The sequence below is a fragment of the Coffea eugenioides genome, unplaced genomic scaffold (genome assembly GCF_003713205.1).
Source record: "Coffea eugenioides isolate CCC68of unplaced genomic scaffold, Ceug_1.0 ScVebR1_3592;HRSCAF=4877, whole genome shotgun sequence".
Taxonomy (NCBI): domain Eukaryota; kingdom Viridiplantae; phylum Streptophyta; class Magnoliopsida; order Gentianales; family Rubiaceae; genus Coffea; species Coffea eugenioides.
The window spans coordinates 361291-505469 of record NW_020864184.1 but is presented as its reverse complement, the minus strand read 5'-3'; the positions used below and the strand labels follow the sequence as shown (position 1 = coordinate 505469).

At 37.2% G+C, this 144179-nt stretch overlaps 3 protein-coding genes across 3 annotated transcripts; 2 read left to right on the top strand and 1 right to left on the bottom strand.

Moving 5' to 3' along the window:
* Window positions 1-5266: 5266 nt before the first annotated feature.
* LOC113758052 (uncharacterized mitochondrial protein AtMg00860-like) lies at window positions 5267-7158 on the top strand. The gene is made up of 2 exons (XM_027301081.1): window positions 5267-5369; window positions 6818-7158. The coding sequence occupies exons 1-2, from the start codon at window positions 5267-5269 to the stop codon at window positions 7156-7158; spliced, it is 444 nt and encodes a 147-aa protein (XP_027156882.1).
* A 69307-nt stretch (window positions 7159-76465) lies between these two features.
* LOC113758051 lies at window positions 76466-124989 on the bottom strand. Its single transcript, XM_027301079.1, has 6 exons — window positions 123978-124989; window positions 122753-123869; window positions 122356-122664; window positions 122186-122285; window positions 121937-122107; window positions 76466-76945 (listed from the first exon to the last, which is right to left on the bottom strand). The coding sequence occupies exons 1-6, from the start codon at window positions 124987-124989 to the stop codon at window positions 76466-76468; spliced, it is 3189 nt and encodes a 1062-aa protein (XP_027156880.1).
* Window positions 124990-132581: 7592 nt separating this feature from the next.
* Window positions 132582-136563, top strand: LOC113758050 (zinc transporter 5-like). Its single transcript, XM_027301078.1, has 3 exons — window positions 132582-133202; window positions 134896-135045; window positions 136248-136563. Exons 1-3 carry the CDS (start codon window positions 132582-132584, stop codon window positions 136551-136553), a joined length of 1077 nt encoding a protein of 358 aa, XP_027156879.1. The 3' UTR covers window positions 136554-136563.
* The last annotated feature ends 7616 nt before the right edge of the window (window positions 136564-144179 follow it).

The following is a 144179-nucleotide window of genomic DNA, read 5'->3' as shown; positions in this document are numbered from 1 at the left end:
AAGCAAATGCACTACCCTAATTCTAATTCTTAAATGAAATGCAAATCTAAATGTTATATATACATAGGGGTAAGGGATATTTTATTAGAGGAAATATTATGTGAAAATGATAAAGATCCTAAAAATGAAAAAATATGCATAAAGTGTAATGTAATCATACAAACATGATCTAGCGAGGGAGGTCCCTAAGGGTCTAGCGTTGGACTAGCCCTTAACTAACGTTCTCTCACAAGCATTGGACTTGTAAGAGCTCGAAGGGAAGACCATGACTAGCATTGGACTAGCCACGGTAACGTACATTCCATCCACATAATCAGATATAATATTAAAGCAAATAGGCATACAAAAGCACATAGTTTCACATAGCACGTATCACATAAGCATGCTTATCTAGATGCAAAAACCTAAGGAAAGCAATTAAACACATAGGCATATAGGCACACGCAAACATATAGCACACAAGCCCTATCTATTACACTTGGGGAGGTCCTACTACAATCTAAGGGGAAAAAGAAATAAATAAATAAAATAATAACCTAACTATTACAACCTTGGCATTAAATTGCCTTTCAAATAATCAAATTGAACTAAAATAAATATGCAAAGCCAATAAATAAATAAATGAAATAAATAAATAAAAAACATTCAAGAGGCATACAATCAAACATGTAAAGTCACATAGGGCACGTAGAGTCAAATAAAGTAAGAATAAGGGATAGAGTGTACCTCCCTTGAGTTGATGCCCTAATGGGGTGAGATTACTTATTTACCCTCCAAAATAAAAGAAAAAGGTCAAGGCATCACTTTAATTAACAAACCACAGAAGATAAAAGTGAACATGAAATTGAATCAATTAAATCATGTAAACAACCCACATTTAGGAAGTTAGAAGAAGAAGGGACTTAATTGCAACAAATTAACAAAATTTAGGGGCTGAAATTAAAGAAAAAATAAGGCTTAGGGGCCTATTTACAATTAAATTAAGGACTCAATTGAAAAAACATTGAAAGTTTGTAGGGCCGTGGTGAAATTAAAGAGAAGTACAGGGACTGATCTGCAAAATTTGTTTCTCTGGCTTCTTAATGGATCAAACCACTGGGCTATTTTATTTATTTGTTTGGGCCAAAAATCACTTGGCCCAATCGGAAGTCCAAGGAAACCAAGCGGGCTAGCCCATCATTTTCACTAATCTAACTCATACACAGTTAAGGGCCTCAAGCTTTCAAGCCCAAATCATAAACCCAGGAGAAGCAAACCAAAATCCATTAGTCCAACCCAACTAAGTATTATTACCCAAAACCTAAACCATACTACTAAACCCAACAAGATGGACAAATAACTAAAATTATCAAGCCACAATTATGATTTAAATCCCAGAATTAATTTATCCAAAAAAAATCACATAAAATAGGCAAACATAGGATTAAGCTCAAGAAAGGCAAAAATGAATTCGATTTTTCCAAATTTTGGGGCCACGGTGAACAAGGAGAAGACTTGAGGGGTTCATATGCAACAAAAACAGGGACCTAATTGAAGGAATTACAACAGTTTTGGGGGGCAAATTATGAAGTTCTAAACTTTTGGGGTTATATCACAACGGAAAACAAAAATGGATGGACTGAGATTGCATTTTTAGACCAACGGTCTTCTTCTCCGATAGAACAGACATCAATCCACCATTTCTGTCTTACTTACAACCAGAGCAATACCCAAAAAACCAGTTTTAATTCTAGCCCTTCCCAATCAACACGACAATCACACAAACTTCTTCTCAAACCATTTCAATTCGAATTTATTCAACCGAAAACATGAGAAACAGAAAAATGGAGGCCAGCAATGCATCAAAATTTCTCAAACGTGAGGAAACAGATTGGCCGACTTAGCCGGTTTCTTCACACACGAAAATGCAACAGAACATCTTTCAACAAGAATTTTCGGCTAGACATTTCATCGAACAGATTGAGGGCATTAGAAGTTTCACCAATTCTTTGATATATTGGAACTATAATCGGCCCAAAATTGGTCAGTAATAAAAATTTCAGTCCACTTAATCCCATAAGAGCACGTACAATCAAAAAAAAATGACAGACAATCAATCAAGAAAGTCGCAACAACCGATTCACAGAAACATGCTCGGGGTTGGGATTTTCAGCATTTGTGCCTGAAAGGCAAACCGAAATTCGAAGGGAGAATTGGCTTACAGTGCTTTCTTGGCGACAATTTGCAGGCGATGGTGATGGATTGACGGTGAGGTGGTAGTGGATTTCGGTGGGCAGCAGCTGCTTCAATTTCTTCTATATCCGTCGAATTTCCTTTTGCTACTGGTTTTTCTTTCCCTTAGTTTTTCTCTGCCCAAACTCCTCCTCCTCCGTAACTTCCTTTTCTTCCTCCTTGTTTTCTTTTTTTTTTCTAGATTTTTCTCTTGTTCGCTCAATCGCTCTTGCTCTCTCGCGTTTAACTCCGAAGTCCGCCCCTTTGTTTTTTCTTGCTCTGTTTTTTACGTTCTTTTCGTTTTGCTCTGTTTCATTCTTTCAAATTTTTCCTTCACTTTGCCGAAGCCTTTTCCCTCTGGCTTTTCTTCTCTGTTTTTGTTCGCCAAAGCCTCCTTTCCAATTTTCAGATTTTCTCCTTTATTCCGCTATTCTTTTTTCAATTCTTCCTGTTCGCCGCCCCTCTTTCTCCCCTCTGTTTTTCCTTTTGCTCTTAAGCTTTTCGCGGCCTTGCTCCTCTGCTATTCTCCGCCGCCCTCTGTTTCTTTTTTTTCTCTTCTCTTTTCTTTAGGCCGAAGCCTTCCCCTCTAATCTTTCTTTGCTTCTCTTTTCCTAGCCTCCGATGAAGCACCCCTTTTTTTCCTGAAGCCCCCTCTATTTTCCTTCAAGCTCTCTCAGCTCTCTGTTTTTCGTTAGCCTCTTTCGTAGCCCCCCCCAAAACCTAGCCGCCTTCTTTTTTGTTTTCCTGCCCTTTTTAGCTCCCCTTCCTTTCCTTTTTCATCCGCTTGGCCTTTTTTTTTTTACTTTCAGCCGGCCATCCCCTCTTTTTCTTTTTTGATTTTCCTTTCCCCAAAAATTTCCAAACCTACCAAGTGTCTAGACACCTAATCTTTTGGGTGTTGTGTTGTGTGTTGTCCAAAGCACAAAAGGGACACTTGTCCTAATGCATGCCCCCCCACTTGCCATTTTATTCTTTTTTTTTCTTTTTTCTTTTTTTTTTCCTTTTTCCTTTTTCCTTTTCTAAAATTTAGTGTAAAATGCTCTTAAATCGATTAAAATAAAATGAGAGACACGAAACATAAACAAAATAAAATAAAACAAAATAAAATAAAATAAAAACCTAAAATTGAATCAAATAAGTTTAAAATTAAATTAATTAAATGAATAAACTTTAAAATCAAAAATTTGGTGTCTACACAAATCAGTAGTAGTTCCAGTCAAACTAACCAATTACAGAAGCTGATTATCAGTTTCGGACAGAAACAGGGCAGCAGGGGTATTTCGGTCTTTTCACAGGTTACATTGCTCCAATTGGACTGAAATTTTGTAGACAACTATAAAACATCATTCTCTACAACTTTCATGTTTTACACTAAGGCCAATTCGGCCTCTAACTAGGAGAAACAGTACCGGGCAGAATGAGAAAAAATGGAAACCCTAATCTGGAATTTTCCGCACAAAGTGGAAATTTTCCGCAATTCGCTACAATTTATGCACTATGGCTTCATTCTAGACTATTTCCAACCATCATCCATGGCTAACCAATAATAAACATATAAAAACAGAAAAATCCTCAATAAATAGGAAAATTAGACAACTCAACCTTAACTTAAGAAATAACCCACAAAATGACATGCTTCACCACTAAAACCCGTAATTGATCACTATTACCATGAGAAGGAAGATATCTAGACAACTCACCTTTGCAACTCCAAGAAGCAAGATAACTAGAGCTTGTTCTTCACAAATGGCTCCACTAAAAGCCTTAAACTAGCTTATCAACTCACTTTTGTGGAGGAATTTGGAATTTAAACGGTAGGTTTGCAAGATTCAAGCAAGAAAGGAAGGAAAATTGAAGAAGCTTTCTCTCTTCTTTTCTCCTCAAGAATTCGGCCAAGATGCTAGAGAAATAAGATGATTTTTGGGTCAAAATTGATTTATTAGTAAAGGTGAGAAATAGTAGTCAAAGTCTAAGCTCAACTAGGAAAGTGACACCTAGCACCTTTAGGGTTTTAAACTTATCCTTTTGTCTCTCCAAGATTAACCAGCTAAGCAACCTCGAATTATCTCTTACCACCTAGTAAATTAATTCCGGTATACAACACGTAACCTAATTGGTCGAATTCGTCACACTTAACGCCACTAGTGGGTCCCACGTCCAATATACACTTTATTTCTCATGAAATAACTTATATTAGAAAAATGATTTAAAAACTATATTTACTTATAAAAATCTCAAAAATCAACATAATAGGGTTTAATAAAAAAAATGCATGCAAGAAAAATAAAATAAAATATTTTGAAATAAAGAAAAATTACGGGTCCTCACACCGACCTTCTGGAACGTTTGGCTAACCAACCAAGTCATGGAACTGTAAACCAACTCGTAAACCCTGAGGGTGGGGAGGATAGATCTCTAGAGTGCTTCCAGAGGTTTTTCCCACCTAAATTCTCGGGAGGGTCCGATCTAGAAATGGTTGAGGAATGGTTAGAAAGAATTACTGATATTTTTGCTGCTCTAAATTACAGGGCGGAGAGGCAAGTGGCCTTTGCCGTGTTTCAGTTCGAGGGAGCTGTCCGATCCTGGTGGAACATGATAAGGGCCAAGTGGGATAGAGAACAGACTCCTAGGACTTGGCTAAACTTTACTGGCGAGTTTAATGCTAAATTCCTCCCTCCGCTAATCCAAGAGAAAAGGGAAGATTTCTTCAAGTGCAAACAAGGATTGTTAAGTGTCACGGAGTACGGGACACTATTCACCAAGTTGTCAAAGTTCGCTCCTGAATCGGTGGCGACCGAACAAAGGAGGATAAGGAGGTTTATTCAAGGTTTAAATGTGAAAATACAAGAAGGTCTAGCACGGTCCAAATCTCCAGTTTCAGTGATGCAATTGAAAGGGCTTAGAGAATTGAAAGTGCTAAGGCTCGAGGGCTTTTAATGTAAGAAAAAGGAATGCTCCTAGTCGTAGCCGTGGTCCAGTGAGCGCGAATGCTTCACCTCCCAAGTTTGGGAGAGGAATGAGTGGAGTGAATACCTTAGGAGTACCAAGAGGAACGATGACGAGAGGAGCTACGTCAAGAGGGGCATTTTCTAGAGGGACATCAAGTGGAAGGGGACAGTCAAGGAATGTCCCACAAGGAAGCCAAGTATCAACTCCTGGTATGCATTATAACTATTGTGGAAAGACTAATCATACGGAGGATTGTTGTTGGAAAAAAGAAGGGAAATGCTTGAAGTGTGGGAGTAGTGATCATCAGCTGGCTACGTGTCCTAAGGCTCAAGAGAGAAGTGGAGTTCGTTAGATGGACAAGCCAACCCCCAGTCAGGCTAGTACAATGGGGAATCGACAGAGAGTTCCAGTTAGGATTTATGCCCTGAATCATCAGCAAGTTCCCAATCCAACGAAGGTTGTCGAAGGTACTATCCCTATTTTTCATCGTTTAGTTAAAGTCTTGGTTGACCTTGGTGCTTCGCATTCATTTGTGAGTTCTATTTTTATGTGTGGGGTAGATATAAAATCGGCTAAATTACCTTATGACCTAGAGGTTAGAACACCTATGGGAAACCAAAATCTAATTACAAATCAGGTGTATAGAAACTATGAAATCTGGATTGGAGAAAGGAAGTTATTGGTAGATCTAATGAGTTTGGACATCAAAGGGTACGATGTTATTATAGGGATGGATTGTTTAACCCGATATCATGCTAACTTGAACTGTAAGACGAAAATTGAGGAATTTTGGTTTCCGAGGGAAGCAATGTTAAGATTGGATATAAAGGGAAGATTAGCTTCGTCTGCCCTCATTTCGGGACTTCAGGTTAGAAAGTTAATAAGTAAGGGAGTTTAAGGTTATTTGGCTTTTCTAATAAACCCTCCAAATGATAAAATGAAGTTGGAAGATGTGCCAATAGTGAGAGATTATCCCGATGTTTTTCTGAGGAGTTAGAATCCTTACCTCCCGAGCGAGAGGTGGAGTTTAAAATTGATTTAGTGCCAAGGACAGCTCCCATTTCTAAAATCCCGTATCGGATGGCCCCTGCGGAAGTTAAGGAGTTAAAGATTCAACTATAAGATTTGTTGGAGCGGGGATTCGTAAGGGAAAGCGATTCACCTTGGGGAGCGCCCGTGTTATTTGTCAAGAAAAAGAATGAGAGTTTGAGATTGTGCATAGACTACCGAGTGCTGAATAATGTGACAATAAAAAACAAGTATCTTTTATTGCTTATTAATGAACTGTTTGATCAGTTGCAAGGGTTGATAGTATTTTCTAAGTTAGACCTTAGGCAAGGGTATTATTAGTTAAGAATTATGAAGGAAAATGCACCGAGAACTGCTTTTAACTCTAGATATGAGCACTTTGAGTTTGTGGTGATGCCCTTCGGATTGAGTAATGCTCCTGCCGCATTCATGGAGTTAATGCAGCGAGTCTTTAAGCCATATTTGAATCAGTTTGTAGTGGTATTTATAGATGACATTTTGGTGTATTGTAAGACCCAAGAAGATTATGCCCGACACTTGAAGATAGTGCTACAAACCCTTAGAGAGCACCAATTGTATGCTAAGTTTACTTAGTGTGAATTCTGGTTGGCGGAAGTGTTCTTTTTAGGGCATAAGATTTCTAAGAATGAGATTTCTGTAGACCTAACTAAGGTTGATGCCGTTACTCAATGGAAACAACCAGAGACCCCTATGGAGATTAGAAGTTTCTTGGGTTTAACGGGATATTACTGTCGGTTTATTAAGGACTTTTCAAGAATTGTTGGGCTACTGACTAATCTGACCAAAAAGCATGGCAAATTTATGTGGAATCCTAAGTGTGAAGTTAGTTTTCAAGAGTTGAAGAAGCGTTTGACAATGGCCCCGATATTGACATTACCTAATGAGAAGGAAAGATTTATGGTTTATTTAGATGCCTCTAAGGAAGGATTGAGTTACGTTTTGATGTAAAGTGGGAAAGTTATTGCTTATGCCTCTCGAAAATAAAATCGCATGAACAGAATTACCCAACTCATGATTTGGAGTTAGCCGCAGTCATTTTCACGTTGAAGGAGAAATTATTTATATGGGATGACATTTGAGATTTTTACGGACCATAAGAATTTTAAATATCTACTTTCTCAAAAGGAGTTGAATTTGAGACAGAGGCGATGGGTAGAATTTCTTGAGAATTACGACTGCACTATTAATTATCACCCTGGGAAGGTTAATGTAGTAGCGGATGAGTTAAGTCGAAAAGCTCTAGTGGCAAGGTTAATGGTTAGAGAGTGAAGTATGTTGGAGAAGGTGAACAAGTGGAATCCCAGCCTAGAGGGACAAAAGGTTGTATTTGAAAAATTGACATTAAAGTCTCCATTGTTAGAACGCATTAAAGAGGCACAAAAGAAGGATGATATGGTGCAGAAATGGTTAGAAAAATCACAAAAAGAGGGAACCCAAGATTTTAAAGTAGGGACTGAAGGAGTACTGAGGTTTCGAGATCGAATTTTGGTGCCTGGTGATGAAGGAATAAGAAGGGAAATATTAGAGAAAATGCACCGATCTAAGTATACAATACACCCTGAGAGTAATAAGATGTACCAAGATTTAAAAAAGTTGTATTGGTGGGATGGCTTGAAAAAGGAAGTGGCTAGATTTGTTCAAACATGTCTTGTCTGCCATTAAGTTAAAGCTGAACATCAGAAACCTTCGGGACTTTTACCACCTCTAGAAATACCCGAGTGGAAGTGGCAACATATTACCATGGATTTCGTGACAGGGTTGCCAAGGAGTCAAAAGGGGCATGATACGGTTTGGGTGGTAGTAGATTGGCTTACTAAGACTGCACATTTTCTGCTAATGAATATGAAATACCCTTTGGAGAAACTAGCAAAACTTTATATGGATGAAATTGTAAGATTACATGGAATTACTGTAAGTATCGTTTCCGATAGGGATCCAAGATTTGTTTCCCGATTTTTGGCAAAAATTTCAAGAGACTTTGGGGACCAAATTAAACTTGAGTACAGCATATCATCCCCAAATGGATGGACAGTCGGAGAGGATACTCTAGACTTTGGAGAATATGTTAAGATCATGTATAATGAAATTCGGAAGAAATTGGAGTCACCATATGACATTGGTTGAGTTTGCGCATAATAAGAGTTATCATGCTTCAATTCAAATGGCACCTTACGAAGCACTTTATGGAAGAAATGTCGATCGCCGACCCATTGGGATGAAGCAGGAGAGAGAAAGATTTTGGATCCGACCTCTATACCCTGGGTTGAGAAAGCATATGAGAAAGTAAAAATAGTCTGAGAACAACTTCAAACCGCCCAGAGTAGACAAAAGAATTATGCGGATAATAGGAGAAAAGATTTGGAATTCGAAGTGGGGAATAAAGTCTTCTTGAGAGTTAAACCCATGAAAGGATGAGTGATATCAAAGAAAGGGAAGAAATTAAAACCAAGGTATATTGGACCTTTTGAAATTCTCTGACGAATTGGGAAAATGGCATATCAGTTGGATTTGCCTGCTAGTATGTCTAAGATCCATAACGTTTTCCGCGTCTCTATACTCAAGAAGTATCATCCGGATCCAACTCATGTGATACAGTTGGAAGATATTGAAGTAGATGAGTCGCTTTTGTATGAAGAACATCCTGTGAAGGTTCTGGATCGAGAGGTAAAGGACTTGAGAAATAAGAAAATTTCTTTGGTTAATTTCCTTTGGAGAAATCATGATGTCGAGGAAGCGACTTGGGAGACAGAAGAGGAGATGCAGAAAAAGTATCTTGAGTTGTTCATTTAGAAAGGTGAGAATTTTGAAGACAAAATTCTTTTAAGAGAGGAAGGATGTGAGGGCTCAAAAATTTTTACTATTTTTGAAAGGTAAATAATAATGATGAAACATTTATATTATGTGATTTTTCCAAATTTTTTGTAATCTCATCTATTAAAATGTCATTTTACAACTTAGTTGAATTTTTATTATTAATTGTCCCGATATCGTTAGGCTAGTATTAAGTGTGAAACTTTGGTGTGGTGACATGGAATTTAGTCTTAAGATGAAATTTAGAGCATGTAGAGACTTTAAAGAAATAGAAAAACGATAGGATAATGTTGGTTGGGGAAATTTTAGTTAAGGATAAGATGTCGCACGAGAATGCGACACATAAGCAAGTAGGTGAGGTGGTCCTCCTACCACGCTTTAAAGAAAGAAACTAGATTTGAGAGTTCATTTTTCTTTCTTCCTTCTTGAGCCACCCGAAATTTAGGGAGAGAGAAAGAGACTTGAGAGCTCTCCATTTCCTTCTCCATCTTGCTCTTAAAGATCACTTGGAAAACTATTAACCACCATATTTTTCTTCTCCTTCTTCTTCTTTTCTTGATTGAGCCAAGAGAGAGAGAGAGTTCGAGAAAGAGAGAGAGAATTCGGGGGAGAGAGAGACCAAGGAGGGACACCATCCATCTTACTTCTTGAAGAGTTATGGAAGAAATCACCAAGCAACCTAGAAGATCTTTGACCTTTCTTGAGAAAACTTGAAGGGGTGAAACTTGGAAGGAAGTTTTGAGATTGAATCACACTAGATTTAGTTAGATCTTGAGGTAAGAACCGAAAATCACCCTTAATCTTTAATTTCTAGCCATGACAATGTTAGATTTACTTGATTTAAGTAAGATCTATGGTAGATCTATTAAATTTCTTGAATTTATACCACTAGATGTTCTAGTAGTTAAAATACTAGCATAGCTCTTGAATTATTGGTTGTATTTACTTGAAAATTTTTCATTGATAACCAAGGGCAAATGATTGATGAAACCCTTAGGGATTTGAGTGAGCTTTTGTTGGTTAAATGGTTGTTTTGTTGGTGAAATTTTTGAGAAATTTTTGGATGAGCTAGCCGAATGAAGAGGGTTAATTTTCAACCTTCATTTTTGACATTTTTGTGTTCTTTTCACTAAATTTTCGGTCAAATGACTTGGTATTATGTTAATCTATGTTATATGTTGAATTGGAGTTGAAAGTTAGGAACTTTAACAGTTAAAAGTCATTTTTATTTCACTATTTTGGGTTAAAAACTATCCGGGCAGCAATGGTGAATTAGAGACTGTTTTGCCCTTGATTTTGTGTTTTCACGCGTCGAATTTTGGGAAAAACTATTCTAAATACATATTATTTTCATAACTCGAGCTTACGTGTCGAGTTCAAGCAAATTTGGTTTAGTTTCGCGAATTGTTGGGGCGAAACTTATTGTCTCTTTTTACGTGTTTATAGGTGTGATTGACGAACTGTGATACCGATCCTAACTTGGATTCTGAGCTTTGATTTATTGGTGAGTTTCTATGCATGTTATCTGTTTTGAATTTGTAAATGTGACATAGATGTGAACTTGATGTTGTGACTGAGATGACTAGTATTTTGAATTGTTGAAGTGTTGTGATGTCGCTTGGGTTGTTATCCCATCGACAATAAGTGATTGAGTGTGCATGTTAATTCTTGAGAATTCTTGAATCCTATAAGTAAGTCTGTCGATTCGAACCAGCCATAGGACTTGGTCGAGGAGATTTGACGAGCCATAGGAGAGTGTTTTATATTCCCTGGACTTGGCGTTTAGACTTATCCTTTTTGAAGTGAAAACTATGGTATGCTCTAACAATACCCATTTTAAGTGTTTTGGATTTTAGGCCTGGTGGGGAGAGTCGTTGGAAGGAGAATGAAGTAAGTGGAGTTCTACATTGTGATAAAACTTGAAAGTCGACAGAGTGTCGACTACGTGAAATAAGATCAAGATTCGTGGAAATTGGTTCCTAAGAGCTACCCGTATCCTACCTTTGAGAACCCAAAAATTTTCGCATTTTCTCAGCATTATTTTATTCCTTTGCCTACATTTTATACTTTCCTTGGAAATATTAAACTTTCTATGCATTTTTACAAGCAAGTACAGTTTTAAATTCATTTTCCTAGTATGAGTTAGTATACGTTAAATTTGAAACGCATTATCAATGTGAGGACCTGTAAAATTCCTTATATTTTGCTTAAAAATACCCTTTTATTTGGAAATTATTACTTTATAATGGCCCTACTACCCAATCACCCCACAATAAGTGCAAATGAATATAGAATTAAGGGTTTTTCCTTTTCGTTTTCAAGTTAGTGTGAATTAGGATTTTTACGCCTATCCGTGGTGTGACTATCCGGTACGGAGTGTGGATCAAATTTGGTGATTAAGAGTGAGTTTTAGATGATATTAAGTGTGTGATTAGAAGTGGTAATAATAAGGTAGTGAATTATAAGTTAAAACCCTAGTATACGCGATTTAAGGAAAAACGGGTTGAACCGACGGGTACCGTTCACTACCGATTGAACACCCCACTTGACTACCACTTTCTTATCATAAAATATCCTTGATATTAGTGCAAAATATCAGCCCTTATACCAGCTCAAGTCAGCCGAAATTGTAGACCAAAATAAGGGAGAAAAGAAAAAAAAATTGACTACCAATCAACTTGTGACACTTGTCAATTTTGACCCAAATCAATTCCTATCCTTTTAACCTTCTTGAAGCTTCAATTGCACTTTATTTCAGCCTCCATTTCTGCCATATGAACCATGAGAAAGAGAGGGAAAAGCCAAGAGAAAGAAACCATAATCCATTGTGACAGCCCCACCTCACCCTAAGGCGAACCAAAGGGTTCGGCGGACTGTCTGCCCAGCTCTCGCCAGGACTACGGAGTCGATTCACACAAACCCAACATAGTACGCGCGATAGGACCCAAAGAAAATGAACAATTGGAAACTACTAAGGTGAGAACATGCCTACCAAACCATAGAATCATAGTCTCAACAGATTACATTTAATAGACAAGGTTAAACACTTATACATATTTTTACATTGAAGTCTTGAACAAATTAACATACAGTGCGATCCGAGGTACTCATATTACACAAAATACAATTAGGGTTTCGTTTTCAAAAGAGTTTAACAACATGACATATATACTAGCTTACCCTTTTCTTCCAAAATCGTGATTTCCAAGTTTGTCCCCTGTATGGAAAACAAAGGCAACAGAAAGGGGTGAGTTTACGCTCAATGAGGTACCAAACATATAGGGGTAAAATCATGGCCTTTCACGTTTAATCAATCAGATACATATACCAGATATAAAGGAAAGCATTTAGACACAGTGATTCAAAGGGAAAAGTATACAAGTGGCTCTCAGGAGCCAGATTTTCATTTGCAGTACTTGATCCGAACCCGTTGACTCTCCGTCAATGTAAATAGAACCAACATATCCGTAGACCCCATTTTACACCAATTTCCGTCCACCAAACATACCCCTACCGGGCCCGAACTCCATTCAGGAACAGTAATGGTAATACTCGAGTATACCGGAATCAAGAGTCTCAATACCCAATTCCCAAAACAGACTACCGTGGTTCGTTATCTAATCGACCAGACCCTTGCCGGCCCGACTTGAGCAACTAGCCACAGGTGTTGAGTTCAGAGGTCACAGAAAGGTCGTTGGATACCAGCATCCAAACGACATCCGAATAGACTCAGATACAGTTAACAGATTATACAAAGTAAATAGGCATATGGACAGACAAGAGAACGAGTGTGATAAAGTACACTCTCGTCTCAAACAGAATAAATAGATAGTGCAGTCATTTAAATCGCAGATTGCAGGGGCAGAAACCAAGTTAAGCAGCAAATGAGGGGAGTGGTACACTCACCGGTTCAAGTACAGATACTTCAAAAGTTTTCACTTCAAACTGGTTTTAATCGCCAAGAAACCCTAAAATCATCAAAGTAAACCAATTGAAGGTTTAACATCCAAAATCGAGTAAACGGAATGCACAAATGAGGCTCGACTACATGTCGTACGTCTTTTCAGGTTAAGTACTAGTACAAAAGAATAAAATATGACTTTTGAGCAAAAGATAACAGTTGGTCCTAGGGTTACAAACAACCCCCAAAACTCTTCATTTGTACTAAGATCAACTCAATTGAAGGAATCGCGTAGCCCTAAAATTTTGGGCAACATGCCCTCTGTATTTACCTATTTTCCCAGCCACTTATGGCTTCATTATTTTTCTCAATCAATCCCAAAGTCATACGCAATATAATTTCATCACAACAGCCGTTCAATAGGCTCAAAGTCATTCAAGTACAAGATTTAGTTAGGAAAATGACCGGAAATGAGCTTTAAGCTAGGAAACCAAAAAGGCAGATTCACCGCTACTTAGCGTATCGGACATAACCGAAACTATGCTTATTGGATTGAAGTACAAGTTATACCATTTCGAAACTAAGACAGAGGGATATATCTTTGATGAAGACTACTTAGTCCAGTTCTCATCCTAACTAGGTCAAATTTACCAAAACAACCCCAGATTTTCCAGTTCGGAGCTCACTGTGAAATTCAACTAGCTATCCCGATTCATTCAAGCATATCTCAGCACACACAACTCCGATTCAGGTAATTCCAAAGCCATTTGAAAGCTAAGATACAAGGCTACAATTCCTAAGAAGACATCCACAACCAAATCAGTAGTATTCCCGGTCAAACTAACCAATTACAGAAGCTGATTATCAGTTTCGGATAGAAACAGGGCAGCAGGAGTATTTCTGTATTTTCACAGGCTACGTTGCTCCGATTTGGCTGAAATTTTGTAGAAAACTATAAAACATCATTCTATACAATTTTCATGTTTTACACTAAGGCCAATTTGGCCTCTAACTAGGAGAAAAAGTACCAGCAAGAATGGAGAAAAATGGAAACCCTAATCTGGAATTTTCCGCACAAAGTGGAAATTTTCCGCAATTCGCTACAATTTACGTACTATAGCTTCATTCTAGACCATTCCCAACCATAATCCATGGCCAACCAATATTAAACATATAAAAACAGAAAAATCATGAATAAATAGAAAAATTTACCAATCTCAACCAAAAGTCATGGAATTGCCCACAAAATCACCTCTTAGACTACTACAAGCCACTAATTACACATCATTAAGAAGAAAAGAGAGGTTCCTTAGCTACTCACCTTATCAACTCAAGAAAGGAGACAACTTAGCACCTTGGTTTTCCAAACCACTTCACTAACAACCTCACAATCACTAAACTAAGGGTTTTTATGGAGGAAATCCAAGTTTAATCGGTTGAACTAAGAGATTGAACAAGATTGGAGGCAAGAAAAATTGAGAGTTTTCTCTTCTTTTCTCTTGAAGATGGCCGGCCAAAGAAGCTTGCAAATGAAGATGATTTTGGTCAATTTTTGTATTAATTGTTAAAGTGGTGAATAGTAGTCAAATGCAAGATTGAATCTCCAAGTGACATTTGTCACTCTCATTAATGCATGGCTATCCTTTTGTTTCTCCAACTCTCATCCATTGGGTAACCTCTAATTATCTCTTAACACCTGCTAAAATAAACCCGGTATCCAAAACTTAACCTAATTGGCCGAATTTTACCGAACTTACAGCACTAGTGAGTCCCACATCCGGTATACGCTCTTAATTTCTCAAAAACTAACTGATACTAGAAAAATCATTTAAAAACTATATTTACTCATAAAAATTATCTAGAAAATTTTCCTAATAAAGAAAATACAGAAAAGCACGCAATTAAAAAGAATAAAACCTAGAAAATAAGAAAATTACGGGTTCTCACACTCTCTCCCCCTTAAAGAAATTTCGTCCTCGAAATTTTCTTATCGACGGAATCTTTCAAAATCTAAAGTACCCAACGGATCGTACCTTCTACGTCCTCAGACGAGTCAGGGACCTGATGGTGCTCTAAAGAATATACCTGAGCCGGTACCTTCAATCCAGTCCCTTCCTTTTCCGACTGTCCAGGGTTAGTCTTAGTTGGTTGCGGGGTCCCTTTTCCTTTTCGCAATCGAATTGGGCAGTCAGCAATCCGATGATCGGCACTTCCGCAGCACAGACATTTTCCCTCTTTTTTCCAACAATTTACCTCCGTATGATTTGGCCCTCCGCAATATCCACAAGGACCACAAGTAGCAGAGACCGGTCCCCCCTGAGAGACATCGCGCGACACCCCCGGTTTTCGTACTCCCCGTTTCCCTTTCCAATCTTAGGGGGCGTACTTGTACCTTCTGGCTCAGAGCTACTCCCAGGAAAGCCCCTTTCTTGGCTTGGAAGTTTTTCACCTGCAGCCTAGCATTCTCTACTCGTTGCACCTTCTCTACGGCATCGCTGAAGGCGTTAATTTGGGCTACGGCTAGATCTTTCTGGATCTCCACGTTCAGACCCTGGACGAATCGCCGTATTCCTCGTTGCTCAGTCACGATGAGTTCGGGTGCGAATTTGGATAGCCGAGTGAATTGGCTCTCATACTCGGCCACTGTCTGGGTCCCTTGACAAAGCCGGACAAATTCATCCTCCTGAGTTGCGTATAACCGTCTTATTCTTCTTTTGGGGATTCGTTTGTGCGCTATATTGGGTTTGTAAGATTCGACTCCGTAGTTCTGGCGAGAGCTGGGCAGGCGGTCCGCCGAACCCTTTGGTTCGCCTTAGGGTGAGGTGGGGCTGTCACAGTCGGTCATTCGGTTAATGGCAATAGCCACTTGTTCCCCAACCTCGCCTCTAGATCCATAATTTGGTCGGCGCCCGACTCTCGGTCGCCTTCCACGTTATGAGATTGTCTAGCTCCTCGCCCTCGACCTCTTCTACCTTCCATCGGTCTTATAGAGGGCAAACGTTTTAAAATAAATATAAAGATAAAGTATTAGCAAGTCTGTGACAGCCCCACCTCCCCCTAAGGCGAACCAAAGGGTTCGGCGGACCGCCTGCCCAGCTCTCGCCGGGACTACGGATCCGGAATGAGCGTAAACCCTACCAACCACTCAAAAGAACTTCGAGAAGATAACATTCACTGTCTGAAACCCAAACAAGCACAACAACTTTAGATAACCCTAGAAAAGAACATTTCCAAACCAAATCAACTTAGGAACATGGTTAAACACTTTTAGATACACATGGTTGCAAATTTACAATTCAAAAGGGAATTGTTTGGTTAAAATACATTTAAAGTTTTCCAACCATCGAGGAGCTATACAAAAGAATACTAAAACTAGCTCAACTCATGCTTCAAACATCATAGTCTTCAAAAGGTGATTTCCTGTAAGGAAAACAAGGATAACGAAACGGGGTGAGCTAGAAGCTCAATGAGGTACCAAAAATATAACAGTAGAAATCATGAGAAAACATTTATAGGACACATATCCGCATCAAGTAAAAGAAATGAATGAATATCACAATTTCAAGGATACAGGTGGCTCTCAAGAGCCAAATCCCCGTTGCAATACTTGATCCAGCCTTGTTGACCCTCCGTCAATGTTCAAATAAAGGAACCAGTCCAGTAGATCACCACTTTAACGCCAAAATTCCGTTCACCAAACATACCCCTTACCGGGCCCGAACGCCAAACAGGAACAGGAATGGTAATACTCGAGTATACCGGAATCAAGAGTCTCAATACCTAAAGATTCCCCCAGGAACAGGCACCCATGGATTGTCAATTATCTCGATCAAGCCCTCGCTGGCTCGATTTAATTAACTCCCCATGAGGTTGAGCTCAGGTTTAACAGGAAGGTCGTTGGATACTCTTCCAAACGACATCATAACAAGTGCAAGTAACAAGTTCAAGTACATGACAAGTACAAGTAATAGATTCCAGTTTGTTCAATACAGGCAAGAGAACAAGTGTGATAAAGTACACCCTCATCTCAAACAAGATAAACAGTCAGGAAAGACATTCAACCAGCAATTTGCAAGTACAGGAAACCAGTTTAGCAATAATTCAGGGGAGTGGTACACTCACCTGATCAAACAAGGATAATTTCAAAAGTTTCCTTCCCAAGTGTGGCTTTACTCGCCGGCACCTCCTAGAACAATCAAGGCAAACACTTAAGACTGGACTCCAAAACCTAATAAGTGGAATTCGCAAGTAAAACTCGATTACAAGTCAGGTGCCTATCCAAATGAACCATTAATGTAAAGCGAAGAGGTGACTTTGGAGTGAAAAGATAACGATTAGTCCTAAAGGCATGAACAACCTCAAAACCCTACCTACAATGACTGACCAACTTCAAATTTGAAGTAGAAAATGAAAGTAAGATCGATACTAGGAAAACAGGATTTTCCAGTTTCGTGCAACCCTATATGAAAAATCATATCTCAAGTTTTGTAAGTCCAAAATTAGTAAAAGTTATACCGTTGGAAAATACATTCAAAGGGCTATAACTTTCCAGAAAACACCCTCATAAGATTCAGAACGCAAGTCAGTCAAATTCAAGCCTCAAGTTGCTGCTTTATCCAGTGAAAGACAGAACAGGTACAATATTTCAGTCAAATTTGAAAAATCACCATAAATGGTACAGACATAAACAGGGTCTGAAATTTATACAGTTTGTAACCCTATGAATCTAGTTTAAAACGCAGCAAACGGAACTCAATTCTGACATTCCTACATCAAGATATAGCAAATTTCCCGAGACTGTGCAGAAGCTCCGCGAAAATTTTGACAGCATTTCCCTTGTCTTTCTTTACTTTCCAACCAAACCTCAACACCCACAAATCACAAGCTATCAAACACCTTTAATTAGAGCCACAATAAGGCTCGAATACGAGTCATAAATCAAATCCACATATCACTAGAGTAAATCATATGGAACGTATAAGGGCAAAATCAAACTAGGACATATGCGGAAAGGAAGTTTGGGTTGGGAAACAAAAGGCAGATTTGCTGTTGCTTAGCAGAATTAACACAACCGAAGCTATCCTTGTCGGATTGAGGTGTAATTTACACCATTTTGAAACTAAGAGAAAGGGCTACAATGTTGAAGAAGGCCACTCAGTCCAGTTTGCAATGTATTTAGGTCAAATTTACCAAAACAACCCCAGATTTTCCAGTTCGCAGTTCAACTAGCAGTCCTGATTCATTCAATCATATCTCAGCACATACAACTCCAATTCAAGTGATTCCAAAGCCATATGAACGGTACGATACCAAGCTATAAATGTTAAGAAGACATAAACAACTAAATCAGTAGTATTCCCAGTCAAATTAACCAATTACCAAAGCTGAATTTCAGTTTCGGACAGAAACAGGACAGCAGGGATATTTCAGTCTTTTCAAAGGCTACGTTGCTCCGATTGGGCTGAGATTTTGTAGCCAACTATAAAACATCATCCTCTACAACTTTTATGTTTTGTGCTAAGGCCAATTCGGCCTCTAACTAGGTGTAATAGTACCGGTCAGAATTGGAAAAAAAAGAAACCCTAATCTGGAATTCATGCATTCAAGTGTTAATCTTCCACAAAACAACATCTAAAACAACTAAAAACCACTAATAAGCAATTAATTGAAGTAAAGAGGATGTTCTTGGCAAAATACCTTAAAACCACAAGAAAGGTAGGAGCTTAATCTTTCCTCCTCCAAAACAACTCCACCAACACCTTTAACCTTCCCTAATGATCACTTGTATGGTGTAGTTTGTGATTTGGTTGATTGAAACTCAAGATTTGGACAAGAAATTGAAGTGAAAGATGAAGAACTCTCTTGGTTTCTCTCTCACTAATTTCAGCCAAAGGAGACAAGAAAATGAATGAATTTTGGTCAAAAATCTGATTTTAGTAAAGTTACCAATCTTGGTCAAAAGTCCAACTTCTAATAGCATAGTGACACTTGGCCCCTCTTAGGGTTTTAAGCTTATCCTTTTTTCTAACAAGGGTAATTTATCTAGCTAACTTCCAATTGTCTCCTAGCACCTTGTAAAATAATAATACTTAGCACAAAAATCACTTAATCAACAAAATTTTATCGCACTAGCGGGTCCCACGTCCATAACGCACTTCAAATTTAACCCGAACTAACTTATACTAGAAAAATGGTTGGAAAAACTATATTCACTTATAAAGTGTCCAGAAAATTAATGTAGTAAAATAAAATAAGTAAAATGCATGAAAAGGAATAGAATTAAATGGTATAAATTAAGAAAAAATTTTACGGGCTCTCACACTCTCTCCCCCTTAAAGAAATTTCGTCCTCGAAATTTTCCTTTTTAATGGGATCCATCAAATCTAAAGTAACCAATGACCTGTACCTTCTACGTCCTCAGAAGAAACGAGGGCCTCAGCTAAGATAACCCCGTCCGGTCTCTCACGTCACTTACTATCCAAACTAGATGTCCATTGACCTCTTGTACTCATTCTAACCAGACAAAGCCTGTTCATGTTCCCAAAATGCAAATCTCAAATACTTAACCCCGCCTCAACTCTGGAGTACTCGGACACAAGAATCCGAAATAAGACAATTCACGTCTCGAGCTGGCAAGTCCCAAGAGTAAACTATCTACAATCGAAATTCCTCCCTGACGTACCTATCAATGTTCCTCAAATATCACACGAAACATTTAAGGCCTATAACGTTCACAATTCATAGCTTATGCTCGAACGAGCACTTAATCCTTCATAACTATTCACCACTCAGTCCAGGCTCACTCCGCGCAGAGACCACGCAAAACAGGCTCTGATACCACCTGTGACAGCCCCACCTCCCCCTAAGGCGAACCAAAGGGTTCGGCGGACCGCCTGCCCAGCTCTCGCCGGGACTCAGTCGATCAACTCCACCAACGTGCTTGGCACGGGCTGGTTGTATAGTGATTTGAGAACCTCTGTATATTTGACGGTTGTACTTCTTCTTGAGATATTATTGTATATACGTTTTGTTTTAAGTTGGATCGTGGTTAGATGTTCTTATGGTTGCTTGAAGTGATCGACTGAGTCCCGGCGAGAGCTGGGCAGGCAGTCCGCCGAACCCTTTGGTTCGCCTTAGGGGAAAGTGGGGCTGTTACAGTTGGTATCAGAGCCTGCTTCGCGTGGTCTCTGCGCGGAGTGAGCCTGGACTGAGTGGTGAATAGGTATGAAGGATTAAGTGCTCGTTCGAGCATAAGCTATGAGTTGTGAACGTTATAGGCCTTAAATTTTCCTGTGGAATCTGAGGACCATAGATAGGTACGTCTGGGAGGAATTCCGATTGTAGATGGTTTACTCTTGGGACTGGCCAGCTCGAGAGGTGAATTATCTTATTTCGGATTCTCGTACCCGAGTACTCCAGAGTTGGGGTAGTGCTAAGTATTTGAGACTTGTATTGTGGGAACATGAACAGGCTTTGTTCGACTGGAATGAGTACAAGAGGTTAAGGGATATCTGGTGTGAATAGTAAGTGACGTGAGGGACCGGACGGGGTTACCTTAGCTAAGACTGGGACGACACATCACCTCCTCGTTTGATTCGCCTATATATTCTTATTACATGACGTTAATTGGTGTATTTGAGCATATGAATGTTTGCCTGACTTGATATGTACTTGTGTATTTGGTCATCTATTTTGTGATATGTGGAGTGTTAAGTGCCTATATGTTTACTTGTGTACTTGGTGCCTCAATTTTGGTTACTTTTGAGTCACCTTATTGCATTTATTCATTAAACTACTTTTGGAAAAAAAAAAAAAAAGAGGGAAGGAAAAATATGGACGGGAGACGTAGTCAGGGACGTGGGAGGCCGTGGAACTAAACGGACCCCAGAACCTAGAGCAGAAAGGGAAACGTCCGCTGAACAAGAACAAGGACCGAGAGTTGCAACCGGAGACCAAATGGCGACGGCAATGCAACAAATGACGGATATCTTGGCAAGATTAGTAGATCAACAAAATCAAATACCCGTAAATCAACCCAGGAACCCTGAGACGGGTGAGGATAAGGCTCTGGAGCGGTTTCAGAAGTTTGCACCTCCAAAATTCGCTGGAGGGCCTAATCCGGATATCGCTGAACAGTGGCTAGAGGCCATGGTGAATATATTCACAGCTTTGAATTACACTGAACAGAGGCAGGTGAACTTCGCAGTGTTTCAATTTGAGGGACCGGCCCGGGCATGGTGGAACGTAATTAGAACAAAGTGGGAAAGAGAACAGACTGTTTGGACATGGGCGAATTTTGTAAGAGAATTTAACGAGAAATACCTCCCACCCTTAGTTCAAGAAAGGAGGGAGGACGAATTTATTGGACTACGCCAGGGGACCTTAAGTGTGGCTGAATACGAAACGAAATTCACCAAACTATCCAAGTTTGCTTCAGAATTAGTAGCCACAGAACCGAGAAGAGTGAGACGGTTTATACAGGGACTAAATTTGGACATCCAAGAGGCGTTGGCAGCAGCGCAAGTGAATACATTTACGGAGGCCCTTGAGAAGGCTCAACGAGTCGAGAATGCAAAGGCACAAGTAAAAGCCTCCCAAACACGGAAAAGAAGTGTAGCTGGTAGTATGAGTGAGGAACCAAGTGAATCTATAGTCCCTTCCAAAATGCAGAAAACAAATTTTTTGTCCTACCCACCATGGACAATAGGGGCGGTAGATAAAAGGTCTTCTAAAGGGAGCCAAATCGAACCTGAGGAAATTTCTCAAGAAAGCCAAAAGATGGCTTCTCACCTGACTTGTGGCTATTGCGGAAAAGCCAATCATACCGAGAACGATTGTTGGCGGAAAGGGCGGAAGTGCTTGATTTGTGGGAGTGGTGAGCACCAAGTTAGCAACTGTCCGAGGAGACAGTCACACAGAGGTAGTATTCCGCAACTGGAGGGAGCTAAAACAAAACAAGCAAATGAAAGAGGGAACCGAACTAGTGGGCCAGTAAAAGCTTATGCGTTAGGCACCCAAACAGTTCCGGACTCGTCTGAGGCAAATGAAAGTAAAAATTTTGAGGACGAAATTTCTTTAAGGGGGAGAGAGTGTGAGGACCCGTACTTTTCTTAATTGCACGTTTTCTGCATTTTCTTTAATAGAAAATTTTTCTAGATCAATTTTATGAGTAAATATAGTTTTTAAATGATTTTTCTAGTATCGGTTAGTTTTTGAGAAATTAAGAGCGTATATCGGACGTGGGACCCGCTAGTGTGGAAAATTCGGAAAAATTCGGCCAGTTCGGTTAAGTTTTGGATATTGGGTTTAGTTTACCGGGTGTTATGAGATATTTAGAGGTTGCCAAGTGGATTGGTGTAAGAGAGACAAAAAGTTAGGCAAGCAATTAATGAAGAGGACATGTGTCACTTGAGGATTTATTCTTACCTTTTTGACCTTTTGACCACTATTCATGCCTTTACCACTTAAACCAAAATTGACCCAAAATTCTTCTTATTTTGAAGCTCTTGGCCGAATTTCTTGCTAGGAACAAAGGAAAGAAAACTCTCTCAATTTTCAAGCTCCAATCTTGCCCAATCTTTCAATTCAACCGTTTAATCTTCAACTTTTTCCATAGAACTTCTTAGTTTGGTGATATTGAGGTTGGCTGTGGAGTTGTTTGGAAGAAATTGGTGCTAAGTTGCTTACTGTTGACCTTGGTCGATCAATCCTTGGTTTTGATGATTAACAAACCAAAATGTAGATTTGGGCTAATGTTTTTATGTGAGCAATTTGTTAGAACAGATTCTTGTGGCACAAAAGAAGAAGCAAAAACAGGGCACTCATGTGGGACGTCCGAAAGGATGAAGAACATCAGGAAGGATATTCTGTCGGACGCTCGTGAGGAAGCATCAGACGTCCGGATGGATCGGACACACTCTTCGGACGCACATCGATCGTGTCGGACGTCCTAAAAATTCCACGAAGATTTGATAACTCTCTGGACGACGTTCGGACGCAGGGTTCGGACGTCCGACAGGTGGTTTGGACGCAGGGTTCGGACGTCCGACAGGTGGTTCGAACGTCCGACAGGCCAACGGCTAGTTTTGACAGCATTTAATATTTGACCGTTGGAGAGCCTTTTGGAGCCATTTCTCACCTTCTATAAACACCCCAAAGCACAAGAAGACACAAGACTTTTGCCAACACAAAATACAAGCTTACAAGTGAGATTTTTGAGTAGAAAGATTCTCTGTTGGTTGTATAAGGGGTTGGGAAAGTTGGGTTGTGAGGTTGCTCAAGTGAAGGTTACTCTCTAGGAGGAGTAAAATCTTGGTGAAGGTGAACCTATCACTCGGAGTGGTAAAACCTTGGTGAAGGTTGCCTCATTTGTATAAAATAGTTCTTAATTGGGTGAGTGATCTTTCAAGTGTAAGTTGTTGAGGGTTAACTAGAATAGTTGTAAAACTCCTTGGCTCAACCAAAGAGTGTTTGGGGTGAGAAAGGAGTGAGCCTTCACTTGTACATCTTGGTTAGCATCGCCATCAATTGAAGAGACTATTGGTTTGATATTTGGTTTGCATTTCTTATCCTTTCTCTTTAATTAAGTTTTCTTTATTGTGCTTAAATTTGATATATCTTTGTGCATCATTGTGAATTTGTTTGTACTCATTGGGTTGCACCGGGCACTTACAATTGGTATCAGAGCTTGGTTTCTTTTGATCAAGCTTAACCGCTTAGAGTAAAGATCATGGCAACCATAAAAGTTTCTTTTTTAGAAGGGCAATCTATTGATAGACCACCTATGTTTAATGGTTCTCATTTTAGCATGTGGAAACAAAGAATGATGATTTTCTTACAATCCGTTTATATTGAATTATGGTATGTGGTAGAAGATGGTCCTTATGAAGCCAGAATAATTGACTCTACCACTAATTTGAGTAGATTAAAAGACTAGACAAGAATTGAATGAAAAAGACAAGAGATACCTTTCTTTGAATGCCAAGGCCATGTGTATATTGTACAATGCATTAGATGTAAATGAATCTAGTAGGATTAAAGGTTGTAAATCAGCTAAAGATATTTGGGATAAATTGTGTGTATTTCATGAAGGTAACCAAGATATTAAAGAACAAAAGAAATCTTTGCTTGTTTCTCAATATGAATTTTTCAAAATGCATCCTCTTGAAAATGTTGATAAGATGTGTAGTAGATTTTGTGACATTATTCAAGATCTTAAATTGCTTGGAAAAGAATATTCTTTGGGAGAGAAAAATAGAAAGATTTTGAATGCCTTGCCAAAAGAATGGGAAAACAAAATAAATGCTATAGAAGAGGCAAAGGATTTAAATTCTATGTCCATTGAATCTCTTGTGAATTCCCTAACTTCTTATGAATTAAAGTTGAAATTCAAAGTGCAAGAGGAAGAAAATGCAAGAATGTATAAGAGAGGCATAGCTTTTAAAGCATCTCAAGTGGGGGATAACCCATCCTTCATGGGTAATGAAAATATGGAAGTGGACAATGATATAACTCCTCACATCAAAAGTTTCAAGAAGATCTTCAACAAGAGAAGTTCAAGAGGAGATTGCAAAATTACATGGGATGAATGCAATTCAAAAAGAGAAAAAGAAAAGAGTTGGCACAAATGGCACTAATGGCCTTTGGAGAAGATGAGGTAAATTCTTATCACTCTTCTTGTGATGAAGATAATGAAGATGATGATGTGAAAATTCTTATGATTAAAATGCATAAAAGTTTGAGAAAATCTTATGCTAAAAATAAAGATTTGAAAACAAAAATAAATGATTTGTTGGAAGAAAACTCCAAACTTTTTCAGGAAAACAAATGTTTGAGAATGGAAAATGATGATTTAAAAAATAAAAAAGTGCTTTTGATTGCAAAAATAATTTGAAAAGGAAGTTGGAAGAGAAAACAAAGTTTTATGAAAAAATGTTGGAGGAACAAAATTTGTTAAAGAAAAGAATTAATGACTTGAACGAGTTTCTCCAAAATGAAAAACAAAAGTTTTCTCAAACAAAAGAAAGCAAATCTTTTCAAGGCACAAATAAGTTTGATATGATAAGAAGTAAGAAAATTAGTTGCATTAAATCCACTTATGTGCAAAATACTTCTATCATGTGTCACTTTTGTTGTCAATTTGGACATATGCAAAATGATTGCTATGTAAAGAAAAATATGAGAAAAGGTATGAAATCCATGTGGATTGTTAGATCATGTTGTACTAACTCCCAAGAACCCTATAAAAAATTACAATTGGTATCATGACTGTTTTGTCATTCTATATGGTCTTGATTTGGAAAATAAAGGGGGAGTTTGCTTTTTGATTGATGTCAAAAGGGGGAGTAGGATTTATTGAAATTTCTTTGTATGTTGGCATTTTCTAAGGGGGAGTTTTATTTGAACTTATTTGATCAAAGAAATCTTCATTTTGTTTGTCATCATCAAAAAGGGGGAGATTGTTGACCTTGGTCGATCAATCCTTGATTTTGATGATTAACAAACCAAAATGTAGATTTGGGCTAATGTTTTTATGTGAGCAATTTGTTAGAACAGATTCTTGTGGCACAAAAGAAGAAGCAAAAACAGGGCACTCATGTGGGACGTCCGAAAGGAAGCTATCGGACGTCCGAAAGGATGAAGAACATCAGGAAGGATATTCTGTCGGACGCTCGTGAGGAAGCATCGGACGTCCGGATGGATCGGACACACTCTTCGGACGCACATCGATCGTGTCGGACGTCCTAAAAATTCCACGAAGATTTGATAACTCTCTGGACGACGTTCGGACGCAGGGTTCGGACGTCCGACAGGTGGTTCGAACGTCCGACAGGCCAACGGCTAGTTTTGACAGCATTTAATATTTGACCGTTGGAGAGCCTTTTGGAGCCATTTCTCACCTTCTATAAACACCCCAAAGCACAAGAAGACACAAGACTTTTGCCAACACAAAATACAAGCTTACAAGTGAGATTTTTGAGTAGAAAGATTCTCTGTTGGTTGTATAAGGGGTTGGGAAAGTTGGGTTGTGAGGTTGCTCAAGTGAAGGTTACTCTCTAGGAGGAGTAAAATCTTGGTGAAGGTGAACCTATCACTCGGAGTGGTAAAACCTTGGTGAAGGTTGCCTCATTTGTATAAAATAGTTCTTAATTGGGTGAGTGATCTTTCAAGTGTAAGTTGTTGAGGGTTAACTAGAATAGTTGTAAAACTCCTTGGCTCAACCAAAGAGTGTTTGGGGTGAGAAAGGAGTGAGCCTTCACTTGTACATCTTGGTTAGCATCGCCATCAATTGAAGAGACTATTGGTTTGATATTTGGTTTGCATTTCTTATCCTTTCTCTTTAATTAAGTTTTCTTTATTGTGCTTAAATTTGATATATCTTTGTGCATCATTGTGAATTTGTTTGTACTCATTGGGTTGCACCGGGCACTTACACTTACTTTCTTGAGCTTGCAAGGTGAGTAACTAGGGAATTCTTTCTTTGATCTTGCTAATGTCAAATTAATGGTTTATGTTGGTTATAGATGTGATTTTATGGAAGAATTGGCACATGAATGCATGAATTTCCAGATTAGGGTTCCATTTTTCCCCTTTCTGCCCGTTTCTGTTTGACCAGGTTAGAAGCCGAATTGGCCTTAGCACAAAACATGAAAGTTGTATAAAATGATGTTTTCTAGTTGTCTGTAAATTTTCAGCCCAATCCAAGCTCGGGAACCTGAGATAAGATGGAAATACCCAGACTGGTCTAGTAGGAGTTCAGCGAACAGGGTTGTCTTTTCACCCAATCTGACCGGGACTTTTCACCATGATCCTTACCGAATTAGATTTTGGCCAAAACATTAAAGTTGTAGCCAATAGTATAAAATAGTTTCCTACAAAATTTCATCTTGATCCGACCACTGTATCATGTGAAATGACCGAAATACCCTTGACTGTTCATGAAACCTGTTTCGCGCCCAGAATTCTGGTTTTGGTGTAGTTTTCCATTTTTGATCATGAAAATGCATGATTTGGCCTTGGAGGTCTGCATAAGAAATGTAGGGTTGTATTTTAGCTTCGAAACACCATAAGATATACTTCAATCGGACTTCGGTAGCCTGAGTTGTTGCTGTTTAACAATTGTGCGGTTAGCCAACCTGTTTGTGAGTTTCTGGTTTCATATATGTCAATTTTGACCTAGTTGCACTACAAACTGGACTGAGTGGCCTTCTTCAACATTGTAACCCTATCTGTTAGCTTCGAAATGGTGTATCTTTCACCTTCATCCGATAATCGTAGCGCCAATGGTACCAAAATCGCAAAATGGTGTCAAAAACTGTTTTTATCCGGAAATGTTTTTTAGCTTGATTTTTGTATTTATTTTTGTATTTATATGACTTTAAGCCTAGTGAACGGCTTTTGGACATGAGATTATTCTATATGAGATGTTGGGACTGTTTTGAGGAAAATAATGAAGCCATTAATGGCTGGAGAATAGGTAAACACAAGGGACATGCCGTCCGTTTATCTTCTTGTAATGTGAACAAGTTAAAGTGATTTTGTGAATGTATTTTGTGACGAATTGGACGTATTTACTGAAAATTTTACCGGCTCGTTCAAAAGGTGGCCGAGGGATAAATTTCTATTTGAACCTGTATATTTCCGCTTGGCAAATAAAATGATCATTTTACCATTCTAAAACCTAATACCTCTTTAGGTTGGTTTATGAACCCTAGTAATTCCCGTCCACGGATCCATATGCTCTATTGACACTTTAAAAGTCATTTTATACGTTTACTCGCGAGTAGTCGGGTAATCCTTGATTTCATCCAAATCATGCTAGATGGATTGTAATGTGTTCTTTGTTTACTTTTAGGTTTCATTGGTGATTGAGAAATGGACGTTATTTTGCGTGTATAGATGAGTGTTCCTTGTTTGTTATGTTCCATGATTGTATGGCTGGTATGAATGATTGATAACATGTTAAATGCTTTCAATGATTGTTAAAACGAGTTTTCTAGGCAAGTGTGTACTTTATCGCACTCGGCCTAAATGATTGTAAAGTTTTCAATGATTGAATGATTGAAATGTTATTTGTGCATGAATGTAAGCCTTTTGGCTGAACTGGCCACTGCCCCTTGTTACCGGTCGTCTCGAGCCAGAAGCGGACTCGGTCGGGCGATTAGGGACCTGGGTGAACGTTTTGGTATACTCGAGTATTACCTTGTGGGTTGGTGGAGGTTGGTGGAGCCTGGTGAATGAATGAATGAACGAATGAATGAATGAGGGTTTTACTTATATACAAATGCATTTTCAAATGATTGAAGGTATAAGGGAACGAAAGGAGAATGAATGAACGAATGAATGAACGAATGGCTCCTTGTGAGCACGTATCCTTTTAATGAAGGTGTTTATCGCTTTCTTTTGTATTTGAATTATTGGTAACATGTAATGAATGCATTGAACTTCTTGTTGCCTATGTGTTCGGAACCTCACTGAGCTTATAGCTCACCCCTTTAGTTTGTTTTCCTTAACAGGGGAAGGCGAGCAAGGACGAGAGCCGGTATAGACTAGCTGGGTCTAGCCCTTGGTTTTCTTTTGTCATGGTTCTCGCCCTAGTGCTTGGCACGGGCTGGTTGTATAGTGATTTGAGAACCTCTGTATATTTGACGGTTGTACTTGTTCTTGAGATATTATTGTATATACGTTTTGTTTTAAGTTGGATCGTGGTTAGATGTTCTTATGGTTGCTTGAAGTGATCGACTGAGTCCCGGCGAGAGCTGGGCAGGCAGTCCGCCGAATCCTTTGGTTCGCCTTAGGGAAAAGTGGGGCTGTCACACTTTATATTTATATTATAAAAGTGTACGAGTACATCAGATGAGCATGCTTATACAAAAGTCACAACCAAAAGTAAACATGGAAGTAGCAATCAAAACAGTTACGATAGCATGCATTTACAGGAATGAGAACCACTCAACGGTTTATCTCACAAAAGAAAGGTACACAAAAGCACTACTTCTAACCCTACTAGCCTAATCTGCCTCAGACGCAGAAGTCTCTGAAGACTCGGAACTGACAGTCTCCTCATCCTGGGGTAGATCCGCCTCAGCCACAGCTGCAGCCCCAGGAAACTCGGTCATAGGATCTCCTCCCATATTCTCATCACTAGGAGGTCCAACGTAGGGTCCACCTCCACTCGACTAGCCTCAAGTACTCCTCCAATCAACTCCTCGTACTTAGCTACGATGCCACCCGCTCGATCGTGAGGAACCCTCACCACTCTAGTCAATCGCTCAATGGTTGCGCAAACCTTAACCTTGAGCTCGGGAATCCTAACTGTCTGAGTCTCCTCCACAACCAAACGCCTATCAACCTCCTCTGGTAACTCCCTATTAATCCTAGTCAGACGTCTCCTCTCATTGTAGAGTGATAGGACCATATGGTCAAGGTAGGCATGAGTCCTCCAACACTCACACTAGCGCCTAGCTTGAGTCATGGGGTTATAGGCCACATGAGAACCCCCTGGTTTCGTGTGATAGCCGATCACTGGACCATGAATCCTAGGATGCTCACTATCACCCTGTAGATCCATACCTTATAAGAATAAACTGGATTAGATACCTAAACATTCTAAAGCTCAAACACTGATACCACCTGTGACGGCCCAACCTTCTCATAGGGCAAACCCTAGAAGTTAGTAGACCGCCCGCCTGGCTCTTGCCAGGACTCATTCACTAACATTAACTTCAGAGATAACAGTACTATTGAACAACTGAATATTCACTATTAAGTACAACTCCAATCAGCTTAAAACTTAAATTTGTCCAATAAAAGAAACAAAATACTTGTTCTAAACATCCATTCTTAATATCACACCAACTCAAAACAAAAGATTCAACCGTCTCAAAATACAAAAGAAACCATGACTACAAATATACACACACTAACAGATCTTCCCAAAATAACTTTCTAATTCAATCCAATCACTCTTCAATCTCCAACTCCTGTAAGGAAAACAAAGCCAAAAGGTTGAACTAAAACTCAGTGAGGTTCCACACAAGCAACAATCAATTAAACACTTAAACCAGTAGCAAAATTAAACAATTAAGGAAACACTTCACTGAATAAATTAGAGAACACTTCACTGAACAATCACTTTTAAAAGGATACGGTGCTCGCATTAGAGCCACTTCAATGCACTACACACTCCACCGAACTCCTCCTCATAACTTCCAAAACAATAAACACTTCCCTCACTTGGATGGCCATATCAATATCAATAACCTGCTACTCCGTGGTAATACTCGAGCAGACCAATACACTTACCCAAAGCAACCGTTCTATCCAACCAAGCCCTTTTGCTGGCTCGAATAGTCCGTTGAACAAAGGGTTTTGGAGCCCGGTTCAACCGGTGTGGTAAAGTGCACACACGACTTACAGTCATGCACACTTACAATAACACTTGATCAATTATTAACCTTCAAGTTCAAACTAAGTCGAATGCGATAAAGTACACTCCCGACTTAGAAGGCGAGGGACAATTGAAAACAATTTACAATAAAGCACTAGCATATTCACTCAAACATCACTTAACTAACACATAGGCAATTTAAGCACTCAAATGTGGAAACACTCACTTAGTCAAACAAGTTGCACTTCGGTCTCGAGATTCCTTTCACGCCCACTAATAGTTTTTGAGACAAATTTCAAGTACTATGATCATGGTATAATTCTAGGAATAGTCACTAAGTGCAGTTACTTTCATCCCCAATCCCGATTCTAAGTTGGTTATACGAAGTTTAATGGTTAGAAGATACCCAAGTACATATATCATTCACTTTAGTATAATTTGGCTAAGTTCAAGCACAATAATATTGTATAAAATCTACCGAGCAACTCAAGTTAAAACCAAAATTAATTAAGGTTAAGATTTAGTCTTAAAGGTAGAATAATTGTCCAGGTTCACTTCTTCCATTTCCTCCTAAATTAGTCTTTTCTAAATTAAAACTCAACGCGTACCTGATGCATGTCTAGTTTTAGATGTTAAGAGATATATGAAACAAGGATATACTTATTAGTAACCAACGTTAGGGAGTTAAAGCTGAAATTTCCCTTGCTCTCCCTCTCCTCGGCCCTCATTAAAAAAATTCCAGCAATGTTCCTTAAGTTTTCACTCTTAAACAAACCAACTTTCACTAGAACCAAAAACAGAACATATGTTACGAAATACATACACCAAAGAATGAGCACATAATAGGATTTCTGTAGGTCGAATTACTAAAAATTCTGATATAAGTTGGAAAACCAAACTCCTTTTCTCTTGGCCAAAGCTGGAGCAATTCCAGTAAGTAAACCAGCTAGAAAACAAACACAAACCAGCTCTAAATCTTACATGTATCACTCTAGAAACATTAGACAAGGCATAAAGCATGGATTTTAGTTATGATCTAGCAAAATTTCCAAGAAAATAACCAAAGTTGCAGCATTCTTCTTTCCTCCTAGTTTGCTGTCTTAATGTTCCAGATTTGTTCCTGCTCTAAAGTTCATATTTTCTTACTTTTAAACTTTCAAGTGTTACATGCATGTCAATATTAAATTATTATAAGGTGTGGACAATAACAATATGTGATTTACAGCCCCAAAATCCATGGAGAAAACTAGAAAATTTCACCATTTCTCTCTTTCGGCCATCCCAACAGGTTCCAGCAGGTTTCTTTGACATTTCCAGCCAAGTTTATCAATGTTTTTAATAGTTTTGGAGATAAATATCCTATAAGATCAGAGATAAACATATTTCATACATTCCTAGCATAATTCTCCAAAGAAATTCAGATTACATGCTGCAAGTCCAGTTCCGTACTCCCTTGGCTGTCACAGAATTTCTCCAACAACTAATCAGTCATTGAACAGAATTTTCCTAGGCCAGAACTCATTTTTTTCTTGCTTTTAGCACTTCAAACATTACATGCATGATCAGATTAAGGTCACCAATGGTGCACCAAACAAGTCCTAACCAGTTTCAACAAAACTTTTGGCCAGAAACCGAAATTCTTTCCAACTTTTCCCCATCGGCAATCATCCTTCATTGTATCAAGAATTCCAACCAGCAATTCATCATAATTTCATCTTAACAGGTTTTATTTGAAGATATAATCTGTATGTATGTCAAGATATATGACTAAAGAGTGTATATAAGATATGCAACATAAGAAACAACCAAAAAATTACAGCTTAGCTCATCAAATATTGGTTAACAAGTTCAAACGAACATTTCCAGCTTTGTTGATCTTTGCTTTTTAGAAAGTTTCCTTCTTTACTTGGTTCTAACTCAGCCTAAGAGACTACTACCTAAACGCAAAAGAAATGGATAGAAAGGCTATAGTTTGCCTCTGGTTCTTATGGCTCTAAGTTAGGAAAACAAGATTCTGATCTCTCTCCCCGATTCTTAGCTAAGTGGACTACGTTCCTTCTTGCCTTCTGGATGGTGCTTTCTTCCTTCCTATTCGGTGGCTAGTTCTCATGGTTGAAGAAGGCCAAAAATAGTTTCCCAGTTATTTTTGGTATTTCCGTCCTTTTCCTTTTAATATCTCTCAGGTAGCTAGACTAAAGAATGAACTACAACCAGCTTCTACTTATTGCCTCTTAACCGACCAAAATTGTGAGGACCCGAATTTTCAATTTTTCTTACTTTTATTTCATTTTACTGGCTTATTTAATTATTTATTCACCCGTTTACTCCGAATAATTTATTTCATTCATTTTAATCCATTTGCATGGAATAATGTCTCATTTATATTTTTAAACTGTTTCGTTAGCGAATTTAATTTTTCTGCTGCTCGTTTAGCGAGAAATAGTGAATGCACGTTTTTCACGGTAAATTCGATCCGAGAGTACAATAATCTTGGAGAACTAAGGATGATTAATAATAGACTAAGAAAAGTTAATTGAACGATTAGAAGTGAGTGAGTAAGTTAAGCTCAATCAGGAGCACTAATTGCACATTAATCGGTTGTTGACTTTTGAGCACTAAAACCACCTTTATGTCCATCCTTCTTACACACTATCATATCAGTCACCTACCAACCAAAACCTCTCTTCCTCTCCTCCCTCTTGGCCGATACTCCCCTCCCTTATTTCCCCTCAAAATTTCAGCTTTTGTCTTCCATTTTTGCTCCACAAAAGCTCTCCAAATTTGCTTCTTGTCTTGGGTCTTCACACAGGCTTGGAAGAGGACGTGATCAAGGAAGAAACTTGATGATTTAAGAGCTCCAACCCTAGTGTTTAGTCTTCATTTTGGCAGCAAGGTAATCCTCCAAGAAACCCTTAACTTTTCCTCTCAAAACTTAGTAGTAAGTTAGTTTAGTTAGTTTAGTTGTTGGGTTGTTGATGGGTTAACAAGAACCTTGACTTTAGATAGTGGACTTGAGGTGTCTTGTTAGGTAGAGGTCTTGAGGATTTTGTGTGTTTATTTTCTTGTTTGTTACTTGCTTTGATGAGATATGGTGTAGTTTGAGTTGGAAAAATTGGAAAGAAAGCTAGAGGAATGAAATTGCATGCTGTCCGATTTTTGTCCTGTTGAAACCTTCATGTTAATTTCGAATTTTGATGTTAATTTGGTGCAATAATACTTGATACATGTTGGTGGTTATGTGTATGAAATATCTCCCAAAAAGCTTTCCTTTTGGTTGTCTTAAAGTGGAATGAAAGTAAGGAAGAAATTTGGAATTTTTCTGATCAGGTGACACCAACCAGGATTCACATTTTTTGTCATAACTTTCTGTCTGGGAGTTGAAATCGAGTGCCATTTGTGGCATCTGGAACTAAACTCTGAGAGCTTTCTTTTGGTATAAAATACATCTCCTAACTCATTTCCTATGAGCCGTATTGAACCGGCAAAGATGACTGAAATTCTTCACTGCTTGCATCCGAGAAACAGTCCTAACTACAGATTGTAGCTCAATTTTGCCTATCGTGCAAACTGAATTTTAAGACAGTTCCTTCTAGTGAATTGTAGCATTTTGAATCTAGTTTTCAACTCCAAAAATCACAATAAATTTTGAGTTCTGTATCTCTAGTTATGATAGAATTTTGAAACTCTATCAAGCCTTCAAAACTTGAAATTTCGAAAACAGGTTCCAAATTTCAGTTTTCTTAAAACCATTGTATCTTGATGTAGGAAGGTCCGAATTGGGTTTTAGTTGTTGATTTTGAAACTAAATTTAGAACTCTATTAGTGGTATAAATTTCAAGGACTGTTTGCACTTCTATGAATTTTACCGAATTTCCAAACTTCACTGAATTTGCAAGCCTGTTTTGCTCTGTCCTGTCTAGAACAGTGACTTTGAACTAAAATTTGAATGATTTTTAATTGGAGTCTAAGAAAAGTGTCTTCTAGAAAGTTTTAGTGCTTTGAATCTAGTTTCCAATGGTACAAAGTTTTCAATTTCTGGACTTACGGAACTCAAGATACGATTTTTCCAAGTAGTGCCGCTTTAACCTGAAAATTTTCTGTTTTAAACAAATACTCCTTTTAAGAACTTTCCACTTTCCTTTGCAATTGTTGGACTGTTTTAGGTGTAATTTCATGGTTAAATATGCGGTTCCTTTGAAACTTTAAATTTTCATTTCAAATCTTGGTTTTCGAAGGTTAAACCTCTCTTGATGCATTTTCTTGGTCATATAACTCCCATGATTTATAGCACCTCTCTTCATACTTGAATTAGGGACTTCAACCCCTATTCTTATGGCCTCGACTTCCATGAGTTTGAACTCTAAAAAGGGAGCGTTTTGACTAGAATAGTTCTTGGTGAATTGTACTAGTTTTATACTTGAACCTTGGAATCTTACCCTTGACTTTTACTATGAAAATAAGTGAAGTTTTGGATCTGTTTGACTCCATTAGTTTGAAAACTATGAACACTCTTTATATTTTAAAGTTGGATGTGGGATTTGAAGTTTTGGGGAAATGAAAACCATTTACCCTTTTTTCTCGATTTTCGTGTCGAAAGTGAAAATGGTACCTTCTTTTGGAATTGAGATTTATTTACCACGACTTGAATAAAAAATGACCTTCGAGCTCTCTTTGAGCATTATTCCAATGTTTTAGCTAGAAAAGTTTCTTTAACTTGACTCGAACTTGTGATTTTGAGAGTGGGTAGCGAGAAAATGTCTTTCTTATTAACCTTGGTCGAGCACCTAGGTAATTGTGATTATACATGTCTCAGGTGGTCACGAAGATGCCGAAGAGCTCGTCTGACTACTCGCTTCACTCTTGTTTTGCCCTTGACTTGTGGTGAGTGTCAAGTGCATGTTAAATGCTGATGTGATTTAAATGTTATTTGTACAAGTGCTATACATGATACGCAAATTTGCCGAAGCGGGGGTGTACTTTATCGCTCTTGTCCTCTCTCTTTCTGATTTCATGATACTTGTTAAATGAATATACATGACTTACACTTATACATGAACATGTGTTAAGTCGTGAGCATTGAGCGGTTCGATGTATCACGCCCTAATTGGGTGGGAGGTACCGCTCATTCCGACTCAGTGTTATGATCGACTCAAAGTCGATTGGAGCGTTGTCTCGTCGACCAAATATACGTGTGGGGACGCCCCAACCCATCGGCTAACCTTGTAACTCGAGCCGGCAAGGGATTGGTTGAGCCTTGGGAAATAATAGCTTGATCTATAGGAGAGATCTCGCTTGGCATACTCGAATAGTATCGTCACCCCTTGCATGTTTGGTTCTGGATCCAAGTGGGTGTTATGTTGGATGGAGGAAGTAAGTGGAACACTATGGTCGTGTTACTACTTGGGTTGACGGAGGGTCAACCCTCGAATTGATCGAGATGTGGAAATAGCTCCTAAGAGATCCTGTATCCTTCTTGTGTGTTAAATTCCTTTTTGTGCACTTAAATGAAATGTCATGTTTAAAGTTGCTTTTAAACATATTATTTGATTGATCGGCATTACTTGCTTGCCTGTTTATTTTCTTGGCCTCACTGAGCGTTCGCTCATCCTATTAAGTTTGTTTTCCTTAACAGGCTTTGGAGGTGGATTGGTGGTTCTAGACTAGCAACTTGGTGGATGCTAGTATACTTTTTGTATGAATATTTAATGGCTCTTTAAGTGTAATTTTTGTTATTGGTGAGTAGATTGTAATCGTAACTTTTAGCTTTGAAGTTATGGTTTGTATATTCGAAGTACTTTTTATTTAAGTCGATAGTTGTTTTGGTGGTTCTATATTAAGCCTGAACGAGTGCGTGAGTCCTGACGAGAGTTGGGCAGGCGTTCTGCTGATACCCTAGAATTCGCCCTTGAGAGAGGTGGGGCGTCACAGTTGGTATCAGAGCTTAGATTTCAGATCTTTGCAATGTATCCTTGGCTTAAAAGTTTAGGATGCCGGACTGTGGGATTTGATTGTGTATTAATTGCAATGTGACCTTGGTGCTTGATGTTTTAACGAGTAATATTGAAGTGTTTGTGTTTAATTAGAGTGATGTTGAATGCTAATGTTTTTTTTTGGAGTTAAATCCTTATACGTCTATGATTTAATGTCTTGTGGACTCTACTCTAAAGGTGATTCCATCTCTTTAAGTTGTTCTTGAGTTGAGGACTTAAAACAGCCTTGATTTCGAAAGTTTCTTGATGCTGTAGTACTATTTTTGCTCACAAAACACTATAAGACTTTAATCTTCAAGTTATGTTGGAGGTGACTCAAGATTATGAATTTTAAATGGCCATTTGATGAGTTTAAGGGTTGGAAACCTTGCTTCCTCCACTATTTTGCTTGCCGAAATTCCGGCAGAAAAGTTAAACCATTTGAACAATTTTGGACTCCACTTTGAGCTTGAAAATGAGACATCTTTTGCTTTCCTTTGGTTTGACTTATTACCCTAGCCTATATAGGAACTTTCACCTTGAATTTAGTGAGGAAAACTTGTATTCATTGGAAGTTTTAGGTTAAGAACTTAGAAAGTAGCTTAGGTTTTTGAATGGAATTTAAAATTTATAATTATTCGAATGATATGGTTTGGTATCGTGGATTCTTCTAGTTCTGTCCCTAACTAGGTTTATGATTTTCCTTCTTTTGAACCTGCTTAGGATAGTAGGGGTGATGCACGCCATGAGGCCTTTTGTATTTTGCCTGCATGTACTCGTATATTTTGTGGCACTTAGTTGCCTATGTCCTGTATTTAACATATTTGGCTTGTTTTGTGATCTCCTGACTCGTACTATGACTTTTGGTATATGTAAATAATCATGCTTTAATTCTAAATATTTTTGCAACTTGTATATGCATTAAATTCTTTTATGCCTAATGATTCCTTTTCTTACGCCTATAGACTTATATTAAGTATGGCTCGGCGAGAACGAGGAAAGGGTCGTGGGCGTGGATTTAGGCAACCCCGCACTCCTGAGAAAGATGAGGGATCACGGAAGGAAAGATTGATGGATGGTCTTATGTAATTCAATGCGATCCTAGTGCTGGATATGAGTCGGAAATGAACGAGAAGATTAAACCTACCAGTGTTATAATGGATTGACCTAGTTGGGTACCTAGTGAGGTTCTCCCCAGTGAAATTTTAATAAGGGTTAACAACATAAAAGCCCCCTGTGGTATAGCTATCATACAGAAAAATTCCCTGTGGTTTCATATCATACGTGTCGGTACCCCATGGTTTGAATTATTCTGAAAAGTCGATGGAAATCATCAAATGTAACGGGGTTAAGTGAAACGACGAAAATACCCTTTTAATATAAGCGAAAATTGCAGAAGTATCTTGTACTGGTATCGATACTAATGCTTCTCTCTCTAATGCTCAAGATTCTAATCAATTTGAAGACGCAGGTGTTTCTAAATGTGTCCATGGCGAGGTTGATATTGGCAGTCATGAAACTTTTCAACCAAATGGGGATCAAACCAATAAAACAGCAGAATCTGGGGTAGTGTCTCAGTTGGTTGAAAGCAAAAGTGAATGCCGCCAGACCAATGGTAATGATGTGATGCAGATTGATATTCCTAATGATCTGATGCCGGTTGATATTCCAGATACTAAGTCTTTAGAGGACTAGAAAGATATAGGAGTTGGAGAACAGTACCAGCATGATGGACAGGTTAACCATAAAGAGTAAGATTTATCAAGTCCAGAAAATGCTTCTGAGACGGACCCAACAGAAAGAATGGACGAGAAAACAGAAAAGCTTCCAAGGTTGCTGAGTATACATCAAGCTGGATATGTTTCGCCACCACAGAATGAAAATGAATTCTCCATAACAGATTTAGTTTGGGGAAAAGTCAGAAGCCATCCTTGGTGGCCTGGACAAATATCTGATCCTGCTGATGCTTCAGAGAAGGCAGTCAAATATTACAAAAAGGACTGTTTTCTCGTAGCATATTTTGGAGACCGGACTTTTGCTTGGAATGATGCATCTCTACTAAAGCCCTTCCGGCCACATTTCTCTCAGATAGAGAAGCAAAGTAACTCAGAAGCATTTCAAAATGCTGTTAGCTGTGCTTTGGATGAGGTTAAAAGACGTGTTGAGCTAGGTCTAGCCTGCTCTTGTATACCAAAGAGATGCATATAAAAGATTGAATATCAGATTGTTGAAAACATTGGGATCCAAGAGGAATCAAGCAGAAGAAAAGGTGTCGAAGGGTAAAGTCCTCTTGTTATTAAAGTGTGAAGGGTAAAATAGGCATATTAGGAACAAGTTTGTGGTAGAAATCTATTTTCCACAAGAAACACGGGCATTTCCAGTGCGTTTAAGACAAACGCCGTACATTTGACGATTTCCGTCCACTTTTCAAAATAATTCAAACTATGAGGTACCGACGCGTATGATATCAAACCACAGGGGGCTTTTCTGTATGATGGCTATACCACAGGGGGCTTTTTTGTTTTTAACCCTTTTAATAATTGTTCTACACGTATCTTGTGATTGGTCCTGTGGACATGTTTCAACCTTTTATGAACGTTTGAACTTCCAAAGTATTGCGTTGGTTATTCGTGAGGTGACTTGAACTCATTATCCATTTGTTTTCATTGAATAAAAACACTTTCAATTTTTGCTTGACCATTACTATATATATCCATTTACCTGTTGTCCCTTTTTCACAAATATCTATATATATGTATATACATTTTGAACCCGTATGAGAATCGAAAATCAGGCATAGCTTAGGTTCGGATCTTTTCTTAGAACTAAGAATGAATATTTGTTGTGAATTGGAGAGTAAAAATGACCGAGCTTTATGTACCATTAGAGTTAGCTCTTGGATTAGATATGAAGGGTGGTAAGGGTGTTGGATCGAAGTTTATGCATATACGAACTTGCATGTTTACTTATCTTTCTTAAAAGCATTTTCTAAAATATACGTTTTACTCAAACGCAGCTTTTAACTTTAAATTTTGAGGGAATTTTTGAAATATCCTCCATGTATATGTTATTTTATTATATATGTGTTTTAATATCCACGCATTGAGTTGCATGATTAATCTTCTTAAACGTATTTGAGGAATTTGAAATATGTGTTGATGATTTTGGTAAAAACATGATTTGAAGTTTCTTACTAAGAAAATTTAGTTTCGGGCCATGAAGAAAAGTTTGTATCTTTAACTCTAATTTTGAAATTTTGAATTGCATTCTGCCACATACATATCCAATATACATTAATGCCCTCGATTATATCTCACATGTTATGATTGACTTGATTTGGACAAAAATTTGGTTGGTCATTTGGGACAAAAGAAACCAAATCATTATTAAAATTGTTAATTTTGAAAATCAAATGCCAGTAAATGGTTTTCGACAAATTGAGTTCGAAAATTTTGGTCAGCTTAGTCATCTATTGAAAATATATCCTTTTACTCGAGTTTTGAACTACAAGATTGAATCATTTAACTAGAGTTTTAATTGACCTTGAAGCCAACTATTATTGTGTAAACCCTAGTTTCATGAATGGTATAAATAAAGTGTGATCGCTTGCCCTATGACTTGGAGGTTAGGACTCCTATGGGGGATCAGTGTTTAATTGTTAGTGCAAATTATAGAAAGTGTGAATTTTGGCAGATCTAGTGGACCTAGCAAATAAGGTGTATGATGTGATATTAGGGATGGATTGGCTAGCTAGATGTGAGAAGTAAGCTGGCATCGTCTGCTCTTGTATCAGGAATCCGAACTAGAAAATCTATGCATACGGAAGCATGAGGATATTTAGCTTTTCTTATAAATACACTCGGGGATAAGATGAAATTGAAAAACGTACCAGTGGTGAAAGATCCATTAGGAGAGCAACGTACGCTTTATTTGAAAGAGGATTCATTAGAGAGACTGAATCCCGTGGAGGGCGCCTATACTTTTTGTTAAGAAAAGATGGAAGTTTAAAACTATGCGTGGACTTTCGAGACTTGAATGAGGTGACCATTAAGAATAAATATCTTTTTGCTTCACATAGATGAATTGTTTGATCAATTATAAGGAGACAGGGTGTTTTCTAAGTTGGATCTGAGGCAAGACTATTAGTTAAGAATCTTAGAAGGAGTTATACCTAAGATTGCTTTTACTTCAAGACGTGGCCATTTTGAGTTTGTAGTCATGTCTTTTGGGTTGACTAATGCACCGGCAGTTTTATGAACTTGATGCACTGAGTTTTAACCTTTATTTGGATTAGATTGTGGCTGTGACGACCCCACCTCCCCCTAAGGCGAACCAAAGGGTTCGGCAGACCGCCTGCCCAACTCTCGCCGAGACTCACTACAATATTTAAATGAGAAATAGACCAATTTTCAATGATTACATCTAAATGTGCCAAAATAATAATACGATTAAAATTTTTTTCATTTGCACAAGTATATCCAAGGATACAAATCTCAAGTCAACTACATCGAGTTCCAAATCTTACAATTTCCCCAAAGGTCAGTTACAAAATACTAAACTATACAAAAGACTAGCCTTCACTAGTACCTTCCAATCACTTCCTTCACGTCACTCCCCTGTTAATGAATAATAAATGGAATAGGATGAGCTAACGTTCAGTGAGGCCAAGAAAAGCAGGCAAACAAATAAGTACAACTAGCATTAATGTTTATACAAGAAGACAGCCATGATATTCATATAACTCACAAGGAAAAACAAAACACAATCAATAAGGATACGGGAGCTCTCGCCGGCTCGAGTTACACGGTTGGCCAATGGGTTGGGGTGCCCCCCAGAAGTATAAGTGGCCGGTGAGATATCACTCCAATCGACTTAGAATTGTTTATAGTTTTGAGTCGACATGAGAGGTACCTCCCACCCAAATTGGTGTGGTACATGCTATCGCTCCGAGAACCAATTATAGCACTGAAATGGTATGAGAGGTACCTCCCACCCAAATTGGTGTGGTACATACATCCGTTCAGAATTGTTTATGTTTCTAAGTTGACATGAGAGGTACCTCCCACCCGAATTGGTGTGGTACATGCTATCGCTTAGAGAACTGGGTCGATGAGACATCGCTCCAATCGACTTAGAATTGTTTATGGTTCTGGTCGACATGAGAGGTACCTCTCACCCGAATTGGTGTGGTACATGCTACCGCTCAGAGCTCACGAGTTAAACATATTCATGTACAATTACCAATCATATGTACAATTTCCAATCATTGTTTATGGTTATGAGTCGACATGAGCGGTACCTCCCACCCGAATTAGTGTGGTACATGCTATTGCTTAGAGAACTGGGTCGATGAGACATCGCTCCAATCGACTTAGAATTGTTTATGGTTCTGGTCGACATGAGAGGTACCTCTCACCCGAATTGGTGTGTTACATGCTACCACTCAGAGCTCACGAGTTAAACATATTCATGTACAATTATGTGAGAACCCGTACTTTTCCCATTTTCTAGGGTTTTATTTATTTAATGGTTTGTTTTTTGCATTTTTTTAGTAGGAAAATTTTCTAGATATTTTAATGAGCAGATATAGTTTTTAGATGATTTTTCTAGTATTGGATAGTTTTTGAAAAATTAAGGATATATAACGGACGTGGGACCCGCTAGTGCGAAAAGTTCGAAAAAATTCGGCCAATAAGGTTAAGTTTCGGATACTGGTTGAAATTTATCGGGTGTTAAGAGATAAGTAGAGGTTGAGATGTGATTGATGTGAGAGGAAAAAAGAAGGATAGGAATGCATTAATGAAGTGACATGTGTCACCTTAAGAGTGGTTGTAACTTATTTGACTTATTTGACTTTTTGACCTTTCTTACCAATTGATTAAATATCTCAAAATTACCACAAAAATCACCAAAATTCACTCTTTTCTTCTCCCTCTTGGTCGGCACTCTTGAGCAAAGGAAGGAAGAGAACTCTTCAAAATTTTAGCTACCATCTAGTGCAAATCATCCAAACCAATTGCTTAAATTTGTTTCTACTCCATAAAATCCCTCCATTTGGTGCTAGTAAGTGATTTGTGGAAGTGTTCAAGGAAGCTAAGGTGTCCTACAACTCTCCCTCTCTTGTGTTCTAGGTAAGTGGTGTTTGAACTTCCTCCTACACTTAATGAAGCTTGAGTTGTGCTTAGTGGAAGCTAAAGTGATGATTTTGTGATTTATTTCTTGCTTTTGGATGAAATGATGAAGTTTTCAATTTAATGGTGTATTTTCTGGTTTAATGTGATCATGATGTTGTGGTTATCTATGATGGTTGGTAATGAAGGGTAATGACTCTAGTAGGTGTACATGATTGGTAATTGCAAGCAATTTTGGGTTTGGAAGGAATTTGAGAAAGTTAGGGTTTTATATCCCCAATTCTGTCCGGTTTTGTATCTCATGGTTAGAGGCTGAATTGGCCTTGGCTTAAAACATGAAAGTTGTAGGTATTGATGTGTTTGAGGTCCTGTAAAATTTCAGGTTCATCGGAGTTGTGTAGAGTGAGAAAAGTCGATTTTACTGTTGCTGTTCTGGGTTCTTCAGGATGGCCGAACTGCGCCTGTAATTGGCTGTTTTGACTGGAATTGCTTTGGATTTGGTTGTTGAGGTCTTCTGATGAAATGTATCTTGATGTCTTAGCTACCATATCCTTTGGAATCAATGAATTTGGACTAGTATAGACTGAGTTGGACTAATTACAGCATAGTGTAATTTGTAAACCTGCAATTAAGGTTCTGGTTTGGTATTTTACATATTTGACCTAGTTGTGCTAGGATTTGGACTGAGTGGCCTTCTACATTGTTGTAGCCCTGTCTTTTAGCTTCGAGATGGTGGGTCTTGCACCCTCATCCGATAAGCGTAGCGTAATTTGTGCCATTACCGCATAATGAGGACAAAACTGTTTTTGTTGTTAGGGCCAAGTTAGTTACATTTCCTGATTTTCTGGTTTCCTATAATGCTTTATATGCATATGAAACCCTATTGGGGTTGTGATTGGCATGGCTTTATGACTCGTTATCGAGTCTCATTGTATTTGTTTACGTGTTTTAGGACGTGACGGGAGTTCACGACGTCCTTTTAACGACGGTGCATGAAACATCACCTACTTGAGTGGTGAGTATACTACTCACTTGAATGTTTACAATGTGGCTTTGCTATATGTGATTGTGATGCCTTGAAGGCTTGTTTGGCTATTGGAAATGATTAAGGTGAGGGTGTACTTGACCGCCCTCACCCCTTTTGATATTGTTAATGACTGTTTACCGTTTCACTGTGATACTGAACTTGATATATGAGATATTGAATTCCATTTCTTGGAAACTGATTTGGTGTCGTTTGGACGAATATCCAACGGCCTTACTGTATTACTGAGCTCGACCCCGTTGGTAGTCACTTGAATCGAGCCGGCGAGGGCTTGGTCGTGAAAATTGACATGCCACGGGGACTGTACTGGGGAATCTTGTAGTAATGAGACTCTTGATTCCGGTAAACTCGAGTATTACCAAAAGCTACTGATTGGAGTGCGGGCCCGGTTGGGGTATGTTGGGTGGAAGGAATGGAAGTGAAGTGAGGTCTATGGTCGGGTATTCTTAAACATTGACGGAGGGTCAATGAGGTTGGATCAAGAATGTAAGCGTGGAAATGGGCTCTTGAGAGCCGTCCGTATCCTTTTACCGACTTGTTTATTTCTTAATTGCGTACTTGAGATGAAAGTTTAAGGTTAAGTGATCTTTGTTGATTATGTGATAGTTGCTCACTGAGCTTTAGCTCACTCCGTTCCATTTGTTTTCCTTACAGGAAAAATGACTATTTTGGAAAAGGTTGTGCTAGTTGGTTGTCAAGTTGAGCTCATGTAAATGTATATTTTGAATAGCTCCTTGAGGGTGAAAACCCTAAGTGTTTTGTTTCAACCAATGGTTGGTTTGTATTGGGCTAATTGCACATGTATGAACTTGTTGGATATTTTGGCACCGCTTTGGCTTGTAAATGTTAAATTTTGATGTATATATGTTGGATTGATGTTTGGTTGAACTCCGGATTCTGACATGGCCGGTACTGTTCATCAGCGGCTTCGATTTTCAGTTTTTTATTTTGGTTCTTGTGGCTTGTTCGAGCGCACTTTTATTTTCCCGAAACGTTTTAGATCGCGTGTAACTGCTCGTTAGTCCTGGCGAGAGCTGGGCAGGCAGTCCGCTAACCCCTTTGGTTCGCCTTAGGGGAAGGTGGGGCTGTTACAAATTACCAATCATATGTACAATTTCCAATCATTGTTTATGGTTATGAGTCGACATGAGAGGTACCTCCCACCCGAATTGGTGTGGTACATGCTACCACTCAGAGAACCGATTATAGCACTAAGACGGTATGAGAGGTACCTCCCACCCAAATTAGTGTGGTACATGCATCCGCTCAGAGCTCAGGAGTTAAACATATTCATGTCCAGTTACCAATCATGTGTATTCAGGTAACAAGTGTCATATAATTAAAAGAGAGAGAGAGAACGAGGGCGATAAAGTACACCCTCGTTTCGGCAAGTTTACGTATCATGTATAACACTCGTACAATTAATATTTCAATCACATAAGCATTTAACATGTACTTGACACTCACCAATCAAAATAAGGGAGTAAGTGCTCAAACAAGTTTTTAGGCGTCCACTTCGAGATCCTTGAGAAAATAATAATTGACTATCACACACTATTACTTACAAACCCCTTGCTAACAAGGAAGATTGTACACTTGTACAATACTAAGAAAATGTCATGAAAGAGAGCCTTAATTACTCAAAAATCGAGGTTTAAAAGTGGGGTTTAATAGCACAAGAAAAACTGATTTCCTCCATGAAATCAAGTTTAAAACAGTCAATAAATATCACAGGATAGGGAAGAGTTTCCAAAAACTCATTTCCCAACAAGTCGGTAAAATCCAGTTTTAAGTGACAACCTTTGAAATTTTAGATCTTTCACTCAGTAGATCCAAAATTGGAAAACTTAATACCGTTGGAATCTTGGTTCGGATTACTAAAAGTTCCTAGAAGACACTTTTCCAATATTCTAAATGGAAGACATTCAAATTTCAGCTCAAAGTGGCTGATTTGAGCATACAAGATAGTTTAAATCTTGTCTTTCAGTAAACTTTGGAAATTCGGAAAAATTCCCAGAAAGTGAACTAGCCTTTGAAATTTGTAAGACAATAAGAGTTCCATACAAAGTTTCAAACACAACAAGTAGAACTAAATTCAGAGTTTTGAGCTTTAAGATATAGTAGCTCAAAATTGTAGACTGTTCGCCAATTTTCAGATTTGAAGAGTAAACTTTGGGATATCATTTGGGTATCGAAATGGTTTTAGAATAACATAAAATTTGATACAACTCAACTTCCATATGAGGAATACTCCTCTATAAAATTTCACATAAAAACTCGTACGGGAAGGTAGTTAACAAAACTACCAAAGTTTAGGAAATTCTTAAAGCAAATCTGTCTTCTTGCTTTCTTTTCCTTTTTCAAACATTTTGCCCAATGAAATCAACTCCAATTCTATTCATTTTTTAAACCAAGGTTCTAGGAACACTTAATAAGCATTTGACAAGCAATGGACATCAAGATTTTCGAAACAGAACGTTCCAAATCAAACCTAACCAGTCGGCTAGCAAGAAGAAAGGGTTTTCCAGATTTCCAGCTTTGGCACAGTTTGTAAATTGAACCATATCTCACTCAATACAACTTGAAATTGAGAATGGTTTGTGGAGTTGGAAACTAGAATAAAAAATCTACATTTCATCATAACAAGTCATTTTCAAAATCAGTTCACAAGTAATTCAAATTCAAGCCACAAGTTGCAGCTTCTACCTTTCTCTCGGATAGACCATCAGAACAGGACAGCCAACTTTGCCGAATCACTACGGCTCACTCATTTCGAACTAGAAGGTGAATTTTATACCATTGGAAAGCTACAAATGTCTAGTTTGAAATGCCATAATGTGACAGCCCCACCTTCCCCTAGGGAGTACCAAAGGGGTTAGCGGACTGCCTGCCCAGCTCTCGCCAGGACTGCTAAGACGGTTATACATAATCTAAAATGTTCCGGAAAATATTAGCGCGCTCAAGCGATCTAAAACCACAAAATAGGAAAACAAAAATTAAAATCACAAATGAATAGTGACTACCACGTCACCATCCAACCAGCATCCAATCGAATATATATATCACCATACCTCGGAGAAATATTTCCAAACCAAATAGGATACATGAACAGGGTTAAACGGTGTTATACACCTACGTTTGTAATATACAAATCAAAAGAAAGTTATTTAGATCTAAGTACATTTACGGATTTTCCCACCATCGAGGAGCTTTACAAAAGAATATATTCAAGCTATATAAAACTAGATCAACTCGTGCTTCAAAACAATATCGTCTTCCCAAAAGTTATTTATATTCCTGTAAGGAAAACAAAGTAACGAGGGTGAGCTTACGCTCGTGAGGTACCAACAAGACACACCAATAAACACATTTTATCACATAGTGATTCCAAAACTCATAAACAAACAAGTCAATATAAAAGGATACAGTTGGCTCTCAAGAGCCACTTTCCACTTGCCGCACTTGATCTCCAACCCGTTGACACTCCGTCAACCTTTAAAGAGAAGAACATCCTGTAGGTCCCCACTTTACTCCATATTCCTTCCACCGATCACCCCCTTACCGGGCCCGAACACCTCACAGTAACAGAAAGGGTAATACTCGAGTATACCATAAAGTCGAGGAGTTAACACTCCACTCGACTGCAGTGAACCCAAGGTCCGTTATCGATTCGCCCAAGCCCTTGCCGGCTCAATTCGATTAAAGACCAATGGGATATGAGCTCAGATAGCACAGTTAAGTTGTTGGGCAAAGCCCTCAGCCAAGTCAAATCACACATGTAGATAATTTCACATTTAACAGTAACAGTAATACAGATAAGAGACCGAGAGCGATAAAGTACACTCTCGTCTCATTCAAGCCATTCAAGTTCATATAACCAGTATAAACAACCATTTAAGCAGTAGACCATATAATGGTACACTCACCAAGGCAAGTAAGCAAATTCACAAGTGAGTTTCGGGCATAGGCGTCGGATCACCGGCACGACCTAAACAACAAGAATATCACAATTAAGACTCGAACACGAGTCAAAGCAATTCCACACACTATCAAAAATAAGGCCCAATAGAATGTATAGGTGCATAACCAAACTAGGGAGTGTACGGAAATGAAGTTTATGCACTAAAACCCAAAAGACAGTTTTGACGTCATTTAACGGAACGGGTACAACTGGAGCTACACTTATCAGATTAGGGTACAATTTATACCGATTCGAAGCTAAGACGAAGGGCTACAACTTTGTAGAAGACCACTTAGTCCAGTTTGTAGTGTAGTTAGGTGAAATTTACCAAAACAACCCCAGATTTTCCAGTTCAAAGCTCCCTGTGGAATTCAACTAGCAGTTCTGATTCATTCACTCATATCTCAGCACACACAACTCCAATTCAAGTGATTCCAAAGCCATATGAAAGCTAAGATACAAGGCTACAATTCTTAAGAAGGTATCAACAACCAAATCAGTAGTATTCCCAGTCAAACTAACCAATTACAGAAGCTGATTATCAGTTTCGGACAGAAACAGGGCAGCAGGGAAATTTCGGTATTTTCACTGGCTACGTTGCTCCGATTAAGCTGATATTTTACAGACAACTATTTAACACCATTTGCTACAACTTTTATGTTTTAACCTTAGGCTAATTCTGCCTTTAACCTGCTCAAATAAATTCGGACAGAACAGGCCTGTTTGAAACCCTAATCTGGAAATTTCGCCCCAAACCCGAATTTTTGCACAATCAATCATATCCAACATATATCAACTCCATTTTACACCATAACTAACCAACAATCCATGACTAACCAACACTAAACATATAAAATCAGAAAAATCAAGCATAAAATAAAAATTCATCAATCTCCAACAAAAATCATAAAATCTTCCACTAAAACATCTCTTTAGCCACCACAAGTCATTAATTTAACAATAACATGAACAAAGGAAGAATCTCTTGGTCACTTACCTTGTAAACTCAAGAAAAGAGGTAACTTAGCACCTTTCCTTCTCAAACCACTTCACCAATCACCTTAATCCTACCAAGAGAAAGGTTTTTATGGAGCAATGCCAAGTTTTAACGGTTGGTTTGTGAGATTCCTGTCGCGCCCCACTTTTCGATTGAGTGAATGTGTGATGGTGTGTGAGTGTGTGTGATATACATGTGAACGTGTGCGGAATGAAAAGTAAAAGGCCATGGGACTTAGAATGCGACGATTTGGCCAAGTGAAGTTCAAAAGGGTTTTGGTATCAAAAAATGGAGTCGCCACTTGGTATAGAGTTAGGGTGTACCAAGTCACCCAAAAATGATTTTTGTTTTTGAATAAAAAAAAGTAAATAAACCCTTTTTGAGAACTTTTGGGTCTGCGTAACCAAAAGAGGGATCGGGGGTCACATTTGACGAAGGGGAAGGCAAGGATAAAAATCCAAGGCACCCCTTCGACCTAGCCAAGGCTAGTTGCGTGACTTAAACCAATTTTCCTAATTTTTCTACCCAATGTATGTTCGCACGTTGGATATGACTATATGAATGCAAAACGGAAAGGAAAATGCAATCCTAAATTCTACGATGTCTCTCGTGAGGCTTTTGGTCCCAAACCACATGAATTGTGGCGGCCAACAAAGGAAAACCCCCATAGAGGTCGATTAATGCAAATGAGACTCAAATGTGCAAGTGTGGAAGTGTATGAAAGAAATTAAAAATCCAAGTGTTTGTGTGCAAGTGTATGAAAAGGTGCACGTGTGCAATTGTATGAAAATTCCAAGTGTTTGTGTGCAAGTGTATGAAATATAGTGATAAGTGCATATAGGTGTAATTAAATGCAATTTTGTGAAGTAGAAATCAAAATGAACAATAAGGAAAGGAAAATGTGAATTGAAAAGAATGAGTGAGTGATAAATGAGAATGAATGAACCTAAGGGAATGCATCAGGTCGGGTATGGGAATGACTCCTAACTTGTCGACTTCGATTTTCCCTTTGATTAGAAGGCAAAACTAGCGTGCTAAGGCTATCGAGTAGCCACACTCGCTCGTTTCCCTTATCAGAAGGGGACCCTCAAGCAAATGGACCCTACAACTATCATGATATGCAAAAATCCTAAAATGAAGGGAAAGGGGGTTCGAGGAGCATGCCAAGTGATAAAACTAAGAAAAATGCATGATATGTGGTGAACAAGCAAATGATATGCTAATGAGGGGAAATCCCTAAGGGTCTAGCGTTGGACTAGCCCATTCTATGAATTCCGACTAGCGTTGGACTAGCGGAAACGTACATTCATCCATTCCATTCATTCATGGCTATGAAAGCAAGTAGACATGCCAAAATACTCGTAAACACATAGCACATAGCATTTAGCATGCTCGACTAGATGCAAGAGCCTAATAAAGCAATTAAACATGTAGCAACAAAAGCAAGCAACCAAGGGGAAGGGGAAATGGACCGGATGCTCTCCGAGCACTATCTATTACAAGCCAAGAGGTGTACACATACCCCATAAAAGCATAAAAGGGGAAAGGGAAATGGACAAGATGCTCTCCGAGCCCTATCTATTACAAGCCAAGAGGTGTACACATACCCCATAAAACTTAAATAAAAGTAAAAGTAAGTAAATGCATGCAAGGAGGTAAGGAAAGCGAAGTAGACATGCATATTCACATAGCACATTGGATCACATAGGGTCAAATGAAGTGCAAATGAGGGATAGAGTGTACCTCCCTTGGAATTGAGTCCAAATGAAGTGAAATTATTCAATTACCCTCCAAAATAATAAACAGGTCATGGCACCACTTTATTTAAGAAAAATCAAAAGAAATGGGCAAAACAAGGCTCACTTAGTCATAAAGCTCTTAAATTCATAACTTAAGTGCAATTTAAACTAAGCATGGTAGTTAATTGAAGCAAACAAGCAATGAAGTTGCACAGATTAAAATTATCAAGGACCAAATTGATGAAATTATTCAATTGGTTGGGTCATAGTGAAACAAGGGGGTATGTGAATGGTCAAAGTGCAATTATTCTAGGACTTGATTGTAAGCACATGGAATGTGATTGGGCCCTAATGCATTGCTGCAAAAATACAAGGGATCCAATTGATTAAATTTCCAAAGTTTTTGGGCCTTAGTGGCTTAAGGGGAGACTTGGGGGGCCAAAAGTAATTTTTATAACATTTACTTCATGCATGCATACGAGAGAAATTTCTGCAACAAGAATTACTAATGAAACTTTCTGCAACCAAGAATACATAGCCGCGAGTCATATTTGCACACCCACCTTCCATCTCAAACACAACTTTTGATCCAAAAGCTTTCAACCAAAACATTTAAACCTTAATCAGATAAACACAATTATCCCAAGCCAAACAAACAAGGAAACTTGAAAAGGCAGCATGCAAATCTGAAGAAAAACATAAACTTTGCTGCAATTCTCAACCACGACATCTCTGTCCATTCCACTATAGCAAATATCAAAGCTTCACACTATCGGTTAAATGAAAAGCATGCTCTTGTTGCCGAATTGAAGTTACACATTTAGATTGTCCGATCAGCAAGGGAAAAGGGAATGCGAGAGTTTTTATTGCTCCAAAACAAATGCAGCTCATAGTTGTGCAATGAAGACATAGACGCAAGTTCCTACAATTCTAATTTTCCTGAGATTTACGCCGCATTTCATGACAAATGGCTGGCAACAAGACTAAATTTCAGGCCCTCATTCAATGTTACAAACTCATGTCATGTAAAGGAAAGGAAAATCTGGGCAGAGAGGGGTCGTATGATCATAAATCTGCTGCAAATTCAAATTCCAAACATAAAGTTTAATCCACAAGCTTAATTTTTGAGGAGAACTTCACCCACCGAACATCAAGACTCTAGGCTAAACAACCAAGTATAGAACCTTATCACTTGAACAAAACAAAACATAGAAGAACCTCACTCAAGAAAAAATGCAGAGAAACTCATGCATTCTGCAATTTTCCAGCCGCAACTTTCTTCACTATCCATCATACAAAACCAGATTTTGATTCAAACAATAGCAGCCGGCATCGCAACAACATTTCAACATTTCCAACAAGACTCCTGTAATCTACGGACAGGGAAATAAAATGAAAGATACTACCTTTAATGTTCTAAAAGGCGGACTGAAGTGTGCGATGATCAGAAGACAAATTCTTGCCCAGCTTCACTTAATCTTCAGTTTCACGTAGCCAAGCCCCCTGATGCTCTCCTTCTTTCTGTCCAGTTCCTCGGTCCCTCCAGGCTTAGCTGCTGCCAAATCCTTCGCTCTCAAACCCCGTAGACCTCCAACCCGTAGCCCACTACTGCCTCCCAAGCTTTCTTCTCCGCCACTCAGCTCTCGGTTTCTTTTGCTCAACCTCCCAAGACTTCAGCCGTCATCTGCTTAACCCTCTCTCCCTCTTCTTTGTTTTTTCTCTGTTCAGTTTTTCTTCCGCCGTTCACTTCCCCTGTTTCGTTTAGCCTTGCTGTTTTTCTATCTCCCCCAAGAACTTCCCTAACTGTGAACCTCTCTTTTTTCTCTCCCCCCCACGACCTTCTTTCTAGCTTTCAGCCGTTGTTTCTCTTCCAAAACCCTCTCTTTCGGCTACTCCCTTCTTTTGCTATTTATATCATCAACCCCCCTCCTAAACCCTTAAAACATTGCCACCATATTGCAGCTTAAGGAGCCGCACAAGTCCTCCTTTGCAAACTGCAAAAAAAATGCAGTTTGCATGCCGCGGCTCTATATATATATATATTTTTTATTTTTTTTTTAAGAAGGCAACTTGAAAATTACAGAAAATATAAATAATAATAATAATAATAATAATAACAAAAATACACAAACCAGGTAATAATAATAATAACAAAACAGAAATAATTTTAAACAAAAGAAACTAAACAAAAAATGGCTATTTTTAAAATTTCAATTTTTTTCACTTTTCATCATTTTCTTTTTCTCAAAATAACTTAATAAAAATAACTAAAGTGCCCAAAGATTGAATTTAAAGGAATAAACATATTTTTGTGAGCAAATTTTCCTTTTTCTTTTTTTTGCTTTCCTTTTTCATGATTTTTCTTTTTTCTCTTTTTTCCCATTTTTTCCAAGAAAACATTGTATTTAAATCAAAACAATTAAAACATATTTTTTGAATGCTTTTCTTTTCTTTTTCGAGAAATTCTATACTAAAAACTTAAAAATAATAATAGTAACACAAAAAACTAAAAACTAAAAACTAAAAAGTGAATAAAACGAGCACAAACTATAAAAATAAATAGTAAATGAAATTACACTAAAATTTGGTGTCTACAGTTTGCCCCTCTTTGTCTGAGTTTTGAAAAAACTTGAGACAAAGAAGTAGACACCAAATACTTACCTACTTTATTCGGCGGCGAACGTCACGAACGGTGGACGTTTTAAAAATGGGGACTGACCCCTTTTGACGAAGTTTAAAGTGAAATTGGCTTAGACGGGAAATTAAAGCGGGACTGACCCGAACAAAAAATTAAAACGGGACTGGCCCGAACAAGAAATTTAAAACGGGACTGACCCGAACAGAAATGTAAATGGGATAGACCCACGGGATAGACCCGGACAGGAATTTAAATGGGATAGACCCACGGGATAGACCCGAACAGAAATGTAAAATTGGGATAGACCCACGGGATAGACCCGGACGGAAATGTAAAATTTGGGATAGACCCACGGGATAGACCCGGACGGAAATGTAAAATTGGGATAGACCCACGGGATAGACCCGAACAGAAAATGTAAATTGGGATAGACGCACGGGATAGATTTGGGATAGACCCACGGGATAGACCCGAACAGAAAATGACGGATAGACCGGACAGAAATTAAATTTGGGATAGACCCACGGGATAGACCCGAACAGAAATGTAAATTGGGATAGACCCACGGAATAGACCGGAGAAATGTAAATTGGGATAGACCCACGGGATAGACCCGAACAGAAATGAAAAATGGGATAAACCACGGATAGACCCGACAGAAAATGTAAAATGGGATAAACCCACGGGATAGACCCGGACAGAAATGTAAAATTGGGATAGACCCGACGGGATAGACCCGAACAGAATATGTAAAATTGGGATAGACCCACGGGATAGACCCGAACAGAAATTAAAATTGGGATAGACCCCACGGGATAGACCCGGACTAAAATTTAAAATTGGGATAGACCCACGGGATAGACCCGGACAGAAATGTAAAATTGGGATAGACCCACGGGATAGACCCGGACTGAAGTTTAAATTAGGATAGACCCACGGGATAGACCCGGACAGAAATGTAAAATTTGATGAATTGAAGTGAGATAGAGTGTTGGTGGGATGGAAACACGCACATTAGTGAGATAGGCTCGATGCTAACGGCGGTAGGATGAAAACGCGCACGTTAGTGAGATAGACTCGATGCTAACGGCGGTAGAATGAAAACACGCACATTAGTGAGATAGACTCGATGCTAACGGCGGTTGGATGAAAACGCACACGTTAGTGAGATTGACTCGATGCTAACGGTGGTAGGGCGGAAACGCACACGTTAGTGAGATAGACTCGATGCTAACGGTGGCAGAACGGAAACGCACACGTTAGTGAGATTGACTCGATGCTAACGGTGGTAGGACGGAAACGCACACGTTAGTGAGATAGACTCGATGCTAACGGTGGCAGAATGAAAACACGCACATTAGTGAGGTAAACTCGATGCTAACGGCGGTAGAATGAAAACACAAGCACGTTTAGTGAGATAGACTCGATGCTAACGGCGGTTGAAGTAAAACACGCACATTAGTGAGATAAACTCGATGCTAACGGCGGTAGAATGAAAACACGCACGTCAGTGAGATAGACTCGATGCTAACGGCGGTTGAAATAGAAACAATCCAACATGACTTTTGTGAAGTTGGCGGCACAAAATCAAAGCCCAACGTGATAAAGTGAAGTTGGCGGCATAAAATCCAGGCCCAACGTGATAAAGTTGGCGGCACGAAATCCAGGCCCAACTTGACTTTGTGAATGGTCAGTGGGATAAGACCCAATCCTGCCATCCAATTGGTGAAGAAATTGAATTTGATTTGTCAAGAAACAAGAAATTTGAACTTGATTTTTGATTTTTGACTTTTGAATTCTTCTGATTTTTCGGGAGAATCTTTTCCAAAAATAATTTGCCCCCAGTGTAGGGCCCTTTTCCCCTCTTTCTTCTCTTTCTCCGGCATCGGCCTTCCACATCGCCAGATGCTCTTTCGTCAATTTCAACTTTGAATACCTGCACAGAGGGCTTACATGCACTCAAATTTGCATGAAAAGGACAGCGTGATTGATTTGAAAGTCCTGCTTGACCCTTTGATGAAATCCTCAAACAAGCTATAAAAAATTTGCCCCAGTGTGGGCTTATTTTGCGAAACTTTGCAAATAAAAATTTTGCCCCAGTATGGGCCCATTTGAATGCAAAAATTGGTTTGAATGCCCCTCCATTTATCTGAACAAAGTAAGAAACTGTGTTTCCCCTATAATGTGAAGAAATTTGAACATCTTGCTTAACTTCATACAGAAAATTTCATGATGAATTCCTCGAAATAACACCAAATTTAAGAAGATTTCTTCCTTACTTTTAGCATTGGTGCTTAGGGTAATGGGTCACCACTTCTGGTTGACTCATCTTTTCAGGACCAATCAGGTGACTTTATTTTTGAAATGGCTAAGGAAATGGGAGATAAGAATCTGTCTCATTTTTGTGCCCCAGTTGTATGTAATCCATTTAATGTCACATCTTAGTGAAAGCAAATAGTTTGTCACCCTCATTTCTTAAGAAAACTTAGTCAACATATAAGCTTAATGGCTTGCAATAAAATGGGTAGAAACGATAGCTAAACCTGTGAAAACTGGTTATACTCCCATGATCACAAATGATTGATGGCTTACGAGCATAATCGCCACTTTGGATTGTCATGAAGGAATAAGTCAACGATGGACTTTATCAGCTTGTAATTTGGCTTGAAAACGATAGCTAAAGAAATAATTTTCAAGGACATTGCACCGAAGATCGCGTTTTTCTCAAAATTACCCTCAATTTGGACTCCAAGATCTTGGACTTTGTTTGACTTTTTGTCATCACTCAACAGGGTCTTTCGGCATCAAATCTTTTTTTGCACCTTTCTTTTGCATTCATTTCGCTCATTTTTCTTTTCTTTTTCCCCCTTCGCGGGGTTTCACATGAAGAGCAGTGTCAACCTCACACCTAATCAATTCAGAATACAGCAAAAATTTTCGACATCAGAAATTTTCTTGACAGGGCCATTGCAAAGAACAGAAGTCAGGGCTTTCGGCTTTTGTACTGGGGTCAGGTGGGGTGTTTAGAAAAGTTAAGGCTTGAAAACGGATTTCAAAAGTGGTTTGAAGAATCTGAGATCGCATTGTTGCGCCAACCCTATTTTAGGGTAAAATCAGAATTTGCCTCAGTTTTTGCTCAATTGAGGCTTTTCACTTTCATTTCCTTTTTCCTTTTGACTTTTCGGCCTTTTTGCCATTCTTTGAAACTTTCACAAAATTGCCCCAGTTTATTTTTGAACTGAGGGTCTCTTTTCTTCCCTTGCCTTTTGATTTTGTGGCTTTTCACTTTTCACCTTTTGAAACTTTCTTTTTAACTCAAACTCGCCCCCAGTGTGGGGTTTGCGATTCTCAGGGGTTGCCAAACGAAATATTTTATTCTGAAGGCTCAAAAAGGATAACTAGGGATAGAATGTTTGATTGGAAAAGAAGATGGCCTGACTTGTATTCCGTTCCTTACAATAACTCTGAAAGGAAACTTTCATTAATGGGAAATTTTGGCATGTATCTGAATTAACTGATTGAGGAAGACCCTTGTTCATCCATATTTGTGAAACATAGGCGGTCCGTGCGGACAAAACTCTTCCTTTTCTTTCTTCTTCTTTTTTTCAAAACTGGACCCCAAGTGGAATCAAATTTCCCCAATTTGCGGTTCCCTCCTTATTCTAGCATTTTTGCTTTTCTCTTTTTTCAAAATTCCCCAATCTCCTTCCCCAATGTGGGGTGCGATCATATGTGCACTCGAAAAGAACCACCAATTTTTAGCTCAAATGAGGATGCAAGGGATGATCAGTGTTTAGATTGTAGAAATGACGGCCAAAAGTATCATTCTTATACCTCATGACAACCGAAGTAGCGAAATGGTCATTGAAAATCCATTCTTCTTTTGATATTTGAAAATTTTTCAATGAAGGGTAGTGATCATTAAGACCCTTATTTGAAACGAAATTATTCTTTCAGAGGCTCAAATGGGAGAGCAAATGATAAAAATCTGTATAGGTAATGAAACGAATGCTTGAAGTATCATTCCAAATTTTCAAACAAATAAGAACAATGCACATTTTTGCTTTCACTTAGATGTGATTGAACCAGATTGGACATCTTGAACATTTTCAAGCAAAAGTTGCCCCAATTTACAATTTATCAATCAATGTGACTGATTTTATTTTGGAATTAAGTGAAGGAGAAAGGTATCTCATAGGGCCTTTTGAGTGACCGTTCACTCTCTTTCTTTCTGAGCACTCTTATTGTACAGGTTGGAACACCAATCGAGTGTAAGGAGTTTAAGAAGCATACACTTGTGAAATTCAGGCTATAGGTTGAAAAATCTCAAATTGGGTCTTATTTCTCAAAATTCATCATGAAATCTCCAATGAGTAAGAATAAAGAATGAAATGTACATAAATATACACAAAACAAAAATTATCCAAAAAAAATTTATTGTTGAAAAAGTTTGAAACAAAATTTCTTAATCAATCATGATACAAATGAGAAGAGAGAAACTCGTAAAGAGCTCAACACATACACTTTTTGTCTCCTTTTCTTTTGGAACAAAATGTATTAACAAATCAAATAAATAGAATTTCCCCTTTATGCTTTCGCGGCAATGTCTGCCCAAGAATCAAGCAATACTTGTAATCTTCAAACTTTATTGGATCAAAATTATCAGATATAGAAGAATATTCTCGCCTTATTGAAACATTTTTATAAATGCAGGGGGAGGGGAAAACAAAAAGAAAAATACCCAGAGTCAGTAAGTAAGACTAAAAATCGGTATGCATGTCCTATGGGGGAACCCTTTTTATGCCAAGGGTAGGCCTAGCATGAAAATGCAATCCTCTAGGGTAAGCACTATACCATACCTGACGGATCCGATCAACTCATTGAGTGAGAAATAATTTTGAAAGAATTTGGTCAATTGGAGTGACGAGAAATTTGTCAAAATGAGGACAACGTCCGAATAGATTGATCACCTTTGATTTGCAAAACGCATGGGTTTAACCTTGACGAACTCCTATCGAAGAGATTGGAATTCGTTGACAAATTTCCTCAGTGAAGCATGAGTCAAAAACCCAACTGATCAAATAGTTGGATATAATGGATGGTTTTCTCAAAAATTGACTAGATTTCCCAATTTGGAATTCGATATCGAAACCCTAATTGGTCAATTGACAATTTATTAAAAATTGACCGGATTACCCTAAAAAGGGAAACAGGTCAAATGAGTTCAAAGAAATTTATCCAAAATTAATCAGATCACCCTAAAAAGGGTAAATTGATCAAATAGATTGAACGAAACTTGATTTATTCAAAATCGGCTCGGTTGCCCTAAAAATGGGTAAATTGGTCAAATGAATGAAATTGAATTTAGGGATTTATTCAAAAATCGGTCGAATGACCCTAAAAAAGGGTAAATTGATCCAAAGACCCTAAAAAGGGTATTTTGGTCAATTGAATTGATAATTTATTCAAAATCGACCGAATGACCCTAAAAGGGGTAAATTGGTCAAAAGACCCTAAAAAGGGTAAAATGGTCAAATGAATTGACGATTTATTCAAAATCGACCGAATGACCCTAAAAAGGGTAAATTGGTCAAAAGATTTGATTTATTGAATGAATTGGCAAAATGGATTGGTTGAATTGTCCGGCCATTGGTTATTTCACAATTATTGAGGTGCATTGGTCTATGAGCCTCTAAAAATCAAATTTTGGCCTCAATTTACTTATCGTCTCAACAGGAGGAATCATTTGTGAATTTTCTTCGAGTTAATGTCCTTTTATGCAAGGGAATTTTACCAATTTTGAGAAAATGGCCAAAAGGGGATTATTAGATGCTCATATTCCAAAAATCACTCTATGAAAATGATCGGATCCTACCTTACCTTGTGCACTACCCCTTCGGATGGTACGAGAAAGGTAAACGTGCAAGTCTCATTTGGATTATATATCCGAGACATGGGGTAGTTTATTCCTAACACGGGATCCCCTAAATGGCATTCCCTTTCTAGGGTTTATGCGTGATGCCAGTTTATTAAAGCAGTAGAACATGCAATTTGAAATGAAATCATGATCTAAAAGGACCTTTTATACGCCAAGGTAGGCCTAGAATGATATGCAATTACCAATCTATGAATGCAATATACCGAAATATTTAAACGTGTAATAACCTATCTATAAGGGTAGGTTCTAAAAGGAGGTCGTACCAGACCTCTTATTTGCTAGAGTTTGTGAATGCAATGGGGACACAAAACCAAGAAAAGTTAGCTCAGCCAGATAAATACACATAACACATTGTCATAACAAGATAAAGCAATCAAAGAAATAAAGCAATAAAAAGGAACAAAGGGTTGGACCCCTCCCCTCGTGAATAGTGTCCCTAGCTTAGGATAAGGTCGACTCTACCCTAGGCAAATCTAATATGGATGCATGAGGTTGGGGTTCACTAATGCATCTAGACTCGATGAGCTCAGGTCCCCGAGCCTTCAGACTTAGAAACCAAGGGTCATCAATCCCAAGATTCTTTGTCGGTGGCTCGAGCGATTCCCCAAACACCGCTACGCACACATCGTGTCACGGCTACGTGTTTGAGTGAATCTATCAAAACCTCAATCTTCGACCAAAAGCTAAAGGCTATCAACCAATAGCTTTAAGCGGAAGATTGAGTGACCCATTGGAACATGCTACACACACATCGTGTCGTGATCACATGTCCAAGTGAGTCACCTAATCCTAATAGGGTAGAGTGGCGTGACAAGCCACTAAAGAAAAATAAAAGGGATAAAAGAAGTAAAGCGTATGCTCGTATGCTAGTGCTCGTTTGGAGGGGAAGGGATCAAGAACCCACGCAAGGCTCTAGGGTAAGTCCCCCACCCAAATGCAATGCAAAGCGCTACATGAAACAAGTAAAATATACATCCAATCAACCAATCATACATACGTGAATGAGGGAATAGTTTGATACGCGCGCGAGGCGAAAAAGTCCTAAAATAAAAAATGCAACCCTAATATCCAAATGCAATACATAAAAAGGGTAGAAAAGAGAAAAAAATGGCCAAATCAAATGCTTGGACCCACTTAGGAAGTCCCCAGTGGAGTCGCCAACTGTCGCGCCCCACTTTTCGATTGAGTGAATGTGTGATGGTGTGTGAGTGTGTGTGATATACATGTGAACGTGTGCGGAATGAAAAGTAAAAGGCCATGGGACTTAGAATGCGACGATTTGGCCAAGTGAAGTTCAAAAGGGTTTTGGTATCAAAAAATGGAGTCGCCACTTGGTATAGAGTTAGGGTGTACCAAGTCACCCAAAAATGATTTTTGTTTTTGAATAAAAAAAGTAAATAAACCCTTTTTGAGAACTTTTGGGTCTGCGTAACCAAAAGAGGGATCGGGGGTCACATTTGACGAAGGGGAAGGCAAGGATAAAAATCCAAGGCACCCCTTCGACCTAGCCAAGGCTAGTTGCGTGACTTAAACCAATTTTCCTAATTTTTCTACCCAATGTATGTTCGCACGTTGGATATGACTATATGAATGCAAAACGGAAAGGAAAATGCAATCCTAAATTCTACGATGTCTCTCGTGAGGCTTTTGGTCCCAAACCACATGAATTGTGGCGGCCAACAAAGGAAAACCCCCATAGAGGTCGATTAATGCAAATGAGACTCAAATGTGCAAGTGTGGAAGTGTATGAAAGAAATTAAAAATCCAAGTGTTTGTGTGCAAGTGTATGAAAAGGTGCACGTGTGCAATTGTATGAAAATTCCAAGTGTTTGTGTGCAAGTGTATGAAATATAGTGATAAGTGCATATAGGTGTAATTAAATGCAATTTTGGTGAAGTAGAAATCAAAATGAACAATAAGGAAAGGAAAATGTGAATTGAAAAGAATGAGTGAGTGATAAATGAGAATGAATGAACCTAAGGGAATGCATCAGGTCGGGTATGGGAATGACTCCTAACTTGTCGACTTCGATTTTCCCTTTGATTAGAAGGCGAAACTAGCGTGCTAAGGCTATCGAGTAGCCACACTCGCTCGTTTCCCTTATCAGAAGGGGACCCTCAAGCAAATGGACCCTACAACTATCATGATATGCAAAAATCCTAAAATGAAGGGAAAGGGGGTTCGAGGAGCATGCCAAGTGATAAAACTAAGAAAAAATGCATGATATGTGGTGAACAAGCAAATGATATGCTAATGAGGGGAAATCCCTAAGGGTCTAGCGTTGGACTAGCCCATTCTATGAATTCCGACTAGCGTTGGACTAGCGGAAACGTACATTCATCCATTCCATTCATTCATGGCTATGAAAGCAAGTAGACATGCCAAAATACTCGTAAACACATAGCACATAGCATTTAGCATGCTCGACTAGATGCAAGAGCCTAATAAAGCAATTAAACATGTAGCAACAAAAGCAAGCAACCAAGGGGAAGGGGAAATGGACCGGATGCTCTCCGAGCACTATCTATTACAAGCCAAGAGGTGTACACATACCCCATAAAAGCATAAAAGGGGAAAGGGAAATGGACAAGATGCTCTCCGAGCCCTATCTATTACAAGCCAAGAGGTGTACACATACCCCATAAAACTTAAATAAAAGTAAAAGTAAGTAAATGCATGCAAGGAGGTAAGGAAAGCGAAGTAGACATGCATATTCACATAGCACATTGGATCACATAGGGTCAAATGAAGTGCAAATGAGGGATAGAGTGTACCTCCCTTGGAATTGAGTCCAAATGAAGTGAAATTATTCAATTACCCTCCAAAATAATAAACAGGTCATGGCACCACTTTATTTAAGAAAAATCAAAAGAAATGGGCAAAACAAGGCTCACTTAGTCATAAAGCTCTTAAATTCATAACTTAAGTGCAATTTAAACTAAGCATGGTAGTTAATTGAAGCAAACAAGCAATGAAGTTGCACAGATTAAAATTATCAAGGACCAAATTGATGAAATTATTCAATTGGTTGGGTCATAGTGAAACAAGGGGGTATGTGAATGGTCAAAGTGCAATTATTCTAGGACTTGATTGTAAGCACATGGAATGTGATTGGGCCCTAATGCATTGCTGCAAAAATACAAGGGATCCAATTGATTAAATTTCCAAAGTTTTTGGGCCTTAGTGGCTTAAGGGGAGACTTGGGGGGCCAAAAGTAATTTTTATAACATTTACTTCATGCATGCATACGAGAGAAATTTCTGCAACAAGAATTACTAATGAAACTTTCTGCAACCAAGAATACATAGCCGCGAGTCATATTTGCACACCCACCTTCCATCTCAAACACAACTTTTGATCCAAAAGCTTTCAACCAAAACATTTAAACCTTAATCAGATAAACACAATTATCCCAAGCCAAACAAACAAGGAAACTTGAAAAGGCAGCATGCAAATCTGAAGAAAAACATAAACTTTGCTGCAATTCTCAACCACGACATCTCTGTCCATTCCACTATAGCAAATATCAAAGCTTCACACTATCGGTTAAATGAAAAGCATGCTCTTGTTGCCGAATTGAAGTTACACATTTAGATTGTCCGATCAGCAAGGGAAAAGGGAATGCGAGAGTTTTTATTGCTCCAAAACAAATGCAGCTCATAGTTGTGCAATGAAGACATAGACGCAAGTTCCTACAATTCTAATTTTCCTGAGATTTACGCCGCATTTCATGACAAATGGCTGGCAACAAGACTAAATTTCAGGCCCTCATTCAATGTTACAAACTCATGTCATGTAAAGGAAAGGAAAATCTGGGCAGAGAGGGGTCGTATGATCATAAATCTGCTGCAAATTCAAATTCCAAACATAAAGTTTAATCCACAAGCTTAATTTTTGAGGAGAACTTCACCCACCGAACATCAAGACTCTAGGCTAAACAACCAAGTATAGAACCTTATCACTTGAACAAAACAAAACATAGAAGAACCTCACTCAAGAAAAAATGCAGAGAAACTCATGCATTCTGCAATTTTCCAGCCGCAACTTTCTTCACTATCCATCATACAAAACCAGATTTTGATTCAAACAATAGCAGCCGGCATCGCAACAACATTTCAACATTTCCAACAAGACTCCTGTAATCTACGGACAGGGAAATAAAATGAAAGATACTACCTTTAATGTTCTAAAAGGCGGACTGAAGTGTGCGATGATCAGAAGACAAATTCTTGCCCAGCTTCACTTAATCTTCAGTTTCACGTAGCCAAGCCCCCTGATGCTCTCCTTCTTTCTGTCCAGTTCCTCGGTCCCTCCAGGCTTAGCTGCTGCCAAATCCTTCGCTCTCAAACCCCGTAGACCTCCAACCCGTAGCCCACTACTGCCTCCCAAGCTTTCTTCTCCGCCACTCAGCTCTCGGTTTCTTTTGCTCAACCTCCCAAGACTTCAGCCGTCATCTGCTTAACCCTCTCTCCCTCTTCTTTGTTTTTTCTCTGTTCAGTTTTTCTTCCGCCGTTCACTTCCCCTGTTTCGTTTAGCCTTGCTGTTTTTCTATCTCCCCCAAGAACTTCCCTAACTGTGAACCTCTCTTTTTTCTCTCCCCCCCACGACCTTCTTTCTAGCTTTCAGCCGTTGTTTCTCTTCCAAAACCCTCTCTTTCGGCTACTCCCTTCTTTTGCTATTTATATCATCAACCCCCCTCCTAAACCCTTAAAACATTGCCACCATATTGCAGCTTAAGGAGCCGCACAAGTCCTCCTTTGCAAACTGCAAAAAAAATGCAGTTTGCATGCCGCGGCTCTATATATATATATATTTTTTATTTTTTTTTTAAGAAGGCAACTTGAAAATTACAGAAAATATAAATAATAATAATAATAATAATAATAACAAAAATACACAAACCAGGTAATAATAATAATAACAAAACAGAAATAATTTTAAACAAAAGAAACTAAACAAAAAATGGCTATTTTTAAAATTTCAATTTTTTTCACTTTTCATCATTTTCTTTTTCTCAAAATAACTTAATAAAAATAACTAAAGTGCCCAAAGATTGAATTTAAAGGAATAAACATATTTTTGTGAGCAAATTTTCCTTTTTCTTTTTTTTGCTTTCCTTTTTCATGATTTTTCTTTTTTCTCTTTTTTCCCATTTTTTCCAAGAAAACATTGTATTTAAATCAAAACAATTAAAACATATTTTTTGAATGCTTTTCTTTTCTTTTTCGAGAAATTCTATACTAAAAACTTAAAAATAATAATAGTAACACAAAAAACTAAAAACTAAAAACTAAAAAGTGAATAAAACGAGCACAAACTATAAAAATAAATAGTAAATGAAATTACACTAAAATTTGGTGTCTACAAGATTCAAGCAAGAAATTGAAGAAAAAAGTTGGAGGTTTTTTTCTCTTCTTTTCCAACAAGAAGTTTGGCCAAGAGGATGCAATTTTTGATGAATTTTTGGTCAATTTTTGGTTATTTAGTAAAGGTGGTAAGATGGTCCAAGTCCGAGGTCCAATGAAAACGCGACACCTAGCATCTCTTTTGGCTTATACTTATCCTTTTGTCTCTCCACCATTAATCCAACTACACATCCTCTAATTACCTCATAACACCTAGTAAATTAATTCCCAGAATGCTAAATTTAACCTAATCGGCCGAATTTTATCGAACTTACCGCACTAGCGGGTCCCACATCCACTGCACATTTCGAAAATCTCATGAACTAACTTATACTAGAAAAATGATCTAAACACTATATCTACTCATAAAAATTACCTGGAAAATTTTCCTAATAAAGAAAATATATAAAAGGCATGCAATTAAATAAAATAAAACCTAGAAAATAAGAAAATTTCGCGCTCTCACACTCTCTCCCCCTTAAAAGAATTTTGTTCTCGAAATTTCTCACCTTGATTCACAAACAGTTCAGGGTATTTCTTTTTCATATCGTCTTCTGTGAGAACCCGTAATTTTCCCATTTTCTAGGTTTTATTCGGGTTACTGGCATGTTTTCCGCATTTGCTTTATTCAAAAAGTTTCTAGACAAATTTTATGAGTAAATATAGTTTTTAGATGATTTTTCTAATATCGAATAGGTTTTGAGAAATTAAGAGCGTATACCGGACGTGGGACCCACTAGGGCGAAAAGTTCAGAAAAATTCGGCCAACTAGGTTAAGTTTTGGATACTGGGTTTAAATTATCGGGTGCTAAGAGATTATTAGAGGTTGTTATATGGAATGGTGTGAGAGGGAACAAAAGGATATGTATGCATTAAATAGGGTGACAAGTGTCACCATTTGGTTGGTTGTACCTTATGACCACTATTCATTTTCTTACCAATTGACCAAATAAATCAAAAAAATACCAAAAATTCACCATTTTTCTTCCTCCTCATAGCCGGCCTCTTCAAGCAACAAAAGAAAGAAAACTCTTCAAGTTTTTGGCTTCAATCTTGCTCCAATCTACCAAATCAACCATTGAATCTTGTTTTTGCTCCATAAAAACACTTAAGGGAGTGATAGTGAGTTGTTTTGTGGAGTTGTTTGGAAGGCTAAAGTGATTAGTTGCTCTCCCTCTTGTGTTGCTAAGGTAAGTTGAGAAGGACCCCTCTCCTCCCTCTAATGATGCTTAAATCATGATTGGTGGTAGTATAAGATGCACTTTTATGGATTATATCTTGATTTTTGGTTGAATTGATGAAGTTTTATAATTTTTGGGGATTTTTCTGTTTTCATATGAATATGATTATGTGGTCATGTATGAAGATTGGAAATGGTATTTAAAGAAGCTAGAAGGTGGAAAAGGTGGTAAATTGCAAGCAATTTCTGTTTTGGAAGAAAAATTGGAAAGTTAGGGTTCTTTGAATTACATTCTGCCCGATTTTGTAGTTCATATTTAGAGGCCGAATTGGCCTTGGGTTAAAACATTGAAGTTTTAGGGAATGATATTTTAGAGGTTCCTACAAAATTTCAGGTCAATCGGAGTAGCGTAGCTTGAGAAAAGATGGAATTACCCTTGCTACGCTGGTTTTACCCGAAATTGAGAATTGCTTCTGTAATTGGTCATTTGGGTTGGGAATGCTTCCGAATTGGTTGTTGAGGTCTTCTGATAAAATGTATCCCTGTTCCTTAGCTTTCGGATGGCTTTGGAATTTCTGGATTTGGACTTAGGTAGCTTGATTTATGATGTTTGCACTAGAATGCGTTCTGTGAATCTGTTTTTCCAGTTCTGGTGTAGTATATTGCATTTTTTACCTGGTTACACTCAAAACTGGGCTGAGTGACCTTCTGTAATATTGTAACCCTGTCTCTTAGCTTCGAAACCGTGGGTCTTTCACCTTCATCCGATAATCGTAGTGCCATTGGTACCAAAACCGCAAAATGATGTCAAAAACTATTTTTTTCCGGGTTAACACTTACTCCATTTCCGGATTTTTCTGGTTTCCTCTAATGCTTATGTATGCTTATGGAATCCAATTTTGGTCGTATTTGGCACTGGTTTATGACTCGTTATCGAGTCTCATTGTACTTATTTGCATATTTTAGGGCATGACGGTGGTTCACGACGCTCCTTTGACGGAGGTGCATGAAATATCATTTTCAAGCTTGGTGAGTGTACTACTCACTTGTGTGTTACTATATGGCTTTGATACTTGAACTTGATGAGTTAAATGTTTATTGCACCATCGATATTGATTGAAGTGAGGGTGTACTTTATCACTCTCACTCATTTCTCATGTTATTGGAATGTTACATGGAATGTTACATGAAATGAAAGTACATGACTTGGTGTCGTTTGGACGAGTATCCAACGACCATGATTGTTACCATTGAGCTCAACCCCATTGGTAGTTGATTGAATCGAGCCGGCGAGGGCTTGGTCGTGCCAATTAATGAACCTTGGGGACTGTTATATGGAATCTTGTAGTATGAGAGACTCTTGATTCCGGTATACTCGAGTAATACCACAGTGCAAGTGTTTGGAGTTCGGGCCTGGTAGGGGTATGTTGGGTGGAAGGAATGGAAGTAAAGTGGAGTCTATGGTTGGTTACTTTTAAACATTGACGAAGAGTCAATGAGGTTCGATCAAGAATGCAAACGAGGAAAAGGGCTCTTGAGAGCCGCCCGTATCCTTTTATCACCACTTTTGATGTGTGCCTTTGCTTATTTTTGATGAATTGGAATGAAAAGCTTTATGCTTATGTGAATTTTACTGCTTGAGTGGTATTATCTCACTGGGCGTAAGCTCACCCTATTTCTTTTGTTTTCCTTACAGGAAAATAAATACTTTTGGACTGCAATTGATAGTTGGTTGCCGAATTGAGCTAGTTGGACATATCTTTTGTATAGCTCATTGATTGAAACCCTAAATGTACTTTTGGGTCCATTTCCCTTTTGATTTGGCAAACCGTACTTGTATCCACTTTTGAATCACTTTGGTATGCCACTTTGGATTGTATCTGCTAAATTTCAACATGTAAATATTTGCTTGATGTTTGGTTGGGTTTTGACGTGTCGGTTACTATTCATGGCCGACTCCGGTTTCATTTTTTTTTATTTTGACATTTTGACTCGTTTACGCGCGTTTGTAAGTCCCGGAACGCATTAGATCGTTCTAAACTGAACCGTTAGTCCTGGCGAGAGCTGGGCAGGCAGTCCGCTAACCCCTTTGGTTCGCCTTAGGGGAAGGTGGGGCTGTCACATCTTCCATCTCCCAGGTCAGCTCTTCGACTCCGTGGTTCTTCCATAGGATTTTCACTAAGGGAATTTGCTTACTCCTCAGCTCCCTCACCTTTCGATCTAGCACACGTACAGGTCTTTCTTCATAGGTAAGGGCTTCATCTATCTCAATCTCCTCTGGTTGTACAATATGAATCGGGTCAGGGTGGTATTTCTTGAGCATTGACACATGGAAGACATCGTGTATTCGGGACAAACTTGGCGGCAACTCGAGTCGGTATGCAACTTTCCCAACTCGCTGGAGTATTGGGTAAGGCCCTACGAATCTTGGTTGAAGTTTCTTTCCTCTACCCATCGTAACACTTCGCAGGGGTGTAATTTTAAGAAAAACGCGATCTCCAACTTCAAACTCCAAGTCTTTTCTTCGATTGTCCGCATAGCTCTTTTGGCGACTTTGAGCAGTTTGGAGTCTCTGACGGATCAACTTGAACTTTTCTTGGGCATCCTCCATCCAAGGGATAACTGTTGGGTCCAAGACTTTCTTTTCTCCTACCTCATCCCAGTATAGCGGAGACCGACACTTTCGTCCATAAAGAGCCTCATACGGTGCCATTTGAATCGACGAATGGTAGCTGTTGTTGTAGGCAAATTCCACTAATGTCATATGTTGACCCCAACTACCTCCGAAGTCCAAAACACACGTTCTTAACATATCTTCAAGTGTCTGAATCGTTCGTTCCGACTGCCATCCGTTTGAGGGTGATAAGTGGTACTTAGGTTCAGTTTAGTTCCCAAGGTCTCCTGAAACTTTTGCCAAAACCTTGACACAAAACGAGGGTCCCGGTCGGAAACTATACTTACAGGGACCCCATGTAATCTCACAATCTCCTCCATATATACCCGAGCCAACTTATCCATGGAATACTTCATATTCACAGGTACAAAGTGAGCCGATTTGGTTAACCGGTCGACGATCACCCAAACGGCATCATGTCCTTTTTGTGTTCTAGGCAAACCGGAAACGAAGTCCATGGTAATGTTCTCCTATTTCCATTCAGGTATCTCAAGAGATTGTAGTAATCCAGAAGGTTTTTGGTGTTCAGCCTTAACCTGCTGGCAGACTAGACAAGTTTGTACATATTGAGCAATCTCCCTCTTCATCTTATCCCACCAGTATAGCTGTCGTAAGTCCTGATACATCTTAGTACTACCCGGATGGATGGTGTATTTCGATCGATAAGCTTCATCCAGAATCTCCCTCCTCAAATTCTCATCCTCAGGCGCTACAATGCGATTTCTAAACCTCAAAATTCCCTTAGGACTTAGATTAAAATTAGAAATTTCTTCTTTCTTCACTTTTTCCACCCACTTCTGAACCATCGGATCCGTAGTTTGGGCCTCCTTGATTCTATCCAATAGGGCGGATATCACCCGGATATTTCCAAAAGTGATCTTTTTACCCTCCATTTTAGGGTTCCACTCACCAATAGCTTCTAACATTTCCTACTCCTTAACTATTAACCCAGATATTCGAACCTTCCTGCTTAAGGCATCAGCTACTACATTAGCCTTACCCGGATGGTAGTTGATCGTGCAATCATAATCTTCTAAGAATTCCATCCACCGACGTTGTCTCATATTTAACTCCTTTTGGGAAAAGAGGTACTTAAGGCTCTTGTGATCGGAATAAACTTCAAAAGTTACCCCATACAGGTAGTGTCTCCATTTTTTCAGAGCAAAGACAACTGCGGCTAACTCCAAATCATGAGTGGGATAGTTTTGCTCATGGTTTTTCAATTTCCTAGAGGCAAAGGCTATCACGTTCTTGTTTTGCATCAATACACACCCTAAGCCTTCCTTCGAAGCATCAGTATACACAGTGAAACTGTCCTTATCGTTAGGCAAGGCCAGAACTGGAGCCATAGTTAACCTTTTCTTCAACTCCTGAAAACTCTGCTCACATCGGGCATCCCACAGAAAGCAACTACTTTTCTTTGTCAAATTGGTTAAAGGACTGGCAAGTTTTGAGAAATCCTTAAGAAATCGCCGATAGTAACCTGCCAACCCTAAGAAACTTCAAATCTCAGTCGAACTCTCAGATCTCTTCCACTCGGTCACTGCTTCTACCTTCGCCGGATCTACTGTAATTCCCTCCTTCGAGATTACATGTCCCAAGAAGGAAACCTTCTCCAGCCAAAACTCACACTTACTAAATTTGGCGTATAATTGGTGATCTCTTAGGGTTTGTAAAACTAACTTCAGGTGCTGCACATGCTCCTCTCGGGTTTTCGAGTAGACCAAAATTTCATCGATAAACACAACGACAAACTGGTCCAGATAAGGTTTGAAAACTCGATGCATCAAGTCCATAAAAGCAGCAGGGGCATTGGTTAGTCCAAAGGGCATAACGGCAAATTCAAAATGCCCATACCGAGAATTGAAGGCAGTTTTAGGCACATCTTCTTTTCAGATCAATAATTGGTAGTACCCCTGTCGAAGGTCCAGTTTTGAAAAGACCACTGCACCTTGTAACTAGTCAAACAGCTCATCAATGTGGGGTAGTGGGTGCCTATTCTTAACGGTTACGTTGTTCAACCCTCGGTAATCAATACACAATCTCAGAGTCCCGTCCTTCTTTTTAACAAAGAGAACGGGTGCACCCCAAGGAGATCCACTCTCATGAATAAAACCCCGCTCCAAAAGGTCTTGCAACTGCAGCTTCAGCGCCTTAAGTTCAGCAGGTGCCATACGGTATCGGGTCTTAGAGATAGGTGAAGTCCCTGGTAACAAGTTAATCTCAAATTCTATCTCTCTTTGCGGTGATAGATTCACTAGCTCATCGGGAAACACATCCGAATATTCGCCCACTACTGGAACATCTTCTACTTTCAGTTTATCGGTGGGAGTATTAATGAGAAAGGCTAGGAACCCTTGTGCCCCTCTACTCAGTAGTTTCCTAGTCCGAATACCCGAAATCATTGTAGATGAGGCCAGACCGCCCTTCACATCTAGCCTTAAGGTCGCCTCTCCAGGGATACGGAATTCCACTACTTTCCTCTTATAGTCCAGCTGGGCATCATACCTAACTAACCAATCCATGCCCAATATCACATCATACCCCTTAATGGCTAAACTTATTAAATTTTCCAATAACTTCCTCTCTCCTACCCAGATTTCATAGTTTACATACATCTTACTAGTAACCAAACACTGGTTCCCCGTAGGAGTACTTACTTCTAGATCATATGGCAAACTAATAGGGGCAATGTCAATTCCACACATGAAATCAGGGTTAACAAAAGAATCGGTGGCCCCGGGGTCCATCAAAATTCTAGCTAGACGGTGGAAGACAGGGATCGTACCTTCCACCACCTCTGCCGAATCAGGGACAGGACGCTGCTCGATAGAATACACCCGACCAAGCACCTTCGGTTTCACCCCTTCCACTCTTGACTGCCCTGAGGTAGCCTTAGAAGATTGAGATTGTGTCGTCCCTCTCGCCTCTCGGGGTTGAACTGGACAGCTGGCTATCTGGTGCTCCGCACTCCTACAGCGTAGGCACTTCTTCTCCTTTCTCCAGCAGTTATCCTCCGTGTGGTTCGGCTTCCCACAGAACCCACACGGGCCACGAGAAACAGTGGCGGAACTCCCTTGTGAGGCACTCCTCTGTTGGCCTCGTCCCGTCTGGCCACCTCTTGGCGGAGTCCCTCTTGCCGTACCCAGAAATCGTCCTCCTCCAGTTCCCCTTCCAAATTTGGGAAGGGTACTCTTAAATCCACGTTTTTATTTTGAAAATTTCTCACTTGGAGCCTTGCGTTCTCAGATCGTAAAGCTTTCTCAACAGCATCACTGAAGGTAGTGATTTGGGCCATAGCCAAATCCTTTTGTATCTCTACGTTAAGCCCCTGAAGGAAACGCCTCGCCCTCCTTTGTTCGGTTAAAATAAGTTCAGGAGCGAATTTGGACAAGCGGGTGAACTGGCTCTCATATTCAACCACGTATTGGGTGCCTTGGCGAAGTCGGATGAATTCGTCTTCCTTCTTCTCCTGTACCAATGGCGGAAAGTATTTGGCATTGAACTCCCTTACGAAGTTCACCCATGTTCTTGGTGTCTGTTCTCTCTCCCACTTGGTTCGTATAATGTTCCACCAAGAACGAGCGGCTCCTTCAAGCTGAAAAACCGCAAAAGTAACTTGCCTCTCTTCCGAGTAGTGTAGGGCAGCAAAAATATCTATCATCTTCTCCAGCCACTGCTCGGCCACGTCTGGATCGGGCCCTCCCAAAAACTTCGGTGGGAAGAACTTTTGGAACCTTTTGAGGGCTCAATCCTCGCTCTCGACATGGTTCCCAGGGTTTCCGGGATTCCCGACAGGTGGGTTAGGGTTGTGGCCCTGTTGTTGCACTACATGGGCCAGTAAGTCGGTCATTTGCTGCATAGCAGCAGCTATCTGGACATTCGGATCTACCCTAGGTTCAGGGTTTGGTCCAGTCGAGGTTTCCGCAGTACCTTTATCAGAGGATTGGCTACTTCCACGTCCACGGCCTCGTCCACTACGAGTGCCCTCCATGGTTCAAGTCAATCTAAGGTCGAAACACGTAATAACAATTAAAGAACCATATGGGCATAAGCTTACAAACATAGCCAAATAATCAAAATAACACACAAAACATATATACACATAGAACATTTACACCGATAACACATAACTGTTTCAAACAGTCATATAGAAGCAGTCAGTCAAGTACATGTATACAAAAGTAATCCCATGAAACTGAAAGGGGTCCTCCAAAATAATATACAAAATTAGGCCAAAACAGCTAACTAAGCGCTTTTCCTAATTATTCCCCTCATGGGATCAAAAGTGGTTCAAAAAAGCTCTAGCCTAGCTTCCTACGGAGGCCACAGACTCTCCCCCCTGGCTAGAACTAGGGGTACTCCCCTCGCCAGGTGTACCACCACTAGGAGCCTGTAGACACCAAATTTTTGGTGTTTTATTATTTATTTATTTATTTACTATTCGTTTTTATTTGTTCTATTTTTAATTGTCACATTTAGTTTATTTACTTTTAGTTTTAGTCATTTTAGCCATTTTAGCTAGAATTTCTCAAAGGAAAAAGAAAAGTGTTCCAAAAAAATATGTTTTATGTCTTTTAAAATCAATCTTTTAGCATCTTACTTATTTTTGTTAAGTTATTTTGAAAAAAAAAAAAAGGGGCATCGTGACATTCAAGCTGCGTATTTGCGCAGCTTGCAAGAAAGGGCTCGGGCAGCCCTTTGGCTGCAATTTTTAGAGGAAGAGGGCTGGTTTTCCAGGTGGCCAGACACTGGCTAATGGAGGAAGCTTCTATGCAAGGTGTAGGGATTAAAATGAAAAGAAAGAGAAGCAGCAAAGGGGGGCCGTAGGATGAAGGGTTTGGAGAAGGGGTTTTGCATTTGAGGGTAGCCGCAAGGAGAGAGGGAGAGTTCCAGCAGTGAGCGGCGGTAGGAAAGAAAAACCAGAACGAGAGAGGGAGAGTTCCAGCAGTTACGGGCATCAGGAAAAGAGGGAGAACCGAGAGAGAGTTGAGGGGATTTTGGAAGTAAGCTAAGGGAGAGAGGTCGGCGGCTGTCTAGCATAAGAAAATAACAACGGCAAGAAAGGAATGAAAAACCAAAAAAGAGGGAAACAGCAAAGGGAAAAGATTTGGGGCTGGAAAAAACAGAAAGCTAAGAGGAGGTTGGAGAGATTTTGGACAGCGGGGGTTTTTCTGAAAGGGGGAGCCGGGAGCAAGAGGAGGAGAAAGAAAAAGGGCTGAGCAAAAGGTGGCTACGGGCTGAGAGAAGGAACGGCAAAAGGAAAACCAGGAGGGGGTGAGAGTGGCGGCTGCAAAATCTTAAAAAAAGCTTAAGAGAAAAACGCAGAAAGCTACGGAAAAGGGAGGCTGAGAAGCGAGTGGTAGCTAGGGTGAGAAGAAGAGGAGGCTGGACCGAAAGAAAGGTTTTGACTAGGCAAGGAAAGAGCTGAGGAAGAGAAACGGCGGGGCTGAGTTGAGGACCTGGGAAATCTGGACAAAAATGAAAAACTAAAAGAGAGAAGCTTCGGGCAGGAAGAAGTTGGTGGCGCTGCCGTTGCTGTTGCTGCTCTCGTACTACTGTCGCTGACTCCATCAAGCCCAGGCAGAAGCTTCAACTCCAAAGCAGTGAAGCCAAGTTGATACTTGGCAATCTTGTTGGAGCAAGCGGAGCCAGCAATCATTGAAACCATTGGCGCCTGCAACTCCGCCACCGCGAGATGGCCATTGTGAGAACGAGAACTTTTGCATCCTTTTTGCCGTTGTTTTTCTACAACTGCTCACCAAACTTCGGCCATCCAATTTGCTGGTTGATCTTATGTTGGAAAGAGGTGTTGGGTTTGCATTTTCTGGGGTCTGAAATACTTGAAGCATGTTCCAATACTTTGCTGGAAAAATGAACAACCGAATTGCTGAACTTTTCTTGTACATTTTCCAGAATTTTGGCATGATCTTTTCCTAAGTCTTCTGCTTGTTTTGATGGTGGTGATTATATGTTTTGCTTAGCCTAAAATTGCAGGTTTGGTTTTTGAAAATATATAATCCAAGTTGGGATTAAGAAATAGGCATTTGTAAACAGAGAGTGCAGCAAGTTTGTTTGATTGCAACCAGTTCATCCGTGGTCTTGCATGAAGTATTTCCAATGTTTGTATGATTTCCTCCCATGTCTTTGGCTTGTTTGGATGTTGAGTTTGGTGATCATTGTTGTTAAGATCAAAGTGGAAACGTTTGTTTAAGGTTTTAGCTGTGTTTGGATGGAAAAGTTGCATCGATAAATTTCAGAAAAATTGCATCAGCTGCCGAATGTTTTGTGGCAGAAAGCCTGCGGCATTTCTTTTCCTTTTTCTATTGCTGTTTTGCTGTATGTTTCTTTTATCCTTGATGATCAACTCTCTTTCTTGATTCAGTCATGTCATGAAGTTGCATGATTAGTGGATGATGGATAGGCAGAATTTTGGTGTTGGATAAATCTGTTTTGCATGATGAGCTGGATAGAATTGTAGCTGGAAAATTGCCGCAAACTTAGAAGCAAAAATCAGCAGATTTCATTCTTTTAGTTGCAGATTTTGAAGCCTTTTTACGTATGCATGCATGAAAGCTTTCTGAAATATTACACTTTGACCCCCTAAGTCTCTCCTTGTTCCACTAGGACCCAATCAAATAAATAATTTCATCAATTTGGTCCTTGGTAATTTTAATTTGTGCAACTTCATTGTTTGTTTGCTTCAATTGACTACCATGCTTTGTTTCAATTGCGCTTAAATCATGACTTTAGGGACTTTACGATTAGTGAGCTTGTGATTGCCTATTTCCTTTAATTTTCCCAAATAAATTGGTACCTTGACCATTTCTTTTATTTTGGAGGATAAATAAGTGATTTCACTTCATTGGGGCCCAATTGCAAGGGAGGTAACCTCTATCTCTTGATTTTCATTTCTCCTATGTGATCCAACGTGCTAAGTGTGAATTGCATGTCTACGTTGCTTTCCTTGCCTTTCTTTAATTCCTTTCATTTATTTCATTTACTTTTGCTTTTTATTTAAGTTATTCATTATGGGGTATGTGTACACCTCTTGGCTTGTAATAGATAGGGCTTGGAGGAGCATTCGATGAAGACCTATTGAAGACATGTGCCTAGCTAGCAAATGTAATAGGTTCATTAGCTTGATTGCTTGCTTTTGTTGCTATGTGTTAATTTGCTTTATTAGGTTCTTGCATCTAGTCAAGCATGCTAATTGTTATGTGCTATGTGTTTATGGGTGTTTGGCATGTCTAATCGCTTTCCATAGCCATGAATGAATGTGATGGATGAATGTACGTCACCACACTAGTCCAATGCTAGTTGTGGCTCATTATTTCATTAGGAATTCATAGAAATGGCTAGTCCAACGCTAGACCCAATAGGCCATCCCCTTTTGTTAGTGCATATTTGCATGTTCACTACATGTCATGCATTTTTCTTAGTTTTATCATTGGCATGCTCCTCGAACCCCTTTTTCCCCTCATTTTTAGGTTTTGCATCTCATACTAGTTATAGGGCTCATTTGCTTGAGAGTCCCCTTTCGATAAGGGAAACGAGCGAGTGTGGCTACTCGATAGCCTTAGCACGCTAGTTTTGCCTTCTAATCAAAGGGAAGATTAAGTCACAAAGTTAGGACTCCCCGTTCCCGTCTTGCTGCATTCCTATAGGATTCATGCATTCTATTCATTCACTATCACATACACTTACTTTATATTCTAACCCTTTTTCCACATTCTCACTTCACACTACTTTTGGACGTTTTCACTTAACTACTCACACTTTACACTTTTATTTGCACACGTGCACCTTTATATCCCTTCACTTGCACACGAACACTTTTTATCTTCATTTGCACACCTCCACTTACATCCTATTATTTTTATCATTTTTCTCATTTCACACAAACTCACATTTTCACATGGCATGCATTCCACTCATTTGTACGTCATTTAGATTTATGTGTGACCTCTCCAAAGGATCATTACTGGGCTTCACAATTAATGTGATTGGCACCACTCAACCTTTGAAGAGAAATTTCCCCCATGTCCCCTAGGTCTAGGTTTTTGCATTCACGTAGTCATATCCAACATGCGATACATACCTTGGGTAGAAAAATTAGGAGAAATTGGTTTAAGTCACGCAACTAGCCTTGGCTAGGTCGAAGGGGTGCCTTGGATTTTTATCCTTGCCTTCCCCTTCGTCAAATGTGACCCCCGATCCCTCTTTTGGTTACGTAGACCCAAAAGTTCTCTAAAAGGGTTTATTTACTTTTTCATTCAAAAAACAAAATCATTTTTGGGTGACTTGGTACACCCTAACTCTATACCAAGTGGCGACTCCATTTTTATTAAAAAACCCTTTTTCGAACTTCACTTGGCCAAATCGTCGCATTCCTAAGTCCCATGGCCTTTCATTGTTTTCACTTTCACACGTTCACATTTCATACACACTCACATCTCACACACCACTCACATCAATCAAAAAGTGGGGCGCGACAGAGCCACTACCTGCGCATTGGCGCCAATCATACCTTGGATCAGCGCCTCACACTCGTTAATAATGCCTCCGGAACGATCTCTAACCTCCCGGATGACATTAGTAAGGCAGGTGTTCACCACCTGCAACTGTTCCCTAAGAGTGTTAGTTCGCTCCTGCTCCATAGCTATGTCTCCTTGGAGCTCTCCGATCCGGTCAGCCTGCATCCTCGTGATGCCTCTCAGTCTAAGTAGCTCCTGGTGATCCCTAGCGGCGGCACTCCTAAGTCTCCTCCTCTCATCTAGCACCGCCAAGACCACATGGTCGGCATAAGAGTAGTACTGGCAACGCCTACAGCGGCGGGTCCGGCTGGCAGTGTACCAAAGCCGGATCGGACCTCCCGGCCTCTCCTGGTAATGGATAACTCGTGGCCGCCTCTGAGGGGACTCACCTCCACCCTGTCCACTCATACCGGCCATAACCTACAAAGATAGCAAAAGGATTCATATCTTAGACAAAGTAAACATAATCACACTTAACGGTACCTTAACACTTCTCTCACAGGTCCTAAGGAACCAAAGTCAAACTCGCCTAAGTCACTACTAACCAGGCTCTGATACCACCTGTGATAGCCCCACCTTCTCCTAGGGCGTACCAAAGGGGTTAGCGGACTGCCTGTCCAACTCTCGCCAGGACTGCTAAGACGGTTATACATAATCTAAAATGTTTCAGAAAATATTAGCGCGCTCAAGCGATCTAAAACCACAAAATGGGAAAACAAAAATTAAAATCACAAATGAATAGTGACTGCCACGTCACCATCCAACCAGCATCCAATCGAATATATATATCACCATACCTCGGAGAAATGCTTCCAAACCAAATAGGATACATGAACAGGGTTAAACGGTGTTATATACCTAAGTTTGTAATATACAAATCAAAAGAAAGTTATTTAGATCTAAGTACATTTAGGGATTTTCCCACCATCGAGGAGCTTTACAAAAGAATATATTCAAGCTATATAAAACTAGCTCAACTCGTGCTTCAAAACAATATCGTCTTCCCAAAAGTTATTTATATTCCTGTAAGGAAAACAAAGTAACGAGGGTGAGTTTACGCTCGTGAGATACCAACAAGACACACAAATAAACACATTTTATCACATAGTGATTCCAAAGCTCATAAACAAACAAGTCAATATAAAAGGATACAATTGGCTCTCAAGTGCCACTTTTCACTTGCCGCACTTGATCTCCAACCCGTTGACACTCCGTCAACCTTTAAAGAGAAGAACATCCTGTAGATCCCCACTTTAATCCATATTCCTTCCACCGATCACCCCCTTACCGGGCCCGAGCACCTCACAGTAACAGAAAGGGTAATACTCGAGTATACCATAAAGTCGAGGAGTTAACACTCCACTCGACTGCAGTGAACCCAAGGTCCGTTATCGATTCGTCCAAGCCCTTGCCGGCTCGATTCAATTAAAGACCAATGGGGTATGAGCTCAAATAGCACAGTTAAGTTGTCGGGCAAAGCCCTCAGCCAAGTCAAATCACACATGTAGACAATTTCACATTTAACAGTAACAGTAATACAGATAAGAGACCGAGAGCGATAAAGTACACTCTCGTCTCATTCAAGCCATTCAAGTTCATATAACCAGTATAAACAACCATTTAAGCAGTAGACCATATAATGGTACACTCACCAAGGCAAGTAAGCAAATTCACAAGTGAGTTTCGGGCGTAGGCGTCGGATCACCGGTACGACCTAAACAACAAGAATATCACAATTAAGACTCGAACACGAGTCAAAGCAATTCCACACACTATCAAAAATAAGGCCCAATAGAATGTATAGGTGCATAACCAAACTAGGGAGAGTACGGAAATGAAGTTTATGCACTAAAACCCAAAAGACAGTTTTGACGTCATTTAACGGAACGGGTACAACTGGAGCTACACTTATCAGATTAGGGTACAATTTATACCGATTCGAAGCTAAGACGAAGGGCTACAACTTTGTAGAAGACCACTTAGTCCAGTTTGTAGTGTAGTTAGGTGAAATTTACCAAAACAACCCCAGATTTTCCAGTTCAAAGCTCCCTGTGGAATTCAACTAGCAGTCCTGATTCATTCACTCATATCTCAGCACACACAACTCCAATTTAAGTGATTCCAAAGCCATCTGAAAGCTAAGATACAAGGCTACAATTCTTAAGAAGGCATCAACAACCAAATCAGTAGTATTCCTAGTCAAACTAACCAAAGTAGTATACCAAGTCAAACTAACCAATTACAGAAGCTGATTATCAGTTTCGGACAGAAACAGGGCAGCAGGGAAATTTCGGTCTTTTCATAGGCTACGTTGCTCCGATTAAGTTGAACTTTTACAGGAAGCTAGCTAACACCATTTTCTACAACTTTAATGTTTTAATCTTAGGCTAATTCAGCCTCTAACCTGCTCAAACAAATTCGGACAGAACAGGCTTGTTTGAAACCCTAATCTGGGAATTTCGCCCCAAACCAGAATTTTTGCACAATCAATCATATCCAACATATATCAACTCCATTTTACACCATAACTAACCAACAATCCATGACTAACCAACACTAAACATATAAAATCAGAAAAATCAAGCATAAAATAAAAATTCATCAATCTCCACCAAAAATCATAAAATCTTCCACTAAAACATCTCTTTAGCCACCACAAGTCATTAATTTAACAATAACATGAACAAAGGAAGAATCTCTTGGTCACTTACCTTGTAAACTCAAGAAAAGAGGTAACTTAGCACCTTTCCTTCTCAAACCATTTCACCAATCACCTTAATCCTACCAAGAGAAAGGTTTTTATGGAGCAAAGCCAAGTTTTAACGGTTGGTTTGTGAGATTCAAGCAAGAAATTGAAGAAAAAAGTTGGAGGTTTTTTTCTCTTCTTTTCCAACAAGAAGTTTTGCAAACCTTGAGAGAGCATTAACTTTTGCTAAGTTCAACAAGTGTGAATTTTGGATCAGAAGAAACTCACCGTTCTAAGTATACGGTGCACCCTGGAGGTAATAAGATATATCAGGATCTGAAGAGCCTTTATTGTTGAGATAAATGAAGAGGAAACCTGAAAGAAGTACCTAGAGTTATTTGTAAGCCAAGATATGAATTTCGAGGATGAAATTCTTTTAAAGAGGGAAGGATGTGAGGACCCGAATTTTCAATTTTTCTTACTTTTATTTCATTTTACTGGTTTATTTAATTATTTATTCACCCGTTTATTCTGAATAATTTATTTCATTCATTTTAAATTCATTTGCATGGAATAATGTCTCATTTATATTTTTAAAACGTTTCATTTGCAAATTTAATTTTTCTGCAGCTCATTTAGCGAGAAATAGTGAATGCACGTTTTTTGAGGTAAATTCGGTTCGAGAGTGCAATAATCTTGGAGAACTAAGGATAATTAATAGTAGACTAAGAAAAGTTAATTGAGGGATTAGATATGAATGAGTAAGTTAAGCTCAATTAGGAGCACTAATTGCACACTAATCGGTTGTTGACTTTTGAGCACTAAAACCACCTTTATGTCCATCCTTCTTACACACTATCACATCATTCACCTACCAACCAAAACCTCTCTTCCTCTCCTCCCTCTTGGCCGATTCTCCCCTCCCTCATTTCCCCTCAAAATTTCAGCTTTTGTCTTCCATTTTTGCTCCACAAAAGCTCTCCAAATTTGCTTCTTGTCTTGGGTCTTCACACAAGCTTGGAAGAGGACGTGATCAAGGAAGAAACTTGGTGATTTAAGAGCTCCAACCCTAGTGTTTAGTCTTCATTTTGGAAGCAAGGTAATCCTTCAAGAAACCCTCAACTTTTCCTCTCAAAACTTAGTAGTAAGTTAGTTTAGTTAGTTTAGTTGTTGGGTTGTTGATGGGTTCACAAGAACCTTGACTTTAGATAGTGGACTTGAGGTGGCTTGATAGGTAGAGGTCTTGAGGATTTTGTGTGTTTATTTGCTTGTTTGTTACTTGCTTTGATGAGATATGGTGTAGTTTGAGTTGGAAAAATTGGAAAGAAAGCTAGAGGAATGAAAGTGCATGCTGTCCGATTTTTGTCCTGTTGAAACCTTCATGTTAATTTCAAATTTTGATGTTATTTTGGTGCAATAATACTTGATACATTTTGGTGGTTATGTGTATGAAATATCTCCCAAAAAGCTTTCCATTTGTTTGTGTTAAAGTGGAATGAAATTGAGGAAGAAATTTGGAATTTTTCTGATCAGGTGACACCAACCAGGGTTCACATTTTTTGTCATAACTTTCAGACCAGAACCAACCCAGGCATAAAATTGAATAAAGCATATAAAACTTACAGGAAATCAGAGTGATAATTAATACAGAAGCTTCTTGAAACCAAATCTTTATTGTCTTCGATGAAAATATTACAAAGAAAATTAAAAACTGAGAAAGGTTTATAGAGAGAATTCTATGATGGCTAAAGTTTCGATGCCCTTTCCTTTGATCTTGAATCTTATTTATAGAGATTTCTTTCTTTGAATTTCATTTGCATTTCCATGCCGACACTTTCATTTGAATTTCATTTTCTTTTGTCGCCGACACCTTATCTCTTGCTGATTGGCCCTTTTTGGTTGCCGACACCTTATCTCTTGCTGATTGGCCCTTTTGAGATTCTTATCTTATCTTGAAATTGGCATCTTTGAAATTGGCCGACAACTTTAAAAATCCGTCGGGTCTTGAGCACAGGGACCACCAAATGGATCAAAAGTTGATTCTGATGACGATCCTGCTGACTCATCTTTTTTGTCTTCTTTGTCTTGACTTTGCAAATAATTTAGGTACTCTTTGAGCATTTCTGGATTTTGCATCATCTTTTTCATTAAGAAATCATTTACCGTTGTTTCTGATGTTGAACAACTTTTCTCCTTTTCTTTCTTCTGTGGAGTAGTTGGGAAATTAACTCCTTTGGCAGATTGCTGATTTGGATTTGTCCATTTGAGTTTTTCTCCCGTTTCTAGGAATCTTAATACATTCTTTTGATCACAAAATTCTTGGTTGAATCCTATCCACCATTTGATTTTTAATTCTCGAACTAGTGACATTGGAAGTGGTTTTTCCAATTCTTGATGAACTTTGAAACGCCAGCAAAAAATCCATGGTACTTTGAATTCCATGTGGAATAGTATTGGCCTTGTATATTCTTCCCCCCCTGCTTTTTTGAGATAAGTTTGATATCCCATAAGGACATTCGGAGGTAGAATTTCTTTTTGAGGACCAAACCATTTCCACCAATGGTTGAACCAAATTGGGAATTCTCTGCTGCAACTTTCTTTGAAGGTGAAGAATCAGGAATGATTGAATGGTCTATACAAAAAAGCACGATACCATGCCATTTTGTAATCTTGATAAGTAAATCCATCTGGAATGAATCTGACTGAGAAAGATTTCTTTGAATAAAGGGAAGTCCATTCATTAGGAGAACAAACTTTCTTTATAATGCATTTTGAATGGCTGATTATCTCAGGATTCTTTTTATCTGGATTAGGAAAAATCTCCACGGATTGAGTATCAGTGAGAATCAATTCATAATAATCCAAATTTTTTGATGGATCATCTGGTTGCCAGAAACATTTTGAAGGAAAAAGTCTTTGAGTGAAGGAATTAAGTGTATTATAAAGAGGCACTTCTTGGAATCTGGTTAGAGTAATATGTTGAGTAATAGGTTTGGTAAAATATGGATTTTCATTGGATTTTTCTAGGGTTCTTGGAATTTGTTGAATGGGTCTTATTTGAGAAGAGGTTGGAGTACGAGTAGCTTAACTATAAGTCAATGCTGGAAAATCTTGTAATAATTGAAATCTATTTTGAGTTACAGGAGTAAGACTCATCTCATAGTCTTGAGGAGTCTTTGGTCTAGAGCTTCCTGCTTTTGAATCCATGATCCTGCAAAATTAACAAATAATTTTATTGAATTTCTCCCTAAGCTGTTGGATTTGGTTGTTAATATACTGAATCTCCTCTTGAGGGTGACCGGCCTTTTTGAGGACTTCTTTGAAAATGATATTAGAATTGATTTGTCTTTTGAGAAGAAAAACTTGTTCTTTTGGAGTAATAGCAGACCAATAGCTATGTCTAATATGTACTATGTCATGGTTTTGAATTTGATGATAAGGAATAGGCTGAATTTCTTTTTCAGACTGTTTAAGATAATAGGTGAAATGTCTATGGGAAATATCTGAATCTTTTCTTTGAAGAAAAGGATTGTCTCTTTCAGCTCGTAATCTTCGAATGTATTCTTTGTGGGTTTCACGTTCCATTTCCCTGTAAAAATTCTCTTGTCAAGAAGTCAAGAAGAGAATTATTTTCTCCTTTAATAAACTCTATTTCAAAATCAACTACTGATAAAATTGCTTGCCATCTAGCAAATATTTGTTTTGAAACTATATTTTGAACATCTTTTTGTAAAACTTCTTTTGCTGATTTACAATCTATTCTAAGTAAAAAAAATTTATTGTATAAATCATCTTGAAATTTTGATATACATAATACTATAGATAAAATTTCCTTTTTAATAGTTGAATAATTCTTTTGTGGTCCTGACCATGTTCCTGAATGAAATCTAACTAATTCTTCTTTTGAATCATCTATCTTTTGTTTTAATATTCCTCCATATCCTAATTCTGATGCATCTGTTTCTACTATCATAAAGGCTTTAGGATGAGGTAGACATAAACATGGCAATGATTCAATTTTTTCCTTAAGATATCTAATCTTTTGAGTATGTTCTTCTGTCCATGGTTTAGGATTCTTTTTTAATCTATCAAACAGTATAGAACATTCTTGTCTTAATTTAGGAAAGAAATTCACAATATAATTTAAACATCCTAAAAATATTTGTAACTGATTTTTCTCTTTTATTTCATCTGGAAATTTATTTGCAAATTCTAAAGCTCTATTTATTGGCTTTATTGTTCCTTTATCTATATCATGTCCTAAAAATCTTATTTTGGTTTGAAATAGTTTCATTTTAGAGGCTGAAACAACTAATCCATTTTTCTTAATTATTTTTAAGAATATATTTAAATGTCTAAAATATTGTTCTAATGATTCTGAAAATATTAATACGTCATCAATATAGACTATACTGAATGAACTATAAGGATTAAAGATATCATTCATTATATTTTGAAATTCTGAAAGCGCATTTTTTAATCCAAATGGCATTACCTTCCATTCATAATGACCAAAGGGTGTTGTGAATGCTGTCTTATATCTATCTTCAGGGGATATTATTATCTGCCAATATCCTGATTTTAAATCAAATTTTGAAAATATCTTTACCTTATATAATGATGTGTGCACGGACCTTAGCCCAAGTAATAACCCAGTCCGAGTTCCATTGGGCCCAGTCACACGTGCACAAGCCAAGCTCTTCAAAGCCCTTGTTCGAATTGTCCAACATGGAGTCTTGAAGGATTTTAATCGAGTTATCTACACCATGACCCAAGCCCATGAAGAGTCAAGTGGGCCTCCAAATGAGTTGGCCGAATAGGGCCTTAGGCCTTAGTAGTTATTTAGCAATTGATTAGTGTTTAAGTAAGAGCATGGGCCGGCCCATCTTGTCCCAAGACCATGGGCCGACTTTTCCCTTTCCTAGTCCCTTTAGGGTTTCAGTCACTTTAGCCTATAAATAGGCTTGCTTTGTAAGGTTTTAGGGTAGACGTTTTATCAATAAAGTTTTGCATATTTTCGATTCTTCTTGAGAGAGAGATTCGACCCATTTACTTGCTTTGGCAAGGGTTTTGAGCAGTCTTGCGTCCTGTCCTAGATTGTTCTACCGACCTATTCCCCTGGAGTATTCACCTTCATCGGAGTGTCGTCTACCGTCTTGAATCAAATCGTGTCGTCCGTTTGGTTCTAGATCCCGCAGTTCCAAGCGTTGGACATCCTCGCTAGATCCTTGGGCAAACGTGCTACGTGTCTCGAAACGTGTTGATCGAGGAACGTATCAGTTGGCTTCAGAGCTTTGGTAGAGGTATCTTCCGTTATATCCGTAGTTTTGCCTTAGAGTTCTTTATTTCCGCTGCCTTGTTTCAAAAAAAAAAAAAAAATCTGTTCGTTAGCATTGTTGCTTTGTTGTGCCGTTTCGTGTTTTTGTTGTCAAGAAATTCTGGTCGTTGTCTTGTTGTTGAAGTCGAGTCCAAAACTGTCCGTTGTGCCTTGTTTTACAAAAAAAAAAAAAAAAAAAAAAACGTCACTGTTCACGTACTGTTCATCCGACACTGTTCACGTTACTGTTCATCGGAACACAAAATCTGTTGGTGTGTTATCTCCTTTGTGTTGTGTCTAGTTTGTTGATAATTTCTGTCCACAACTTGTTTCTTGCGTTTGAGTCGTTTGTTGCATCAAAAATTCTGGTTGTTGGTGTTTCATCGTTGCTCCCAAATCTGTCTCGTTAGTTGGTTGTCGCTTGGGCAGCAAGAACAATAACATGACGGCTACTAGGGTTTCCTTCTCTTGCTAGGGTTATCCTTGCGGCTAGGGTTTTCTACTTGCGGCTAGGGTTTCATTTGCGCTAGGGTTCCTTTGTTTCAAATCTGTCCAAGTGTTGCTTGCTTCATCCAAGTTGTTTAATAAATTTTCCAAAACTAACTTGCTTTCCAAAGTCAATTAGGAAACTAAGTAAAGCACTTGGATTACTCTTGTCTCACTTGGATACTCTCCTACATTCTAGGAATACTCTCCTACATCCTCTCCTATATTTTAGGAATAATTCATACATTCTCTCCTAAATTTTAGGAACACTCTCCTACATTTTCTCCTACATTCTCTCCTACATTTTAGGAACACTCTCCTACATTCTCTCCTACATTTTAGGAACACTCTCCTACATTCTCTCCTACATTTTAGGAATACTCTTCTACATTCTAGGAACCCACTCCTACATTTTAGGAAGCTAGGGTTTCTTTCTTTTGTGTCCCCATTGGCGCACTTCCATTTCTGTCTGCCATTATTGGCCTTTCAAAGTCGTCCATTTCCACTTCATTTTGCACCCATATTTGTGTCTTACCTTCTTGGTTACTCTTGTGGAAAAAGTTGGTGACAATTATTGGACTTGAGCGGCCTTTCTCAACTACCTAACCCAACAGGTAAAGGTATTTGGTAAGTCCATTAGAGTGACATCCATATACACGAGTGCGAGTGGATACACGTAAGGGAGCGTAAAAGGCAATATCTTCGGTTTCGTTGCTAACTTTTTGCAGGGTCCCTCATACGTCATGGCGAATACAAGACGCATAAAAGCTAGCCCACAACATTGTCTTCCTGATCCTAAGGGAGTCAAAGAAGTGGCATTACGTGGTGTAGATGAGCAATTGGACCTCGTCAAATCTCAGTTGCTTGGTTGGTTTTATACTCGTTGCGGTGTCAAAGATAAAATTTGTAGCTTGGCCATTGATGGGAGTTGTGAAGTCAACCTTGCAAGCGCTATCATGGTTGAGAAATTAAATCTTCCAACCATTGATCATCTTCAACCGTACAAGTTGACGAGCACTCATGGTGATGTTTGGGTTACTAAGCACACACTTGTACCTATTCACATCGGCAAATATGTGGATGAGGTGTTGTGTGATGTAGTCCCAATTCAAGTGACACATGTGTTGTTGGGCAAAGCATGGATGTCGAGGCGAGAAATTAAATATGACGGACATACTAATAAGTATTCCTTCTTATTTAATAGTCGTCGTCTTGCACTTGTATCACTTACTTATGACCAACTTTGTATTGATCTAGCATGCATGAAAAGTGAGCTTGAGCGTTATAGAATGGAGAAAAAGCTAGATGAGGGAATTGTGCCTGAAGAGGTAAAACCCGAGGGAGTTGAAAGTAATGAGATGAAAGGGTCAGCTGTTGAACTAGAAAAAGAGATGGAAAAATCTAATGAGATGGGTGGTAAAAAGGAAGAAAAGAGAGAAAGTGGGCTGATCTTGAGCAACCCGGTGAAGGCCTATTATTTTCCTAACGAACTTACCTTCGCTTTGTTTAGTGTTTCTACTTTTATACAGATCAAGCAAAGGCAAGTTGAGTTGATCTTGGTGTGTTCCATTCCAAAATCAATTGTAGACTTTGCAAGCCTCCATGAAGTTGGCACTCCAAGAGTTAAACCCCGTTGGTATCCATTCATGGAACAATGTCAACTCAAATCAGTCCACACCAAAGGGGAGTTGATTCGAGCTCGTCTTGAAGGGAACACTCCACATTTTGGGGATCGTTGTGTACCAAGGGTTCGTTTAAAGAACAAGTACCTCAATGACCATTATGATTTTCGTCTTGCTCTTAGTCCACATGAAGCTCCAACATCACCAAATCCGTCTTGGTGCCTTGCAAGTGTGTTCGAGCCGGAGTTCGATGCCAAGCTCTTCAAAGAATCCCTCCAAGCCCTTGTTCGAATTGTCCAAAACCAACATGGAGTCTTGAAGGATTTTAATCGAGTTATCTACACCATGACCCAAGCCCATGAAGAGTCAAGTGGGCCTCCAAATGAGTTGGCCGAATAGGGCCTTAGGCCTTAGTAGTTATTTAGCAATTGATTAGTGTTTAAGTAAGAGCATGGGCCGGCCCATCTTGTCCCAAGACCATGGGCCGACTTTTCCCTTTCCTAGTCCCTTTAGGGTTTCAGTCACTTTAGCCTATAAATAGGCTTGCTTTGTAAGGTTTTAGGGTAGACGTTTTATCAATAAAGTTTTGCATATTTTCGATTCTTCTTGAGAGAGAGATTCGACCCCTTTACTTGCTTTGGCAAGGGTTTTGAGCAGTCTTGCGCCCTGTCCTAGATTGTTCTACCGATCTATTCCCCTGGAGTATTCACCTTCATCGGAGTGTCGTCTACCGTCTTGAATCAAATCGTGTCGTCCGTTTGGTTCTAGATCCCGCAGTTCCAAGCGTTGGACATCCTCGCTAGATCCTTGGGCAAACGTGCTACGTGTCTCGAAACGTGTTGATCGAGGAACGTATCATATAATCTATTTAATAAATCTTTTTTATTTGGAATTGGATATCTTATCCATTGTAATACTTTATTTAATGGTTTATAATTAATAACTAATCTTGGAACTCCTCTTTCTTTTTTAGCTTGATTCATTATATAGAAAGCTGCACAACTCCAAGGTGATTTTGAGGGTGTTATTAATCTTTTATCCATTAATGCTTGTATTTCCTTTTTACAAAATTCCAATAATTCGCTATTCATTTGTATAGGTCTTGCTTTAGTTGGAATATTTTTCTCATTAAAATCTTTTTCATAGGTTAATTTTATCATATGTTGTTTTCTATCCCAAAAGGCATTTGGAATGTCTGCACAAACTTCTTTTTTAATTAACTATTCTAATTCTAAAATTCTTTTTTGCATTTTTATTTCTTTTAATTGTTCTTCAATTTTTAAATAAGATTTTTCTTCCTTTATATAACTTATATGTTGTTTTACCTTAGTAATGGAATTTATTGTTTTATATATAGAGGATGATTGTAACATTTGTAATTCTCTTTGTTTTATTGGAGTCAAAAATTTAAAAGTAATAGTCTTTCCCATGATATTAGTAGAAATTCCTTCATGTCCTACTGAGAATGGATATATTTGAATTAAAAAGGGTGTTCCTAATATTATATCATTACTTATATTTTTTACAATTATAAAATTATGTCTAATACAATAGTTATTATTACATATTGAGCCTTTTGTAAATTTATATTTTACATCTAGATTTTCTCCATTTGCTGCCATTAATGTTTCATTTGTTCTTTCACAATATTTAGTGGGAATTATTCCTTCTTTTATACAGCTTGAATCTGCTCCACTATCTAATAGAGCTACATAAGTTTCTTTGAAATCTTCTACTGTTATTGTAACTAAAGCATACCATTTTTGAAATGTTATTTTCTCTATTGTATTTAAATATTGTTTTTCATCTATTGGTTTTTCTGAAATAACTATTTCTTCTGTAGTTAATGCTTTTGAAGTAGAAGGTTGATTTTCTATTAATGCCATTTTTGCTTCTATTTCTAAATCTTTAGTTTTTCATTCTATAATTTCTTTTTGTAATTGTTTTACTTGACCTTTTAAATTATCAATCTCTGTTTGAAGATCTTTAGTAGTTTCTTTTTTCATATTGTTTATATTAGGATATTTGTCTAGTAATTTCGAAATACTAAATGGTTCTATTATTTTTGGCATCTTTTCTTCTTGTATAATTAAACTTTTTAATCTTTCTAAATATTCTTGTTTAGCTAAAGGGTCCTCAATTTTTTCTATCATGTCTAATAAAAATTCTTTATCTTCCTTTTTTGTAATTACATTTATATATTTTGGATTATTTGAACAATTACAATCTTCTTCACTTTCTGAACTACTTACGTCATTGTAATAATCATCTTCTGTACTTTGTTCTTTTTCATTTATTAATAGATTTATTAATTTATTCTTTATTTCTTCGTCTTCTGCACAGATTTCATTTAATTTTCATTTATTTGCTTTATGTCCTACTTTCCCACATTTATAACAAACAATTTTCAGCTTTTGTCTTCCATTTTTGCTCCACAAAAGCTTTCCAAATTTGCTTCTTGTCTTGGGTCTTCACACAAGCTTGGAAGAGGACGTGATCAAGGAAGAAACTTGGTGATTTAAGAGCTCCAACCCTAGTGTTTAGTCTTCATTTTGGCAGCAAGGTAATCCTCCAAGAAACCCTCAACTTTTCCTCTCAAAACTTAGTAGTAAGTTAGTTTAGTTAGTTTAGTTGTTGGGTTGTTGATGGGTTCACAAGAACCTTGACTTTAGATAGTGGACTTGAGGTGGCTTGATAGGTAGAGGTCTTGAGGATTTTGTGTGTTTATTTGCTTGTTTGTTACTTGCTTTGATGAGATATGGTGTAGTTTGAGTTGGAAAAATTGGAAAGAAAGCTAGAGGAATGAAAGTGCATGCTGTCCGATTTTTGTCCTGTTGAAACCTTCATGTTAATTTCAAATTTTGATGTTATTTTGGTGCAATAATACTTGATACATTTTGGTGGTTATGTGTATGAAATATCTCCCAAAAAGCTTTCCATTTGTTTGTGTTAAAGTGGAATGAAATTGAGGAAGAAATTTGGAATTTTTCTGATCAGGTGACACCAACCAGGGTTCACATTTTTTGTCATAACTTTCTGTCTGGGAGTTGAAATCGACTGTTGTTTATGGCATCTGGAACTAGACTCCGAGAGCTTTCTGTCGGTATAAAATACATCTCCTAACTCATTTCCTATGAGCCGTATTGAACTGGCAAAGATGACTGAAATTCTTCACTGCTTGCATCCAAGAAATAGTCCTAATTGCAGATTGTAGCTCAATTTTGCCTATCGTGCAAACTGAATTTTAAGACAGTTCCTTCTAGTGAATTGTAGCATTTTGAATCTAGTTTTCAACGCCACAAACCACACTAAATTTTGATTTCGGTATCTCTAGTTATGATCGAATTTTGAAACTCTATCAAGCCTTCAAAACTTGAAATTTCGAAAACAGGTTCCAAAATTCAGTTTTCTTAAAACCATTGTATCTTGATGTAGGAAGGTCTGAATTGGGTTATGTTTGTTGTTTTTGAAACTACATTTAGAACTCTATTAGTGGTATAAATTTCAAGGACTGTTTCCACTTCTACGAATTTTTCCGAATTTCCAAACTTCACTGAATTTGCAAGCCTGTTTTGCTCTGTCCTGTCTTGAACAGTGACTTTGAGCTAAAATTTAAATGATTTTGAATTGGATTCTGAGAAAAGTGTCTTCTAGAAAGTTTTAGTGTTTTGAGTCTAGTTTCCAACGGTATAAAGTTTTCAATTTCTGGACTTACGGAACTCAAGATACGATTTTTCCAAGTAGTGCAGCTCTAACCTGAAAATTTTCTGTTTCAAACAAATACTCCTTTTAAGAACTTTCCACCTTCCTTTGCAATTGTTGGACTATTTTAGGTGTAATTTCATGGTTGAATACACGGTTCCTTTGGAACTTTAAACTTTCATTTCAAATCTTGGTTCCCGAAGGTTAAACCTCTCTTGATGCATTTTCTTGGTCATATAATTCCTTTGCACCTCTCTTCATACTTGAATTAGGGATTTCAACCCCTATTCTTATGGCCTCGACTTCCGTGAGTTTGAACTCTAATAAGGGAGCTTTTTGACTAGAGTAGTTCTTGGTGAATTGCACTAGTTTTATACTTGAACCTTGGAACCTTATTCTTGACTTTTACTATGAAAATAAGTGGAGTTTTGGATCTGTTTGACTCCATTAGTTTGGAAAATATGAACGCTCTTTATATTTTAAAGTTGGACGTGAGATTTGAAGTTTTGGGGAAATGAAAACCATTTACCCTTTTTCCTCGATTTTCGTGTCGAAAGTGAAAATGGTACCTTCTTTTGGAATTGAGATTTATTTACCACGACTTGAATAAAAAACGACCTTTGAGCTCTCTTTGAGCATTATTCCAATGTTTTAGCTAGAAAAGTTTCTTTAACTTGACTCGAACTTGTGATTTTGAGAGTGGGTAGCGAGAAAATGTATTTCTTATTAACCTTGGTCGAGCACCTAGGTAATTGTGATTATGCATGTTTCAGGTGGTCACGAAGACGCCGAAGAGCTCGTCTGACTACTTGTTTCACTCTTGTTTTGCCCTTGACTTGTGGTAAGTGTCAAGTGCATGTTAAATATTGATGTGATTTAAATATTATTGTATACATGATACGTATTTGTCGAGGCGAGGGTGTACTTTATCGCTCTCGTCCTCCCTCTTTCTGATTTCATGATACTTGTTACATGAATATACAACACTTACAATTATACATGAACATGTTTTAAGTCGTGAGCACTGAGCGGTTCGATGTATCACGCCCTAATTGGGTGGGAGGTACCGCTCATCCCGACTCGGTGCTATGATCGATTCAAAGTCGATTGGAACGTTGTCTCGTCGACCAAATACACGTGTGGGGACGCCCCAACCCATCGGCTAACCTTGTAACTTGAGCTGGCAAAGGCTTGGTTGAGAAGCTTGGTGAATCTTGGGAAATAATAGCTTGATGTATTGGAGAGATATCGCTTGGCATACTCGAATAGTATCACCACCCCTTACATGTTTGGTTCCGGATCCGAATAGGTGTTATGTTGGATGGAGGAAGTAAGTGGAGCACTACGGTCGTGTTACTACTTGGGTTGACGGAGGGTCAACTCCCAAAGGCTCAATTGATCGAGATGTGGAAATAGTTCCTGAGAGCTCATGTATCCTTCTTGTGTGTTAAATTCCTTTTTGTGCACTTAAATGAAATGTCATGTTTAAAGTTTCTTTTAAGCATGTTATTTGATTGATCGGCGTTACTTGCTTGCCTATTTATTTTCTTGGGCTCACTGAACGTTCGCTCATCCCATTAAGTTTGTTTTCCTTAACAAGCTTTGGAGATGGATTGGTGGTTCTAGACTAGCGACTTGGTGGATGCTAGTATACCTTTTGTATGAACTTTTAATGGCTCTGTAAGTGTAATTTTTGTTATTGTTGGTGGGTAGATTATAATCGTAACTTTTAGCTTTGAAGTTATGGCTTGTATATTTGAAATATTTTTTATTTAAATCGATGGTTGTTTTGGTGGTTCTGTATTAAGCTTGAACGAGTGCGTGAGTCCTGACGAGAGTTGGGCAGGCATTCTACTGATACCCTAGGGTTCATCCTAGGGAGAGGTGGGGCGTCACAAAAATTACATTTGCATGTTACTTGGCTAGCTAATGTGGACAAGTCTCCTCCAAATTGCTTGCTGTCTTGTTTGCTGTCGTTTGCAGTTGGAGAAAAAGAAGGCTTTCCGTTATTTATCTCTCGGGTCCTATTGTTTAAGAAGGTAGAGATAGTTTTCTTTCGGTGGTTAGTGGCAGACAACAACAAATGAATTGGTTTCTCTCGGTTCCAAATAGAAAGTAATAAGAGATGCTCGTAGATTGTATACCATTCTCAATTCCTAATAGAAGGCAATAGTAAGTACTAGTATATTACCCCATTCTCGGTTCTAATGGTGGACAACTAGTAGTTTCTTTCGGTTTCTAACTAAAAGGGAAAATGCAACATTTAATTCTTGTACATGTTAGGCATTTACATGCTTTCAAATGAGTGTTTTTCCATGTTTATTTTATTATTTATTTTTATAACAACAAATTCTAACTAATACTAATATTTAATGGTGTAGGTGATACAATTTCCTAAGGTATTACTGGTTTATTTGTTAACGAAAAGAAGTAATTAAACATGTATTTTAATAAATAAAAGAAATGAAAAATTATTAAATTTTAAATAAGGCATAAAATTTTCAAGCTCTCATACTCTTTCCTCCTTACAAGAATTTCACCCTCAAAATTCTTACCGTTATTCTTAAGTAAATCAGGATATTTTCTCTATATTTCGTCCTCCAGTTCCCATGTCATTTTTTTTTGGTTGGCTGCATGGTAGTTCAATCGAAACTCAAGGTTGATTTCGTCTTTCAATTTTAGCTCATTTGTGTTTTCTTCAAAAAATTCTTACATTGATTTAGTAGATTTTCACGCATTTGATTTTAAAGAAATTTAACTAGTCGTGTAACTTATTCAACCATATAATATATTCAAATGACACAAATTACAATATGCATATCATATGTTTATTTGATTCATATAATTTTTTTGTTTCTACACCATTCTAGGATATTTCTAAATTCTCAATTTTATAGAAATTCTATTAGACATTTAATTTAACCAACTATTTGTTATATATAATATTTCTAAGAACAAAGTAAATAAAATGAAATAAATTTAGGACTTACACATAATTTTCTCGAGTTCTCACATCCTTTCCCCCTTAATGAAATTTCGTCCTCGAAATTTGTACCTTCAATCACAAAAGTTTCAGGTATCAGAGTTAGTGGGGTCGTCACAGGTGGTATCAGAGCTCTTAATGAACTCACGCCAGGAGAGGGATCTTGGATTGTGGGAAATGGCCTGTTAAGTGTGAAATGTACTATCATTATTGAGGAAAAATTAGATATGTACGTCGGGTAGGAAACTCAAATGTGGATGATTTACTCTTGGGATTGGCCGGCTTGAGTTGTGAATCATCCTACTTTCGGTATTCTTGTATCCGAGTACTAAATATTTTATTCATTGGTGTATTTGCAAATTGGCAGGATTTAGTATATTGCATTATGATGTGAATAGGAATCATGATTAAATTTGGTGAAGTATAATCGAATAGACTAAGCCTAGCTTTTGAGAGCTAAAAGTGAAGATGCAGTAGTGAGATCTTGAAGATTGGTGCAAATTCTCCATCTTAAGGTGAATAACTTTACTAGCCTTTCGATAGTAAATGAATTATATACCATTTATTGCCTAAAAATGTGGTTTTCAGACCTGAAATTTAAGTGAAATAATAGTTTAAATAAGGATTCTAGAGCTATAAACTAATGTGATAGAGGAGCAAGAGCGAACTAATGTAATGCGTGATCAGTTGTAGGAGACTAAGGACCGCCTTATTAGGGTACCAAGATAGGCAAGGGATAAAATTGAAGGGATTTTGGCAGATTGTAGGTCATGATTGAAGAGGTTGTGAGAATGAATTTGGATAGGAAAAACTAAAGAGTTGAAAATCTTGTTTGACTTGTATTAAAGACTTGTTTGACTTCTTAAGTGTACTTGAGCTTAATATATGTCATAATTGACTTTGTTATATGATGTAACTTAATTGATCATGAATCTGTTTTATAATAATGATATAAATGGAATGAATGTGTTTCTGGGTTATGGTTAATTACATATAATTGATTATTACATATTCGTATATAGACTAGTTGTGAGAGTTATAGAGTTTAAGGAGCGATAATGTCAGGTTTATAATGTTATCATAGGTAAGATTGTTTAATTAGGTATAATGCCCAATTGAATTGTATAACTAAAGAAATTGAATTTTATATACTTGGGGAAGTAGCCGATGCAATACTTAAATTGGAAAGGGAAAACGCTCTAACACAAATTTCTTTGGTTAAGGTTTTGTGGAAACATGAATGATTAGACAAAGTGATGTGGAAATGGAAGATAAAATATGGAAAGAATACCCGGAACTTTTACGATTAAAAGTACGAAATTTCGAGAACGAAATTTTCTTAAGGGGGGAAGGATGTGAGAACTCGAGAAAATTGTGTAAGCTTTGCTTTTATTACCTCCATTTTGTTATTAGAAATATTATATATAACAAATAATTGGTCAAATTAAATGTCTAAATTGAATTTTATAAAATTAAGGATTTAGAAATATCCTAGAATGGTGGGAAAAAATTCTTCTAGGAATATATAAATTGGAACAAATAAAGTTAGGAGTCCATGCATGAAATTATAAAATTTCAGCCCTTAGTGAGCAAATAAGCTACAACCAAAAGACCAAACCAACCTTAAATTTCAGACTAACTACCATGCAGCCAAGGAACAAGCTATCAGAATTTCACAAAACAAGAACCGAGAGAGGAAATACTTGGAGAGATTAGAACCTACTGGAAGCTAGATAATCGTCTGCTAAGTTCAAGCGGTGGAAAGGAAAAGGAGTAGAAATTGTCTGACAGTTTGGGGTGGTGAATAACTCTTATTTAGACAGCTGCCAGTAGGGAACTTACTACCAAATTGCTGAGTAAGCAGTGACCGGATGAGAGGAGCTAAGAAATTCATTTGTGCACTAGTTGGGCGGTGACAAGAAGAGGAAACCAGGCAACTTCTAACTTTTCTTTCTTTCCTTCTTTATTTCATTCTTTCTATTTGAAACCAACCGAGAGAGTGGACTAGAGGTGAGGAGAGGAAGCTGATTAACTCCATCAGCTACTAAACGTAAACAAACAAATGAACTCAAGGAACGGGAGAGATAGATGGTGCAAGAGTTAAGGAACTGAGGCTAAGATTAGGAGCAGTCGGCAACCGTTAAAATTTAAAGAAAAAAGGTAAAATTCTTGGTAACCTTCCTTCATTTACTGAGTATAACTGAATATATGGGCTGCATGTTAGTTTTTAGCAAAGAAAAATAAGTTTTAACCAAGGAAAAATCTGATGAAGGAATAAAATTGAAGTTAGACTGAACCTGTTGGAACCGAGAGATGGTTAACTGAATTGCAGCTTGTTATCAATGGAAAAATGGAAGAATATTATAGGAAATGCATGAAAATGTTTATTTCTGGCATCAAGTGAAGTTTAGCTATAGAAACTTGTGAAAGTTGAAACTTTGAGTTGAAAACAAAGAAAGAAATCTGCTGGAATTCTTATAGCTTCATTCGAGAGAAAAGGAACTGGATATGTAGCTTATTATTCAAGATTATGGAACAATTTTCTTCTAAGAATTCAAGCTATATGTTTACACTCTTGCTCTATCTGAGAATCTAAAATAGAGTTGATAACTTGAGTGAGAGTTTTACTAGACTTAGTTGGAAGTTTTGCTAAGCTGGCCGAAGGAGGAAAGATGGAAATTTTTCCAGCTTTCTCTATAGAATTTGGTTGCAGAATCTTATCCCATGGTTCAAACACCTTCTAACACATTAATTCCAACATACATGATGAATGTTAGATGATGATGAGTACTGCTAAAGGAAAATTTGTTTAGTAACTACTTACCTGCTGGAAAATGTTGTGTCGAGAAGATGAGAGCAGAAACGCAACTTGTTGTTTGGTATTTTGAAAACACTTACCAACCAATGCATGAGATATGTTTAATCTCTTGTCTTAACAGATATTTGCCTTTGAAACTAATAAAAACTTCGGAAATCGTAGCTGTATTTGGCGAAGAAAGCTGATGAAATCTGCTAAGAGGGCCAAGAGGGAGAAATAAACTCTTGATCAGTTTTTCTTTCTAACTCCAACTCTGTAAACTTTCATATCTGATATTTAAGGCTGCTCTGTAGTTTAATAGTTATAGTTGGCTCAATGAGTTGGAGTTAAACTGAAGAAATTAAGGAGGAAAAAGCTGTAAACCAAGCTGCTATATTGCTAAAAGAGTTAATGACTAATGCAATTGCTGATGACAGATTTGGTGTGTGACTTTTGATCAAATAAATTACTGAAACTAGGTGTTATTTGCCCTAGTTTATGATGGACCAAATGTATATTAAGTACTTAGTGCTTTAAACAAGTGACAGATGGAGTTTTACTGAAAATTTTAAAGTAATATTGCTGGAATTTCGTTTGTTGGCCAAAATGGTGATGAGTTAAGCCTTCTATGATGTTTTTAGAGACTCTAAGGTAATTTGTTATCCCTATATACATAAAATGGATTCTAATCACTTAATCTTATCTTCACAAGCATTTTAAAGACTATAAAACTTGAGACGCTGGTGTAGTGGAATAAAATTTAATTTACAAACTGTGACAGCCCCACCTCACCCTAAGGGGAACCAAAAGGTTCGACGGACCGCCTGCCCAACTCTCGCCGGGACTACGAATCTGGAACAAATGGAAACCCTACCAAACGCTCAAAGGAACTTCGAGAAGACAAACATTCAGAACCCAATTGAGCCGAACTAAAAGATATAATCCATCTTTGGTACAACGTTCCCACGAAAAATCAAAACGAAATGGAAGTGCCGCTGCCACGTCACAATTCGACCGGAACCCAATCGAATACAGATAACGTTATATAACTCTAGAGAATAAACATTTCCAGACCAAATAAAATGCATGAACATGATTAAACAGTTTTATATACATACGTTTGTAATTTACAAATCAAAAGGGAAATATTTGGATCAAGGTACATTTAGGGTTTTCCAACTCCCGAGGAGCTATACAAAAGAGTATTTATACTAGCTCATTTCATTCTTCAAAATGATCATTGGTCCAAAAGATGATTCCCTGCAAGGAAAACAGGGATAACGAAACGGGGTGAGTTAGAAGCTCAAAGAGGTACCAAAAGTATAAACAGTGAAAATCATGAGAAAACACTTTTAAGGCACATATACACATCAAATAGGAGAAATGAACGAGCACCATAATTTCAAGGATACAGGTGGCTCTCAGGAGCCAAATCCTCGTTGCAATACTTGATCCAGCCTCGTTGACCCTCCGTCAACGTTTAATGAAACACACATGTTCGTAGACCCCTCTTACGCCAAAATCCCGTTCACCAAACATACCCCTTACCAGGCCCGAATGCCAAACAAGAACAGGAATGGTAATACTCGAGTATACCAGAAATCTAGAGTCTCCAATACCCAAAGATTTCCCAGGAACAGGCACCCATGGATTGTCAAATTTTCTCGACCAAGCCCTTGCTGGCTCGATCAAATTGACTCCCCATGAGGTTGAGCTCAGATTTAACAGGAAGGTCGTTGGATGCACTTCCAAACGACATTATAACAGGCGCAGGTAACAGATTCACGTATATACAGGAAACAAGTCACACAGGCCAGAGAACGAGTGCGATAAAGTACACACTCGTCTCGTACAAAATAAACAGTCGGTAAGGATATTCAAATAGCAATTTGCAAGTACAGATAATCAGTTTAGCAATAATTCAGGGGAGTGGTACACTCACTAGTTCACGTAAAGATACGTCAAAAGTTGTCAACCAACGTATGACTCTAATCACCAAGAAACCCTAGAATAACCAAGGTAAACAATTATGGTTCCCACAACCACAAATCCAGTAAATAAAATGCACAAATGAGGCTCGACTATAAGTCTAGACCTCACCAAATAATTACTCATGCAAGTGTGCAAAACATGATTTTGGGACGAAAGATAGCATGAAGATCTAGGGTTCGAACAATCCCGAAAGCCCTTCTTATATATCCCAAACCAAACCAAACTCGAAGAAATCCAACTCTCCCAAAATTTGGACAGCATATCCCCTACACTTCCTTACTTTTCCATCCTAAAATCAAAACCAATTCATCTCAAATCAACCATATACAAGTCATAGACTATAAAATATACCTTTTGGTACAATAACCATAAATGAAGGTACACTTATCAGATTGAAACGAATCTTATGGCGTTTCGAAGCCAAGACATATACCTACATTTCTTATGAAGACCTCCAAAATCAAATCATGCATTTTCATGGTCAAAAATGGAAATCCCCACGAAACCAGAAATCTGTCCGCGAAACAGGGCTCATGGGCATTCAAGGGTATTTCGGTCATTTCATGGGTTATAGTGCTCCGATTAAGCTGATTTTTTGTAGGAAGATATCTAACACCATTTTCTACAACTTTCATGTTTTAACCTAAGCCTGATTCGGCCTCTAACATGCACTAATAAAGCCGGTCAGAACAGGGCAGATTGGAACCCTAAAACTGAAATTTTCCGCACAAGCTGAAATTTTCTGCAAATAACCGCAATTAACGCACAAGGGATCCATTTAACACAATTTAGAGCCATCAATCCAAGGCCAACCATAATCATCATATGAAAATAGAAAAATCCCCAAAAAAATCAAAAATTTAGCTAACTTCACTTTAATCCATGAAATCTTCCATAAAACAACCTATTTAGCCACCATAAATCACTAATTTACCATGATTAGGAACAAAGAGTGAGTTTCCAAGCAAAATACCTTAACTCCTCAAGAAAGGTAGTAGCTTAGGGGTTTCTCCTCCAAAACAACTCCACCAAGACCTTCAATCTTCCTTAGCAAGTCACTTTTGTGGGCAAATTCAAGATTTAATCGGTTGGATTTCAAGATATAAGCAAGAATTGGAAGCCAAAAGTTGAAGCTCACTCTCTTTTCTTTCCTTGAGAGGTTCGGCCAAGAAGGGTACAAAATGAAGATGATTTGGGTCAAAATTGATCTATTAGTAAAGGTAAGAAAGTTAGGTAAGTCAACTTGAATAGGAAAGTGACACTTGGCACTTTGTTTTTGCTTAAAATTATCTTCTTGTCTCCCCATGGTTAATCCATCTAGGTGACCTCTAATTATTTCCTAACACCTAGTAATTAAATCCCTTTATGCAAAACTTAATCTAATTGGCCGAATTTCTCTCACTGAACGCACTAACGGGTCCCACGTTCAATATACACTCCTAATTTCTCACGAACTAACTTATACTGAAAAAAATGATTTAAAACTATATTTACTTATAAAAATCTCAGAAAAATCAATATAATAGGGTAGAATGAAGAAAATGCATGCGAGAAAATAAAATAAAATATTATGAAATAAATAAAATTTACGAGTCCTCACACAAACAGCTTAGAATCTGGCTAGTTTAAAAGGGAACCAATGGAGTGTTCCTAAGTTTGAATCTTAGTATCTTGAGTGGAAAATAGTTTAATCCTAATTTAAATATTTGTAAATTATAATATTAGAACATATGTATATTTCTTGGTTAAAATGATAAAGTCAATAAGTTTCGAGATAAAATGTAGAATAAATAGTGAATATGTTATATTTTGTATTTTAAAGTCAAACTTGATTTTAATAGTTCAAATAATAGGGTAATAAATAATAAGTGAATATCTACAAATCACGTATTTACCTTAGAATTATTAACTTGTCCCAGGAAGTAGCTGTGATCCAGGAAACAAACTCGAGGCTCGAGAGTAATTTATTTGGGTATTTGGTGAGTGTTTCCGAATTTATGTGTTTAACTGTTTATGTTTACTTAAGTGAAATTATGTGATAAATGTGCTTATTATGGAATATTGCTAGTGATTCATTGTAAAGTGTATTTCATTTGTCCCTCGTCTTCTAAGTCGGGAGTGTACTTTATCGCACTCAACTTAGTTTGAGCTTAAAGGTTGATAATTGATCAAGTGTTATTGTAAGTGTGCATGACTGTAAGCCCTATGTGTACTTTACCACACCGGCTGAACTGGGCCCCAAAACCCTCTGTTTAAGGATCGAAGACAACCAATCGAAAAGCCAAACGATAAGCAATTAAAAGATCGCAATATAACAATAAGTAAATAAAAGGGAAAGAATTGCAAACCAATTAACTACACAGTTCCTCTTAAGCTTGTAGATTAATTCAAATAAGCTTCTTCAAATTGATGAATTATAATCACTCTTGCGTACAAAGGAAGGTTCACCTCCTCCTTGCCCCGAACACCACTCGGTCAAGCCAGGACGTTTTACTATCCCTCAGGACAACCCTTACAGAGCTACACTCATGAAAGATTCACTCACAAAAGTTTACAATGAACCTCACACCACTAAGACTACAAATCTTCTTTGATGAGTATTTTCTCACTAAAATCACTCTAGATCTTTTGTATCTTCAGTGTGCAAAAGTTATTTGAACTATCTGACCAACCATTATTTATATAAGATCAAGAAAGTGCCTCAATAAAGCTTCCAACGGATAGAAAGTAGCTGAAGAGTCAACTAGCCGTTGGAGTGTCGGACGTCCGATAGCCCTGTTTTATGCGTCCGACAGCAGGCAGAGAGTTAGAGGAATTTTCTTCAATTCTTTCGGACGTCCGGTAGGCTGGTTTTCTACGTCCGAAGGTATGATGTAAAACTGAGAGTTTTTCTTCAATTCTTTCGGATGTCCGGTAGGCTGGTTTTCTACGTCCGAAGTTGCGCAATGATTATCGGACGTCCGATCCTGACTTCTTGAGCTTCCGACAGCTTCAGCATACTTTGTCTTTTTTCAATTGCACTTGTTCATGGAATCAAATGACTTCATAACTGAAAATATATCTTGAAGAGATATTAGTATCATCCATTTGTTTTGTAAACATCAAAAGATAGGGATCAAGATCAACATTCTCCCCCTTTTTGATGATGACAAAACAATGGATGGAAAGAAATAAAAATAAGAATAAACTCCCCCTCAAACACTGCATCCAAACTTATAATTTCAGAATAACTCCCCCTTACACATAACATCCATATCTCCCCCTTTTTGTCATCATAAGATGAGAGTAAAAAATCAACTATCATAATCCAACAACAATAACAGAGTATAAAAATAGAAAAATGACAGCAATCACCAACATATCACAGAGAATTTGATATCAAAAGAAGTATCAACATATGACAGAGAGTTTTGACAAAGCAAACTAGCTTTAGATCAGAATTGTTCTTTTCTTTCCCTTTTGATATCATACAGATTCAGTAAAATTCAAAAATTCAGATCAAAGTATCAGAAATATCAAAAAAAAAATTATGAACAAGAATCACTGCAATGATTAACAAAATCTCCTACTTGTTAGAGTTAACATCATGTCTAACTATCCACATGCATTTCATGCCTTTTTTTATAATCTTTCTCACATAGCAATCACTTTTCATGTGACCTTTTTGACAACAGAAATTACACATAACCAAAGAGTTATTCACATGAACGGGTTTAATAAATCTGACTTGCCTTTTCCTATGGATAGCAAATTCGTTGGAATTAGAATTCAACATATTCTTTTGAAAACAGACTTGTTTCTTGTGTTTAAGCAACTCATTTAGACCATTCATTCTTCTTTTCAAATCACCTTGTTCCTTTCTGAACAATTCACAAAGTTTTGTTTTTCTATCAAGTTCAAAATGTAAAGCAGTCTCACTCTTTTTGAAGTAATCATTTTCAGCTTTCAACTTTTTATTTTGTTGAAAAAGATTTGCATTATCTCGAAGCAAAAAACTAATTTTTTGTTTTAACTCCTTGTTTCTAGCATAGGATTCTTTCAAACTATCATGCAATTTTATAATGAAAGATTCAAGATCATCATCAGTTTCATCATCAGTTTCATCATCACTTTTAACTTGAGAGTTACAAGATGTTACCTCATCATCTCCAATGGCCATAAAAGTCAATTGAGCAGATTCTTCATCCTCTTCAATTTCACCATCGGAGTTGCACTCATTCCATGTGAATTGAAATTTGTTGAATCTTGGTTTTCTTCCTTCTTTCTTCCTCATCACTGGACATTCACTTGCATAGTGTCCAGATTGGCCGCATTCAAAGCACTTATCAGCTTGTTTTTATTGAATTCTATCTTCCCTTTGTTTCTCAAATTGTTGGACTGATTCGGGAAGGAGTTGCTAGGTCCACTTTTTCTGAATTTCCTCTTGTTGAGTATTCTTTTGAAGTCTCGTGTGATGAGTGCAATATCACTATCATCACCTTCCATGTCATCTTCACTCACGGAGGTTGGATCATCTTCATCTTGTGAAGCCTTCAGAGCAATATTCTTTCTTACTTTCGCATCCTCCTCCTCTTGCACTTTGGATTTAAGTTTCAGCTCATAAGAGATTAGAGAATTAATAAGAGATTCAATAGGCATAGTATTCAAATCTTTAGCCTCCTCAATAGCAGTCACTTTATTTTCCCAATCATTGGACAAGGCATTCAAGATTTTTCTATTTTTCTCACCTACAGAATATTCTTTTTCCAGCACCTCTAAGTCCTTAATGAGGTCATTGAATCTACAGTACATCTCATCAATGTTTTCATAAGGTTCCATCTTGAACGATTCATACTTGGTAACCAGAATGGATTTCTTTTGTTCTCTAACATTCTCACTACCTCCATGAAATTCTCTCAATTTATCCCAAATTTCCTTGGCTGACTTGCAGCCTTTGACTCTAGCAGATTCATTTGAATCTAAGGCACAATATAACACATTCATGGCTTTTGCATTTAAGGTGAGATGAATTCTATCCGCAACAGTCAGTTCACTTCTCATTTTTTGTCTAGATCTGTGAGTATTTTCATCTATAAGAGAGGTATCATATGGACCTTCACTAATAATAAACCACAATTCAATATCAATAGACTGCAAAAAGGTAATCATTCTTTCTTTCCAACTCACATAATTTGACCCATTAAACATAGGTGGTCTAATGACAGAATGTCCTTCAAAAAATATGGCATTATTGGTTGTCATTTTTACTCCCAAGCCGATTGAGCTTAATCTCTAGGAGACCAAGCTCTGATACTAATTGTAAGGATCGAAGACAACCAATCGAAAAGCCAAACGATAAGCAATTAAAAGATCGCAATATAACAATAAGTAAATAAAAGGGAAAGAATTGCAAACCAATTAACCACACTGTTCCTCTTGAGCTTGTAGATTAATTCAAATAAGCTTCTTCAAATTGATGAATTACAATCACTCTTGCGTACAAAGGAAGGTTCACCTCCTCCTTGCCCCGAACACCACTCGGTCAAGCCAGGACGTTTTACTATCCCTCAGGACAACCCTCACAGAGCTACACTCATGAAAGATTCACTCACAAATGAAAAGCTTACAATGAACCTCACACCACTAAGACTACAAATCTTCTTTGATGAGTATTTTCTCACTAAAATCACTCTAGATCTTTTGTATCTTTAGTGTGCAAAAGTTATTTGAACTATCTGACCAACCATTATTTATATAAGATCAAGAAAGTGCCTCAATCAAGCTTCCAACGGATAGAAAGTAGCTGAAGAGTCAACTAGCCGTTGGAGTGTCGGACGTCCGATAGCCCTGTTTTATGCGTCCGACAGCAGGCAGAGAGTTAGAGGAATTTTCTTCAATTCTTTCGGACGTCCGGTAGGCTGGTTTTCTGCGTCCGAAGGTATGATGTAAAACTGGGAGTTTTTCTTCAATTCTTTCGGACGTCCGGTAGGCTGGTTTTCTGCGTCCGAAGTTGCGTAATGATTATCGGACGTCCGATCCTGACTTCTTGAGCGTCCGACAGCTTCAGCATACTTTGTCTTTTTTCAATTGCACTTGTTCATGGAATCAAATGACTTCATAACTGAAAATATATCTTGAAGAGATATTAGTATCATCCATTTGTTTTGTAAACATCAAAAGATAGGGATCAAGATCAACACTCTGTTCAACGGACTATTCGAACCAGCAAAGGGTTTGGTCGGGTAGGACGGTAGCTTTGGGTAAGTGTTTCGGTATGCTCGAGTATTACCACGGAGTAGCAGATTACTAATATTGATATGGCCATCTAAGTGAGGGAAGTGTTTATTGTTTTGGAGGTTATAAGGAGGAGTTCGGTGGAGTGTGTAGTCCATTGAAGTGGCTCTAATGCGAGCACTGTATCCTTTTAAAAGTGATTGTTCAGTGAAATGTTCTCTAATTCATTCAGTGAAGTGTTTCCTTAATTGTTTAATTTTGCTACTTGTTTAAGTGTTTAACTGATTGTTGCTTGTGTGGAACCTCACTAAGTTTTAGCTCAACCCTTTAAGCTTTGTTTTCCTTACAAGAGTTAGAGATTGAAGAGTGATTGGATTGAATTAGAAAGTTATGTTGGGAAGATCCGTTACTGTGTGTATATATTGTAGTCATGGTTTCTTTTGTATTTTGAGACGGTTGAATCTTTTGTTTTGACTTGGTGTGATATTAAGAATGGATATTTAGAACATGTATTTTGTTTCTTTTATTGGACAAATTTAAGTTTTAAGCTGATTGGAGTTGTACTTAAGAGAATGTTTAGTTGTTCAATGGTAATGTTATTTCTGAAGTTAATGTTAGTAAATGAATCCTGGCGAGAGTCAGGCAGGCGGTCCGCTAATTTCTAGGGTATGCCCTAGGAGAAGGTGGGGTCGTCACACACTTAGTCCCTCTTGTCTAACACTTCGTTCTATCCTAATAAAACTCACAAATATCTTAATAACACTAACTCTGCCTAGACCATTCAAACCTAGACTCTGATACCACCTGAAATAACCCCACCTCCCCATAGGGCGAACCAAAGGGTTCGGCGGGCTGCCTACCCAACTCGCGCCAGAACTCACTTATACGATTGAATAAAATACTTCCAAAGTACTTAAAATAACAATTCCACAGCCTATAACATAACTAAGTTCAACTTACAACTCAACTAATAAAATACGATCCAACGTACTTAAGATAAAATCAAAGTTCGTCTTACAAGCTTCCAAAATATTGAATTCAAAGTTTAACAACCCAAAACAAGATACAAAAGAAAGAGGGTCACACCCTAACGGACAGTGGCTTCACTCGGGTTCTCAATTCCTGTTAAGGAAAACAAATTTGAAGGAATGAACTAACGCCCAACGAGTTCCCAAAAAGGCATACAGTCACATAGAGCAGTTCAAATTATACTTCAAGTTCACAATTCAAAGCAAGTAAATAAAGCAATTAACAATATCAAGGGGATAGGATACGGGTGGCTCTCAGGAGCCAATTTTCACGAATCTTGATCTTATTTCACGTAGTCGATACTCCGTCGACTTTCAAGTTTTATCACTATGTAGAACTCCACTTACTTCATTCTTCTTCCATGACTCCCCCTACTGGGCCCGTAATCCAAAACACTTAAAATGGGTATTGCTCGAACATACCATAGTTTTCACTTCAAAAGGGACAAGTCTAAATGCTAAGTCCAGTTAATATAAAACACTTTCCTATGGCTTGTCAAATCTCCTCGATCAAGTCCCATGACTGGCTCGAATTGACAGACTTACCTATAGGATTCAGGAATTCTCAAGAATTAACATGCACACTCAATCACTTATTGTCGATGGGATAACAACCCAGTCGACATCACAACACTTCAACAATTCAAAATACTATTCATCTCAGTCACAACATCAAGTTCATATCTATGTCACATTTGCAAATTCAAAATAGTTAACATGCATGGAAACTCACCAATAAATCAAAACTCGGAATCCAAATTAGGATCGGTATCACAGTTCTTCAATCATTCCTATAAACACGTAAAAAGAGACAATAAGTTTTGCCCCAACAATTCGCGAAACTAAACCAAATTCACTTGAACTCGACACGTAAGCTCGAGTTATGAAAATAATATGTATTTAGAATAGTTTTCCCTAAAATTTGACACGTAAAAGTACAAAATCAAGGACAAACAGTCTCGAGTTCACCATTGTTGCCCGGATAGTTTTTAGCCCAAAATAGTGAAATAAAAATGACTTTTAACCATTAAAGTTCCTAACTTTCAACTCCAATTCAATATACAATCATATATTAACATAATACCAAGTCACTTGAGTGAAAATTTAGTTAAAAGAACACAAAAGTGTCGAAAATGAAGGTTAAAAATTAACCCTCTTCATTCGGCTAGCTCATCCAACAATTCCTCAAGAATTTCACCAACAAAACAACCATTTAACCAACAAAAACTCACTCAAATCCTTAAGGGTTTCATCAATCATTAGCCCTTGGTTATCAATGGAAAATTTCCAAGTAAATCTGTGACGACCCCACCTCCCCCTAGGGCGTACCCCAGGATTTGGCGGACCGCCTGCCCAACTCTCGTCAAGACTCGTTCACTCTTAACAAATAAAATAAGATATAATCTCAAGAATAAGTGAAATAACAGTTCTCAAACTTGGAACATGTACTTACATTCATATCTTTCCCAAACATTCATACAATCCCAAATATAACAAAAGTTGTGAATTCCAGATACATTCAACCCTAACCGAGCACTAGCGCGAGTACAATCGCAAAATTTTCAAAAACTAGAACTATGCTAGCCTGTACCAATCACACGCCTCGCTTGTACCCCCTATAAGGAAAACAAATAGCGTGGAATGAGCTAAAAGCCCAGTGAGGTTCCCAAACAAGTAATCAAGTATAGAAATCAAGGAAACGTTACATTTAACAATTTACACATTTTGCACAGTAATATCCAGTCATTCAAGAAATAAACACTCAATCATTGGAAGGATACGTGCTCACTTGGAGCCATTCATTCAAGTCATTCATTCATTCATTCGCTAATCATTTTCCTTATCCCTCCGACATTAGAAAACATTTGCAAGTGAAAACTCCTCCAATGTTCTTGACATTCATTCATTTATTTCATTTCCTGCACCTAGCCAATTCACTGGTCAGTCTCCACCAATCTTCATGGCCATACTCGAGTACACCAAAACACTGTCCCAGGGTCACCAACTGCCCTACCGAGTCCGCTTCTGGCTCGAGTCGGCTGGCAACGAAGGGCGAGGGCCCAATTCAACCAAAAGGCTTACATTCATACACAAGTAGCATTCAATCATTGAAAATTCACTTTGGCTTGGGTCGAGTGCGATAAAGTACACACTCGCCCATTGAAAATCCATTTAGTAATCCTTAGAAAGCATTTAACATTCAAGCAAACATTCACAAATAGTCACATAGTCACTTATTGTACAGACACACAAGGAACACTCACCAAAGATTTAGTGCTTGTCAAAATCTCATTCAGGTGTAACTCCTTGGTTGGAGTCCAAATCTGCGATACAATATCATTTAAAAGCTTGAAATCAACTAAGGTTCGAAACTTAAGAGTTTCGCTTTAAACAGATCAAGTAAATGAAACTCATTTAGATAGAATTCATGTTACGTATCAAACTCTAGAAAATTCATGCTCGCTCTTTTGGTGTTGCTAAAGAAGCAACTAAAACTTTGAAATTTGCATTTAAGTCCAAAAGACAAGGAAAACATATTCTGAGTGGTCACTACTTTCATTTTTTCCAAGGGTACAAGTTGTGGCCAAATTTCAGCTTATATACCTTTACAAAAGAGGACTCGAATACCATGGACAATCCAAGTTCAATTCAACCTCAAATCTTTGTTCAAGTCGCGAGTATACACGCTTAATCCTCGAGTGAAATTTGGGCAGCACGCCCTTTGTGTTTACCTATTTTTCAGCCATTTATGGCTTCATTATTTTTCTCAATTCAGCCCCAAAATCTTACACAAATAATCTTACCACAATAGCCTTTTAATAGGCTTAATGTCATTCAATTACAAAACAATGCCAGCAAACTGATCGGAACTAATGTTTAAGACAAATAACAAAATAACGGGTTTGACGTCTCTTAGCGTTTCGGTCACAACCAAAGTTATGCTTATCAGATTGGGGTGCACTTTATACCGTTTCGAAGCTAAGCCAAAGAGTTACAACTTTTATGAAGACAACTCAACCCAGTTCATAGTTGATCTAGGTCGAATTTGTAGATTACAGAACCAGAATTTCATTGTCAGTCTGGTTATCAGCACTGGGTTTAAATGGCAATACTTCAAACTATAAAATTCCGATTGAGGCGTTTTTAGATGCGTTGGAAAGCTGAAATGTAGGGCTAAAATTTTTCTGTTTTGGCCAAATGCTGATTTGATATGGATCAAAGTGAAAAACGAAGCCAAAAATGTGAAATCTCAAAACTGCCCGCGGAAAAGAACATTTGGTAGTCAGGGGTATTTCGGTCATTTCACATGTTACAGTACTCTGATTGAGCTAAAATTTTACAGGCCTATATAACACCATTTCCTACAACTTTCATGTTTTGACCTAAGCCTAATTCGGCCTCTAACATGAACAAATGAAGCTGGTCAGAAGCAGGGCAGAATTCTCTACTAAAGCTGAAAAATTCTTAGTTGGAAGCTAAAAGGCATATTAAAGCTAGAAATCTTCATATCAGCTCTCTCTCAAGTCTATAACAAAGCTGGATATAACCATCTCATGGCTGGAAAAATATGAATCAAAGCTAGAAAAGTTCCACCAACTTCACAACCCATGAAATTTTCCATAGAATCTACCACAAACAAGCATTAAATCTACTAAAATGCAAGTTAAAAGTGAAGAGATGGTTTCTAAATATGATTATCTTTAAATTATATGAAAAGAGCAACCATAAGCTTCCTTGTCTCCCCAACTTTCTCCACCAAAAGTCTTCTTCCTTCCTTAGAGTCACTTTCTATGGTTTGGATTACAAGCTTAGGATGAAATCTTGAAGATTCAAGCAAGGGTTGAAGTTGTAGTATGAAGTGCTCTTCCTTGTTTTTCCTCTCACCATTTTCGGTCAAGACAAGGAGAAATGGAGCATCTTGGTCGGCCAAAACAAGAAGAAAATGAAGACATCTTGGTCAAATTTTTGTTTTAGGAAAGTTAAAACAAGTTGGTCAAAGTCCAACTTCCATAGGTTTCATGACACTTGGATTTTTCTAGACTTTTCTCTTATTTCTTTTGGTCAAAAATTGTGGCTAATTTAAGAGATATTTTAGGGTTAATTAACTGAAATAAAAGCAAGGCTATTAAGGTAATAAAATAGTGTTCAAGTGGTGCACTCAATCAGCAAACGATACACATCGGTTCAACCCGTTTTTCCTTAACTCGCGCGTACTCGTGTTTTAACTTATTATTCACTAATTTATTATTATCACTTCTAATCACACACTTTCTCTTATATAAAACTCACTCTTAACCACCAAATTTAGTACACAGTCTATACCGATTAATCACACTACCAAAATGCACCAAAAACACACCAAAAACCCTAGTATGCACAAAAACCCCTAACTTATGTCATTCCTTTAGAAAAATCATAACTTGAATTATAAATATCAAAAATTCATATAACTTGGTACGTTAAAAACTAGACTTCAAATACTAATAATATTTAGAAGACACCTCAAAGAAATTCAGGTCATAAGTTGGTCCAAATTGAGCCATAAGCTACTACAACATTCCTATGTTTACTGGTGCAGGGCAGAATTTTCAGTCAACTTTGCCAATTTTTTGGAATTTATAGAGATTGAATCAAACTCTAAATTTTACATCGTAGGAAGATCTATGAGTCTAGTTTCAAATGCAACAAATGGAACTCAATTCCGACTTTCCTATACGAAGTTATAGCCAATTTCCCAAAACTGCGCAGAGTTTCCTGCGAAAATTTCTAGATTTTCTAACAACTTGAGATTATGAAACTTTTCTTAACAAAATTCACTCCCTTGACTCAAATTCAACCATTAAAGCAACCAAGAATCAAAGGTAAGTGAGTTCACATAAGGATTATAAAGACAAGTAAAATTTCGGGGTCTCACAAAATCCAACCAATAATTCAAGAGCTACGCTAGTATTTTAACCACTAGAACATCTAGTGGTATAACTTCAAGAAATTTAATAGATCTACCATAGATCTTACTTAAATTAAGTGAATCTAACATTATCGTGGCTAGAAATTAAAGATTAAGGGTGATTTTTGGTTCTTACCTCAAGATCTAAGTAGATCTAGTATGATTCAACCTCAAAACTTCCTTCCAAGTTTCACCCCTTCAATTTTTTGCAAGAAAGGTCAAAGATCTTCCAGGTTGTTTGGTGATTTCTTCCACAACTCATCAAGAAACAAGATGGATGGTGTCCTTTCTCCCTTGGTCTCTCTCTCTCTCTCTCCCGAACTCTCTCTGTCTCTCCCGAATTTTGTCTCTCTCTCTCTCTCTCTCTCTCTCTCTCGGCTCAATCAAGAAAAGAAGAAGAAGGAGAAGAAAAATATGGTGGTTGATGGTTTTCCAAGTGATCTTCAAGAGCAAGATAGAGGAGGAAATGGAGAGCTCTCAAGTCTCTTTCTCTCTCTCTAAATTTCGGGTGGCTCAAGGAGGAAGAAAGAAAAATGAACTCTTAAGTCTAGTTTCTTCCTTTAAAGTGTGGTAAAGGGACCACCTCACCTACTCGCTTATGTGTCGCATCCTCGTGCGACATCTTATCTTTAACTAGATTTCCCCCAACCAATATTATCCTATCGTTTTTCTATTTCTTTAAAGTCTCTACATGTTCTAGATTTCATCTTTGGATTAAATTCTACGTCACCACTCCAAAGTTTCACACTTAATGCTAGCCCAACGATATTCGGGCAATTAATAATCAAAATTCAACTACGTTGTAAAATGACATTTTAATAGATGAGAATACCAAAAATTTGAAAAAATCACATAATACAAATATTTCATCCTTATTATTTACCTTTCAAAAATAGTAAAAAATTTTGAGCCCTCACAATTATATCATATTCTTCCTATGCCGGTGGTATTTAGTATATTTTTACTTTAACTCTTGGAGTACCATAGTCAAATTTTTTGATAATTGCTAATGCTAACTGTCTCCCAAAATTATCGGTTTGGTCTGGATCATTGAATAAAATTGAAGAGACCATCCCATAGTCCATCAAGGTTTGTGGACTGAGTCCTAAAATTTCTCCATTGCTAAGAGGAACTTGTTTATTTATCTATCCTGCTAATTTGATTCTACAGGTTACGAAGAAATAATTTAATGTACAACTGCACACTAGATTTAAAAGTTTAGGTTTTGTACAATTGGGCAGACAAATTTTCTGTGGATTGATATGGTAAATGAGCTTGATTCTCAAGCATCTGTCTCTGGTATTTTCTTATAGATATTGAACTAAAAATTTTTGGATTGCTAGAATTTTTGAAAGAAAATTGGATTGAGATTTTTCTATAATAAGGCTTGTACAAGGATTTAGCAAACTGGCTAGAAATTTACTGGGATGAAAAAGTATTCTGGGTATAAGAAATTCTAATGGTCTCTGGGACTGAGACTTTTCTGGAATGAAGACCACAGAATGTGGTTTGGACTTTTCTATTGTCAGCTGGTTGGCAAGATCAAGAATGATTTTATTCTGAGAACCCAAGGTTGTTTGAAAAAAGGCTTGCTGGCTTTGAGATTCTTTGATCTTTTCTATAAGAGAATTGATCTCTATGTTATAGTTCCCTGTAGCGATTATTTAATAAAGCAAAATTTCTACTCATGCAATCACAATGTCTACAGAATTCTAGTCTATTTAAGTTATCTTTTTCTACTGTATGACTGTAACTACTACTGGGGGCATCTGTTCTTTGAGGAATAGCTACCCTCTGGCTATCAATTCTACATGCATGATCAATAAAGAAGTTCATACCATTGCATTGTCTAGCAAATTCTAATGCTTCATATATATTTCTATAACCTTTCCACAAGGGCTTTTGAAAATCATGTATTTGTTCTATTACTGAGGTCCATAGAGAATAGATTTCGGGGATTTTTCCTCGGACTACTACAAAGTATGAAAAACTTTGTTTTGGAAAATTACTAAAATAGAATGCTAAAATATTGAAATTTTTAATTTTATCATGACTATTCTTGCTATTTTAGAGGTTATTTAAGATATCCTACTGGATTTCTTCTAATTTACTTTCTGATGTGCTATGGAAATGAAGGTTGGATCCTTTGGGATACTTTTTGAGTTCCCATTGGCCAATTCTAACTTTATTCAATGCTACCATCTGAAACATAAGGAGTTAGTAGTTAGGATAAATAATCTACTAAACTATTATCACTACCTTTGGTATATTCAAAATTTATTTTGTAACCATTGCCTATTATTCTATCAACAAAATTTAACAATCTTCTAGTTGAGCTTTTCTTTTCATTTTTCTTTTTAAAATACCTAACTATGGCTTCACAGTCTGTTCTTACTGTTATTTCATTTTTATTTAATATAAAAAGTCTAAAAGCATCTAGGCTATATGTTATTGCTAATAATTTTGCATCTATGCTATTTATATTTCCTCTTTCTCTATATTTTTCGCTAGCATATCTACAAATTTTTTCTTTATTTTTGTTATCATATTTATTAGATTTTGCTAATAATGTGGCTTCCCATCCTAATGAGCTTCCATTACTTTCTATAATTAGGTAATCTGTATCTAAGGATAATTTTAGGTCTAATAATCTATTAACTTCTTGTTTTATTTTCTTTACTCGTTCTATATCTTCTTTATTAAAATATTTTTGTCCTTTTAATGAAGTTTTAGCATAACGTGGTCTTATAATTCTACTTAAATTTTTAATAAATGGCCTAGCATAATTTAACAGTCCTAAAAATTGTTGTAATATTCTTCTATCTTATCAGGAAATTCTAGGATCTTTTTACTAATATGGGGTTGTAATTTTATTTTCCCTTGTCCTATTTCTATTCCTAAAAATTCTATGTTTTTTCTAAAAAATTGTATTTTTCTAGAGACTATGACTATACCTTGTTTGAGGAATTCTTCAAAGACTAATTTTAAATGACTAATATGTTCATTCCTAGTTTTACAAAATACTAAGTGTGACGCCCCCACTTCTTCCAAGCGCGAACCCAAGGGTATCCACGGGACGCCTGCCCAACTCTCGCCAGGATTCGGTACAAATTTAATTCAAACTTAAGAATAACCAATCGATACTACAAGTCGAAGATATGAAGGAAGGTCAATTCCTTAATAATCATTCAAGTCTTACATCATAAGCTACCAAAAATATCTTACATTCCCAAAGTATACAGTTTTCAAAAGTTGTCTAAACAAATACATTCAAAATTCTAATCAAAAGGGCCATCAAATCGACCTCTCCATAATCCCCTCCATTTCGGCTCCTGTTAAGGAAAACAAAACTAATGGGATGAGTTGATACTCAGTGAGGCCAAGAAAAATCATGCAAGCAGGTAATTCAAGTAGCAATAAAGCTGGTACGAGAGATAAAGCTATAACATTCAAGCAATTCACGAATATTCACAAAACACATTCAAGAAGGATACGGGAGCTCTTAGGAGCTCATTTCCACTTGCTTTGCCAAAGTTCAATCCAATAATCCGTAGAACTTTACTTATTCCATTTATGATTCTGAGTCGAATGAGAGGTACCTCCCACCCGAATCGGTGTGGTACATACTATCGCTCAATGGTCGATTATACGTTTATGGTTCTGAGTCGAATGAGAGGTACCTCCCACCCGAATCGGTGTGGTACATACTATCGCTCAGTGGTCGATGAGACATCGCTCCAATCGACTTATGCTTTGCTTATAGTTCTGAGTCGAATGAGAGATATTTTACCCAAATCGGTGTGGTACATACTATCGCCAAATAGTCGATGAGACATCGCTCCAATCGACTTAGAAAGGTTTATGGTTCTGAGACGACATGAGAGGTACCTCCCACCCGAATTGATGTGGTACATGCTATCGCTCAGAGAACCGATCATTTATTTAGGGTTTTGAGCCGACATGAGATGTACCTCCCACCCGAATCGGTGTGGTACATGCTATCGCTCAGAGACCCGATTATATGATTATAATTGTAAGAGTTGATGACATTCAGTCCAATCGACAAATACCGTTATAGGCCGATGAGCGCACTCCAATCGGCAGTCATACAATTCAATTATGAATCGAGGAAATTCACTCCAACGACATATACAGCCATAGCATATAATGCAATTCAATTCAGGCAATTCAATTACAATTCATTTTATTGAGAACGCATTCGATAAAGTACACACTCGACTCAGCAGTTATAACCCATCCATTTCATATTGAGCAATTCACATAATTTCCAAATATTCATGCACTTGACACTCACCAAGTAAACAAAGAAGTAATGCCCTCTTGAGGGTTTAAGCATCCACCGTAGGATCCTCTTGAAGGTCCTCTTGTGTGCCTGAGCAATTAATAACGAACTACTACTTAGAAACCCCATTTATCGAAGAAGATTGTACTAGAGTACAATCTAAGAAAATTTCACAAATACGAGCCTTAATTACTCGTAAATCGAGACTCAAAAGCGCGGTTTTAAAAGTACAAGAGAAATCTGATTTGCATCTTTAAAGTCAAGTGCGGAACGGTCGAGTGATATGGAAGGAAAATGGAGAGTTCGAAACCCTCAATTTCCCTTAAGTTCGGAAATTTCAGATTTATCAAGCGGTCTTTGAAAAATAGTATCTCACTCTCAGTAAGTGCAAAATTGAAAAATTTGGTACCATTGAAAACTACTTCTAAAGTACTAAAAGTTCCTCGAAAACACTTTTCCATAATTCCAAATGGATGACATTCGAAATATGGCTCAAAGTGGCTGTTTTGGACCATTAAGACAGTTTTGGGTTGATTTTCGGCAAAGTTTGCAAATTCGGAAAAATTCACACAATGCGAACTAGCCTCTAAAATTTGGAACTCAATTAGAGTTACAATCAAAGTTTAAAACACAATAGGTGGAATAGGAATCGGAGTTTTGAGTATTGAGAGACATCAGTCCAAAGTTGGTCACATTTCGCAAACTGTTCAGTCATTTTCTAGATTTAAAGACTATCTTTGAAATATCATTTGGCCATCGATTTGGCATTAGAAATACACCAAATTTGGTACACTAAATTCTCCATGTGTGAACAACATTTTTACCAAGTTTCATGCAAAAATTCCCACGGGAAGGTAGTCATTAAAACAACCAAAGTTCAAGAAATATTTCAAGGCTAATCTGCCTTCTCACTTTTCTTTTGCTTGCAAATGTTTTGTGCAATGAAATCAGTTCTAAATCACTCCATTTTCGAAACCAAGAGTCCATAAACATCCATTAAGCAATTTAAAAGTAATGGACATCACAATTTTCGAAATATAACTCCCCAAATCAGATTTGACCATTCGGCCAAGAGAAAAGGAAAAGTTTTCCAGATTTGAAAAGCAGACTTTGGGACATCTGTTGGGCATCGAGAAGGACTTGGAATGGCACCAAATTTGGTAGTATTACCCTACCATATAAGGTCTATTCCTCTGTCAAATTTCATGTAAAAATTCGTACGGAAGATCAGTAAACAAAGCCATTAAAATTCCAAGAATTTCCAAAGCAAATCTGCCTCGTACGTAAATTTTCCTTTTCTAAACATTTGGCCAATAAAATCTTCTCAAACATGGTCCATTTGTGTAGACAATGTCTAAGAAACAACCAAGATGTGTTTGGTAGGTGATTAACACCAAAAATTCAAAGCAACAAGTCCCAATCAAGGTTAAGGCATCAACTAGCCAAAAAGAGGGTTTTCAATCCCTGAGTCAGTTTCGAACTTCTGTCACAACTCACTCAATTCAACTTGGAACTGAGTGTGGTTGGTGGCGTTGAAAACTAAATTCAAAAAGCTACAATTTCTCAGAAGAAATTATTTTAAAAATCTATCTACAACTAGCTCATATTCGAGCATCAACTCGCTGCTTAAAACAGAGCTTCCAGTAAAACGAGAAACAGAACAGGCAAATTTTCAAGGTTGGTACGGATCACTCAAGTCGAATTAGGATGTGCATTTTATACCGTTGGAAAATTGGGAATGTCTAGTTTCCAGTGCCACAAATGGCACTCGATTCCGATATCGGAGCAAAAAGTTATGACCGAAACAAAAACACTACCAGAGTACACTGGACACCCGTTTCCAGTTTTGATGAATTTTCGAAATCACAACATTTGGCCAACCAAATCACGTAATTTTTTGTGGAAACCTTCCACACAGCCCACACAACATATATACATCATAAAAAAGTCAATTGAACCTCAAAAAAATGCTCTAAGGGTCACGGCATTGATAGGGGCAGAAACGAAAAAATTTCCCTCTTCACTTCCTTTGAGTTTCCATCCACAATATCACTTATTTCTACTAAATTAAACACTAATCCAACATTAATAACATCAAAACTTATCAAATCAGTCCATCAAACTATAGTGGGAGTTCATAGAGCCCACACACCAAAATTTCAACATAAATAAAGCTACCCACATGAATATATGAGCTTATAAGTGCAATATAACTTCCATAAGTCAAGATTTGAGAGGTTGATCACCACTTACTTTCTTAAATGATCAAGGCAGAAATTTTGGTCCTTTTAGCTCAAGAAAAACCATGAGAGCAAGCCCCTTTTCCTAGCTTGAGGTGATCTCCAAGTGGTTAGCAAAGTGTATGTGAATTTTGAGGTGATTTGGTGAAGATTTGAAGGTGAAATGATGAAGAAATGTGGGCTGTTTTTCTTCCTCCTTTGGCCGCTGGAATGAGAGAGAGAGAAAGGGGAGTGTTTGGGCTGCAATGAAGCTTCCTTGAGAAGCTTTAATGTGTGGCTCCAAATTGTGCAAAAGTCAACTCTTTCCCCGAGCGGGCACGTGCGTTTTTTATGCTCGATTCCTCTCGAGTTTATTTCACTAGTGCACTAAACCACTAATGCACTTTCATTCATACTATTATTATTCACTCTTAAGGGTCTAAAAATAAGGGTCTAAAGTCTCTCAATTAATCGCGTGAGAAAAAACGGGTAGTATCGATTTGTGCGCGATAAAGTGAAATCTCCAAGAATTTCTTATAACGATAATATAACTAACACTTGAACACTTAAACATAAAAATACCTATTTTAAGACTGTCGCGCCCCACTTTTTGGAAAAAATAAAATGATTAGTCTTTTGTTGAATTTTATTGGTTTGGGAAAAATGATTTTTGTTGATAAAAACAAAAATGGGTCTAAATGGGACTTTTGAAAATGCGACGATTTGACCCAAGAAAAATAGTTCAAAAAGGGTTTTTATATGAAAAATGGAGTCGCCACTTGGTATAGAGTTAGGGTGTACCAAGTCACCCAAAAAATTGAATTGTTTAAAGTAAAATAGGAAAAAGTAAGAAACCCTTTTTTAAACGACTCCTAGTCCACGTAAAACAAAGAAAAAGGTTCGGGGGTCACATTTGTCGAAGGGGAAGGCAAGGATAAAAATCCAAGGCACCCCTTCGACCTAGCCAAGGCTAGTTGCGTGATTTAACCCTTATTTTCCTATATTTTCTACCCAAAGTATGTATTGCAAATTGGATATGACTAATGGATGAGAAATGCAATCTTAAGTCTAGAAATGTCTCTGATGAGGCTTTTGATCCCATTCACATTAATTGTGAAGGTCAATAAGGAAAGACCTCATAGAAAATCATGACTGATGCAAATGAGGACTCAAATGAGAGTGTAAGTGTGCAAAGTGTAGAAAAAAGGTGCATGTGCGCAATTTGAAAGTGTTTGTGTGCAAATGCATAAAAATATAAGTGCTCGTGTGCAAGTGAATGAAAATAATAAATATATAAGTAAAATAATTGCAAAGTGTGAAGTGAAAAGTAAAGAAAGGGAATAAGTGTGGATTTAAAATATATAATTAGTGAGGAAAATAGTGAGAAAATGATATGAAAATGCATGAACTTAGAGGAATGCATCAGGTCGGGTACGGGAATGACCTCTAATTTTTGTGATTTTAATTTCCCCTTTGATTAGAAGGAAAAACTAGCGTGCTAAGGCTATTTTTGAAGCCACACTCGCTCGTTTCCCTTACCCAAGGGGGTACTCAAGCAAAATGAACCCTATAGCTAGCATGAAATGCAAAAATCCTAAAATGGAGGGAAAAGGGGGTCGAGGGGCATGCAAAATGATAAAACTAAAAGAATGCATGACATGAAATGAACATGCAAACATGTACTAACGAGGGGAAATCCCTAAGGGTCTAGCGTTGGACTAGCCCATTCTATGAATTCCGACTAGCGTTGGACTAGCGGAAACGTACATTCACCCATCACATTCATTCATGGCTACGGAAAGCGAGTAGACATGCCAAATACTCATAAACACATAGCACATAACATCTAGCATGCTCGACTAGATGCAAGGCCCTAACAAAGCAAATTAACACGTAGCAACTAAGCATGCAAGACACATAATACAATTAAAGCCTTAACTATTACATTTGCTAGCTAGGCACATGACTTCGATAGGTCTTCATTGAATGCCCCTCCAAGCCCTATCTATTACAAGCCAAGAGGTGTACACATACCCCATAATGAATAATTTAAATAAAAGTAAAAGTAAATGAAATAAATGCAAGGAATTAAGAAAGCAAAGTAGACATGCATATTCACGTAACACGTAGGAGCACGTAAGAGAGAAGTAAAGAAGATAAAAGAAAGTTATACCTTCCCCTAATGGTAAGCAAATGAAGGAAAATGGCTTCAAAACAATAAAGGGGTCAAAGCATCAATTTAAAAGTAAAGTATAAGCAAAAACATCAAAAACCACCTAATTGCAACTTGAATGAGCTCAAAAAATGCTTAAAGACCAAGAAAACGGAATAACCCGTTCAATTTCCAAATATAGCATCTACTAAAGACCCAAAACAAGCATTACTCAAACATTCAAGTCCAAATAGATCGTTTAAGCACTTCAAAGATCTTAAAAATAAAGGAAAAGTCAAACAATGATCGAAGTTGCAATGATTTTAGGACTTAATTACAAGATACTAGAACATGCTTGGGCTCTTGTGGAACAAAAAGAAACTTAGAAGGATCAAATTGATTAAATGTTCCAATTACTTGGGCCCTAGTGAAATGAGAAGGGACTTGGGGGGACAAAGTGCTAAATTTTTGAAAACCTTTTTCCATGCAAATCTCATGCAATCACCGAAAATACTCTCTGCAACAAAACCAGTATTGAAGAAAGCTTTTGGCCATTAATCACCTTTCAACAATGAGTTTTACATAACACTCTTTGAATTAAATCCAGCCAAGCATTGATTATCATTCCTTAACAATGCAATTTATGGAGAAATTTCATGCCAATAACAAGCACAAAACCAGTTTCTGCAATCGAAAATGAAACCTGTTGTGCGAAAAAGCTTTGCTAAAAAAAAAATTCATGTTTCAGATACAAACACATGGCTTTGCTCGAAACTTTTCCCAACCCAAATCATGATTTCTAACTAGACAATAAGACACATGATTCCGCCATCCAAATAAAACAGAAACATAGAAGAAACTGATACAGAAATTCTGGACAGAAATGTTCATGTGAGCAATTGCAGGAAGAAAAAGAAAAACAGCAAAAGCGTGAGGATGAAGTGCAGCTTTTGGACAAAATATGCAGCCTGGCTCGAAGATTTTTCAGATAAAATCATAGTTTGAAGCCATACAACAAGACACATCACTTCAACATCCAAACAAGCAACAACGTAGAGGGGACTGATGCAAAATTCTGGAAGCATACTCACACAAAAAAAATGGTTTGGCAATCTGAAATGCATTTTCCAGCAAGTGCTTGGGCATGAATCCGAATTTAACTCGGTTGAATAATTATGTTAAGAGCTTTCTATTTTCATTTCATTTTCTGGTTTGGACATGCTTATAAACTCTTAAATTCCTTATGCACGTATCAAGCTAGCATATGAATATTTCCAGCTCAGAAATCAAGTTCAAATAATATCCATAATCATCAAAAATCCAGAAATTTTCTGTTTGGTCCGGATGATCTTGCCTTAAGGCAGATTGCACTTTTGAATTTTTATTCCCCTGTTTTAAAACTTACTAGTCAACTACATGCAGGCCTAATTAACTTGTCATTACTAATTAATCAAGATTAAGGCTCCAAAACAGAAAAACTAAACCGAATGAGGCTACATTAGCAAGATAACCTCTCGGCAGTCACTTTCCATCAAAACAAAATTTCCTTAGCTTTTTATTTCTTCATCCGGCTTCATGAAATGATCATGCAAGGCCTTAATCCTAATAATCATCCAAAATCCAGTTAGTCCAGCTCCAATTCATGCTCAGATTATCACAGGGAATCAGAAATAAAATTGCATTTTCATCTCAGCTCTCGGCTGGAACATCAACATCCAAAACAGAAATTTCTAATGGCTTAATATCATCATCCGACTGCCTAACCTCACATGCATATTACTAGATGACTTAAACTTCTTGGTTTTGATTAGTTAGACACTTAATCCAACTCAGATTGTCGCATAAAGTCAGAAATAAAAACTACAATTCCAAGCAAGCTCCTCGGCAGAAATGTTTTTAACCAAAACAGAAATTTTCCACAGCTTTGGTTTCATCATCTAATTACCCAAATTAACACATGCAAGGTCACGGCTGGCTTAAACTACCTCTGATTATCCATTTTTAGTCCAGAAAATTTACCTCAAAGCAAGCTAAGACCACACACGAAAATCTGAAAAATTTCTGCTCCCTTTCGGCTCTCACGCACGCGACAGGTTTGCTGGTTCTGGTTTGGTGTAGCGGCTTCAACTGGTGGAGGTGGAATGTTGGAGTTGCTGGAAACGGTGTTGGTTGGAAGATGATTGCAGCTGGTGAAGGTTGAAGAGAAACGAAGGGAACTCACGCACGGCTTCTCCCTCTCTTCCTTCGAGCTCACGGACTGAAACCAGAAATGGTTGCAGCTCACGGACAGAACCAGAAATCTTCCTCTCGGCTGCAGAGTGCAGCTAGGCCTCTCAACCTCTTTCTCTCGCTCGGTCGATGATCACGAGGTGAAGAGAAATGTTGTAGTAGTCTGCGGTTTGAGGTGAGATGGTGGAGAGAAATGGTGCACGGTTGGTGGAGTGTGCGGTGGGGAAATGAAATGTGATCCGGCAGAAAAATGGAATTGTGATGATTTTTCTTTTTTTTTCTTTTCTCTTTTCTCAACTTAATAATTTAACAAAAATAATAGTAAAACTAAATAATAATAAAAACAACAATTTTAATTACAAACACATCAAAATAAACAAACTAAAAATAACAAAATTACCATTTTCGATCTTTTCTTTCATTTTTCATCATTTTTCATCATTTTTTTTCTTCTTTTCTTTTTTTTCAAAATAAATTAACAAAAATAAACCAAAATGCCAAAAATTAAATTTGAACGTATTTTTGTGAACAATTTTCCTTTTTTCTCTTTTTTCATGATTTTTCTACGCTAAAACTTAAAAATAAAAATAAAAATAAAAACTAGAAACTAAAAAAAACTAAAAGCAACCACGACAAATGAGAATAAAAAGTAAAAGAAATTACACCAAAAATTTGGTGTCTACAATTGGATTATTATCTTTTGCACTTGCAAAACTCGAGGTTGTGGCATTAACCATGACTCCACTATTTTGTGTTTTTCTTTTTTTCTCCAACTCTCTTGTATGAAATCGAAAACCATTGACAAGCAGTCCTTTGTATTGTATCCCAACAATATTTGGACCCTTAGCAAGCTGCTTCAAATCCATAAGTAATGTATCTCCCTTGCACTCTATATTGTGCTCAATCTGTATTACATATAAGAACATTAGAGACAAATTTGTAGTACAAAAACAGCTAATAACTAGCAATGTTTAATAACATACATGATTGGCAAACCAAGATGCAAAATTCTCACTATGCATGAGTTCAATAACATGTTTTCCAGCTCGGGGATTCCTTTCTTGAATCAATTGATAATGCTGGCTGCAATTACAATATTCAATGAGCTCTAGATAACTTTGAATAGGACATTTTTGAAATATTATATACTTACTTGATATAGGGATTGACATGGTCACAATTGAATAGGACATATTGATGTGCTTTTCTCAAAATCTCATCGCTGAATTTAGTGGGAATTCCTTTGCCTAATGGACGAGTTGACATTGAGAACAAATCCAGTCCAGTTGAAGAACTTTTAGCGACCTCTTCATTTCTGTTTGATCGATTCAATTTTGTCTCCACATAATCAGCCAAGAAAAATGAACAAAATGTCAAGCACTCTTCTGCTATATACCCTTCAGCAATGCAACCTTCTGGTCGACTTTTGTTTCGAACATAAGACTTCAAGGTGCCCAAGTACCTTAGAAGAAATATGATATCATAAGACTTCAAGGTGCCCAAATAAATAAATAAATATTAAGATTATTAATTTAATTCAGAACACATACCTTTCAATAGGATACATCCAGCGATAATGGACTGGCCCTCCAATTTTTGCCTCGGTGGCCAAATGGATAGATAAATGCACCATGATAACAAAAAAAGATGGTGGAAAGATTCTCTCGAGTTGACAAAGTATAATAGCAATCTCCTTCTCCATGTGGACTAAATCTTCAGCACAAAGGACTTTAGAGCACAACTTTCGAAAGTACCTACTCAATTTAATCAATGGAGAGCGGACTGCCTTCGATAATGTTTTTCTCAAAGCTATTGGCAACAACTGCTGCATCAAAATATGGTTATCATGGCTCTTAAGTCCATAAATTTTGGGCGGCTTCACTTTCACACATCTAGATATATTAGCTGCATACCCGTCCGGTACCTTCACTTTTTTTAGCACTTTACAGAAAATTTCTTTTTCCTTCCTGTCCATTGTAAAGCAGGCTGGAGGCAAATAAAATCTACCATTTTCTTTCTCAACTGGATGAAGTTCCGGCCTTATACCCATGTCACGTAAATCACAGCGTGCAGTATAATCATCCTTATTTTTATCCAGATTCAACAATGTCCCAACAATGCAATCACAAATATTCTTTTCAATATGCATGACATCCAAATTATGACGAATTAAATTATCCTTCCAATAAGGAAGATCAAAGAAAATGCTCAACTTTTTCCAACTGAATGGCAATGTTGGATTATCATCAACTAATTTTCCAAATCTGATTTGAAAATTTTTCAATTCAGATAAAATTGTAGACCCCATCAAATTTTCAGGAGCTCTCCCATGTTCTTCCTTTCCATTAAAAGCTCGAGAATTCTTCCTAAAAGTATGAGCCGGATCCAAAAATTTTCTATGGCCCATATAACAATCCTTATGCCTTAACCGTTGTGAAGTTGTGTGTTTATGACAAACAGGGCATGCATATTTTCCTTTAGTACTCCAACCGGATAAAACTGCATAGCCAGGAAAATCACTGATAGTCCATAATAATGCTGCTCTTAATTGAAAGTTTTGTTTGCAAGATGCATCATATGTATTGATCCCCATCTCCCACAATTCTTTCAATTCTTTGATTAGAGGTTGTAAATATACATCAATATCATTACCAGGAGCATGTGGACCTGGTATCAACAATGACAACATTAAATATGGCTGTTTCATACACATCCAAGGCGGTAAATTATAAGGTATCAAAATCACCGGCCATGTACTATGAGTAGAGCTCATACTTTTGAATGGATTAAATCCATCGGAAGCCAATCCCAACCTAACATTACGAGGATCCTTAGAAAAATCTGTATGCTGATAATCGAAAGTTTTCCAAGCTGGGGAATCAGCAGGGTGCCTCATATAACCATCCTTAGTACGACCCTCCGAGTGCCATCTCATATGCTTTGCAGTTTTAGATGACATAAATAAACGTTGCAACCTGGGTTTTAGTGGAAAATGCCATAAAACCTTACGTGTGACTTTTCTTTTCTCACCGGATGGATCATTTTCTGATGCTTCCCATCTAAGTTCTTTGCATGTTTCACAACAAGTTCTTTTTGCATTTACCCCCCAATACAAAGTGCAATCATTAGGACAAGCATCATACTTTTCATATCCAAGTCCTAATTCTTTCATTAATTTTTCAGACTCATAGTAAGATTTAGGCAATTTTTCCATGGCTTCAGGAAATGCTTCTCTTAACAAATCAAGAAGCATATCAAAGATTTTGTTACTCCATTTACCCAGACACTTCAAGTGAAGCAAGAGAATTATGAACGAAAGCTTGGAAAAATTTTTACAACCAGGGTAGAGTTCTTGTTGAGAATCATCAATTAACTTATAAAACTTTTCAGCAACTGAATTCGGTAGTTCCTGATTAGATTCAAATATACCAGTCATAGCAGGATCTTGTTGAGGTATTCCTAAGGCTTCATGAACTAGACCATTCATGTCATCACCTATATCAGATACGTTATGAGGAACATTGTCTGAGGTCTGTATCGGTGCAGAAGAGTATACAAATTCCCCGTGAGCTACCCACTGTGTGTATCCCTTAAGAAATCCAAACACCTTCAAATGAATTTTTGCATCTGCCCTAGACACACATACTCCACATTTACATTCTGAACATGGACAAGCAATCATTCCATTCCCATGACTTGAATGCTTAAATGCATAGTTTAAGAATAATTCCAAACCCTTTTCAAATTCACCACTTCTTCTATCTTTCCACATCCAACTCTTATCCATATTATTAGAGTAATCAAATATTTACTCATCAAACAACATAAAGGAGTGTCAATGAGTGAGTACCTGAAATAATGCATTTTATATGAGATAACAGCTAAAATAACCAATAATTTTGTAATTTATTGCAAGATAGATTAAATTAGACTTAAATACTCAATTTCATATCAGCAAACCTTTGTAATGTATGAACACTTTTAATAGCAAAATTCAAATAATAAATTACCAACTGCTATATTCAAAAGCAAATTAGAACAAGACTAATCAGGCATGTGAACGTATAAAATTAGACCAATAAAGGAATGTACCTGCTCAAGAGTGCCAAAGTCTAGCACTTTTCGTCCGTCAAATACTTACCAGCAAATATAAACCTGTCCAAAATAAAGTAAAAGCAACTACCTTGAGTAAATTTTAAAATAGGACCTATTGCATTTTTACACCAATTGCTTAAGCTTTTAACAAATTATAATAGAGGTCTTAATTACGGTTTAGAAAAGAGGAAAATAGAAAGAAATTGAAAAAAGTAAAAGAAAATACTAGCACTCACTTCTCCCCGTTCCCCTTTAGGATTCTTTAGATTGATTAATCCATTTCTTAGGTCGATTTAATCAAACAAATATAGAATTAAAAAAATTCATTGCATCTGTTGCCTTGGCTATTATTTCATATGTTTAACGGTGCTGCAACTAGTGAGAGCTAGTGAGCTACAAATATCAGAGCTAGTGATTATCTCTGAGATTGGGAGAAATCAAAAGAAAAGAGATTGGGAGGATAGAGAGCTAGTGAGAGCTACAAACTGATTGTTAAAGAAGAGTAAACTATCATCAACATAAATTTCTAGAGACATCTTAAGTTTACTTTGAAAACCAACATCATGGCAACCAACATAAATGGATCGTTAAATATGCGCAAAATAAGCCACTTGGAAACCAAAAATGATCAATTATCTTCGACATTCATCTTATCCGAGAAAAAACTTTCAGAAGCACATAAATGAAAATATATTCTAATTCATAAACCAAAATGAATTATGATAGTTTGATGCTTTCATATCTAGCAATAGCATTTCTTGATTACGGATGGCCTTATTCACCCTGCGTAGCTGTAAAATATCAGTTCCATAAATATAACCAATCCATATTCCAAAATTTTGTACCTCACATCATATCCCTGTTTTCAGTTTCTCAAGAAAATAAATAATCGTGTTCCTGAATTGTATTACCAAACTTGATAGAAATTGAGAGAGACAGTTCCCGACAGGAAGACAAAAAAGAGACAGAAACAACCACAAATTCTGACATGGAACCCAAAAACAACAAACTCAAACAGAACTAAGTAAACCATCTTGATATCATGATTGAATGACTGACCTCAATTTTGGAAAGATCGAAGCTTTGGGGAGATAGTTTGAGGGAAGAGGACCGAGAGAGAGTGAGTGCGGGAAAGAGATGGGTCAATGAAAAATGAAAGTTTTGGAGATGGTAGATTGGTAGAGGACCGAGAGGGAGAGTGAGGGAGAAAGACCGGCATTTGTGATTTGGGATTTGGGATTTGGGGATTTGGGATTTGGGACAATTTTGCCGCTGCTCTTAGGCGCCAATTTGGAGCATTTTTCTGTTTTTTCATGAAACAATTTGCCGCTTCTTTTCGTGGATAATTTGGGATTGTTTTTCCTTCTATTAGTTGTTGAGGCACATCTCTAAAATGCCTCTACAAATTTTTTCTTTATATTCTTTTATTTTCAGTTTTTCTTATAAGATTTGTCCCTTATACATTGTCTTTTTTTATTTAATTAATAAGTGTTAGTATGGCAAAAACTACCTAATGCCTTAATAAGTGTTTATTTGAGGCATTTGCTTAATAGTGCCCTAACAAGTATGCCATAATAGGGAAATTTTCTTGTAGTGGAGGCTTCATTTGCACGGTTTTCTTGAGCTCCATTGGACCAAAAATTTCTGCCTTAACCATCTAAGAAGGTATACAACGATCAACCTCTTGATTCTTGATTAATGGAAGTTATATTGCACTTGTGATCTCATAAATTCATATGGGTAGCTTTAGATGGTTGGAAATTTGGTGTGTGGGCTCTATGAAATCCCACTATGGCTTGATGAACTAATTTGATGGGATTTGATGTTAATTATGTTGAATTAGTGCTTAATCTAGTGAAAATAAGTGGTGTTGTGAAAGATAGCTCAAAGGAAGTGAAAGGGAAATTTTTACTGTTTCTGCCCCTGCCAGTTCCGTGCACTTTGGTGCACTTTTTTGTAGTCCAATTGACTTTTTTTTGATGTAAATGTGTAATATAGGTTGTGTATAAAGTTTCCTTAAAAATTTACGCGATTTGGATGAGTGAATGATGAGATTTCAAAAATTTGCCAAAACTGGAATTGTGTCCCGTATTGCTCTGACAGTGATTTTGTTTCGGCCATAACTCTTTGGTCCAACGTCGAAATCGAATGCAGTTTGTGGCACTAGAAACTAGACATTTCCAGTTTTCCAATGGTACAAAATTCATGCCCTGATTCCACCTAAGTGAGCCGTACCAACCTTGTAAATTTGGCTATTCTGTTTCCCGTCTGTACTGGAAGCTCTGTTCTAAGCTGCGACTTGATGCTCAAATATGAGTTAGTTGTGGATAGAATTTTAAAATGATTCCTTCTAAGAAATTGTAGCCTTATGAATGTAGTTTTCAATGCCACTAACTACGCTCAATTCCGAGTTGAATTGAGTGAGATGTGGTCGAATTTCTGAACTGTCTTTATGAAAGAAAACCCTAATTCTGGACTGATCTATAGCTAATCTTGATTTGGGACTTGTTATTCGAAATCCTTAGTGTTAATCACCTACCAAATGTATTTTGGATGTTTCTTAGACATTGTCTACACAAATGAATCATCTTCCTCTCTGTCAGTCCATTTTGTTGTGGAGTGTACCTAGTTATCAACTGATGCTATATTCCAATTTTTTCAAGAAAATTATCATAAACCAAATATTCCTGACCCCTATATATTCTCAAGATTTTAATATGATAGCTACTTTGCCTCTCAACAAAAGTTTTAAAATTTTTAAAAGTGTCACTGGCATTAGATTTCTGCTTCAAAAAATGCAGTCAGACTTTTCTATTAAAGTTATCAATAAAAGTAATAATATACCTACAACCACCATTAGAAGGAACCTCCACAATGCACAAGTCTAAATGAATAATTTTCAATGGTCTTTTTGTCCTCCATGATTTGCTAGTCTGAAAACCATCATTGTATTGTTTTTCCAAAACGCACAAATCACAAACTCTATCAGAATTTTTGTACTAGGCAACTCACCAACCATTCTTCTATTGGCCAAAAATCTCAAACTATCAAAATTTAAATGACCAAATCACATATGCCACAACCAATTACTATCATCTATCACTATACTCAAACAGAAAAAATTGAAAATACTCAAATTCAGTGAAAGTAAGTGATTTGAAATCATTGATATATTGGCAATCATTCTAATATTTCTATCAAAAATAGTACAAGTTGTGTGTGAGAGCCCGAAATTAATCATGTAACTTATGTTTTATCTAGAATTGAATGTGTTACGATTGCTTGTTATTATTTAATTTATGTGTTTATTTGTTTCTAGTGTTTAAACAACTTGAATATACCCTAAATTAGTGTAGGATCAACCCTTATAAAAATTAACACTAATTAGAATAAGAATTTAGTAGGGGCACAACATAATAACATAAAAGTGTGGGGTGATTGCTAGATTAGTTCTTGACTTATGCATGATTGACAAGTGGTAAAAAGGGGAGTGCAAAGTGCAGGTTGTCTTGCATAACCAACAACACTTTTGACCAGAATTTTTTTTTCTCTTGTCATCCTCCATTCCAGCCGAGAGCACTTGAGAGAGAGTTGAGAGAATTATTTCCTTGTCTTGCTTCATTTCCAGTCGAGAGAACTTGAGGGACAGCTGAGAAAATTTCTCTTGTTTGCCTCCACTCTAGCCGTGAGAAACTTGAGAGAGAGAGAGAGAGAGCTGAAAGAAAATATGAGTCTTGTCTCCATTTCCAGCTTGTTTGAACCGAGGAGAGATCAGCAAGGTAAGCTAGCTTCCAGTTTGTTTGGTAGTAGAAAATAAGGTAAAATTGCTAGAAACTTTGACCATTCTATATACCACAGAAAGATTTGATTGCAGCATGATTTGAAGATGAAAATAGGTAGAAACAAGTGGTAGATCTTGCTGGAAATTTTAGTTTTTAAGCATGCGATGGATGGTTTTGCCCCACAGCTTTTTATTCAAATTTTTGGGGGAACTTTTACTAGAAATGTATGAGATATGTCTTATTTCTTGCTTTGTGTGATATATATAGTATGTTTAGCTATGAACCTAGTGGAAAGTTGATAACTTCGCTGGGAAAAATTTGAAGGAACTTGCTAGAAATTGTTTAACTGGCCGAGTGAGGGTGAATGGACTTTTTCAGTTTTCTCCATGAACTTTTGGCTGCAAAATTTCAGATTTTGTCCTATATACCTTATAACTCATTAATCTTCACATGCATGTTGGGTTTGAGTAAAGAAAATAAAAGTTTCTTTGAAGGAAAAGTTCATTTGATAAATTGTTTTCTTGCTGGAAATTTTCCAGCTTGAACCGATATAGTAAAGGCTGTGTCCTTTCAGTTTTTGGTTCATTTTGTTGCAAGTTTGCTAGAAAATCATTTAACCCTTTTTAATAGATGAATCTTGATGGAAATATGGCATGCATGAGAGTTTTTGTTGCTGAAATTTCAGGAGGGAGCTGAGAGAGTGAGCTGTGAAATTTCAGCTCTTATTTGCAACTTTGGTTGAGTTTTGCTGAAAAATGCTTGAATAATACCTCACTTTATGTTATAAGCATATTATTGTGTGACTTATGGTTGAAAGTGAGTAAAAAGGGTGCTGTTTGGTGACAAAAGTGAGGAAAGACTTGCTGAAATTTTTCTTACCTGAACCGTGGGCTATGAGCTGTAATTTCCAGCTTGTAGCTTCTATTTTATTGAAGTTTTTCAAAGAGATTCATGCCTTAAAGTCACTTTATGATATATTGCATGATTTATGCTTGAATCATGAAAGAAAGTTGAGTTTTGGTTTAGAAATCTCCTTCCATGTAACCTGTTTTGGAGGAAACTTCCAGGCTTGAACCATGGCTAAACTTCATCCCATAATTCGAAAATTTGTTGCTATTTTACTATACATTCATGTTAGATACTTTGTTAAAAGTTATTGTCAAATTTTGGAGTGCTAAATCCCAAAAGTTATAAGGGAATTGGAGTGGTAATGCTGGAGTTTCTGCTTGGAGCCCGAGAGTCACCATAATCACCATTTTCTTTCCAGATTTAACACTAAGATATTGGTTGCAAACTTGCACATATTGGTTTATTGAACTCTTAATGTTCTAATCAGGAGAAAATTTGAAGTAATCTTGATGGCAAAATTCTGTCAAAAGAAACCGAGAGTGAGGACAAGCTTTCCGACCTTATTTTCAAGAATTTGGTTGCAAAAACTCTATACCTTTTAACCTCCATGTTTGATAACCCTTTTAAAACTAGAGTTTATGTGTTATTTCACTTATTTTGACTATGATAATTTAGTAGTTTTGAAAAAAAGTTGGTTTTGTCGAAAGGTCGAGTAATTGTAGTTTGGACATGTCTTCGGAGTCAGTGGTGAGTTAGAAGAAAACCTTGAAACCGAGGCGTGACTGTCCACTTGATTTGGTGAGTGTTCCTTGTATGTATTTATGATTAAATATTAAAGTATGGTTGTGGCCTGTTGCTTGACGAACTGATGGATTGCTAAGTGTAATTGTTTGAGTTTTCAACTTAAATTGCTATTATTATTCACTGATAAAAGGCGAGTGTGTACTTTATCACACTCAACTTATTTACTTTTGGAACCATCAATTGTTTAACTACTACTGTTAACTGTGCATAACCATTTTGGGCCCAAACCCCAACGACGGTCGGCCTATTCGAGCCAGCAATAGGTTTGGTCGAGTAGGCCGATGGTCCTTAGGTATCGTTTATTGGTATACTCAAGTATGACCTACTGAAATGATCACCAAACATTGGAAGAAAGAAGAATGTTGGTTACTGTTTAATTGGCAAAATGACATTGAATCACTAAACAGGAGTAAGTGCTACATCTAGAAACGGACGGGAGACAACTCTACAACCTGTATCAGTACCATATCCTTTCACATTGAAAGTATTAATTACTTGTTTTAGATTGCTAATTAATATATATATCATGCTTCATGATTGATTTGTGACTGCTATGATTATTTTGGGATGGATGGGTTCACTTGGAACCTCACTGGGCATCAGGTCAACCCTTCTAGTTGTTTTCCTTATAAAAGTGGAAGAGGGATAGGTAAGAAGCCGGTAGTATAAAGAATATTATTTATCTTATTCATTTTTTTCTTGATAATAGATAATTGGATATATATTTTTTAATATATTTAAAAAAGCTCAAAGTGAATGTTATTAATGAGCTAGTTGGAAATAGTCCAGCAATTTGTTTGATAAAGTCAAGGGGGATTCCATAGAGATTCAGTTAGGCTGGTAGATTTAGCATAGGTTCCATTCAACATTAAGTCGAATTAGTCCTATAAATTGTACATTAATGACAAATGAATTAAAGAGGAGGTATATGTGTAGATTACTCGGATGACTTTCAACTTAAACCTACCACATCACAGACTTGGGGTTAGTACTATTGTATCATTTTGTTATATTCAAATTGGATCGGTAATCAATTTCTAGGTTTCATCATAAACTTAATTAATTACTTTCAATTACGTAAATCAATAGTTCAAATCGCACTCAGAAATTATGGTGTTTTCCATTTTTATATTTGTCAAAGAAATTTGATGTATTACATAACAAATTATTTTCTAAAGTTCTTTTTCTTAAGTTAGTGTACACAAACAAAATCAACTTATTTAATGTACACTAAATCACATAATAAGAAATAAAAGATACGAAGTGAGAGAGTACAACTGTACCAGCTCCATCAGTTTGCTCTGCGTCAATAAAAATGACACATTATGAGCTAGTTGACTTTGTTTCCTATGCAATAGTGTCGACATGCACTTTACATTGATCTATATTCATTTAGCAATCCCTCCGAAATTAACAATGTTCCATTCTGATTTAGCCGTACATCACTTCCTTCTTTTCTTCTTTGAATTATTTTTGAATCATGGCCTCATCATGTCTTCACTTTTCATATTCAATTGAATAAATAATGACCGAACACCAAAATGCATTCATAGTTTCATCCTTCTGCTTAGAAATTTGCATAGCTAGTCCTGCTCAACCTCTATATATAATAACGACAGAAACATTCTTTATTGTTCTGGTGGATCCTGAACCGAACTAAGTGCAAAAGCAAGCTTAAGAATCTCTTTCAGCTTTTGACTGTTGGATGGTCCATTTTGTTTTTTATTCACTTGTCCTTTCCATACTTGAATAGGTATTGATTTAACTTCTGCCTTATATAAAGGAGACAAGCTCTTCAACAGTTACTCAAGTTTCTTGATTCTCCTGATCCTTAATATTTCGTTCAAGAATGAAGAAACTTGTTCGATTTAATTCTCTTCTCAATGCAGAAAAGTTTCTGATCTTACTTTTTCTTCTAGCTTTTCCATCTCTAGTTTTAGGAGACTGCACCTGCGATGCAGAAGAAGAAGATAAAAACAGGAGTTTAGCCCTCAAGTACAGGTTCGGAGCCATAGCTTCAATCTTCCTGGCCAGTTTAGTGGGCGTCTGTCTTCCTGTATTAGGCAAGAAAATTCCATCATTAAGCCCTGAAAACAATTTCTTCTTCATTATCAAAGCATTTGCCGCCGGCGTAATTTTGGCAACAGGGTTCATTCATGTTCTCCCGGATGCTTTCAAGAGCTTGACTTCCCCATGTCTTCCTCAAAACCCTTGGGGCAAGTTTCCTTTCACGGGCTTTGTAGCAATGCTTGCAGCCATTGGTGCTCTTATGGTTGACGTATATGCAACCTCACATTATAGAAACAAACCTGGAAATGGCAAGGGTATTGAAGCTGTAGAAGGTGATGGGGAGAATCAATTCTCTGGGCTTCCCCTTCATACAGATGCTACACATGGCCATGCTCATGCCTCTGTATCTGTGGAAGGGGGATCCATTCCTAATCAACTTCGTTATCGTGTTATATCACAGGTAAAAGCACATATAGGTGTTTTTAGTTCATACTTAATTTAATCCAGGATCCTATAAGTGTTCAATGCCAAGTTTTGGATTAGAGAAGTCATGATTATAGCTAAGATGATGCATCGCTTTTCTTTGTATGATGAAGTATTAATCTCCTTAATTATGACAGTGAGTGAAAGTAGTTTGGGTACACTATGAGAAGTTATGATCACGGTCGGCCTGAATTATTGGTCATGAAAAAATTGCAAACTTTATTAACACAATTTTGCTATAATTTATTTGTTGCGCATAGGCTATTGTGCAGCTGCACACATTTAGAGTTGCAAGCATAATTATTAAACCCTATTCGATAAGAAACACGACAGAGGGACTGGGTCAATGGATTACTGGTTCAATCGGTGAGTATTAATTTAATATTTATAAATATAAAATAGTAATTTTAAAATACATAAAATATATAATAAAGTGCTTTTAGATACTAATTTTATACTTAGAAAGATATATAATAAATATATAGATATTAATAGAAGATTTAACTTCATTTTATCGTACTTTTAAATAAATAAATAAAATAGTCAATACAAAACAAAATTTATATTGCTTGTTTTAAAAAATATAGCATTATTTTTTTTTTGTTTAAAATCAAAGTAATTTTCTATAATCAATTATTGTCAATTTAAAAGTTAAAAGGACTAATTGTATAATAAAAAAATAAACAAGTTTACTAAAAAAATATTTAGTTATTAAATAAAAACTGAGCAAGTACTAAAGTCTTATACTCCCTCCGTCCCATTGATAGTGTCATACTTTCCTTTTTGAGCTGTCCCAAAATATTTGTCACTTGCTAAAAATAGTAAAGACTTATCATTCACTTTCACTCTTTTACCCTTTTGGTCCCCACAATAATCAAGTTATGTGTGTCCTTTGAGCCCACTTGTTCAGTATTCATGTGTTTGAAAAGCCCATATGAATATGTGCGTGGAGTGAAAAACCATGAGAAACTTGGTTGAAACCTCAGCGTGCAAAGCACGCACAAGATATGTGCAAACAAAACAAAAGTTCTGGTCCTACCATCCAGAAGTTGTTTAGGCTTTAATTTGAAATGGCAGAACCGATTGCATTTACACGAAGAGCTTGGGCGAGGGACAAAACGGTAAGCAACTCACCTATGCTGGAACTATTCATAAAAAGCACAGTTTTCTAAATGCGACGAAATTTTTGGGACGGAGGGAGTACATTATTTAAATGAAGATCCAATGTACAAAACTTATTAAAAGCATATATACATTTTGTTTCGAAAACAAAGACCAACAATTATATATATATATTTATATATAAAGGTAAATCGGGTTAATTGAAAAATCTGACGGATTTTCTATTGAACCATTAAGTCAACCAGGTTTGTCCAAGTTTGACCAGCTCAATTTCTGGTCCAGTCAAATTAGAGACCCGGCCCGATCTGATGCCTTAATCACTAGGCCAACCGGTTCAACCGCAGGGAAGGGTCGGGTTTAATAATTATCGTTGCAAGACTATATAAGAATATAGAATCGAATGAGATGCATAATTTTTTTTTGTCAAAAAAAAAGAGATGCATAATGCTTAAACTGCTCCTCAACCCCTTTACATTTCCATATGCTTAATTGGATACTAATATTGTTCTCACAATTATTCGATTTTTTTTGGATTGATTTTCCTGCAGGTTTTGGAACTGGGAATCATAGTTCACTCCGTAATTATTGGGATTGCTTTAGGTGCATCTGATAATCCAAAAACAATAAGGCCTCTTTTGGCAGCTTTGACCTTTCATCAATTTTTCGAAGGTGTTGGACTTGGTGGATGCATTACACAGGTAATAATCAAACATCTTTATTTCTTTGTTTTCTTATTTTCTTATTTCTTCTCAAGCATCATAGCCCAATCTTGATTATTTGAAATTTTGGAGGCTATAAAACCGAAGTTTGAAAACATTTATTTAACATGGACTGATTTAAAATGTCCCACATGGGGAAATATGCAAGATAACTAAATTAGGCGGCAATTATTTTGGCCATGTTTGATAATTCAATTCAGTATTTAAACTTAATAAGTTGAGATCTAAATATATTCAGACGCATTTGATAATCAAAACTAGAACATCTGAATTCATTAAGTGGCACTGAATTTTCTAAGCAAAATTTACTTCAAAAATTAAGTGGTAAACTATTTACTTATCAGTTAATGTGATATACACTAAAATGTATCAAATTTAGTACTTAATAATTCATTAACTTAATTGATTCAGATTTCAAATTTCAAATTTCATTTTTCAGACTTAGTTTTATCAAATGCACCTTTTGATCACTTCCTCTCTGTCCATTGTCTTCTTTGACTTTTTCTTTTTGTCACCGAACTAGTCCTTACCAAAATTTTTTCATCATTAATTTATTAAATTGAAAAAGAAAGTTATTTAGCATCACGAACAGCTTCAGTTTTTTTTTTTTCATTTTCACCCATTTACAAAATTGACTAAATCAACAACCAAAAAGAAAATTCAATGAGGGGAATCATGAGCATGACCAAATGCTGGTGCAATTGTCCTTATTTTGTCTTATTTTAATTGCTTGATTACTATGTATTATTCAAAATTAGTTTACTATTTGGTTCTATTCATTATTCAGGACAAACAATAAAAATAAAAATAAAAAGGCGCGGTTTGTGTTGTTTGGGATCTAGTTTTTGTTGTTTTGAAAGTGTTTATAATCTAGTATGCAAGAATATATTTTATGCTGGACTCACCATGCTCTTTGCTAGCATATCATGAAAGCCTATTATGCCTGCAAATACAATGTAAAACTTCACGAAGATTGAGGCCTACAGTGGAGAGTCCTAAAGTTTATTAAAATAGTATTCTCGTGATTGCATTTATCATTTTCTTTCATGTTTTTTGTGATTATGTTGATTGTGTTTGTATGTTTTCTTGATTCTAAAAAAACATAGAATTTAGGTTGACCAAGTATTTTTGGACTTGTGGAAAATAATAACTTGTTCTCATGTAATCTTGTTCGTCCATAGGCAAAATTCAAAGCACAAGCAATTACAATTATGGCTCTTTTCTTCTCGCTTACAACACCATTCGGCATCGCAATTGGGATTGGAATATCCAATGTTTATAATGAAAACAGCCCAAATGCTCTCATTGTGCAAGGAATTTTTGATGCAGCATCATCTGGGATCCTGGTTTACATGGCATTAGTGGACCTTCTCTCGGCTGATTTTATGAATCCAAAGATGCAAAGCAATGCAAGGCTCCTACAAGGGGCAAATATTTCCCTACTTTTTGGTGCTGGTTGCATGTCTCTCTTGGCCAAGTGGGCTTGAAGTTACTTTTGTGTACAATTTTGTGTCCTCATAGATGTGAGATATGCCTTTCGGTTTCACAAACTTTTCCTTCTTTTCTTCAATCTTTATGCTATGCAAATTTGGGTGTGAGATTATTCTGAATTGTCATCTGTCTCTCGAAAAACAAACTAAACTGACCGGTTCGACCAATCAAATCATGAAATGGACATAATTTTAGTCTGATTCTATATTTTAACCAAGAAGCCAAATGAACCAATCAAGAACCGGTCAAATCGGGTAAAATTTGGCCTTTGAATAGGTTTTTCACTAAATACTTCTTTTCTTTTTTTATATATTAAATTTATCCAACTAATTTAATATTAAAATAATTTAAAATTTGAATCGGGATTGAATTGATTGAACCATAAGCTGAAAGCTCATCTGGTTCATTTGCGAGTCCGAATTTCAAAACATTGATTATCATAGATATGGCTCCTTATTATTGCTAATAATTTAACTAATTAACGTCCTTGGCAAGACAAAATCACATTCATGTATGGATAAAGTTATAGGTTATATGTATTTTGTCCTATTGTTACTTATACTGGACAAAGGATGAATTTAAAATTATCCATTGCTAATTGCCCTCTTAAAAAAGATGTAGACACTAAATTTTTTCTCTTTTGAATTTAATTTTACTTTAATTTTAATTTGTTAGTCAATAATTATTTTGTTGCATTTTATTCTAACATGTTTTGCCTTATTTTTGTAGGTTTTGTATACAGAAAAGCAAGAATAAAACAAGAAAAAGAAAAGAACAAAATAGAGGTGAGAATTTAAAAAAAGCAAAACCCAATTCCAATAAACCAAAAAACCCAACCCAAAAATCCAAAACAAAACCCAAGATAAAGCACCTTTATCCTTATTCAATACTAAATTCATCAAATGATTAAAGATAAACACATTATCACATTTTCAAACCTTCACCATGGCCTTCGCTTGTAAGGTTCCTTTTCTTGAACTAAAGGTCACATAAATACATGAGTTAAAGGAATTCTAGGGTTTTTTCAAGAGAGATCTCATTAGGAAAAGGGGCACAAGGGAAAAAGAGGGAGAAAAAGCGAAGAAAAAAGTAAAAGGAGAAGGAAATTTTTTCCAAAAAAGAAATGATAAGGCCACCGAACCAGCCTTGTTAAATCTCAGTTTTCTCTCAATCCTTTAATTCATTTTCAATGATTCCTTTTTCTGTACCTTCTTGAGGCATCAAAAGCATTTTCTATGTTTAAAGTTTTTGACCAAAGACACTGTAGGGGCCTCTAAATCGCGATCAAAATCAACAACATTCCAGATCTTGAAAGTTCACAAAGCTTCATTCTTGAGGAAAAGATCCTCAGGCCTTCTCAATCTCAACCGGCTTTTGCAAGCTAGGACGACCCTAAACACTCAAAGGAGTCGTAGGTAACCTTTTTGAATCAACTCTTTCTAACTTTTATGTCATGTTGCGTTAGTTTTTGGTAGAAGTGGCAAAATGGATATATGGTTGATAAATGGTTTTAGTTAAATGGATAGTGGATCAAATTGATCCAATCCAATTAAAACCATTTAATAAATGGATCTAAATGGATGTCATTTAAATGGATAGTGTAAACCATGATCCATCCATTTATCCATTTACTCTCCCAAATCCTAAATTTAAGATCCAAATGTTTTTTTCCAAAAAATACAGATCCCCAAAGTTCTATTCTTAAATCACCTAAAATCTTTTGGTAATAACAAATGCTTGTACTACTACTCTATTTCAGTACTTCATAAAATTAGTTTAGTTCCAAGAAAATTTAACTGCTGTGGTCAATTTAATCTTTCGTCATTACTTTAAGTATCATTTTGTAAAGTAATGAACAATTAAGAACTTGGCTACATTTTTATAACTTTTGAATGAATTGAATACGGCTTTACAGTGAAAAGAAGTTTACGTTTCCAATTTTTTGCACTCCTGTTCAAGAGTGATGTCTTGAATAAAAGTGCAGTTCTAACAAGAAATCTTATGTTATTTGACAAGTAAAATATTTTCATCATATGTGCACGTAGTACCTAAAAATGTATGAAACTCCTTATTATACCATTGATACACAAGCTACCTTATATTACTTAATAAATTAGGTGTCTTTTTTTTTGGATAGTTGGGTTAGGTGATAAGGGGAGAGGGATTGCAAGTATGAGGATTTGGAAAAAAAAAAGTTGTCATTTACATATCTTAACCAATGTTGCGGGGATACTCGTTAGAAAAATTCTTTTTATAAATAAAAGAATTAAAAAATAAAAATTATTTTGACACTGCATGATGCATTCTCGCTTTTTCTTTACTTAAGAATATAAATGTTTGCAATCATTACTACATGAGAGTTTAATTAAAAAAAAAACAAGAGTAGAGACTAAAATATAATTTTGAAAAGAATGGAAGAAGTCTAGGAACTAGAAGCAAATAAAATGCAATTAATGTTATTGACAACTTGGCATGTGAGGAAGTTATGAAGGAAAGAATAGGTGGTCCCACAAAATTAATTTGACATATGAGGAAGTTATGAAGAAAAGAATAGATGGTCCCACAAGATTTTATCTCACATTTTTATAAATGTGTTTTCTATTTTTTAAGTTAAATGGATGTATATGGATAAGATGGATAATCCATTTAAATCCACCAACATAATTCGATTTAAATGGTTATCCATTTAAAACCATTGAATTTATATGGATCATCCAAATCCATTTAAGGTTGGTTTATATGGATGGATTGGTGGATATGAATCCATTTTGCCACTTCTAGTTTTTGCATTTTCTTCTATTTTTGTCTAAAAATGGTGATTCCTTCACTATGATGTTTTGGCTTTGAATCTTGTATGTTTCTCCCCCTTTTTGATTGGTGAAAATGCTTGAAATATTTTTTTGTTACATTTTGAGATGGGTTTAAAGATGAGTCATGCATTCTTGAAGCTTTGGTATCATTTGTGCTTCTATAGTTGTGCTAGGTGGATTTTGATATTTTGGTCATGTTTCTAATGTTGTGTAGATCATTTTTACCGTTGAAAAAGGGTCTGTTAAAAGTTCCTGGAATGCGATTCTGACAAAGTTCCAGCCACAGTAGCTGAAAAATCTCTGGAATCCAGTGACTTGGGATGGCAGATCCAGTTAAGGTGTCAAGAAATGGGCTGACCCTGATTTGTATTAAGTTAGTTCTTTGGGTCATGAGATGGACTAAATGGATGTTTATAACTCGGGTTTGCTCATTGATTGAAACTTGGAATTTAGGTAGCTTGTAGAAAGTAATTTTTTTGGGCATAAATTTGGGTTATTTTGATTATGAGTTGGGCTTGCTGATTTATTTCACTAGGACGTACATGCATTCGATTATTAGACATTTTGGTTTGGACTAGAAGACTCAATCCAAATGTCCAGATTTGTTTATGTTACAAGTTGGGTTAGTAAGATTTGGGCCGAGCCTATTATTTTTACTTTTCATCATGCTCCTTTAATATGAAGTCTTAGAAGACTTTTTATTTGGTCACATTTTCAAATTTTGTGAAAACTTATCTATGCTATTGTGGCACTAAATGCTTGCTGATTTTTTTCATCCAAGTCTCTAAGAAATATTTATAATTTGACTCCTAATCTTGTTTTGCAATTTCAGTAAGTTATCATTAAATGAATTGTGCCATTTTATCTTTAATGATTAATTTTTAATTAAATTAGTGTTTTGGCCCATTTATTAAATTTTGAACATAGATAATTCTCCATTCCCTCATCTTAGTCATTATTTTAAAAGCAAGGTACTCCTATAACCTCTTGAATTCTCAATATGTGTGCTCTTATGTACTCCTATGTATTTATTTGCTTTATGTGTTCCTTTTGCTATTTCTTTTACATTGAGCTTTTTATTTATTTTCATATTTGTTTACTTAATTTAAGCTTTATTATTATTTGGAGGGTACTTGAATATCCAAAATGTAATAGATAGGCTATATTATATTTTCTTTTATTAGAAAAGTTGTAAATATGTTTATATTTCCCTCAAACAATATATAGGTTAGATAGACCTATATTTTTTCTCTTTTAGATCATAGTTAGGTCCTCAATGTAATAAATAGGTTGTGTGTGTCATATGTGGTTTATGTGCTTATGTGTTTTATTTGCTTTTTTAGGATTTTTGCATCTAAATGTTATGCGTATGTATTATATGCTCTATATGCTCCTATGTGTGACTTGCTTTAATTTATGCTTTGTTTCTTTATTATAGTTACACAAATAATGAATGTATGGTATCACCACACTAGTTGATAAGTGTGTAATTTGTAGTGTATTTGGTGGCTATGTTAAGGATTTTCTACTTGGTTTTGCTTAAAAATCAAGTAAGTTGTGTAAGAAATGTATAAAAGTTGATGCATTAGTTTTGTTGCTTAATGAGTGTAATTTTGTCCATCCTTTACTTGTTTAGTTTGTTGTTATTTGTAGAAAAAGGAAGCAAAAGACTAGAACAAAAATTAGCTTTCAAGTTGAACAAAAAACAAAGGAAATGCCAATGAAGCAAGGGAGATTAATTGGCCCAGCAACCCCACCAAGTAGAACTGCTTACTGAGCCGGTTAGTGGTCAATAGCTCAATTGAAATCTTCACAAAACATGGGAGAGGAACTGGCTTTATAATCGGTTCTGTCAGAATCGATAACTAGGGTTGGTTACTCAGCCGAAAATTCTGCATAATTTGCACAACTTGCACAAGTTGGTTTCTTGAGTGATACTTCTGTCATGTGATTAAAGGTTTGACAAGACATTAAGGTGGTTGAAAGGAGAGCTCAAGAATCAACAAGAAACACTTTTGTCACTTCACTTTTGTAAGATTCCATTCAAGCCACAAATATTGACATTTGAAACTGATATTCACACTTGAAGTAAGACACAAAGAGGGATGGAAAATTCTATAAATAGGAACTTGTGTCTTTTCATTTGGAAGTTTGGAGAGTTTGGAGAGAAGAGAAACACAAAAAATGTAGCTCTTAAGCTACAAGTTCTTTGTAGTTAGTTTAGTTTAGGAGTAGAATAGATAGTGTAGTTTAGGCCAACTATTCTTGTTCTTGTAGTTAGATTCAGATAAAGAATTGAGGAGCAAAAATGGAGAGTTGGAATTCATGTGACAAGGTTGACCTCTGTGACGACCCAAAAATTCTTTTATATTTTCTCTTATTTTTGAAAAAAAAGTTAAGTTACATTTTTTTATTTTACTTTAATTGCCTTAATTTCATGGTAATTTTAATGGTTGAGTCAAGATTTTTATCTTTTCCCCTTTATAATTTGGTGCATGTTAAGTTTTGTAGTACATTAAGGTAGCGTGACCAACTAGTGAGATGTGTACACTAATTTGGAAGATTAGAAGGAGTTTTGTGCAAAAGGAATATTGTGCTACAAGGTATTAAGAGATAATTATAGGTGGACTAGATATTTTAGTGAATGGAAGACAATTAAATAAGTATTACATCTTGATTTGACACTTGTCACTCAACCATGAAGTCTTGACCAAGACTAAGTTTCATTCTTATCCTAAACCAAGCCTTTATTACCATTTCTTCTTCTTGGCTTCTTGTTGGACGAAATTTGGGAGTAAAGGGGAGAGAAAATACTCCATTTTCTAGCCTTGATTTCTTGCTTGATCCATGAGAAATTCGAAGATTAACCCTAAACTACTCTGATAGATCTTCAGTGAAGCTTGGAGGGAAGCTCTTGGTGGAGTTTTTGGAAGAAGAAAGCTCTTGTCTTGCATCTTATCTTAGGGGTTTGAGGTATAAGACTAAGCAACTTTCCTTTTCCTTCTTATCTTGCAATTTAATCGACATATGACTTGATTATGGAAGATTTGGTGAAAGATTTCATGGTTTTATTAAGTTTATTGAATTTTCCAGCCTTGATATGCATTTTCCAGCCTTGAGATGAACTTGATAGCTTTGCTATGAGATGTTTTAGCTTTTATATGAACTTTTAAGCTTTGGTATATGATTTTCCAGCTTTAATATGAATTTTCTAGGTTCGATATGCGATTTTCCAGCTTTAGGGTTTAAAATTCTACCTTTGATATAGTTTACTTGGAGTTTTTTATATGTCAAAGTTAGATAGTTTTTAATGCCTAGAATCTGTATCACATAGGGCCTATAGCGTGTTATCTTGATTGACTATGAATTTACCATGGAATTAGGGTTTAATATTGAATGGTTAACTTAAAGAATTGGAGGACATATTGCTGGATTTTTCTCCTTGTTGGTTAAGTGAGCGAGAGTAAAAGTTAAGATATAATTGAGGATGATTTGGACTTACTTTGCTTGAAGTTGCTTTACACATAAGTTGGAAGTTTAGCTAGAGAAACTTGAGGACAATTTATTGAACATGTTACTTGATTGGATGATCGAGTGAGAGAACTTGAGTTTCCATTTTGCATGATGATTTTTGGCATACTTTTATCTAAATTACTTGCCAAGACTTTGAATTTTTCATGTGCAAGGGTTTTGAGCAAAACCAAGAGGTTTAAGTGAAAGGAAATGAGTTTTCTCCAAATTGTTTTCTAGTCGGACATTTCCAACTTTGCACTTTGAAAGTCTTGTCCCATTTTCTTCACAAGTTTTGGCTATATTTGACATGTCCTTGCTCTGCATTATACTTGTAACCTTGATCTATCATGCATGAGGTTTTCCCTAAATTTGAACAAGAAAAATGTTGCACTTTTGACAAGCTATATGGGGGTTAAACCTACAATTGCTTTGTTTGCTAAGTGAAGCTTTGACGCTTGTTCAAGTAACAATCTAGAAGTTCTTGAACCAACAGTCTTGGTTCTTGAAGATTTCCAACTCTAAAACCTGTTTTGTGCCAAAACCGAGATACCTGGAGTTGTTTCGAGGGGACAAACCTTCAAGTTTCTGTTGTTTCTTGATTCTAGAAATATCTTGCACATTCTTGTGTGAAAATTCCAGAAATCTTCTGGGTTTTTGGGAGTCAAAAGCTATTCATACCAAACCTGCAAAATTTCTAGCAACTAAGCCGCTTGTTCTTGAGTTCTTGACTGGTTTGATTTTAACCAGAGTTTGAGCCACGAAATTTTGTTGTTACAGCCACAAAGCTTAATCAATTAACACATCAGAAACACGCCAAATTGGTGTTTTTGAATGTGACAATACGGCTGAGCAGAAATAAACCAAAACAGTCGCATCAAGGAATCCAAATCCAATTCGGATTCACCAAATTACATCAGCCAGCTGTTAAAACCAATTCCTCCTTGGAAAATTCATTGTTCCCAGCCATATAAACCTTGTTCCATTGGGAAAGGGGAGTTTCGTTCCAGTTTTCCAAGACACATCAGCCCAAATTCAATTTTCCAGATTGTACAAATCACAACCCGTCATGAATTAGAGTTGAGGTACTTCGTCAACTTGTCTTGTGTCAAGTCTATTTTTCCAGCTTTCTTAGTGTCATTATTTTATTACTTTTTTCCAGTAATGTCTAGCCAAAATTTTCGTCCTGTGAGTCCAGAGAATCGCATCTACTTTCAAGTATTTTATGTCCTAAAGTTTGACAAGGAATTTCAGATTGCCAAGTGTTGAAATCCCAGCCCGGTTCGTGTCGATCTTCCTAGT

Coding starts and splice junctions, on each gene's coding strand:
- LOC113758052 (XM_027301081.1), top strand. CDS start 5,267: ATGACGAGAGGAGCTACGTCAAGAGGGGCATTTTCTAGAGGGACATCA. Junction 5,370..6,817: donor AAGCCAAGTATCAACTCCTG/GTATGCATTATA, acceptor TGTTCTTTTTAG/GGCATAAGATTTCTAAGAAT.
- LOC113758050 (XM_027301078.1), top strand. CDS start 132,582: ATGAAGAAACTTGTTCGATTTAATTCTCTTCTCAATGCAGAAAAGTTT. Junction 133,203..134,895: donor GTTATCGTGTTATATCACAG/GTAAAAGCACAT, acceptor ATTTTCCTGCAG/GTTTTGGAACTGGGAATCAT. Junction 135,046..136,247: donor TTGGTGGATGCATTACACAG/GTAATAATCAAA, acceptor GTTCGTCCATAG/GCAAAATTCAAAGCACAAGC.
- LOC113758051 (XM_027301079.1), bottom strand. CDS start 124,989: ATGGATAAGAGTTGGATGTGGAAAGATAGAAGAAGTGGTGAATTTGAA. Junction 122,665..122,752: donor TGGATGTATCCTATTGAAAG/GTATGTGTTCTG, acceptor ATTTCTTCTAAG/GTACTTGGGCACCTTGAAGT. Junction 122,286..122,355: donor CATGTCAATCCCTATATCAA/GTAAGTATATAA, acceptor TTGTAATTGCAG/CCAGCATTATCAATTGATTC.